This window comes from Apteryx mantelli, chromosome 13 (genome assembly GCF_036417845.1).
Source record: "Apteryx mantelli isolate bAptMan1 chromosome 13, bAptMan1.hap1, whole genome shotgun sequence".
NCBI lineage: Eukaryota > Metazoa > Chordata > Aves > Apterygiformes > Apterygidae > Apteryx > Apteryx mantelli.
Window position 1 is genome coordinate 1,650,191 of NC_089990.1, and position 121,896 is coordinate 1,772,086.

At 56.0% G+C, this 121,896-nt stretch overlaps 1 protein-coding gene and 1 long non-coding RNA gene across 2 annotated transcripts; one reads left to right on the forward strand and one right to left on the reverse strand.

Annotated features, from left to right (window-relative positions):
• Positions 1-37,460: 37,460 nt before the first annotated feature.
• On the reverse strand, positions 37,461-114,998 carry EFNB1 (ephrin B1). Its single transcript, XM_067303995.1, has 5 exons — positions 114,869-114,998; positions 67,128-67,405; positions 45,133-45,225; positions 40,492-40,620; positions 37,461-39,028 (listed from the first exon to the last, which is right to left on the reverse strand). Exons 1-5 carry the CDS (start codon positions 114,982-114,984, stop codon positions 38,640-38,642), a joined length of 1,005 nt encoding a protein of 334 aa, XP_067160096.1. The 5' UTR covers positions 114,985-114,998; the 3' UTR covers positions 37,461-38,639.
• Positions 114,999-118,131: 3,133 nt separating this feature from the next.
• Positions 118,132-121,624, forward strand: LOC106484143 (uncharacterized). The gene is made up of 3 exons (XR_001292525.2): positions 118,132-118,336; positions 118,538-118,967; positions 121,352-121,624. It is a non-coding gene; the product is annotated as an uncharacterized lncRNA (long non-coding RNA).
• Positions 121,625-121,896: the final 272 nt, after the last annotated feature.

The window sequence follows — 121,896 nt, forward strand, 5'->3', positions numbered from 1 at the left end:
GTGAGTTATCCGGAAAAGGATCACAGTTTTCTCAAATGTATTCATTATCCAAAATTATTTGGGGCCTAACATAGGGGGGATCTTTCCACTGACTTAACTGGGTTTTGGATTAGGCCCTTAATGAATAATTTCTGCAAATAATTCTTGGCCTGTGTCTTGTTCACAGGCAGTTTACTGCAAGAATTCAAAAGTCAAGCTGCTTTATTGGCCATATAGGTCATATGGGATTATTTCCTTTCCCTGAGTAGATGACTCTTAGCACTGTATCTTCAGTGCACACATTTTGTATTAATTCAAAATTTGCTTTCTATGAATATTTTACAAGAGTTCCTTAAAATTCACTGTTTCCATGGACATTCCTCCTAGTAACTCATTCTGTTTGCTTGAATATTAACTGAAGGCAAACAGAGAAGGGGCACGAGAGGAGCCAGGCTGAATGCACCGAAGGAACAGGCACAAAGACGGAAGGGAAATTCCACCAAGGAGCGTCTTAGAAATGTCAGCACAAATGCAATAAATAATCGTGCCCATTCCGAGATCTCGTCTCCACTCTGTCCTTCTCCTCCACACAATCTGTCAGCATTTACTCCAGAAAAAAAGAAAACCAGTTTTCACCTGGTAATCTGGGCTGTCCTTCCTAACCAGAACAGAAAAAGTCGTGGTTTTAATACTAATAAAGTGTGCAAACGGAGTTATTGGGGAGTAGCAGTCAACAGATTTACCTTGCAAAGCATCTGCTGTCAACCCAGTCCGCGGCGAGTGTCCCAGAGTACCCCACACTCCTGGGATACGTGTATTAGGAGATCATGGCTAGAAATGTGCTGCAGACTGTCTTCTGCTGGCAGCTGAGCACAACGCAAGGCGGTGAGTCCCGCAGAGATGCACGTCTCCTCTCCACGCCTCTGTTTTTTCCCTCAGTGAGCACACAAGGAATGAAAGGAACAATGAACTTTTTGTCTTGGATTCATTTCTGCCAAGTTTATGGAGACACCTGAAGCCAGTTTGTATTTCAGTCCCTCTGCAAAGCTCTAATAAGGGCAACTATTGGAGGGAAAGAACCTGGAGAGGTCAGGATACATTGCCAAGCCCTTGGGAGGAAGCGGGGAGATGAATCCTTGAGAAGGCTATCAACGCTCCTGGCAGGACATCTCTACTTCTTTGATGTATTTCTGCTACCCGCAAAGCAATAGCCCAGGGCCCACTTCTTTTAAATCGAGCACTAAGGGTGGGAGACCGGTGGGAAGGGAGTCTGCTGGCACGGGGTGGAGGAGACAGGCAGGACCCGAGGTTGGTTCTTCTCCGGATGTTGAGGGAAGTTGAGTCACAGGGGCATCACGCTGGAGGGGCTGAGCTTGCAGCACCGCTTCCCCTCCTGCGAGAGGCCCAGGGCCTGCGGGTTCGGTTCAGCTCCTGGCTCCGGCAGTGAAAATCCACAGCGCCTCTGCTGAGCTCAGTTGCTTCAGCGCGTATTTACACCAGTGCGCTTGAAGGGGACTCCAGCCCGCAGCTCCCCAGGCTGCCAAAGCCAGCACCTTCCCCAGAAGCCCAGACAAGAAAGCACATGTTGCCTCGCTGTCGTTTAGCAAGGAGCTGAGCAACGGGGCGGCTCTCTGACTGATGAAATGTGCATTACATTTGGACTAGGATTCTAATAGATTTTGATGCGATTTTTTTTTTTTTTTTGATTTGTACCAGGCCATCTGGATTTGTTTCTGTGAGATGCTGGTTTAATACACTTAAAATTTCCCATTGAGTCTCATGCACCAAAGAGAGGGGGAGGGGGCAAATGAAAAGCAAATTTAATAACAGAAAGACCTGAAATCTATTAAATATACATTAAAATACATTTGGTTTCCCAGTGGGTGCAAAGTACCACAACGTTTTACTGGGTTTATGAGGCTGGCAGAGGCTCTGAATGAAAATGGAGCAGAGAGTCCAGGGTCCCCGCTCAGTAGTTCACGGTGGAGAGAAAGAGTCGTCTGCAGTTTGCTAACACAGCAAAAACGGAAAAGGCTTCTCAGATAGATCCACAGAGAGCGTGTTTCACATGTGTTTCCGTTAAGGATGTTCGCAAAACCCGAACAGCAAGAGACATTCAGGTTCTCAAATTATTCGGGTCTCTTTCGGGCTGCAACCTCCGGCAGGGCCCCTCCGCCGGCTCGCTGTCCTGTGCGCGCTGCCCGCGACTCCGTGCCGGGAGGCCCCGGCTCCCTCGCTCGCTGCCCGGCCCGTGGAAAGGCACCACGTCCCGAGGCAGCACGGCGTAAACGTTAATCTCGACCACAAGCAGGAGCAAGGCTGGCGCTGGGAGCGCAGGGCGAGGGGCCGGGGCTACCCCGTTCTGTGCCCGACCCCCTTCCCCGCAGCAGGCGGGCAGGTTTCCCGCCCCGCGCTGCAAAGCGGAGGCAGCACCTTCCCTCCTGCGGCACAAAGAGCATGCCACATCTTTGCGAAAAAGGCATTTCGAGCCCTAGGACCGCTTACAGCTTGGCAAAGCATATTGCATCTCGCACGCGTCAGACGAAATCCCCCCTGCGCGTCGCGAGGAGGAGAGCGAGGAGTCGCCGCACGGGCGATGCCCATCTGTCCCGTCTCCGCAGCCACCCTCCCCGGCGCGTGCCGGCGCGCGGGGCACTGACGCTGCCCGGGGCCCCGCAGCGGGGAGATGCCCAGCTCCAGCGCAGCACAACGCGTTTCTGCTGCTCTTTGGCCCAGCCGCCCCGGAGGAAGTGGGGTTTCATCTGCAGACACGGATCAGATGTCGGCATGTCGGTGCTCCACGAGGGATCCCAGCTCTGCCAGAGGCGCAGGAGCAGACCAGTGACCCACAGACACAGCCTCTGCTTGGCTGCAAGTGCCCAGGGATGGGGCCAGCTCTCCACCGCCTGGGCATACCCCAACCCACCGCTAGTGCTCATTAAGCAGCAAATGACGCTAGCAGCAAGAGTAATGAGCTCAGTTGCCCTAATTCCTTCCTTAACTTGCTTGGGTCTTGGCCCTTTCTTACAAAGCACACCAGTTCTCACTCGGACAGCTCCTGCCAAGGGGCCGAGATAAACCCTTGGGTCCTTCCTGCACGTTGGGGATGGTCTGGACAGGGTGAGGGGGTTGCTCCAGGTGAGCAGCTTCCCCAGTAGCAAAAGGCCACCCCACTATTTGCACATAGAGTGAACCCCTCCGCTTTGCAGGTGTCTGCATCAAGCAGAAAGGGCTTCTCTTGGCATCCTGCTGCCTTCCTCGATCAGGTCCCAGTCTGCACATAGGAAAACAAGCCATGAGAAAGTAAGAGGAGGAAATACATACACCCAAAACCACCAAGGGCTTCAAAAAAAAGGGTTTGTTTACACTTATTCAAGGCTTGAGCTGCTTCTTCTTTGATGTAAAGTAGCTCATGCGCCCAGAGACCAATTCAGTTCTGCAGCAACGCGCACACATGACCAGCGAGGAAGATGCTGTGTGTGTGTGTGTGTGTGTGTGTGTGTACATGCACATGTGTGCAGCGCACATGGCAGGGGACAGGAAGAGATGGCTGGTAACATTCTCTTGAGCGTATGCCTGTGCGTGATGGAGACACGCACACACGAGAATGTGCATGTGGGAGCGTTTGCTCGGTGCAGATGTGCCAGGGCGCACAGCAAGCAGAGCCCGCTCTCCTCGGCTCTGCATGGGGGCTGCGTCGCAGCGCTGCCCCCCTCCCCGCCAGCCCAGCTGCCCGGCCCCATGCGCGGCGGCAGGCGAGCGATGCTGCGTGTGTTCCTGAACAGCCCCAAATGTCAGCACCAGCGTGCAGCCCCGCTTCGTTCCAAGCAAACAGCAGATGTTCAGGGTAGACTGAGCCAGCACCAGGCCAACTTTCCATGCTGGGAGGGAGACTCCTTCCTCTGCCAAAGTCAGGACAAAGCTTCCCCCAAGACAGAGCTAGCCAGCAATACGGAGATAATGGGAAGATGTTAAGGCAACACAGCTGGCAACCATCAGCACGCTGCTCTGTATCGGCCGCCTCAGTCCATGGCTCCATTGTTCTGAAAGGAAGAGAAATTCTGACCTCTGGCCGGCTTTGGATCCAAGCTCTGCTTGTGGGTAAGGAACAGGAATAGGATGGGCTTCAGAAAAGAGACCAAAACACAGCCCTGATGGGTCACAGATGATTAATCTCACAGGGAACCGCTCTCCCAGCTCCAAGAGCTACAGGAATCCTTGCACTAATGAGCCAGTGGGCGAATCCCACCATGCCGACTTTAACGAAGAGCTGGACGAGAGCCAGGCCTCCCCCCCTTCCCACAGCCACCCTGACTGAACCGCGACGAGCTGCACGTGTCCCTTGTCAGTCCCACCTCATTTCATCACCAAAGCTCGCACATTAGGAGAAAGAGTACAGGGTCTGGACAGAGCTAAGAGGGGGAATGGATGGCTGGATCCCCTCTCCTTTGCCCTGTTGGGCAACCCTCCATCCAGCCAAGCCTTGGCACTAGCCATGCCCCTTGCTTGCTCCCCGATGCGAAGCTGGCAGCATGGTCCAGCAGGTCCTGACAACCCCTGGAAGAGCCAGACAAAAACAGACAGTAAGAGTGGTAAAGAAGGAGAAGGGTATATAGACCTGAGAGGTACATGTGCATCCACAGACAAGCCAGTCTGAGCTGCTCATGTTTGAAAAGACCAGAGCCAGCAGCCAAAAAGACAGAGCTCAGCCCTTGCTCGCTGCATCCCGGGAGGCCACGCTGCTGAGCAGCGGTATGAGCTCAAAGCAAGAGCAACACGACACGCTAGCTAAGGGGATGAACGTAATTGTTGGCTGCATCTGCAAAGGAGGAGAGAGAAATGTTGTTACCTGGCCACATGACACGAGGGAGTCCAGCGCGAGGATGCTGTGTTCAGTGCTCTTGTCTGCATTTCCAAGCAGAGTAGGAAAACTTGGAAAGGGTTCAGAAAAGAGCTGGGAGTGAGTCAAGGCAGTGGAAAAATATGCATTACAGTGACAGAGTGAAGAAGCTCCGGCTGTTTAGTTTATTGAGGAGACCAAGAGGTGGCTTGCTCACGGTCTACAAGCATATGCATGGGGAAGAGATTTCTGATAGCAGACGGCTCTTTAATCTAGCAGGAAAAGGCATTACAACATCCCTAGTTGGAAGCCGAAACAAGACAAATCCAGATTAGAAATAAGAAGCACATTTTTAGCAGTCAGAGCAATTAAGCGTTGGAACGAATCCCCAGGGACAGAGTGGAATCTCCATCACTTGAAGTCTTTTAATGGAGACTGAGTATCTTTCTAAAAAAATATGGCTCAGCTTGAACAAAAGTTACGAGTTTTTTGCCAAGGCAGTGGCCTGTGGAATGCAAGAGGTCAGCCCAGCTGGTCGTAATGGTCCCTTCTGGCCTTAAAATCTATGAATTGTGCTATAATTTTCTGACACTGGCAAAAATTAACTTAGGACCAGGCTGATGCATTTATTACCTTCTACACTGGGTTCTGCATGCAGATCTTCAGTAGATGGAGATTAGTCCTGCTGGCCAGGGAAGAAATACCCACACTGGGAAGGCAACGGCAAGCCAGGGCTCGAGCAGCTAGTGCTCCCAGCAGGTACGACGCTCCACGGCCACCGCCGCAGACTCATTCTGCTTCACTGCGTCCTTGTGGCCAGCAGCCAAGAGGAAAGTGCTTGTTCCTGGGAACAGGGGCCATCCTCCCAGACAGATTTTCATATGCACCGTGCTCTGCAGGAGGCAGGCGGAGAAACCTTCCCCCGCTCCAGATCTGAGAGATGCAGGCTCACGACCCAGCGGCCCGCCTAAGGTGAGGCAAACCCAGATGGAAAACCTGTCAGGGCTAGAAGAAAACCGACTCTGAGTGGTTCTCTTTTTAATTAATTTAATTCCACTTTTAATGATATTTTTAAGGAAGCTTTTAGCCCCTAACAAAAGGAGCTTTTAAGTCTCTAGGAGCAGTGACTATTATAAAAGGGGCAAGGGAAGGTGGGAAGCCCAAGGGACTTCATTAGGAATGCTAAGGATAATCATAAACCTGCTGCTCAGCACGGCTCACGCACCAGTCTGAGCAAAGCCTGGCAATTAGCAGGGACCCACCAAAAAGCCCTTATTCCTGTCCTTGCCCCTTGGTAACGCTAAAGGAGCAGACATAGGATATTAGAGTCAGCAGGACAACTGCCACAGTCCTCAGGAAGGACTTCAGCTTGGCTTTTTCCTTCCCTATGGGAGCTGGGGGAACATTGTGCTTGCGAGCACACGTCCAGGAAAGGGCGCAGTGCTGGAGGTGAGCAGCCAGGCCTCCGTGCAGGCTTCCCTGTGCCTCTGCTCCTCGCCCTGGAGCAGCCAGGGTGTTCTTGCTCCTGCCTCTGCGCAGCGGCCGCTGGGTCTTGGCCCAACCAGCAGGATGCCAGCCCCTGCTTCTCCCCAAGCAGTCCGACCAGGACAGACCACGGCATGGATTTGTGCCAGAGCAATAGGCGATGGGAGCCAGAAACACACCCTCCTTGGAAAGCCTGGTGAGATACATCTGAAAGTCAATACATCCCGGTGCCCAGGGGTCAAGAGCCTGACATGTTTGCATAGCAGAGGGAGCTCACCTTCCACAGACTTCGAGAAAGCATGAAAACAGCTGAACCTAATAAAGCAGCTGGGATAACACGCAGCTCAAGGTGGGGGATGCAGCTAGCACAAGGCATGGACATGCAGGCGCACACAGAGCCACCGCACGCGAAGGGAGCACTCACGCGCCCGGCAGCTGCCCCCACCGCAGGGAGACCCAGCCCACGCCAAGCTGCCAAGCCCAGGGCCAGCACGGGTAATTCCCCTACAAAACACTCACGCCAGCCCATCGCCGCTCCAGCTGGGCGTTGGTTTTGCTTGGCTCTTCCAGCTCCTCCAGGAGTCAGTAATGCTTGGCCATTAATATCACCAGAGCCCACAGACAGACAGCTCTGCGGGGACTGATGGAGAGGAGCTATCAAACCCCAGCCGGCATGCTGCTGGAAGCTGCCTGCTCGCAGGGTCCTGCCGGCGGCCAGTTGCTAAATGTCCCATTATCAGCTGCAGCTCCGTAGCTGGCAGAGTGCTCGGCCACGAGACCCAGCACAGGGCACAGTAACTCCCACGAGGAGGGTGTGAGGTTGTTACCTTGTGCCGGGCGTCCGAGCTTGGTCATAGGTGTGCCACAGTTTCTGAAGAGCGTATGGATCTGCGTCAGGATTACTCAGTCTGCACAACAGTGGACAGCAGACAGACGGAAGGACAGGATTACAGCCCTATGGGTGGAAGGCAATCCAGTAACACCTGTCACTTGAATACAGAAACCCAAGAGACAGTTATGACCCCATCAGTGAAGAATCTTCAAGCATCTGATACTTTATTTAATTTAATGCTCCTCTCTCTCATCCTTAATTGCATTTATCGTCATTAAAATATCAACAGAAGAACCTGGCTCAAGCCCAGGTTCACTAGTGCTCGCAGGAAATTTCCCATTTATTTGATGGATTTAGCCAGTGCCCTGCCACCTGCTCTTGGCTCTGCCCTGCTCTGTTTGCAGAGAGCAAAACTTAGTCAGGGTGAAGAGCCAAAAAATAGAAGCATATCAGCATAGGCACGGAAATTCAATGATATTAGAACATTTCACGTGGTAGTGGGGCAGCATGCAAACAAGCATTCGCAACCTCCAGTCTTGCTGAACGAGGGACTGCTGGTGGCATTAGTCCATCTCTCTGAGCTGGTAATGTTCAGTATTCATGTAGCAATTCTCCTTCAAAAGGAGTAATAAATATGAATTAAGTTTCACAACCACTCTGGCATTACTCAGATTTTACGAATGGCAGAAATTAACAGCAGAGCGGAAAGTCGCATGATCATGCTGCTGATCAAAGCAGAGACTGCAGAAGAGGCAGGTCAAACACCATCCTTCCCTTTTGTGCCCGCATTCATGGCTCCCTCAAAGCCCAGAGCTGAAACCAAACCTCGGCCTCTTTCTTCTGCTGAATGTCCGTCAGGAGACAAAATCCACATTCAAGGGGATGTTCCCTAAGTCCAGGAGCCAGGGGAGAGATGGCAAAAGGCCACCTTGCTTTCCCTCTGGGACCAAGGGTGCTGCATTAATGTACATCTCCATGGTCCGTGAACTTCACCTCACAGACCATCTCTTCTCAAGCAGAGGGGAAGGAGGAGTGGATGTGTGTGTTCCTGCAGGACTTGACACCATGATGCCAGCCCAGGAAGCCACAGGGGAATGGTGTGGGACTCAGCTACATATTAAATCCCACCTCAGCTACACCTGGAAACAGTAGGGTGCAGAAGAGGAAGAGGAAATGAGAGGAAGAGTAACAAATATAAAATGGTTATTTGTGAAGATACGGATGCAACTCAAGGTTTCCATTACTTCCTTAGGATAAGCATGGGGGAAGATGCAGGCAAGTCCCTGCCACGGGGCCTGTGCAGGCACCCAGGGCATCCTCCTCTCGCCATCACCCCACAAGGGCATCCGAAGCAGATCACTGTTTCTGGCATGTGCTGCAGAAACGGGTACCGCTGCGTACTGTGTGAGAGGGGCCACCAGCGATGAGCTGAGAGGGAGGAGCCCATGGATTTATAACGGCAGGATACAAAATGACCTGGGAAGTTTGGGAAGGCTAATGTGAATCTGTCACAATTTCCATCACCAGGAGGACACTGACTGGCCCTGCCTGTCCAAGGACATGCTTCATTACACTGCTGAAGTTGTACTGAAAGCTTCTTTCTCAAACCGGGGCACCAGATCTCCAAGGACATGGAGCATGTAATCAACCAGCCGACACATGCCTTGCTGTGGGCAGACTGGCAGTGGAAAAAGCCTGTGCCTCATCTGGGGATGTCTGCAGGGCCTGCGGTACGGGGAGATTAGAGACACAGAGATAATACAGAGATTGATCCAGGGAGAAAGGAAGCACAGCTCTCCCCTTCCCTTTGGGTAGGGCTTTGATTTTCTCCAAATTGCAAGTCAGCTGCTCCCCTCTGTTTTCCCCCCAGAACAAAGACAAGGTACATCTTCAGACACCAAACCTCTGCCCAGGGCGGCACTGCCAACCTGAAAAGAAGAGGCATGAACTTGCTTTGGGCTCCAAATGGAAGGGGGGGAGGTGGAGGGAAGACATTTGGATGTGAACATTTTCCCTGTCTCTGGAGCAGCAGAAATCCCTCTCTGTGGACTTATGCGGCTTCGGTCTGTTTTGGTGATGAAATGTGTATCACGGGGGGTTTTCATTAGCAAAACCCCAGGAAGACCTTGCAGAGCCCACAGGTTTTCCAGTGCACTCCCACCACACGGAGAGCCAAAGAAAACTCCCTGGCCCCGCTCGCAGTCGCCTTTACGGCAGCAGGCCGTGAAACCGCATGGCGAGAGCCCAACCTCGTCAGAGCTGCAGAGCCGAACAAGGACGAACGCGCAGCTCTGCCGGCCTCAAATCCCACCCCAGAGGGCGAGACATCCAAGGAGAATCATCCACCCTTAGCAAAACCTCCCTGACCAAGGCCAGGGAAGGGTGAACCGAGGGTCTCGGGCCCCTCTCTGAGAGGCAGGGGGTGAAGACTCAGTAACTACAGCTTTCCTTAACGCCAAATCCTCGCTTTAGGTAAATCCCCTCCTGCCCTACCAGCTTTCACATATGGGTCACGTCCCCAGCCCCACTGATGGGGGGCAGGATATGGACTGCGCCCTGCAGCTCAGTCCCCTCTAGACCCTTGCAGATGGTGATTGCCTTCATCGCCTCTTCAAAGCCCTTTCGGTCCTGCTCCTAGAAGGAAAGCTTTCAGGTTTTTGCACTGGTGATGTCTGTTACACACATCCCCTCCAGAGAGCATCTCCGAGGGAAATCGGATTCTCTCATTCCTGGCTAACCTCCCCAGTCCCCGGGTGCTCTCAGGCATTACTTCAATTGCTCATGTGCGTGGAAACAACACAACCCACATCAGAGGAAAGCCGAGACTCCTCGGAGAGTGCTCGCAGGAGACTGGAGAGGTGGGAGTCCTCTCCCAGCCCAAGGGGGATGGAGGGGCTGGGGAGAGACAAGTCACAGGCCTCATTGCATTTCTTGAGTGTAGATAGGATAGAGATCCAGCCAAGTAGAAATGATCACATTTAAAATATGCGGCTTGATGGCTGAGGAGCCGGCACGGCTGTTGAAGCCACAGCTGCATCTCAGCCAAGGAGGATTCACTTGGCTGCCGAGCCCTCCTGGAAACAGCAGGGAGAGAGGGGGGAAAAAAAAAGAAAAAAAAAAAAAAGCAAATGGGAAGATCCCCGGGAGCCCACCAGGAGCTCCCCCTTCCCCTTTCCTCCCCAACCACCCACCAAACAAATAAGGGAACTTGTTGGTTCAAACACAGGAAACCGAAGTCCAGCCTGCTGGTGCCCCGAGGTGCCTGCAGCGGTGGGGAGCGCGCTCACCTGGTGCTTGCCCCGAACACAGCCGACGAACAGGCGCTGCGGGGGACGAGGCGGCCGAAGTGCTCTGCCGCCTGTCCCTGCATGTTGCCGACCGGCCACCCTGCCATGCCCCCAGCAGCACCGGGGGGACATTCAGACGTCAGCCAGCCCCGTCTGCCAGCACCGCTTCAGCGCTGTCCTCTCCACCTCCTCTCCTCCCCCGTTATACGTGCCGCTGTCACAGGCGAACACTTCTTCGGGGAAGAGGCTGAGCCTTGCCTGGTCCAGCTTCAAATGCAAGACGTGCATGCACTCCTCAATGAGTCGGGCACTTTGCACCCAGGACGGGCCCACGGCAGAGCTCTCCCCTTGCAGCCGGGCAGAGCAAACCCAGACGAGCAGCAGAGAAACCCCAAGCGGCACGGGAAGGGCAGCGGTGGGGACAGACAGAGCGAGCAGCAGCCCCGGCCTTTGGGCAATAGCAGCCTCGCAGGAAACAGAGCCGTGACAGTGCCGAACAGCAGCTCCTCCAAAACCCCAGACCTGGGCAGGCAAAGGGCAGCAAGCCCCAACAGGGAAGGCAATCTCCACCTGCACATGGGATCTCCTCACCCCAGCTTCTCTGGCCACGTTGCACAGCTCTGGCCGTGCTTTGGCCCAGGACACCCCTTTTATGCCCAGCCACGGCACTTGCCCTGCATCCTCCATCCCCGCCTGCTCCCCAAGCAGGGACAGCACAGCAACCTCAGCCGATGGAGACAGCAGCAGACAGGGGCTTTCCTCACGAGCATGTTCAGCCCTCCAGATGGTAGAGAGATAACTAATTTCCTACTAATTATTAATCAATTCCCTGTGATTTTATCTTAATTGGGCTCTTTCCTATCCAACCTCCTACAACATCTCCCCAGTTCTGAGAGAGCAGCTCCAAAGCAAGAGCCGAAGCTCCCCAGGCCCATAGCTCCCATCCCCATGGGATCGCCCCGTGCCAGGATGCATCCCATACCTCTCCGGGGGAGCTCCCACCACACTCCCAAGGCCGTTCTCTGAAGCAAACACCTCAGCCCTCATCATCACCAGGCCCATCTGCCACCCAGCCATCCCCACAGCCGCAGCACACCCCTGCCCCAGCGTGAGCTTCCTTTTGGATGAGTCAGCTAATTAGCTACGAGCTAATTGGAGCCGGTCCAGCCCCTCAGCTCACTTCTTCCAGACCAGCTGCCCTGGGGCACCTGGTCCCCATTGGTGTGCACTGAGCTAGGCAGCGGGACGGGACGGGACGGGACGGGACGGGACGGGACGGGACCGGGCCGGGCTGCCTGGTCAGGAAAGGGCTGGCGGTTGGGACGGAGGGAGGGGGCAGAAGGGAGCCCATCCGCAGTAGCACAGGGAGGCCAGAAAAGAGGGGAAACAAAGCAGAAGGGGAGGAAGATGAAGAAGGCTGAAGGAACAAAAAGCAAACGGAGGGTTCAGGGGATGTAAATAAATGCAAAGGGTGAGGATGCACTTGGGAAGAGAGGACAAGGCAGTGATGGGAAGGAGGAAAAGCAGTAAAGGCGCGTGAAGGGGAAAGGATTCAGCATGCCGGGAAGCTATTCCCGAGGTGCCCTTGTCCCTGAGGTGCCCCGTGCCAGCCTCTGGGCACGGCGCGGAGGAAGACCTCACGGAGGAAGGGGCTGCCGCTGGGGGTGGCGAGCAGGGCGGCGGAGCCGGCAGCCGGGCGCTGCACGCTGCCGGGGCGGGAGGCAGCCCTGGGAAGCGATCAGAGCTGTTGGAGTCATTTATGGGAGCGCAGTGCCTCGGGGCATGACCCGCCGGGTTTATTTGCCTATAAAAAACCCTGCGCGCTTATGGTGCAATATGAATAATAAATACATAAGAATAATCAATAACAGGAGGCAAGCTCGGGGAGGGCTGCCGCGGGAGCGCGGCCGTGTTGTGCCTCTCCTCCCCTCCGTAGGCGAGGGCTGCGGAGCAACGGCTCCGCAGAGGTGTTCGGATGTGCAAATACCCCGCGGGGCCGAGCTGGAGCCCCGGCGCGTGGCTGGGGCTCGGCAGAGCCCAGGGACAACGGGAATCCTTGGGAAAATCTTTTACATGATCTAGTCGTATTACAGGTATTTCACTGCATTGGCTGTAATTAAAGTTCAACATCTGAGGCAAAATAAGAGCAAAAATCTTCCAACCACTTTAAAGAGAGACTTTGAGAGAGGAAAGCAATAAAACATGCCGTGCTTAAACAAATCCTTTTTACCTTTCATCGTTTCCCTTCACAGTCCTGGCTAATTATCAAAGTTATCTGTGTTTCGGGAATGGGCCCCATTCCTTCTAGGCCCCTTCCCCCCGCTCCGTCCTGCTACTTAGTCCCAGTCCTCCCTCCGGTGCATCCCAGTCATTTCCAGTAAAGCACCAGCCCTAGTAAAGCTCTGCTCCCGGAGGCCCTGTCCCAGGCCCCAGGGCACGGCTGGGGTTTCTCCCGAGCAGCCCGGACGCGGGCCAAGCCGGTCTCCCTCGCGGGGCCACGTGGTCGCCCCGTGCCGCGAGCGGCCGGACGTGCAGGGTCGTAGAGCGCCGGTCTCTGCGAAGCGGCTTCCTCGCCGTGCTGGGCGGCTGCTGCGAATAACAGAGTCCTTTTAGTCTCTGCGACAGCCCAACCGGCATTGTTTGTTGGCATGACATTCACCCCCAAAATGATTTATTTTAAAAAATGTGAACAAAGACGGGGTTCTGACTTGGCTGCAGGGCACAGCAAAAGGGAAAGGAGAAGGAAAGTCTCAAAGATCCCATTGAACCGGCTGACTCCGAGACAGCGGACGGCCGTGGGAGAAGTGCTGTCACGTCTGGGCGCCTTCGGGCTTTGGGCACGTCCCCTTCGCAAGCGCTTCCCTGGCGCGCTCCATCCGCAGCGGCTGCAGGGCTCAACGGCACCGCTGCCCTCGCCACCAGCGCCACCGTCCAGGACAGCGGCGTCCGGGTCACCTAGCATCTCACAGAGGTCCTCACGGTCCTCATGGCATCTCACAGATCTTGGGCAGACACTGCCATTCCCACCTGCTGCCCATCCACCACGTCCCCACCATGGGACCGCGGGCCTGGAAAGGGCGGTGGGGCAGAGCGTGGCAGCCAGGCGGGCCAGACCTGTGCACCGTTGCGCCGCGGGGCAGAGCCGCACGACGGCAGGGCTCAGGGAGACGGAGCTGCTGGCTGGGCAGAGGAGACGCCTGTTCCTCCAGGAGCCCGCGCAGGTGCTGCTGGGCCCAGGGGTCACCGCGGCAAAGCATCCGTCAGATTCCCAGCAGCATGAGAAAACGCATCTGCAGCACCTGTTCAGAGCACTAATTTATCTACTTAAGTTTCCCTTAAAGCCTGGCAGAAACACAAAGGGGGGAAATATGAGCACGATCACTAAAATAACGATCACCTTAATGCAGTATTAAGCAAAATGATTTCCTAGTGGTAAAATGATGAGCGAGTGAAAGCCATCAGGGCTTGTGGGAAGCGGCGCGCCGGCTTTGCCAGCTTCCCCCCGCGATGAGGTCATGCAGCCGGAGCGGCCGGAGCAGTGCCCAGTGGCCGCACAGCACCGAGGCATCTCCTGGCGGGGGAAAGGGCAGAAGCGGCCACCAGCTGCTTCCAGGAGACCCAGCAATGTGCAAAGGGGACAAGGGGTTAAGGAAGGGACTGTGTCCCTTTTGGGGAAGGAAACCGCCAGGGAAGGCAACAGAGTGACTGGAGAGAGGAGTTGGCGGTGTGGCCTGGAGGGAGCCTGGGAGGCAGAGGAGGGGGAGAAGGCGGCACTCGCTGGAGCGACTTGTGCTGCCCGGCGCAGGCCAGGTGCGCACGTGGCCCTGCTCCGTCCCCCGTTCGTTTGCCTTCAGCACCTTCTTCTCCCTCCCTGGGGAAAGGCAGCGGGGCAAACGCTCACGTGAAATTCCCCTTCGTTCCTACAGGCAGGGGCAGCTCCGTGATTCGGGGCGCAGGGAGGCTCTGCCGGAGGGGACGAGCGCGGCAGCGGGGAGCGTGCGCGGGGGAGGAGAGGTCAAAATACCCCTCTGGCAGCGGGGACGTGGACAGAGAGGGAGATCTGCTGCCGGGATTGAAAGAAACTAGCCTTCCTTTCAGTGCAAAAGGATTGCCGGCTCCCTCTGTGTCCTCTGCAGCAGGGCTCGCTAGCCGGCAGATGAAGAGGAAAATGCAGAGAGAAGAGAGAAGTACATGAAAACCCGCGAGTGCAGAGTTCACGGCGTTTCGGCAGCATCCGCAGCAGCCTGCCAGCGGCTGGGGATTTCCCTTCCCCGTTTCAAAGCCAACTCCGCAAATTGCTGATCCCAGCCGAAACGTCTGCTCCCCGGGGAAAGCTGGGTACACTCCACTTAAGCACTTGCTGGCAAGAGGGATGCAGAGCGCGGCGAGGGCGGCGCGCGCGGCGAGGGGCGAGAACGTGCCTGCTCACTTCCCGGCGACGTATAACAGCGGGAGCCGGGACCGGAGCGGTCCAAGCTGCCATGACCTGCTTTTGCGCAGTATCCGCCCCAGTCCCTGTGTCTAATTCACCCTCCGGAGGTGCCCAGACCTGCCAGGAGCCAGAACAGATGCCGACAAGGTAAAACAGGCAGGAAGGGAGAGGTGACAAAGCAAAGGCGGAATGGGTAGACCCGGAAAAGAAGCCTTTGGCTGCGCTGAGAGCCCCTTCCCAAGGTTAATGAATGACATGCAGTGATTTCGGTGGCAGAAGCCCCTGCTAAACCCCGGGGCTGCCTCCCCGTCCCCGTCCCCATCCCCGTCCCCCACGGCCTGGCAGGAGGTGGCGGTCCCTGGGAGCCTGGCGCTCCTCCGGAGCCTGCCGGGTCCCCTGGCCCTTCCCGCCCCAAATCCCCGGCCAGCCGGACTGCGCGCCCTCCGCCGCCCGGGTGCACGCTGGACTCGCTGGCTCCGCTGGAGCCAACAGGGCTCCCGGCCCTCAGGCGCCGAGCGGAAAGCGCAGAGGACGCTGCTCTCCGAGGCAGCCCGGCTTTGGTTGCGTGCGGTTTTTTGTGTTTTTTTTACAGCACTGAGAGGCTTTTGGCAGGTCAGTCCTGCGGCCATGCCAGCACGACCGGCCGCGTGCCAGCTGTGCGCTTGCCACTGGCTGCCTGCTGCTTCCAGTTACCCGGCTTGGTCGCATTCCAGTGCAAAGTGCAGGGTTTTCCTCCCGCCCCCCCCCCCCTCCCCGGAGCCCCCGGGGATTCGGTGCTCGTGAGACGCTGCGGGACGCGGCCCCGAGCTGCGGCGCAGGCAAAGAGCAGCTGAGCGGAGCCCAGGGCGCTCGGGGCAACCTCTCCGCCCAAAGGGCCTCAGCCCCCAGGCGAGGGGTAACTCCTCCGGTCGGCAACGCTCCCGCCTCCAAAAATGCTGGGAAGCCCAGGGGAGCTTCTTCTGGATCAAGCCCCACTGGGGGGGTTTGGGGGCTGCAGCCTCCCCTCTGGGTCGCAGGGGCGAGGGCTCCCCACGGCGCCGCGGGGAGGAAGGCGAAGGGCCGTGCCGGCGAGCCGACGAGGAGGAAGGCTAGCCCCGCCGTGAGGGAGCCAGCGCCAGCTTCGCGCCGCACTGCGAGAGCCAGCGGACGTTTCGCAGCGTTGAACTTTTAATCTTTGCAGGTGCCCAAAGTTTTCGGGTCGTTGGAAAACTTCACAGAGGCTGTGCGAATGCACGGCCGGTAAAAATAAAGTCACCTGCGCCTGTGGGGAGGAGGCGATAACTTCCGTGCCAACTTAAAACACCTTTCCTTGTCGTGCATGCAAAATGGAAGCAGTTTTAAACAAGGTCAGCTCCGAATTTGGAGCAAAATCCAGAAATGCTGAAGCACCAGGTCCAAAACACTGTGCTGAATGCGCCGCCCCGTCGGACGGGGTTGGTGCTGCCCTGCCAGGAGCTCAGGTCGCTTTGCACCCGGGAGGCTCCCGGCCCTCCGGCCTTCCCAGGGGAAAGGCTCCGGAGCCCGTGGGAGGAAAGCGATCTCGCAGCTGCCCTGCTGCTCCCACGGCAGCCCGGCCCCGGGCAGCTCCCAGCCCAGCGGCGCAGCTCAGAGAGGGCGGGATGCTGCAGGGATGCAGCCGCACACTGGGATGATGCTTCGGAGCGTTTGAAATTTGACCACCGCTAAGGAAAAGATGGGGAAACTGAAAAAAAAAAAGGGCTAATGTGAAAATAATAAATTGCAAACATTCCTGTGGTGGAAGTGGATTCTCTGCCTCCTTTTATCCCTGCACATTGTCTTCGCAGCAGCCGTCTGTGAAATTGCACTGTTATTGAAGTAATTCTGGGGGTAATTAGAGTTAATAATTCAGTATTTTATTTCTATTCTCCAGTTACTGCAGGGGGAAAAACATACATATATATATAATCCAGGGAGCAGAGGCGTGGTTTTCCTTTTCATGGCAAAAAATAGCTTTGCCTGGGTCCAATCCTTCCCTGCGCCCCCCTCCCGCCCGCCCCAGGCCCCGGCCCCGGCCCCCCGGCGCGGTGGCGAGGGCGAGATCCAGCCCCTCCGCGGCGTTCACAAAGCGCCCCGGGGCGGTTCCCCATCTCCTTGCTTTTACCCCCTCGGAAACGCTGAAGAACTTCTCTGTTAAATTATTTGGAATTAAGTTTGGCAGCGGAGCCCTCTGGGAGGGATCGGATTGATTTCCTGAGTGAAACGAGTTTGGAGAGGACTCAGGCTGGTTCCCCATGCTAATTACCCCGTGCAATAGTTAAGTCGTCAGCAGTTTGGGGGACGAAGGCTTATCTGGGGAGCGAAGAGGAAGGTGAGCCGGTCCCAGGGGCTCCGCGCCGGCCCAGGGCTGGGCTCAGCCTTTCGAAACAGGGTTCGGGCAAGAGACAGACAGAGCGCAGGAATTATTAGAGCAGGAAATTTCAAATGATATGGAAATAATCTTCTGAGCGTGAGTTTATTTTGGAACTTTAGACTTAATAATTCAGCCCTTCTGGGATTTGGCATGTGAAGTGACAAAGATTAAAGGCGTATTGTCAGGTTCACAATTCGGTATTTCCAAACAATGCATTTACTTACCTGGCTTACAACCACAGTGGGACTTGATCTGTTCTTCACCGATTCCCACGCTCCCGAATCCACATGCATGAAACGTCCTTCTCTCCCCGCTGAGCAGCAGAGATTTAATAGCCAGGACAGTGCTGGAGCGAAGTCTCAGATTACTAAGACTAAAATATTCCTCAGAACATGTGCTAGCACATTGTGAAGTATAATCATAAATAATTAAAACTTAGCTACACTTGTCAAATGAATGAACAAAGTACATTTTGTGATGTACTATCCTCGCTTTCTCTTGACTGTGTTTGTCACTCGCTCTTCGAACTGGGCAAACTATTTATAGCAAACAATTTATTCAAAGCATTTTGCTCTTTTTTCTTTCTTCCTGCTTGTGAATTGTTCGTGAACAGACTCTGGTTCTTTACTAATTTGTTCGCCCTTCATAATTGCCCGAAATGTGTTGCATGTGCATGGGCTCCCGCATGCAGGCTGATTGCGAACAGCTCCCATTGCAGCCAGCCACAACTTTTGTTGCTTCCAGCCTCGGCATTGTGGCTTTAGCCCCGTTTTGTCCCTGGTGCAAGGCAAAGGGACGGAGACGCAGGTCTGCGCAGCAGCCTGAGCGCCGGGCCAGGACGCTGCAGGGGATCCGTGCGGGACGGGGCTCCCTTTTCCCACCGGTGGGAAAGCCTGGCAGCAGACTGCCGGAGAAGGACCGGCCTCCCCCGAAGATCCCTGTGCCGTACTGGCCACCGGGGCCAGGTGAGCGCCAGGCACCGGCGCTGGCTCGGCTGCTCCCCGTCGCTGCCCGGGAGCTCCGGCGCGGGAGGAAGCCGGCGGCACGTCCAGCCTGGAAGGGGCCCAGCGCCCTGCGCTGCCGGGCGGCTGCGGGGCCGGAGCAAGGCTGCCCGCGGCGTCCCGGCCCTGGACTCTGGCCACGGGTGCAGGGTTTGCAGCACCGAACAGTTGGTCTTTGTGGCTGCTTTCACGGCGAGCGCGCAGAAGGAGCGACCCAGAAAAAGGAGGTCAGAGCCAGCCTTCAGCCTTCGCGTGGCTTCTCTTTCACCGCCCGGGCTATTTTCATACATGAGCACGTTGCTTTACTTTATTCTTTTTATTTTCCTTCAGTGCAAGAGAAATCACCTTCCAAGCAGCATTTCCGTTAACCCCTTGCCTGCTCCCGAGCCCCGGTGCCGCAAGGCAATGGGAGAGCAGCGGCGGCTTCTGGCCGGCCGGCCTGAGCGAGGAGGCATCACCGCCACGGAGCTCAAGGGAATCCCCTCGGATTGCCCCGGCTCCGGCTCCCGGGGGGCTGCGGGAGCCGCGGGCTCCTCCCGGCCTGGAGCGCTCCTCCGAGCAGAGCAGTGCCGGGGCCGTGCGATGCACGCCTGGGACCCCTCGCCCGCAGACACCGGGCGCGTTTCCGACTCGGGTCCGCACCCAGGCGGAGGCAAAGCGCCCGGGCAGGAATTTGGCTGCAGGCTGGTGTCTTGTCAAGGCAGCGTCACGCTGGCCGGGGCTGGGGCCGGGGCTGCCGAGAGGCGCACGCGCCTCGTGGGAAACTTCCAAGGCCGGGAAGCAGCCGACTCTCCGGCAGTGCCCGGCTCCCGCTCCTCCTCCTTCCCGCAGCGCAAGCGGGGCAGAGCCGGGATGAAGCGGAGATGCCAAGGCTGCTCCGCGCTGAGCACCGCATCCCAGGCCCTTTCCACAAGCCGTTTCCTTTCCCCTCTCCCCCATCCCAGACAGACAGAGCCGAGACGCGGCTGCAACATTCCCGGTGTTTCTGCTGCGTCTTTGCCCCGAGGGACCTGGGGACCTTCCAGTTCTGCCGCTCCCCGTGCGGTTAGTCAGGAAATTCGGCGCAGTCATCACAGCCCCGAGCGCAGCCGGGCTCCCGGCCCGCTCCGCATGGGCTGCTCGCCCGCCGTGCCGGAGCGCTGCAGCACGCAGCGCCGCTCAGCCCACCTCCGCTCGGGGCTGCAGTAATGCCGAGGGATTCTGGAGGATTTTAGGCCTTTCCGTGTCTTTCACAAACGCAGAAAATGAAGAGGTACTTAAGAATCTGCTGTTTATATTGAAAGCCAAAATCCCTTTAGAATTTAATCTCCCGGTGATGGATTTAAAACTGTTGCAGACAGTCGTGTCCTTTTTTTATCACAGGAGTTGTGGCAAGCCTTTGAAGCGGGATTTTATTGCAAACGGCATTCTTGTTTCCGAGGCCCCGTCACCGCGATGCGCCTGCCTGCCTCGGCGCGACGGACACCGCCGGCGGCCGCGGAGGGCATTCCTGCGCCGCGCACGGCGCGGGCGCCATCCCGCCTGGGGCACATCCAGCGCCAGCGTCGTCACACGCGCCGGCCCGGCCTTCGCCGAGGGCCTCGGGGAATACCTGCTCCCCAGATCACAGGGCTTTGCTCCGGAGTCAGCAGGATGCAATCTCGGAAAGGGAGGGAACGGCCCAGTATTCACCGGGAGAAGCGATGAACGGAGAGAGGAGTATTGCCAGCGCTGGTTGCCACACTGGGATTAACGCTCCCCCTCTAACATAAAAGCGATCAGTGTGCTTTAAATGAATACAATTACTGGAAAAACCCCGTTTCCGATGAAAACGCGATGCCCAAAAGGCGGTGCCGCCGGCAGCTCACCCCCACCCCCCCACTGGCACTGCTGATTCAGTCCTGTCTCGGAGGAAGCTGCCGCCACCTCCTGAATCAGCCGCCGGCTACGCCGAGCCCAGCGCCGGCTGCGCCAAGCCCAGCGCCGGCTATGCCGGGCCGAGCCGACCCGCTTCCGCGGGACATGTTAAAGCTTGGCGGGATGACGCCCCGTGGCCACCGTGCTGCAAACGCCGCGCGCCTGCAGGGAGGGAAGGACCGAGCTCGCTCCGACTTAATGCAAAGCGAGGGCAGGGAGAAGAGAGACAAACCCCCCCGAAGCGCCGGGCTCCGTGCGGGAGCCCAGCGAAGCGGCTCTCCCCGGGGCCGAGGCTCCCGTTGGGAGCAGGGGCGGAAGCACCGGGGCACCGAGCTGCGGGTTATGCTCCAGCAGCCTTCGGCACCGCGGGAAGCCCGGAGCCTCCCCAGAGCCCCTTTACGGCAGCGGGAAGGAGCCGGGTGCTCGGGCGGCGTTTCCCTGCTAACACCCCCCTAACACCCGCTTCTCCCCGTGTCCAGCGCGGCCGGCAGAGCCCCGGAGCCCCGGAGCCGGGGAGCAGCTCCCGCCCCTCCCGGCGCTGGAGCCGCCGGCGGGAGTCACCGACCTTGTCCCCGTCTTTCAGCTGCTGTTGCGGGAGCCTCAAAGGGGCGACGCAAGGTCACCGCCTGCCGCCCGCGCCGGCTGAGAGGCCGTTTCATCGCCGCCGAATAGCTGGTGCTGAAGAATGTGCTGGCGCGAGGAGAGGAGCTGACAGACGGCAGCGGGGCGCCCCGTGTTGTGCCGCGCCGCGCCGCGAAGCCGAGACCCTGCTCCTCCTGCAAGGCCCCTTCGCCCCCGTCCCGCTGCCGTGGGAAACCTGCCGGCCCCCGGGCTGCGACGGGGCCCGTGCGCCCGCCGCTCGCGGGTTTCGCCTTTGCGGAAGAGCTTCAACGCAGCGCTGCGGGGATGGAGGCTTTCCTGCCGCTTCCGCCCGGGAACTGGCTGGGTCACAGGTTTTATCCACCAGCTCTTTGATTTCTCCCGCCTAAGAGATGGACACACCGTGCCCCGGGTGCTGCAGCAATTCCTCCTTCAGGGAAAACTGCTGGATGCTGCTGCTCTGACGTTGATCCACCAGGAAGAAGCAGCAGCTCCAACCCCAGCCCAAGGCCTCCTGCCGCTTCCCTGGGCTGGCCGGGGTGAGCTTCCCGGCTCAGCTGGCGCCGGCGAGGAAGAGGGACCCAGCGCGTCCGTCTGGCTGGAGACTCGCGGGAATGACGTGCTCGAGAGAGCTGTCAAGTTTGGTTAAAATTAGCCAGCGGATGCGAAGTTATTACCGGGGACAGATGGACGCGAACGCACACGCTGAGCCCGGCTCAGGTGCCCCAGGTCTCCGGCAAACCGAGCGCAAATAACCGCCGCGAGGCTGCGCTTGGAGGACGGGAGACCGGAGGCTGAGCGGGGGCCCGCGGGACGGGTCCGGTGGGCTCGGCAGACGGTGTCCGAGGCGGAGGGGCTGGGAATTGGGCTGCAGCCTGTCCGGGGGGCCAGTCCTGAGAGGCATGCCGGGTGCCCGCAGCCAGCCGGCACGGCACGGCACAGCAGGGCCCGCGCCGCTCCGGCGTGCAATCCAGAGCGATGCAGAGAGCAGGCGGGTTGCACCGACCCGCCCGGGCCCCATTAAAGCCAACGGCATTAATGCCCCTATTGCAGCGCTTGCAGCACTGATGAATGTCGAGAGACCCCTGTGCTCAGCAACGTCATGGTGCAACGGGCGGCCAAGAAGGGCGGGAGGCCACCAGCCGCGGCGTCCATGTCGCGGTCCCAGGACTCCCATGGGCAGGCGGCTCAGGGGATCCAGGGGCTCCCTGCACGATCCACCGTGTGCGAGCTGAGGCGGTGCAAGCTCGCATCATGCAAGCTGCCCTAACGCTTCCCCACATGGGTTACGGGCTTGCGGCGCCCTGCGAGACACGTCAGGACCCTCCTCGCCGTGGTCGGGGTGCAGCCACACGGTGCTTTGGGTTATGCTTGCAGGCGGCGATGGGAAAGCCCACCGCGGGGCTCCGCACGATGCCGGCCTCGTCCCATCCGGCCCGGCATCGGCGAGCGCAGCTCGGGAGAGGCGGCCCCCGCGCGCCGGCCATCGGCGGAGAGGCAACGCCACGGCGGCGGCGGAGCGAGCTCCTGCAGACCCATCTCCAGCTGCAGCCGCGGGGGGAGAAAAGCCTCTGAGAAGAGCAGGGGGGTCTGAGACAATCTCTTCCTTTCTCCCCCCAAAAGACGTTCCTCGGATGGCGAATTTTCCCCCATCAGTTCCCTTGCGAGCCCCGGCCAAGGTGACCCGCGCAGGAGCACCCGGCTATTCGTCTCGCCGCAGGCAGCGTCCGCCCAAGCCATCCCCGCTCCGGCGGCCGGCCCCGCGCCCGCTCCCTCGCAGGCGCGTAATTGCCGTCGCCCAGACGCGGGAGCCGTAATGAGGCCAGGTGCTCGTTTCCCAGCTAAGCAATTTACTCGGCAGATCCTCCAGCGAAAGCCGAGTCCCACCGAAGGGCCGGGGAGAGCGGCTGTGCCTGTGATAAATGCGTAGGACATCTGAGCAAAATTGCTCCCTGCAGGGAGGAGGCGAAACGCGCGGAAACGGGAGAGAGGACGAGACAAAGGAAAGGGCTGGAAAAATGCAGCCTCGGTAGGGAAGGGAAGAGAAGGGAGAGAAATCTGAGAGGCTCTCGCAGAAGTTACTCTGGCTTCCCCATGCCCCAGCCCTCCAGCACCTTCGCAAACAGGGTCAAATACAGTATTCCAGAAAACAGCCCGTTTACCCATGGAAATACCGGCAGCCAGCAGGTTGCAAACAGTGTAAAAACACGAAGAAGGGAGCTCAAAGGACAACAAAAACATCCCACTCTGCACCCAGAACGGTGCCGGGAACGTGCCTGGGATGACAGCAGGGACAGCCTGGCCCCGAGCGGGAGGCACAGGGCGGAGGAGAGCGTCTCCGCAGGGGCTCGGAGACACCAGGAGGGAAAACCGGGACACCGCTGCCAGGTTTCCGAGGCGTGCAGGCGCTCCGGTGCTCCGCATCTGGATGCGAGGGCCCCAGAGCGTATTCCTTCTCCGATTCAACCGTGAGAGCAGGGAAAGCCCCGAGCCCCCGCGGGGCGAGCAGGGGGACAGCGTACCCGCCCCGCGGCCCGGCACCCACCGGTGTCCTCGCTCCGGACTCTTTGCAGGGCGAGATCGGCTCGGGCCATCCGCTAGCTCTGCACGGCGCTGCGGGACGCGCCAGCAGCAGCCGCGTGTCCTGCAGGGTGAGTGGAGGGGAAACGTCATTTAAAAACAGCAGCTGGCTCGACCCTGCCGCCTTCCCTCCGAGGGGCTCGGGACGCTTTCCAAACGCCCCAGCCTCGCTCCACTGCAAAACAGGCAAGGGCATGAGATTTTTTTTTTTCCCACGTTGCCCGGCAGGCCTGCTGGAAGCGGAGCCGGCACCGCACACGTCCGATTTCCGGGCTGCGAGCCGCTGCTTGACGCTGGGTTCAGCTCTCCGGGCGGAGCAGGGCATCGCTCCTGGCGGCAGGTGCCCGAAAGCCAGGCTGCAACACGGAGGAAGGGCACCGGCAGCACCTCTTGCTCCTGCCTCCCCGGCGCGGGGGGTCGGCCCTCCTTCCGCCTCCCGGCCGGCGCAGACATCTCCGGGAGGGAAACACCGCCTGGAGTCCCTGTAAATCCTAGGCCGCTGCAGCCGCCCTTTGGAGCACATGGGGAGAAGCTGCTTTTAGGGGCAGGTGCCTCGGTAAAATGTGGTTTGTGCAAACAGCAAATCTCCTCCCTTCAAATCCATAAAACTAACAGTTCAGATACCCAAACTCTAACCAAACTTTCCTGCGTTTGGTGGCTTCGATGTCCAGCTGAACAAACTGCCCCGACCCCCTGGGCTCCTCTCAGACCCAGCCAGGTCCTGGCGCCCTGCCGGAGCGTCCTTCTCCCCCAAAGGCGCTTCCAGGATTTCACTCGTCAGCAGGCTGGAAAACTTTTTCTGATTTCCAGCTAATGACTAGTTTACAACCATGTGCTGATATTATCACTTAACGTAAAGGGTTCGTCTCCCTCCTTAGCATTCACTCCTCCGAATATGTTTATTAAGAGCCATTACGTCCCCTCTCAACCTGCTGAACAAACCGCGCTCTTTTCATCTCCCGTCCTAAGGCAGATAAGGCAGATATAGTCTTTCCCAAACCATCCTCTCCGGGTATCGCCCTTCCTCTGTGCTCGATCCAACTATCCCTGAGTCAGGAGGCGTCTGCAGAAGTCACCTTGGGCTTTGCCCCGGCTGCAGGCGACGGGAGGAGCAGCCAGGCCCCCGCTGCCGCTCGGTCCTCAGCGGCTCGTCCCGCGCAGGTCAGCCTGGCAGACAGCAGCACGACGGGAGCCTCCCGACGGCCCAGCGGCGTTTCCACGGCCGGGTCTTCGAATCGGCTACGTCGGCCGCGGGAAGCCACTTCGGCAGTGCCGGCTGAGCGGGGGCGAGTCGAGGGCTGCTCTGGGCATCGCTCTGCCCTGGCTCCGCTCTCTCCACCTATCCGATTTGCACCCCGGCATCTGAGCCGAGCGCTAACACACCGAAGCGGCCAGATCTGTCTCCACACTCCCCCGAAACGTGCTTTTCCCCCCAAACTGCCTCGCAGAAGCTGGGTCTCTGATAAAGAGGGGCGACAGCACTAGCTGGGGAGGCTCAGGCAGAGATAAAACACTATTAAAACAACCGAATGATCTAAACGTTAAGGGAGGAAAAACTTAATAAATTAAATGTAAATCTATTTCTGTTACATCTGCTCAGATCCTTTAAGGAGCTTTAGGACAGATGTTTCTATATCCCATTTAATCTTGATGTTATTGTAATGAGCTAAGGCTCGGGCTCCGAGCTGATTGCCTCCGCAGGCAAATTCCTGAGCAACAGGGAAAATGCCGCTCCCGGCCTCGGGGAGCTTTCCCAGCTCCCCTTCCCTGCTCGCTGCAGCACCGCAGGTGCCGCCCCCGTCCGTGCTGGTGCTCAGCACCGCGGCGCTGGGGCGCACGGCTCGTCGCGGAGGCTGCTCCCCCTCGGAGCCGCCGGCGCCCCGCTCCCGCTGCTCCCCCCTCCGTGGGGGTCCCGGCTGCCCCCTGCCCTGCCCGCGCCGGCAGCCCCCCCTTGGCTCCCCAGCTCTTCCCCCCGCTTGCTGGCACGGTTACGACTCTGACATTAGAGGCTTTGTTTTTAATTTCCTAAATTACAGCATAATTTAGGCTAATTATTGCTTTGTCCCTCTGATCTTGTTAAACCTTTAATCCCCGGGTGATTCCCCACCCGGAGCAGAGCCTGCTGTTCTCACCCCGCTTCCCGCGCTGGCTCCGCTCCTGCCCTCGCCGGCGGCGGCCGCGACGCTCGCCGCCCGCCCGGGGCCGCGGGGGCGCGAAGCAGAGCCGGCCCCACGCTCAGCCGCGCGCGCGAGGGGAAATGGAGCAGACGCGATGAAGACGTGCTCGCTCCCTCGCTCCCTGCCTCCCTTGCGGAGAGCGGCGGGAGCAGCCCGGAGCAGCGCGCGTCCCCGGCCGCCGCAGCGAGCCCTTCCCGCTCAGGGGCTTCGGCAGACCCAGGAATCAATAGAGCTCAGGCGCCAGCCGTGAAAGGCTCACGGTGATTTGCTTGGGCAAAACAGATTATAGAAATGTGCTTTTTCTAGCTACAAAGTTAGAGGATTTTCTGACCGCAGGCTGCAGAAATCCCCTTAATGAAGCCCCCCGGCCCGGCGGGGCTTTGGGAAGAGCTCCGGTCCCGGCCCCCTCTCCCGCTCGCAGTATTGTTTCTGTCTTCGCTCTCCTGCCAAGAATCTCCGCAGCTGGGTTCGGAGCCGGGCAGGGGAGAGGAGCTTAAGCGCAGCAGCAAAGGGGCCGGGAGAGAAGCTGCTCTCGGGGGGGCTTTCAAGGCGCAGGGCTCAAAGCGTCCCCGAGAGCGAGGGGGGCTCCCGCGGGCGCTGCCCGGAGCTGGGAGAAAAGAGCCCGGCCAAACAAAACCTCTCCCAGGCCTTTCCCGCCTCTGATTCATCCCAGTTCCCGGATTAAAAGCAGGTTGTTAAAGCAGCCGCGGGGAAGGGGGCGAGGGCAGCAGTGCCAGCGTCGACTGAGCAGCGGCAAATCTCGGCCTCGGCCGTGGCAGCGGCAGCATCACACACCGGAGAGGAGCCTAATCCGCAGCGGAGCGCGAGAGGCGGCACGGCAGCACGGAGCACGGCACGGAGCCAGCTCCCTCTGGGAAGAGCTGCCTCCTGCCGACACGGCTGCCGAAGGACGCGGCAGCAGGGAGTGCGGGGCAGCCGGCCGCACCGAGCGGGGGAAGCGGAACGAGGACGCTGGGGCCTGTTCTTTGGAAGCGGACTTGGGAAGGGCTTGGGATGGACCCAGCCGGTGCGGATGCTCCTGTGCCACCTGGGCACGTGCCGGCCGCGGGGTTTTGCTGCCTGCTTCAGCTTCTCGAGCTCTGCAAATAAGCAGCGCCAAGACTAAAAACCTTCCACGCTCAGGGGCAAGCGAGCGCAGGGAAGCGGATGTGCCTGCCGGCGGCCCCGGCTCTTCCCGGCTGCGACGTGTGGATCAGAGCTTTCCCAGCGGCACACGAGGCGAGCGGAGAGCCGCAGCCCGCGGGTCCGAGCAGCTGGCTGCCCCCCTCCGGCCGCCGAGCCGCGACCTGCCTGGCCGGGGGGGTGTGGAGGGGAGAGCTGCATCTCTCCGCGCTTCCCTCCCGTTTTGCCCGGGTTTCGGGCTGTTTTGCCTTGCACAGGCCTGAGCTGCACCCGGAGACCTTGGCCGGGCCGGGAGGTGCCTCCCGCTTCCCCTCGCTGCTCCACCCGATCTGGGGGCTGAACCATGCTGCCATCTCCCTCCTCCTCCTCCTCTCCTGGAGAGATGCCCCGGCTCAGCAGCCACAGTCCGGCCTGGGGGCGGCACCGGGATCGGGGCAGCCAAACCGCCCCAAGCCGAGCCCCTTCCCCTCAGCTGCCTCTTCCAGCCGCGCTGCCGGAGCTGCCGGCCATGGCGGACGCCGGGCGCCGCATCACCCTTCCGCTGCTCGCGGACAGAAACGCATCCCAGGAAACACGGGCGCGAGCATTGGGAGGCCGGCGGGGACGAGAGAGCGGGGCTTCTCCGAGCCCCCTGCCAGGTGCCGTCCCCGAGCCGCAGGATGGGCGCCCTGGCGATGCCCAGGGATGCGGGATGTGTCACGGGACGGGCGCCCCGGCGATGCCCAGGGATGCGGGATGCGCCACGGGATGGGCACCCCAGCAATGCCCAGGGATGCGGGATGCGCCTCCCGCGCCTCCCTGTTACACAACACAGCCCAGCCATCAGGCCGCATCTCTTCAGCCGGCTGCACCGCTGCCCCGGGGAGGAGGCGGCGGCAGCTGCCAGCTCGCGTTAGGCAGCGGCGCCCGCGCGGGGGGCGGTGGGGAGGTGGCAGCAGGGAGGCCACGGCGGGACCCAGCCACAGCTGCCTGCTCCTTGCTGCCCGCAGAGCGGCACCGCGGGGCCCTGCATCCTGGTGCTCCCCGCGGATGGCGAGCGGGTGCCGTCCTCGCCCCGGGAGCTAAGTGACGTGCCCAAGGACGGCGAGCGCGGCAGTGGCAGAGGTGGGTGCAGCCCCGTCCCGGTGCCCTGTGCTCCAGCCCCCCAGCGCGGCGGAGCGTCCTGCCGCACGTGTCCCCCCAAGCGCATCAGGGGCTTCGTGTCAGAGCAAAGACGTCTGCTCACCCCGAGCCCTCCGGCCCCACCGGCACCGGCACCGTCTCCCGACCTGCAGCAAACCGCCTGCTCCGGGTGTCCTCCACCAGCATCTGAGCACATCCCAAGCTGCTCAGCCATAACCGCAGCCAGACCAAGCATCCAGCCATGCTCCCGAAAAGCCGAACTCACCCTAAAGACAGTCTATAGGGAGCAACGCTCTGGACAGCTTTTCCTGTCTGCAGATTGAGCCAGGCAGTAATAAACCATTGCAGGACAACGTGGAAGAAAAACTTCACTGTTACAATAACAGCAAATTACAGGGTGGGTTTTTTTTGTCCAGTAACCAAATAATAATAAAAACAGCAAATAATTCTGAGCTGATCCAGAGCAAACACGAAACACCGCAAAAGAGAACTCCTTTGTCTCCCCAAGAATAAACAAAAGTACATTAAATACAGCCGGAGAGAAAGCTAAGTTTATTCAGGAAGGGGGGGGGTGGTATCTTTAAAGAAATGTTCCATATAACTTAACCTGATCTCAAAGTTTTGTCTCCAAAGGCAAAGCCAAAATATTTTATTTAAAAAAAAAAAAGTCAAAGTGAGACATTTTTATATTTTTAAAAATCCATTATTTTGGCCAAGAATCCAGAATGTATGAATAGTTTAGGCCGGTCCAAAACTGCATATTTTTCTTGAGCAAAGCATTCATCGGAAACGCTTTGCCCAGCTCCTCCAGCAGCAAGAACGAAGGCGACGAAGCCGCTTTCGTCGTCCCGGCTGCGAGGGGAAGAAAAGCAAAGCAAAAAGCACAAATGCCGGGAAGCAAATCGGCTGTTTACGGCTGGTTTTGCTTTCCCGAGCTGAGGTGGGCAGCGACGCGGCTGGGAAATTTTCGTGTATGTGATTGAGGGCACAAAAGCGTTTCTTTACAACCCCACGGAGCCACGAGAGGGAGGCGCGGGGCAGCCCCGGGCCGGGGGCTCTCCCGCCTCGCCTCCGTCCCCGGTTCCTTCCCATTTCTCCCTATTGCTGTTGCCTTCACGGCAGAGCCAATTCCTGGTTTCCTTGTGTCGTCTCCATTGCTGCTTCCGGCTCCCGCTGCGGGTCCTTCCCGCGCTGCCGGAGCAATGCGGCCCCGCTCCGTCGCGCCCTGGGGCCCTCCGCAGCCGCAGCGCGGGAGCACCCGGACCAGCTCCGGCAGCTCCAGGTGGGGAAGCCCACGGCCGCCCGGGGCTCCTGCCAGGGCTCCGGCTTTTTGCAGACACCGTCCGGCCCGGCCCCACGTGCGGCCCCTTCCCTGTGGCCCCCCCCCGCAGCCGGGGCCTTCCCAAGCCCGTTCCCTTTGGAATCGCCGGCTCGCTTTGCTTTCTGGCTCAGCGGCGTTGCAAAGCCCCCGGAGCTGCAACAAGAGCCGATTTGCAGCAAGAGCCGGGCGCTCGGCTTGCTTGGGAGCATTACACCAGTCTGCAGGAATTGGGGGGGGGGGGAGCCCAGCCGAAACCCAAGACTCCTGCCGGCCTTCCCAGCGGGCAGGGAGCGCCGGCGGCCGAGGGAAGAGGCCCCGCACTGGCGGTCGCCCCCAGTAGCCGTTCCCCGCGGCTCTGCCCGAAGCTGCGGCGGGCACCTGCTCGGGGCGCGGAGCAAAACCCTTCCCCAAAATCCTTCAGCGCGGGGGGACACGAGGCTCCCGGCCCGCGGGAACTGCTGACATCTCACGTTCACGTCTCATCCGCAGTCAGGACCAAAAAGAAAACGTCTGCGTTCCCTTCAGACCCTACGGCAGCAACCAAGAGACCCTCGCAAAGCGTTTTGTTTTAAAAGCATTCAAATCTTGCGCTTAATTCCTTTACGCTTGCTCTAAAGTAACACTTGTGTTAATTCCTTCTTAACAAATGAGAAACTCCCGAGTTTGTAGCGAAGCCGCCCGCTCCGACAGGCTCCACCGGGGATGCGGCAGCCCCTGCTGCTGCCCGGGGCCTCCCCACGGAGAGGTTCCCGCGCCGAGGTCCGGCCACCGCCACTGCCGGGGCCGCTGCCGGGGCCGAGGTCCGGGCCGGCGGCTCGCGGGGCGCTGCAAGTCCAGCCAGAGGGACGAGCCGGGCAGGTGGGCGCGTGCCGACGGCTCTTCCGGAGCGGCGAACCGTGCGGGAGGAGCTGGGCGAGCGGCTGCACCGATCCGCAGAGCCCAGCCGCCCCTCGGCGCCGCTGGCAAAGAGGCAAAGCAGGCAAATACTGCAAAAGGGCTGGATTTAACCGCAGCTGCTTGGCCATCCTGAGCCGTGATTGCTGCTGGCATCGTTGCAGCTTCAGCAATGGTCCGGAGGGATCGGGAAGGTGCTCGCCGGCCCCAGGGAAGGGACTGCCGTCCTGGCGCTGCATCCGGCAGGCCTCGGAGGCGGTGGCACTTGGGGCCCGGGAGCGGAGAGGGCGGAGGTGGGCACATACGGGAACCACTGCCGTGCCGCCGGGGCGATCCGGGCGATCCTCTGGAGCTGCTTGTGCAGATGCAGAGGTCAAAATACTCCAGTGACAGCCGAAAAGCATCGAGTCTCTCCTTGCAGTCGGCTTTCGACGCGGGAGGTTGCGAGCAGGGCTTTCCAAAGCGCCGGTGTCCACCGACCTGGCAACCGCTCCGGCCTCGAGCGGGACCCAGCCGAGGGCGAGTTAATAAACGGGACAGAAAGCTCCTTTATGTTAAATAATTAAAATAACGTGGCCGCTCCTGATGGACGTCCAAAAGCACCAGCAGTTCTGACGAGCTTTGCAGGCGGCGAGGCTCGCAGGCGAGACGCGGCGGGTCCCGGCTCCCAGCTGGCCCCGCGGCAGCGGGATGGACAAGGATGGGGTCGGAGCGGGGCCTTCCCAGCCCCCGGGGCTTTTGCAGCATCCCGGCTCGAGAGCAGCCTGTTAACTCCTCCGAGCCCCCTGTGAAGGACAGGAGCGACGCCGCGGCCAGATGCCCGCGGAAGCGACATGTCCAGCAGAGACAGGCCGCGTCCCCTGCCGGCATCCCGGGATGCAGAGACCTGCCAGGGTGCCGGAGCCTGCGCTGGAGCCTGCCCATGGCAGCCTGGGGCCGGCGGGACCTGCAGTGCTCTGCTCCCCGGCCCCGCGTTGCAGGAACCTGTTAAAGCACTTTTCTCCTTCTCCAGCAGGTCCGAGCAAGTTTGGCACTTACAGTTTTACCCTTTGGGCATCAGGGAGCAGCGAAGCTGTTTAAAATTAAAAGCGTTACTTAATTCACACCGGGATCAAAGCATTCAGAGGAGAAGGATTTTTCAAGCCGGCAAACCACATGTAAGCGCGTCGTCCCACCCGGCGGCTCGCTGCCGCCCGACCCCGGCCCCGCAGCCCGGCTCGCGCTGGTGCCCTGGCAGGTCTCCGCGTCCCGGGCTGCGCCCCGAGCTCGCGCCCTCCCAAACCCGCCGGCCGCTTTCATCTCCCCGTCCCACCTCGCCTTCACTGAGGAGGAGCTCACCCTCCACCCTCGCCCAGTTCCTCGGCCTCGGTGGTCCTTGGAGACCCCTTAACACCAGCCCAGCGCCTCCCGCGATGACCATCATGGCACCAAGACCCGTAACGGCGTGACGCAGCCTCCGTAACTCACTACGGGGCAGCCAGGCTGGCGGCAGGGACAGGCAGGGTCCGAAACCCCCATCCACCCCCAGACCAAATGCTGGTCAACCTCGAGGAGAAGCCTAGTCTTGTTGCCCTCCTCGCTTTTCCCTGGGTGCCGGCAGGATTTCGCGAGTCGCCGGCCCCTCGGTGGGTCCGGGGACCTTCATGCAGCCCACCAGGAGATCACACCATGCCCCTGCTCCAGGAGAGCACCGTGCCCTGCGGACGTGCAGGAGGCACGCAGGGACAAACTTTCACGTCCAAAATTTTGACCCATCTTCTCCTGACTTCCCACCGGGCAGTCACCGCAAAGACCAAACATGCCCGCGGTGGTTTTAGAGGAAACGTGTTTACTTACTGTCCATCCTACTGCAAAAGGGAGACTTCACAGTCCCTGGCGACAGCTTTCTGCCTCCTGCAGGACGCTCACTTGCTTTGGGCAAGTCCTTCTTTCCCTTTCCTTGCTAGTTAATGAGGATGACGTGTAGCCAGGCTACCACAACCTTTCCCTGGGATCCTTCTTCCGGAGCAGTCCCAGCCGTTCCCGGTTAGCTATGCCTTACACCCAGCACCCCTCCGCCGAGCCCGAAGGCTTCCCCCTCCTGCTGCAGAGCTCCGAGCTGACCAAGCGCCCTGGAAGGAAAAGCAGCCCCAAAGCGCTGCTGCGCCCACCAAGCCTTGCATCCGAAACCCCGATTTCCACTTGAGCTCTGCCTACCCGGCCTGACGAAACGGAGCTCTTGCCCTCATGCAAGGGGAAAAAAAATCACCTACACGTGAGCCCGGAGAGCTAAGTGTTCCCCAAATGGAGGCTCCTTTCCGGGAAATGAGTCCGGCATCGCACGTCCCCTCCGACGGTTTCTGCAGAGGTTGTATCCGACACACGTCGCGCTCTGTATTTGTGCACCAAGGGCCTTGCTGTCTTGCGCCTGGGCGTCCTGGGAGACTAGCTCCGGGAGGGCAGAGGGAATCTTTCCGTCTTTGCAGTGAAAAAATGTCCAAAGTCCAGCAAAATCAGAAATGCAGGCTCCAGGCTGAGCAAAGTCACCGAGCGTCCCCCATCCAGCTCCCACTTCTCTCTCATCCATAATTTACTGTGTTATGTGGCACTTTACAGTAATGCAAAGTACCATATTAAAGCTGGTTATAAAGAGCAAGAGCAATGACTATGGTGGAGCCCATCTTGGAGCTGGTTAAAGCACCATCTGTTAAGGATTTATTGCCATTCCATTTCCTAAAATGACTTTTTAATAACTTATTAAATGAAGGTACACTGAGGAATGACTAAATAAATATCAGTCGCTAAATGGGATGAACGTTCCCGTCCTGTGCCATCCACAAATGCCTCCCAAGAGGCTCTGGCCACTCTCAAGTAGAGGAGCAGAGCCCTGAGCCCCTGCAGCGTATCCCCGTCCCACGGGGGATGCAGGCCACGGGGGCGCGGAAACCTCCTCCGCGTGACCAAGCGTCACCGGCCGGACGGGCAGCGCCGATCTCGGCTACACAGGAAGCAGGACGCCTGCGGAGGAGAAGCCTACGGCTGCAGAGAGACACAGCAACCAACCTGCCTCCAGACAGCAGGGGAACAGAGTCACTCCAGCTCTTCGCAGTGGCATTAGTTAAATATTTAAAGGCATTTTCAGGCCCGACGAGGCAAGGCTTGCAGGTCAGCGGCTGACATTTGCAGTCTTCACAACGCAACCACGACGGCAGCACGCGTTTCTCCTAGGGCCAATTTCCAGCGACCTGCTACACTGCAGCATCGGGAGAAAAATCTGTCCTCGAGGCAGAGCTGCTCCAAGACCAAGAACTGCCGAGAAACCCGCTAAACCCACCCGCCCTGGTGGGTGATACGGTGCAGACCCTGCACAGCGCACGCATTAAACTGAGTCCCGGCGGGAAGGTTGTCCGCACCCCATCCTGTTCCCCCTTCCACGCTCCCGCTGATAATGGCAGCTCAGCTGGAGGATTGAATCAGCTCTAATTCTGGCCCTAGGTGAAGCACTAAGGTCTTTTAATAATGCAGAGAGTTGCACACGCACAGCTAGAAGCGTTATGTAAAAATTCACCATTTTCAATGCTCATCAAAACAAACATAACAGCTCCCTCTAATACCAGCAGCTGAAAAGCCCGCGATGAAACGCCTGAGTTAGCTTGTCCCAGATCTCTTCAAAGCCAAGCTGCAATTTCAAGAGAACCTGGGGCAGCAAAAAAGCACACAGGAGACAGCCAGGTTTCCATAGGAAAAAATCTTTTATTTAACAATATATCAGGTTCCATCATGGCTCCATGGAATTCAGATTCCATATTATTGATTACTGATGATGATGATATGCTACTGGGCGGAAGCAGCTGTGTAGAAGGCAAAAGGAATAAAAAAGGAACATGACAAGAAGGAACAGAAGAATACATTGCCGGGGGACGCGCGGCCAGCGGGAACCCAGCGCTCCGGGAGCCCAACCGAAGCCTAACGCATGGATGGAGCATGACTGGAAGCCAGGGATGATCAACCAGCACGGGAGCTGCTCGGCCACGCTGCGTGCTCTCGGGCTGGGGGGGACGGGGGGACACCCCCTTGCTAACGACCCCCCCCGGCCCCGGCGCAGCAGCCCAAGGACCCGCCGAGCCCCCCCGCGGCATCTCACCCACCCCGGCCAAACCCGGGCTCCCGTCCCGCTGCAGCGGGCGAGCCCCCGCGGTCCCCGCCAGCTCCACGCCGCGGCCAAAGCCGCCTGCGGGGCCCCGCGCTGCTCCCGCCGCGCTCGCCGCCCCGCTCCTCCGGGCTCCGCTAGCGAAGCGCCGCGGCTGGTTGATCACCCGATTTAAGGCTGCCCGCTGCCGAGGACCGCGGGACGAACACCACCAGCGCGTTTCTCTTTTTCCAAGACGCTGGACTGGGGCATCTCATGATGTGGCGGGGAGGTGCACGCGGCGATGGACGGCGCTTGGGGCTCGCGGGGTGCGTGCACGCGCCCCCGGGCCGCGCGTGCTCCCAGCTCCGGCGTGGGGGAGCAGGCGCCGGGGCGCCGGGTGCTGGTGTGCGGGTGCAGGCGGAGGCAGGCGGGCAGCAATACCCCCGTTCAAGCTCATCTAAACTAAACTTGCCCCGAGCGGCCGAAGCCGCAGCCGAAACTCCACCGCTGCCCCGGGTTGATATAATGCAGAGCGTAAGCAACTGGCTGGTCACTGGGAGCAACTGGGAGCACAAGAAGAGGCCTCCCAGCTGCCTGCCGGCTATTGCGCCGCGTGCAAGTCACGGGCAGGACCGTGAAACCGGAGCTGGCTTGGGGGGGGGGGGGGGGCACGTCCGTCTGCCCCAAAGGCAGGCACCTTCAGCACTGCTCCGTACAAAACACTCACGCGGCTTAGGGAGAGCCGTGTCCATCCCGAACACCAAGCCTGCGGGTTTCACTGGGAAAGAAGGGACAGTAGGAAAAGGGGATCTGCAACAAGAGCAGCTCCACGCATCTTGGGGGGGAAAAAAAAGAAAAAAAATCAAGATTTCAAAATGATGCATTGAGTTCAATGTCATGATTTTTTTTTTTTAATGGAAAAACTAAGGGAGATGAGCTTGAGGCTCTTTTTGGTGACCCTCTGTTGCCGAGTGTCCAGCCTGTGCTTGGGCCACGCTGGAAAGCTCCCCCCGCCTGGACCCACGGAGGCTGGAAGCCTGTTTTAAAACACGTGGGATCGGAGCGTCCCCCGATAGCAGCACGACTCCAGGTGCCGGGAGCATCCCGGGGACCATCCTGCCCGAGCCCAGGCGCAGCGAGCCCTGCATTACATCAAGGAGCTGGTGCCGCTTCGCCCCGGCCGCTGGCTGCAGCCCGGGGGGCACCGCTTGCCCCAGCGGCTTCCTCCGCCCCGTCCCTCGCCAAAGGGCGTTTTGGGGCCCGGCCCTCCGGCGTCACCCGCACACGAGCCCGGCGCTGCAGCCCGGGGGTTGGATCGCGGTATGACAATGTTTTACACCCGTTCTCGTGGTTAAAATTTTTTTTTTTTTTTTTTTTTAGTTCTCATTTGTTTTTCTAAGAAAAAGCAACCAGAAAATAATTCAGAGTTTATACAAAACATCTTTACATTATTTCTTCCAAAAAAGACTAGTATTTACACAAACAAAACAAAACAAAAAACAAAAAACTTCAATCCTTTCAATGAAAAGAACCAAAGGGAGACTCCGTTTTAGGACCCAGCAGACCGAGGTGCTCAGCAAAAAATTAAGAGTTCAGATTTCACCCTTTCTTCACATATTTACAAGCTTTTTCAGCTGCCCACAGCAAAAGGAGCTCGGCCGATGGGGGTCACCGAGCCGCCAGCCGGGCTCCAGCGGCGGCGGGTGGATCCGTCCTTCTCCTTCCCGCTAGCCGTGCCAAGACCTGGGGAGCCCGGAGGAGGGCCGGGAGGAGAGGACACGGGGATCCCACCAGGGCGCGGAGGGCGCGAGCTGGGAGAAGCCCTCGCTTGCTTTCGGGATGGCGCGCGGCCGGCTTCCGCACCCAGCCCTTCTCCTAAAAAACCAAAGCAAAGCCGAGGCACTGGAGCCGGAGCCGGAGCCGGGCCCCTCGCTCCCGGCCAGGCCGCGGGGTGAAACTCCCTGCAAACAGACCGTTCCTCGGCCGCCACTGCCGCTGCTGCGCGGGTCGAGCCCATCCCGCTCTCCTGATCCCGGGGCACCTTTCCGCACGCGGGAGGAGGACACCGGCAAGGGAAAGGGGAATTTTCTCTAAGACATGATTTGACTCCAGCCGCTGCCCCTGTTCTGCAGGCACCCGAGCCCCAGCTCCGGCCGCCGCCGTGCCCCGGAGCGCCCCGGTGTCCGAGCCCTTCCGAAAGCACCGGGGAGCGGCGCGGTGCCGCGCTCGGGCTCTGCTCCTCTAAAGGCAGCAGTGGCTCCGGCGGGGCAATCACCCGGGGGGGGATCGGCCTCACCCCGGCGCTGCCCCCCGGGGAGGCGAGACGGGACCGCTGCTCTGCTCCACCCCAAACTCCTCTTTCGTCCTGCTTTAAGGGGGGGGGGAAAAAAAAGGGGGGGAAAAAAACCCAAGGCAGGGCAAGCGCCCTCCCCGCTCCCCAAGGCGGCCAGCGCCGCTCTCCCGCCCGTGCCGCCGTCGTGCCGAGGCCCCTGGGGCCGCGCGCGCCCCGCCGCCCCCCTCCCTGCCCTCGTCCCATCAAGGCACTTTGCAGAGCTCTCGCACTCTTTGGGTGGTTCCTGACCTCCGATTTCGGGGGGCCCCGGCGAAGCCGAGCGCCTGCGTTGGCGGCGACCAAGGGAGCCGAGCCGGCCCCCTTTGCCGCTTGCACCGACACCGCTCCGGCCGCCCGCGCCCCCTTCCCGCTCCGGCCTCACGCTCACTCCCTGAGCAAAAGCAGCCACTTCCGAACGGAAAAGAAAGCAAGGAAGGAGCGCGCTGCTGCACGGTGCGGGAACGCGGCGGCAGCGCGGGAACACGGCAGGCCCTCGGCGCATCCAAGCCTCACCGCGCTCATCCCACTGCCGGCGAGAGGGGAGGAAGCTGGGAACGGTCCTGCCCGGAGGAGGCGGCTCGCTGGGCCCGGAGGATGGAGAAGAGCCCGCGGTTCAGCTCGCGCGCTCGCTACCAGCGAAGCCAAGACAAAGCTCACGCGGCCGCGGGGCGACCGCAAGCCCGCGAGGCCGCCAGCGCGCACCGCGACCTGCCCCGAGCACGAGCGCGGGGCCAAAACGACCTCGGGAGACCGGCGGGATGGTGGGTCACCAGCGCGGGGCCGGAGCAGGCTCCCAGGGAGCTAGGAACACTAACGGAGAAAGTGGCTGCAGAGCCCCCGCGCGGGACCGGGACTGGGGCCGCCCACGGGGTTTGCTCCCTGTCTGCCCCATCCCGCACCCGACACGAGCTCAGATCAGAGACGACTCTTTTCCAGTTTTCCTCTCCACGGAGACACGCTGCCCGCTGCAGCAGACCCTGTCCAAACGACGGCTCCGGGACGAAACCTGTCACTAAGGTACTTCCAGCTGCCCCCTGCCCCCCCTCCGCCCCCTGCCCACCCCGCGCGCTGCTCCCAGCGGCCCCAGCCGGATAGAAACCATCGGCAAGCGCTTTCCTTCCGCCCCTCTCCGCAGCGTCCGAGGCACGGGCCTGGCCTCCCGTCCGCCGGAGCAGGAGCGAGGGAGCCGCTGGGAGGAAGACACCTTGGGGAGTTTCCAGAAGAGCCGTAAGGAGGGATGAGGTTGCTGGCCGTGCGCGGGGGAGGCAGAGCGTTTGGACTCTCTCGTGCACTGAATGCTGGAGACATCATATATATATTTTTTTTCTTTCTTTCTTTTTATAAAGAGACTAAAACAAGAGTCAACAGCTACGAACACAAAGGTTTAAAATGGCAGCAATGGGAGAAGGTGGGAGTCTGTGTCCCGCGTCCAGCGGTGGCCAGCAGGACGGCGTGGCGGAAGGAGGCAATTGCGTGTGCCCGAAGGCAGTGGTGGGTGGTGGGACTCCGGACCAGAATTCACAAAAATAAAAATGTTACAAAAAATTAAAATAATTATTATAATAATAATAATAGTAGTAGTAGTAAGTCGGGTTTGCCAGCTTCCTCCCTGCACAGTTGTCTGCATCTTGGCACCTAGGCAAAGCATCCTCCTCCTCCCCCCCAAAGCTGCTCGCTCCGCACGGAGCAGAGGCTCTTCTCCACGGCCCCGGCGTTCGTCCCGGCTCCTGGGACCCTCGGGGACCGAAGCGACGGCTGGTGCAGTGCCGGACACACGGGTACGTAACGCAACGACGTACAGGTGACAAAGGGAAATCCCAAAAGGCAAAAGGGGAGGTGGAGTTTCCGGGTTGGCCAGCGGTGTCCATGAGAGCGAGGAAAGGCAGGGCGCCCGCGCGCGCGGCAGGCGCTACGCCCGCACCCCCACCGGCCGCGACCAGAGCCAGGACGCAGTCTGGAGAAGAAGAGGAGGATACTGAAGGCTCACCCTCAAGTCTTGGGATTACAAAAGCTGAGAACTACAAAACTAAATACAAAGGGGAGAAACAGAGCGAGAGCGTGCGAGCGAGTGATCCACTATCTGGTGCCAGACCCTTGCGCTCCCCTCGTCTTGCCGCGGGGGTCGTTTCGCTTCCTCCCTCGCAGAGCGAGCGCACGAGTGGGGAGACCCAGCGGGCGCCCCCGGGGCTCTCGGCGCTCTCGGGCTCTTGCATTGGCGGGTTGCCGAGGCTGCTCCTCAGACCTTGTAGTAAATGTTGGCCGGGCTCTGGGGGGGCATCTCCTGGACGATGTAGACGGGGTGCCCGTAGTCTCCGCTCACCTTCTCGTAGTGAGGGCAGTAGTTGTTTTCTGTAGTCCGTAAGGGGATGATGATGTCGCTGGGTTCCGAGCCCGCGTTCCCGCTGCATTTTGGGCTGGCCAAGGTGCTGAGTGACAAGGCTGCGGCCCGCTGCTGGGTGTGCTTCCGGTGCCGCTTGCGGATCTTGATCAGGAGGACGACGAGGAAGATGATGATGAGAATGAAGATGACGCAGCCAGCACCAATTGCAGCGAAAATTGCCACCTTGGAGCCGAAGAATCCGTCGCTGGGACCTTGGGTTTCCTGCCCATCTTGGTTGACAGAACCTGCATTGCAAGGGGAGACGGGCGTTAGACCAGCGTGAAGAGACGGCCACCCTGCCACATGCCGAGCAGCTCTCGGCTATAGCAACCCCAGGAGACACAGGGAGCCCCAGCTCGGTATCTTTGCTCTGTTGCAAACACAGCAGAGCAGTGGTTCACAGTCGGGAGGACCCAGGGGACTGCGGGCCAAAGAGGGAGCTTGCTGTTCACATCCACAGGGTGCTTTGAACAGCCAGGCGGAATGAGCTTGGTTTCGTGCTGTATCTGTCCAGGGATCACACGTTACGGAGCGGATGAGAACCACGGATTTGAGCCCCTCTCCCTTCCTCAGCTCAGCAAAACAGCTTCCTCATGCAGAGTGAACTCGTACACAGGAGCCCTGCCCTGGGTTAGGAGGGGAGCATCAAGTCCCTTGCCTCCAGGAGAAGGAAAGAGCATACGCTACAAAGACATGAGCACAGCAGTGTCTCAGCTCCTTCCTACCCCTTTTCATACGCTGAACATCCCAGATCTACAAGTCCCTTCACCCCAATTTCCACGACTTGGGCATCATAGGGCAGATAACCTTGGATAGCCACAAAGAAGGTCCCACAGCTGTCCTCTCCCTCACCCTGCAGTGGTATTCTCTCTTTTCATAGTCCCCAGTCCAGTCAGGAGACAGAATGCTGTTCATATCCGGCTTATAATCAGAATGAACCCCAGGAGCCCTTGCTCTCCTCAACAGACTTGAATGCTCTAATGAAAGTGGGTTCTGATACCTGTAGACCCGCAATATCCTATTACTGACCCCCCACCTTCTCCTGACCCCCACTCCGTGGCAGCTCCAGGCCCCTGAGGGGAGACCGCTCGACTGTCTGTATTGCAGGAGAAGAAAAGAGCAACTTTTCCCTGCTTCATCTGATTTCACTTTTCTCTCAGCAGGGTCAGGAACTCAGGAAACCACCTTCAAAGGGCTTTCGCACTAGCTCAGCTCAAAAACCCAAGGACCTCAGCTCCTCCAAACCCTCTCATTTCTACCTCGAGGAACAGATGGGTAACAAAGGGAGGAGGAGGAGAGCGCTGAAACAGCACTCCCCTCCGCAAAGCTGCTACCTACCGCCTGCACGGACAGGAGTTGGGAAAACACATCCAAGAACTTTTTCCCAGAGCTGCTCTGCACTTCAGCAGCGCCTTGCTGCCTGCGGCCTTCCCCCAAAACACAGACTGAGCAGTATCTCGGTCAAAAAATGCAGGGGTAAGGCAAGGGGAAGCTGTGAGTGGAGTGGAGATTGCAGAAACCTGCACCGTGCTTACAAGCAACAGATCTAAATCTCTGCTCCAAAATGCCCTATATCCCCTGGGATCCACATCAAACAAGCCAGACCTGGTTCTGTCCTATCAACAGCAGGTGCTGGTCAACCTCCCGGGCCCCGCAGGCACACGGAGGTCCCATCCCCTTTTCCTAAGATGCCCTCAGCAAAATCTACCTGGCTTCCCAGGCTCTTCCACCGCAGGGACCTTGCTGCGTGGACTCTGCGTCACAATTTTCACTGTGTTGTCGGATTCCTTGCTAGGCCGACTCGTTGTCAGCTGCTCTGGGATCACTGCATTTGGATCTGGGGAAAAAGAGAGAAGGGCCAGGTGAGAAACCTCAGTTCAAACTTGACAACGACAGCTCTTTCCCCCATATAAACAACAATTTCCCACCCAGCCCCTACACCAGTGTAAGAACCACTGTTTTCCTCCAGACCTCCGGCAGAGCAGTCGGCATTTGCAAAAGGTTGCTGTCCTGCCCATCCAGACCAGTGCCCCAGGAGAGCAACGTGCACGTCTGGGCGAGGAAAGGGAGCACAGATCGGCGGGGGAGCTCCGGGGCATTACGTACAGCTCCTTACCCGCCCGACAGCATCCTGAACAGCAACTCTTTCCTCCAAATCAGCTGGGCAATATTCCATGTCTAGACTACTGTCTACCAGCAGAACAGAAACTGGTGTTTCTCAGCTCAGTCCAAAACCTCCTGGAGGGTCTTGTGCCCCACAGGACTGCCACATAGCAAACACTAGTTGGAACACACTGGTGGGAAAAAAATCCAAAAAAAAATCCTGCCCAGCGCAGGCTAAGCCTTCCCTTGGTGCAAAGTCACCACCTGCACAGAACCAGCCCAGAGAATTACGCTAATTCCAAAGGTTGCCAAACAAACACGGAGAGAAGAGAAAAGCTCCGCGGAGCTCTGTGGGTAGAAGGCACACAGCAAAGGGAGTGCGAGCGCTTTACAGCGTGGTGCCAAAGACGGAGGCATTTCAATTAAACAGAAGTGCTGCTATCAAGCACTGTTCTTTCACAGCTCTACAGGATGATGCCAGAAACGCGCAGAGCGCTGAGGTCAACTGCGGAGCGGAAAGCACAAAGCCCGTCTGAATGAAGAGCCCTGGACAAAGCCGGGAAGACGGCAGGGGAAGGGAGGAAGGAGCACAGAGACGGAGGCAGGGACTGCTAAGGCACTAGGGCAAACCGTTATCTGGGACTACGCAAAGTGCCTGGGCATAAACGAGGAGGATAAGGCTGCAGAGCCGTGAGGGTCAGCAGTGATATGCCTGATTAAGATGCAAGACTCTTCACCTGTGGGCAAGCAGGGACTGAACGAGAAGATACCAGACCACAGCCAATAACAACTCTTAGATGACGACAGAGTTGCACAGGACCACAAAGACCAAAGCAACCACCTGAACCCACTGTGATGCTGGTAGCAAGCGATGGAGCCATCACAGCGATCATAGCAATGGGACATGCCATCTGGAAGCTTCCAAACCCTGTGGCAAACGTGATGTTCAAACTCCCGTTTGCTTGTGAAGTAACACGCCAGTCCTGCTGCTGGGGCTCCCCAACCTGCTCCCGGCTGGCCAGACCCTGCCTGCGTGCCGGCAGGGAACCTGCCCCCCGGGAAGGCCGGGGGCACCCAAACAGGAACAAGCAAGGAGCAGGGAGAAGGAGATTCCTCCAGAAAAGCACCGCAGCCCTCCCTTGGCGGGGCCGGAGGGACTCCACACGCTGCTATAACCGAGTCGCGTGAGACCTGGGGCAAGCTCAATAACGAAACTCTGCAGGAAGGTCTACAGAACAGGGCAGGGGACGGTGCTGCTGGCTGCGCCCTTTTGGGTGGCTCCGTCCTGGAAAGGGAGGCAACAACGCAGCCCCATCCCTCCCTCCGGGAGGGCTCGGTCGTGGGTTTCATGGCACTGCTAAGGGAAGGCAGCATCCCAGTCCCACGTCCAGCGCCCAGGGACACTCGGTTTTCAGTGGTCAGCCACGCCAGGAGCTCCTTCAAGAAGAGCCACCAAGCGAGACGGGTTTCCTGAGCTGGGATCGGCCACCAAGAGAGCAGACGGTGCATCCGAAACAGCTCGCGGTGGCTTCCTCCCCTGTTCCTCCCGACCGTGGGCGGCCGCTCCTGTGCTTGTGAACACGCCGGGGTGCCCACTCGCAGGGACCAGAAACTGCCCTCGCTCTCCAGACGCGACTCAGTTACGAAACAAAGCACAGACCAACCACGCGGGGAACTCGCCAAGCGCAGGGAGCCGGCGGCGGCCCGGGGGCCCAGCGAGCACGGCTCCTCCATCCCGGGAAGCGTGACGCAGCACGGAAAGGAAGGAGGCCAACCGCAGGAGTTACCGAAATAGCAGCAGAGCTGGGCGCTCCTCAAAGGAGCATGAGCAAGAGCAGGCAACAGACCCAGGCTTGCCGCCAAGCAAAGCCCACGGAGCTCGCGAGCCTCCTGTCCCTCTCCCCAGCTTCCCATTTTCCATTAGCAGCATAAGGTCTCCAGGACAGGGACCGTGCCTGCTTCTGCCTGAAGAGCACCCACGCGAAAAGCAAGCAGAAAAATGAAGTTCAATTCAGCACGGCCACGAAAGGAAGAGTGTGGAGCACCTGGAAGCCGTGCGAGAGGAATACAGGGGCGCAAAGCAAAGCTAAAACATTTCAGTACTTGAGGGAAACGGTTTCCCGATCCTCACCACCCCCCTCCTCCCTTTTTATGCTTTCCGAACCCCCGCGCGTGGGTCTGAGCAAGTTTGTAGCATGGGCAGCAGAGTGAACACAAAGGCAACGAGTCTGCCAAGACTGCAGCACTGGTTCTTTTGTTTATTATAAATATTGGCCCCAAAGTGAAAACAAAATAATGAAAAGCAGCCACCAGGAGCTCTGCATCCGAGACGGCTGCTAGAACGAGCCTGTGGCATCACCGGAGCTGGGAGGAACTCCGTAGTTTAGGGAATGGAAGTTTTCAGGGAGCTCTCTCCATCGGAAGAAAATCCCCTGCCAAGCAGGATTAGAGAGCTCCAGCGAGCCACGGCCACGCTACAGCGGCACATGCCGGAGCCAAACGGGGAATCGGCTATTGCCCAGCGCTCAGCGCCGAGGCCCTGCTCCCACCCGCATCGGGGCGGAGGCATCAAGGGCTCGGGCTGCGGCACGCACACGGGCAGGAAGCCACGGTATCACCGCCAGCGATGCCCTCGGAGTATTTCTGCCACCGGAGGACCGGCAGGTCCCCCCAGCTCGGGGGCTGTTACCGCTTGCAGCGCAGCGGAACAGCGCCGGGTCTGCACACGCAGACCTGCCGTCCGCGGGTTAAAGCCTGCGCAGCTCAGAGCACGTCCTGGACGCCTGGCGAGTCACGAGACCGCTTCCCGTGCCAAGACTGCGTTCTGTGCTATCGGAGCAAAGCACCTGGATCCTTGCGCTTCCCTTTCCGATAGCCTGGATAACCCCCCCGCCACTCTGTGGGAAGCCAAGCAAGGAGAGGCCGACTGCTTCCATTCTGGATCGGACAAATCTTCCGCTACTGCCTTGGATCGGAACAGCTCCAACTCGCACCTCGCGCACAGCTCGAAAGGGAAGCGAAGCCAAGGCAGCCCGGTGTTGACCGCAGACCTCCGACTCGCGGCTTTGCTCTGCCACTAATGGGAAACAGGGCAAACACCTTCCTCCGCAGCGGTACGCAAGTCACGCCGTCCGTAAAGGGAGAGGACTACGCAGAGCTACGCTGGCTTCTACGGATTTGCACGGTTCATTGATCTCACACAACTAGCTTCCAGCTCGGCCATAAAACACAAGGTAAGATGGACCTGACAATTATTACCTTTTAATCCTAAGGCGCTAAGCATGCCCAAGTATCGACAAAAAAAGAAAGATCCTAAAAATGAAGTTCTGCTGAATTAACTCAGGAAATCCTCCTGGCTCAAAGCAGCAATTGGCCGGGCCTCAGTTTCCCTAGGATCCAGAAACAACAACAACATGCCAGAATACGGGCCCTGGTTCAGATCCACAGCAGAAGAGACCGGCTGCCATAAAAAGAACTTGTTGGAAATTGCATCACAGAAGTTAAGCAATTGGAGGATAACTTCCACATCCACTTAGTTCTGCCTCATACAGACTGCTTTTCTTCCTTACTCCCCTGCAGCAAAGTCAACCTCATGGGGACATTTTGTTAGGCAATTAGAGCAACTAAATGCTCTACTTACAAACACATCCAGGTCCAGAGTCTCAACCGGTTGCGAAACAGCAGTGAGCAAGTGCTTTGCATCACCTAACATGACATTAAACCTTTTTTGGAGGACACATTTTCCCTTTTTCAAGGGCGGGGAGGATGAGGAGTCTGGGGATACTGGAAATAAAGTGCAAGAAGCAGTTCTGTAATGATGTCTGGACAAAAGAGGACTTGGGAGGGTTTCTCTATTCCTCTCACATGTACAGAGAAAAAATGGGGCATCCTTCTGGGAATGATATGTTATAGCATGCTGTGAGCTAGAGGCTTTTGGCACTTATTATTGAAAAAGAAAAATCAATTCAAATTGATAATCTTATCAAGGAACAAAACCAGCTCCTCACTCTTCTGTTCCCTGTTGACCATCGCCCCAGGATAAAACTGAGCAAAAAGAAAGTCTTTAGCTCTGCCAACTCAGTCCTTTCAGGAGTTTTAGACCTTCTGTCCCTGCAGCACTTTGCCAACTTCCCAAGAAGGCCTGAAGAGCACATTTCTGCAGCGCTGAATTTTACAGCGCCAAAGGAAGTATAACACATTTCAGTGTTATGTCTGATGGGAAACCCTAGGGCACAGAATTACTCACCCTGCCCCACTTTCATGACAATCTTCATGGAGCGTGTCTGGCAGACGCCTCCTTCTCTGTTCTCCAGGCCATCCAGAGTCCCATTAGAAGTGGCTGTAAGGAAAAGAGACAGAACATTATGGAGCATTTGTAAGAAACGAAGAGCATTCAAGAGGTGCGAGGCAGGTCCCCAGCTTACGCTTGGGCAGCCATCTCCTAAAAGGCAGATCGAGTCATCTAGTGGGAAGCCAAATAATGTAACAGGAGAGAATTCCAAAAATAGCTGCGTGCCGCGGAAATTCGGATGCTCCAGGTGCCCTCGGCTGGGGAGCGAGGCAGCTTTTTCAGCTCTCTAGTCGGCGCTAGTCGCTTCAGGCTAGTTAAGAAAAATCCCGAGGACCAAGGGGGAACGTGTGCTTCCTCACTTTCCCATCTCGGGATCCTGTTTATAAGCATCACTGAGTAGTAAGACGAATGTAAAAGAAAGTTGAGATCGAAGAGTAGGAAGACCTCCAGCAGCGGGAGCACGGGACTACCAGGGACCTCACAAGCGTCCATGTCCCCCCTCGGTGGAGGGGCTCATTCTCCGCCGTTCTCGCACCCTCCCGTTACGGCATCTCGGGATTTCTTCGTACCCCGCTCCGGAGCCCACAGCAGGTGTTTAATACGCTCAGCTCCAGTTTTCCGCAGCCTTCGCCGCCCCGCTCGCTCCCGAGCCTCCAGCCCAGCGAAGCCTCACCCCGCTGCTCGGGATAACCACATTGCTCCAAGGCGGCGAAAGAGAGCGGAGCCCCCTCGCCGCGGCCGCGCCACGGGCCGGCAGGAACGAACGCCGGGGCGGCGCCGGCGGAGCCGCAGCCGAGGAAGACGTCCGCGGCGAAGGCGCTAAGGCGACGACGCTCGGGACAGCGGCCGGCTCAGCTCCCAGCCCGCCCGCCCGCCCGCCCGCCGCTCCTCGCGCGATCCCGGGCAAATCGCTTCCCGCGATCTCCTATCTGCCGCCTTCCTCCGTCGCGGGATGCCGCCTGCCTGGAGCGGTGCAAAGGCTGCCGGCGCGTTTAGCCGGCGCGCAGCAGAGCGAGGCCCCAGCGGCAGGCAGCTCCGCAGGGCAAACCGGAGCAGGGGCTTGGAGGGCTCTTAGCAACGAACCTCCGGCTACTTCTGACCGCAGGGCGGCTCGTACCAGGCAGGGGCACGGGACGACGCGAGGGCCGTTTCTCTCGCACGCGAGGCGGCGGCGTGCCGCCAGCAGCCACCCCTCCCCGGGGCGCTGGCAACGGCGGAGACCTGCCCCCCGCCGCCAGCCAGCCCTCCCGGCTCCCCGCACCTTCCCCCCCCCTTTAATTCCCGGGTAATTTCCTTCGCTCCTCGGTGTATAATAGGAACACATGCATATGCACAGTTTAAATTATACATATATAATTACACCCTGTGCCTCAGTAAAGAATGTAAACGCGGGGCCCCAGCGGGTTTGCATGGCTTTAATTGCAGGGCAGAAGTCGGTTAAATTCACATTAACTCTTTTCTTTAGCCGGCACAGATTTTTTTCCAAGTCCTTCAATCCTGTGGGAGCGCAGCAAGCCACCCATCATCTCCTGCCGTTACCAGGAAGGAAGGGAGGCAGTGAGGGACTCCGAAGCCGCGTGGATGACTTTGCAGAGACCAGGCCATCCCAGTGGAGCAGGATCCGGCCACCCTCAAGCCTTCCCGGCCGAGACCCACGCCGGGGGCTCGGGTTACGGCTAAGACCCCGCGCCCGCCCTCGCGCCGCAGCACAAACCCACATCCGACGACGGATGGCGGCCGGGGACAAATCCATCGGGCAAACGCAGCCCAGCCGCAGCAAGGACGTCACAGGAGGTGGAACAAGTCCGTCCTTTCTCTTCCGGGCTCCCTCTGCAGCGCCGGGAGCCTCAGGATGCCCCGAACGGCACCTCGACCGGGGGGATCAGCGATTCCCAGCGAGGTCTGGTCTCCCGCAGAGCCATGCCAGCCACGTAACGCCGTGCAAGGGGGATGGGAACGGCCTCCCGCCGGGGCCCAGGCCCACAAGGAACGTGCAGCGACCCAAAGCAAGCAGGGAGCTCTGCCATGCCGCTGCAGGCCTTGCCTACGCTCCAAGGGTTATTTGGATTACGCTAGGATGCGAATTCAGAGTACGTCGGTTGGCAACCAGAGGTGTCTCCACGTACCTCTGTGCGCAAATAAGCCTTCGGTGTGAAACGCCAGCAAATGTTTTACTAATCAGCAAGTTACTCGGACATGTGCTGAGTTATCACCTCTCCGGTGGCGGCCGCTTCATTTGCCAACTGTTGGCTGGACGAGTTCACGTATCCGCATGTTTGGGATTCACTGGCCTAAGTTTTGACAAGAGCCCTGCGTCAGCATAAATCCTGATTCAACGCATGGAGAAACTGCAGAAACGTCCCCTTAAAAACGGCACAAACGCCTCTCCGTGTGAATAGGAGTCAGGGGCCTGAACTCGAAACCTCGTAAAAAGCTCTTTGGGAGCAAATTCTTGCAGAACAAGTGGCAGCTCTGGAGTGGGAGGAGATCCAATCTGCTCCATCTCCTCCCAAACACATTCAGGTCAAGCCTTTAATCAGCTTCAAAGTTTCCTCAATTATCATTTCTATTATTCCACCGTATGGCCACGGTACTCCCCGTGTTCGCTGCCCCTGGCGAGCCTAGACCCACCACGCGGGCTTCCCACCCCAAAGCCCGCAGCCGCCGCCACCACGGACCGTCCCCCACGGCAGCGACGAGGCTCCCGGGAAGACGGGACACGCAGGCCGGGCAGATGCCACCGTCCCAAGGTGTCGAAGGGAGCGGCGCAGCCGGGCGGCAGATCCAGTCACGGCTACAGAAACAGCACGCGACGACCGCTCACAACCACCCAAAGCGCGGACTTTCGCACGTCCTCTTCCCGTACGTCTCCTCGTTGTAGGAGAAATGAGGAACGGTGACTACTGGTGGGAAAACTGGTGGGACTGAGACCTGACTCTGATGTCTTTGGGCTGGAAAAGAGCTCATCTGCTCTCCCAGTCCAGAGACACTGGTTTCGGAATAAAATAAGAAGTCGATAACGTCGCAGGGTAGAGTTTTAAAGCAGTTTCACGAACAGCATCACAGGCTGCCCAGCCTAGCACCATGCTGCAAGGGAACAGGGCAGCTGTTTTTGGGCAAGCTGTCCTGCGCGCCACGCACTAGACCTGCGTGCTGGACGTGCTCTTGGGCCCCGAGAGGGCACCTACAGCTGCACGCCACGGTGGCCAAGGCAGCAGCTGCTGCCAGAAAACACGCTCAGCCACAGCGAACACATGCCAGGTCCGGACCTCCCCGTTCCTGCCTTGGGAAGCGCTCTCAGTGCCCGCAAAGGATGGAGACAGCTCGGGCCACCCAACAGCAGCCTTCGGTACAGACCTGGCTGGTCCTCGGGGCACCACAGCCCTGATCTACCCACGCTTCCCTCCACAGCATGGGCGCAGGGGTCCATCCCCACCACGTCACCGCGCTTTCAGCACCCCGTTCCCCACAGCAGCACCTCCTGCCAGCAGCAGAAGTCATCCCAGTCGATAGAGCAGAGGAAAGCAAACCCGTTTGTGAAAAGCAGTCTGCGAAAGATCTTATAAATAAGATAGTAACCTAATTATATCAAAAAGGTCTACACAGTATCTATGGATTAAAATGTAATGCCCGAAACACAGCATCAAGGTTCTTCGTTGTCCATGTCTTCAATCCTTGTGTCCATGGTGCCGGTTACCACAAAGCTGCTAGGGACTATTAGAGATTCTGCAAAGGCAGAACAGGATGGAGACTTCAACTTCTCCAAAATAACCGTGTAAACATTACATTAGGATAGGACAAGAATATTAAGTGATAAAACAACATGAGAAGTGCTAGATGAAGAATCACATGAATGGACTAAAGAGGACTCAGCTGAGAGTGCTTTTTCCCAAATAGCACAGCAGACTTTTTCAAGAGGCCTAGAGAAAAGCCTCTCTTATTCTGTCATGATAATTATGAGGGGGAAAAGGATCTTTGAAAGGGGAACCACATAAAAAAATGAAGAAGCTACTTGAAGGAACATGAAAAGGGACAGCTAAAAGGGTAAAATGCTTGCGAAAACCATGGAGATAGCCACTAATACAGCCTCTTGAAACAAAGACTTGAAACAAGGACGTACACTACTAAATTCTATATATATCCTGAACAGGCCAAAGCCAAAGCAAAGCAAGATCTTCAGCATAAAAGACCATACTTCAAAAAGTTAAAATCACGTCCCAATTACTGAAGAAGAGAGTATAACTTTTGGAAAGTTTATACAAACATTTAAGCAAAACTAAAATATTTTTGTGAAGGAACTTAGGGTATAAGATCTACGGATAATAGCTTTTGCAAAGCCATCAGAGCAGGAAGCCAGGTCGAGTCTTGGAGGGCCCTATAAACAACCAGCAGGCAGAAGCAGCACTTAAGTGAGCAAGAAAAGCTAAACAAATTATTTTCATCACTATTCATTACAAAGCAGCGCAGGATGTTTATACATTAGAGTCATTCTTAATGGTGAGACACCCAAAATAAAGCGTTTCAAATCAATGTATCGATAGAGAGGGCTCTAGGGGGAGAAAAAAAAACTGAGACACAAAGCTGCTGAACTATCACACAAAATGACAAGTGACCTGTCAGTCTTAAAAGGATTCCCGACATGATTCTGGGAACTGCACACCAGCAGAGCCTTCCGCACCAGCACAGTGGTTGAGGGACAGCACACACGGTTAAGACACCACACACGTGGATAAATTCTGTACGCTAGGAGATAAAACGGTGCAACTTTTCAGAAGTCCTCTCTTGAGTTTATTAGTATTCGTTGAGGAAGACAAACATGAAAATAAAGATATTGCGGTTGAAAAAGTCCTTCCATCAAGGACACTTAAAAATTAAGCTGGAATGGAAAGGAAAGGCCGTCTCACGGATGCATAACCAGTTCAAGACGGACTGCTTGTTCTCATGCTGTGCTTCCTGTTTTCACAATGGAAGAAGATTTATCAGCAGAATGACACAGGACAGGATCTGCTTTGGGACTTGTGCTGTTCAAAACACACATGAGCGATCTGGAAAGCACATGGCGAGTAGTGAAATGGAAGCTCACAAATGATCCCGAAGCGTTTGCGATCGTAACTGTTGAGCTAACTGAAGAACTGCGGAGGCGCTGCGTAATACAGAGCTCCTGGGTATAAACGGCAGATGAAATTCAACGTTAACAAATGCGAAGTAACGTACAGGAGAAAAAGGTTAACTATATATACACAATAGTAGGCTCAAATGAGAAAATTACTGCTCAGACACAACGCTGGAGACATTATGGATAGTTTTCCGAAAATGTCAGCTCAGTAGCGAAGACAAACAAAGTTAGAAATGACCAGGAATGAAATCAAGAGCAAAACAAAACAGAACCGTGGAACCGCATGAACCCACAAGCACCTGCTCCTCAAAGCGGCGTCTGTGCACGCAGGTCCAGCTTCTCCAGCTCCAAAAGAGCCGCAGAAGAACCGAGGAGGAGGAGGAGGAGAGCAGGGTGGCCAGGCAAACGCAATGGCTTCCAGATGGGGACACACCAAACTCAGACACGGGCCCCGGGGGGGGATGACCGCAGGATGATATCATAAGGCAGATCTATAAAACGATGAATGAAGATAAACGGGGACCTGGGGATATCCAATGGAATAGGAAAAGGCAGATGTAAAACACAGGGCAGCGCTTTTCGCACACCACACTGACCGTGTGCAACTCGTTGCTGCAGAGTACGAGGGAGGCTGAGAAGGAACCAGCAGGGACACGAAGGACAACGAGCCTCGAGGGGCTGGTCCGTCGGGGGGTATTACACAACCGCGCGGACACAGCCTCCAGCTCAGAAACCCCCCGAGTGCTGGAAACTGGAGGGTGTCCTAGGCAGGGCCATTCTGCATGAGCTGCATTTATACCTCTGGAAAGCACCGGGAGAAGATCCGGGCCGGACAGACCAGCGTGGTCACGCTGGGAAGGCAGCGGCAGCCCGCGGACACAGGCACAGCTCCATCTCATCAGCAAGGTTCGATCAGACCAGCCACAACAATTCTGCCTGCAGAAGCATTTTCCCGTATCCTCTTCAGTTTTGGAGGGACTTACAGTTCCTCTGCAGGACTGGGAGAACAAAAGCAGCCTCTAGACAAATGACTTCTACTTGGCCTTAAAGAAAAGGCAGCTCCCAGCCTAGAGAGCTATTAGATGCCTTTGCCTTAATGAAGCATTAAGCCTCAGGCCGCTGAGTGATGAGGATTTAACATTGATACTATTAACCATGTAATTGCTTGTCAATTTAGAAGAGACGCTCAGCCTGCATGGAAGCCCAGGCAGGACCGCAGTTTGCTGGCACAATTCACCACGAGCCTTGGGCACAAGACCAACGAAACGCTAAGTACCAGTCCAGATAGCACATGCTAGCCAACTGGTACAGATACCTCTGCTGGGAAGAGAGAAGAGCCCAAATAACCCTCATGTTTCCATTTCCGGCAGCAAAGCAATACTATATGCTTTCTGTAGGCTCTCTCTCGAGCTCCCTCAGGTATATGCTTCCAATTCATCATGCTCTGCCTTCCCACCACTAGTACTTAAAGAGTGTCACTATAGTTTTTCTTCTTCCCCTAAAAATATTTCAAACAAGAATTTGGTTTTGGCAGGTTTGAAACTCTGGAAGTAATACCTGGCAGCAGATAAAGGCAAGGGTCTCTTAAACGGTCAGCTTTGGACAGAGTAAAACATTTGGTTTCTCTTCTGGATTCCCTTTAGCAGGGCTCCGTTATGATTTGGACCCCGAAGCACAATTAATGTGCTGAGACTGTAGCAAATCCAAGTCTCTTTCCTTTTATTATTCTTAATTACTCTTCCATCTGTGTACAACAGCCTAGCTCCAGCTCCAGCCAAATGCTGCATGGATACAGCATGGACTCTGGCCCCGTAATCCTTCCCTCGTCCTCAGAAGTATCAAAGATTCAAGTTTCGACATTTTATCTTGCAGCCTTCCTTTAGGACCTCTGCTTACCGTAACACGAATTTCCTCGGCTTTTTCTGCACAGGACACATTTTCCTAGTTTACGTAAGATCTGACGAGCTTCCACCTCGGAAAGGTTAAGAGAAGCTCTAAGCGCAGGAACACGAGGCCCTTCAGACACAAGTGGTCTTGCAGCTCGCGAAGGGGAGCCTGCGGGTAATTACTCTCCAAGAAAAGAGCCCATTATCCGGCCAGATGCTGAGACGCGAGAAGTAGGTTCCCCAACACTAAGCTCCTATTGATCTCACGGCTAACGCGCGGAGCAGCTGCAGCGGCGCAGCCCTCCCCGCGGCCCCGCCGCCTCCGGGGAAGCGCGCGCCCAGCACGCGGAGCCAGCCGGAGACCACGGGACCTCCACCGCTCCGGAGCACGTGGCGCGATCCGGTCCTCCTTGCGGAGAGGCAGGACCACACCTTGCGGGGAGACACCCTCCATCACCAGCTCGCGGAAAAAGCCAACCCGGCCCCCCCCGGAAAGGTGCTGCCACGAGACCGGGCACACGGCAAAGCGCAAGAGCAGCCCGCCAAAGTCACCGAGGCTTCCCCAGCGCAAGCCCCTGGGAGCAGCAAAAATTATCCTGCCCTGCGGGAAGCTTTTTCCACATTTATTATTAAAGAAAAATTCCACTTTTATTAACAAAAACCGCCTTTTATCGTGCATCTGTCCTCCAGACCCTGCGCCTCAATCCACCGGGCCCCTCTGCCTTGCTACGCCTCTCTCCTCCACCCGTGCTCAGCCAGGAGGTCGGCGCCGGCCGGCCGGCCGCCCTTCTCGGCTCGGGCCGCGGCTCTGCCTGGCATCGCAGGTGCCGCTGCGCACCGTGCCAGGAGAGCCCGGTGCAAACCTACACGCAAACCCCAGCAGGATTTTCAATAAAAACCCAGCTCACGTCGCCTTCGCTCCCCTCCTCTGGGCTTAGCACCACCTTCCAACCCCTCCTGCGCCCTTGTGGGACCACGGTGCAGGTGTCCTGCTGGTGCTCAGCCCCTTTGGGCCCGGGCACCTGCCTCCCCCCCGACAGGGCTGGATCCGCGCGGGCACTTCCAGGTGCGGCCCTGCGCACGGAGCTGCACACGGACGCTGCTCGGGGCCGCCTGGCGAGCGCAGCCCTGCTGCCTCCTCTCCTCCTCGTCGGCACGCCGCCTGCGCTCACGTCATTACTACTATTATTATTATTATTATTTCCTCCCCAGGCTCCATGCTGACCCGGGCCCGGCGCATGCACATGACACGCCGCAGTGCTTTCCACCAGATCGGCAGTGTTTGCTTGGCTGCCGGCCGGAGTGAGCGCGGGGGGATCTGAGAGCCGCGCCGGCAGCGAGCCCGCGCGCAACCCGCCTGGCCGGAGAGGCAGCTGCGCCGCAGAGGGGGCCCGGCCCGCCCGGGAATGCGCCAGGAGGCCAGGCCAGGCCTGCCCCGGCGGAGCGCGAGTGGTGCCCATCCCCTCCCCGTGCTGCCGGACCGCCGGTCCCAGCGCTGCCGGGTGAACTCCACGGCGCTGCTTCCGCCTCCCGCCGCGGGCATCCTCCGAGCCATCTGCCACCGTCTTCCAGCGCTGCCAAAGCATCGTAGCCCCCAAACGTGAGCTGCAGAAGCGATGCTCCAAGCTCGTCCTTTGCTCCCTAGTCTTTGCTCCTCCGTGGTTCAGGGTCTCACATACACACACATGCAGAAAAGCACACGTTTCCTAGAAAACAGGGTATCCCAGGAATTCGGAAGCTGTGATTTTAAAAACAATCACGAACCACTCTTACTTCCCAGGAATTGGTTTGCCATTCCCTCTGCCCGGGGGGATTTCCTCGCTCGAGGCTCCTTCGGGTGATCCGCTCCGTGATCTGCCCGTACAGACGGCTACGGCAGACGCGCAGCGAGAAGGAAAACCCGAGCATGGCGAGCAGGAAGAGGAGCAAGTGATTGAAGCCTGGAGGTTCCCCCTCGATCTTCCCGCGCAGCTTTTCCCGGTAGGCCCGAGTATCAGCCAGGCAGCTTCTTAGTACAGCAAATATTAGTTAGGGGGAAATAACTGAAGCAACTGCAAGCGCAGAGCTCATGTACTTGAGCCTTTGCCTCCGGAGGAAGGAGCAAGTATCCCAGCAGTGCAAACCAGACCAAACCAAACCGAGACGGGATACAGCGGTATTTGGAGAAGCAGCAGCACAGAGACGGGACTGTCGCGCTAGGACCCCCGCCACCTCGCGCGGGGCGACAGGCGCGTCAGCAGGCCGAGGTCTCCTGCGGCGCGGACGCCGACTCAGGTGCACCCCCGGTAGCTTCAGCGGATCTCCTCAGCCTGCCGGGAGAAAACAGGTCGCGGCTTGGCAGCATTTAACTCCAAACGCAGCGTGATGAGCGGAAGCTCCAGACGGGACAGAGGCGCGGAGCTGGCGGCAAAACCCGCAGGGCAGGCTCGAGCGCCAGGAAGGGGCCTCCCGCTACCAGCGCTTCGTGTTCAGACCACAGACGCGGGCGGCAAGTTTGCCCCAGCGGCTCCCTGCAGCTCGTTGCTCAGAAGCTCCCTGGTTTTGCTGACAGCATCAGCCTCCGGGAGCAGCTGGGAGCCTTAAGCGAAGGCTGTTTTTATGGCTTCACCTGGCACGACAAGAGCCGCGAGCAGGGGAGCAAACTCCAAACGCAGCTCCCGCAGGCACAGCCGCAGGATCACATCTGCCGAGGCAGACGCCCTCGCCGTCTCCCCCGGCACGGCACGGCGCGGCGCGCTCGAGCCCGCCCCGGCCATCGCCTCCACGGCTCCAGCTGTCCGGGAGCAGGGGGACGTCAGCTGGGCAGGGCCGGGGGTGCGGGGCAAGCCCAGTTGTTGGCTGACACAAAGGCACCATTTATTGCAGCGGGTCTCGCAGGGGATTTCGGCATCCAGAAGCGCTACAGCCCTCGGGGAAGCCCCGGGGCGCAGGCTGGAAGGGAGGGGAAATGCTGACGCCGGCTCAATCCTGGAAGCAACCGGCTCAAAAAAGGAAGTTTCCAAAACCGGAGGTGTCAAAGGCGGAAACCCAGCACGCGGTGGGGCAGGCGGGACTTCGCAGGGCCGGTCCGCTCGCTCCTGCGCCGCGGGACGGCTCTGCTCGCCGTGCGCGCCGCAAAGGCAGGTTGTTCCAGCTCCCGAGGGGTGGGATGCGCCAGCGCGTTGCTCTTCGGAAAAGGCCTGCAGCGCCCCGGGAAGGCGAAGCTTACCCGCGTGCTGGGAAAGGAAGCACGAGCCTCGATCGCAGCCTTTTGTTCCCACTGCAGGATCAGATCGAATCCTTCCACGGCAGGGGGAGAAAGCAGATACTGCCAGCCTCTGCTTCGGTCTCCAAGCAAGGCGCGAGGAAATGACATCATGGTGCTGATCCTAGCCTGAATCGCATAAAGTAACCATTTTGCATTTTCACAAAACCCGAAAAGTTTTAACTGCTGAAGGAAGCGATTGTTCTGCTGTTCCGGTCCATTTCCCAGCGAGCGGGGCCAAGGCACACTCATTCCCGCACGGCAAAGGAAATCCGAGCTTTACCTCCAGAGCTGGGGCTCGGGCCTCTCATTCCTGTAACACATGTTCTCTCTTGCTCCACATGTGCTCCTCCACGGCACAAGGCAAATGGTAGCAAGCCAGAGCGAACACGAAAGACGGATCACGTGCCGGATACCTTTGGGAGCTCGGACTTTCTAACCTGAATTTTTTGCTTTACCAAACTGCAAAGACATCACACTCTGAAAATGAAGATTCAAATACGCTACTGGAAATATTAATGAAAGCAATAAATAAGAATTTTAAAGTTAACCTCATTTTTATAAAGGATGGGCAGTTATATTTGTGAAGCTCAGGTCCCACAATGGCAGGCTAAGAAAGTGCACAAACTAGGAAAATAAAAATGTGGGAAGGGCTTCGGTCTGCCAAACGAGGTATGCGTTATCGCAGCGCTCTGTTCGGCTCTCACCTTCATTCGACACTCGTTCCACTTTTATACGCAAACCACAAACTGTGTAATGTGTTCAATGTGGCAGAGTTAATTTTACAACAAAATATTAGTTTTTAATTTTCTGACTTGCACGTTTACTTCCTCAACCATAGCGCTGCATTAGCGTCAGATCTGCCTCGCGGGAGCTGCAGCTCAGGTGCTTTCCGCTTTCCTTCTCCCCCCGCCGCAGGCCGGCCTCTCTGGCCCGGGCAGAAGCTACGAGCTACGTTACAAGCCAGGTAAATAGAGTAAAAAGGGAGGACGTCACGTACCTATGTTATTTCTCATGTACTACAGCACCATTCCCACATCTAAGTACTGGTTTGGGGCTATCCAGAGCGCTTTTGGGGAGGAAGGGGAACAATGAGCCAACACTGAAATATTGCATGGAGAAAGATAACACAAGTAATGTTTAGCTGGAAACTTAATTTCCCATAAAAACAGCTTTTTGATGGAAAAATTATAACCAGTCCCAATTAGCACCATAATTAAGAGCGACAGCTACCTCGCAGGTAACCTCATCAAGGCCAGAAAAGACTTCTCTTGCCAGCTGCAAGACCACTGATTGCAAAATCTGTTGCAAGCCCTTTTGCATCAAACACTACTGAGAAGTCCCTGCAGAAAAGCTCTGAGAAACCTCTGTGCCCTACCGCTGCCTGTGCCTAGGAGCACCGTGCAAACTCATTTACTTCACAGCTCTGGCGGGACCAGGGCACAAAAGAAAGCCTTTGTCTTGAAGTCCATATCTCTTCCAAAAAAAAGACAGTATCAATACAAGAGAAAGATTATCTGCAAAAACTCTGTGCTAGCCCCAAACAGTCAGTTATATATCAGAACAAAGTGCCATGTAATTCTCCACCTAACGCTCTGCCAGAGTCATTTGTGGGTCCCACTGGGACCAGGAGAGGAGGAAAGCACTTATTGAGTTTTAACAGGGTGTAAATCTCTTTGGTTAGGTAGCAAAACATCTGCGACTCCGAATAAGAAATTTGTTATTAAGGGAATGAGAAGGGACTCGCGAGGGGACAGCGTCAGTCCCCTGGTCAGGCTGACTCCAGCGCCCTGCACGTGCTGCCACGCGGAAGCCTGCACGGAGGGCGACGCGGACGTCCCAGCCCAAGCGACACTCCCGTCCGAGCCGCAGCCGGGGATTCAGCTCCAGCCTCCTCATCGCTACAGAGACACCAAACCGGAGGCAGTTCAGAGAACACGCAAAGTTACCGGGGACCGGAGAGGCTGATTTACGTGCAAATTTTCTAAAAGTTAAATCTGCCTGGCTTGGCTAAGCGACAAGCAAGGGCGAGCGCCTGAAGACGTGCGGGGTGTTGGGCAGCAGGGAGGGACGGGAGTTTCGGGCGCGCTGTGGGACAGCCAGGAGGAAGCCTAGCTACAGTTCACAGGTAAACTGTGCATAAACATCAGGAACCGCTTGGCAGCAGTGCAGTTTACATTGGTGCAATTCCTGGCCCAAGCACAGAGGCGAATAACCCCGCAACATGGACAGAAATGAGCCCAAACACCTTTTTTTTTTTTGGCTGGGGAGGTGGGGGGGGGGGTGGCGACACTCTACAGCTGTGCACACACCAGGTGTTTTATCTGCTTTGGGCTGAGTGACCATGAGACCCACCGAGCGATGGGGTATTAATCCTCGCGCTGCTGGAAGCGAGCCCGGATTGATCCGGAGGGTGGAGCAGGATCAACAGATGACTCAGAAGTCTCGCAACGCTTCGCCCCATGTCAACTAGCGTAGTAGCTCGATAACACCTTACCAACACGCCTGGCACAACACGCCGTGCGGCAACACCCACAACATGCGGCTCCCCGGCTGCGCAAGCACGAGGAGCACCCACGCTGCAGGAGCGGAGACTCCTCAAAGCCAACACGTTATCTTCCAGGCCCAGCACAACTCCAGGAACGTGGTCTCAGTGCTCTGCTCCAGGAGGACGCCGACATACGGACTTAACGTTCACTGGGAATTCCTTGAGTTACAGGATTTGGAGATTTCCAGTATGGGCTAAATAAGCAGCTAAGCAGGTTGAGGACTAGCCCAGAGCAGGGCTGACTCCACAGCACCCAGCTCGCAGAGAGGGACAGCCGCCGGCTCGCCCGCGGGAGCCCGGCACCCACCGCTCCACCAGCCTCGCTGTTCTGCGCCGAGCAACGTTGCCGTAACCCGAACTCAATTAACTGCGTTAATACCAGCTCTGCGCTGCGAGGCGGGATCAAAGAGCACAGTCATTACACAGCAGCAGCAGAAAAATCACCACTCCTAGGGCAAAGAAACTTCAAATAGCAGCTAAAACTAACTCTCCCCGAAAAGCAAGCTTTTAAACACACAGCGCGCAACCTGCGCAATCCTCAGCCAGCACATACAGGCCGTTGGAGAGGATGTCAAAACACGGATCCTGGAAATTAAAAGAAGATGGACAAGGGCTATGTATCGTGATTCACTAACGCCCACATCGAACTCTTGCACACTGCATGGCTCACAGTCCCAGTGCGGCAACGCTTCTTGGGGTGCTGGAGTCCCACCGCAGAGCCGAGGACAGCGATGTTTGGGCACTCGGAACAGAACGGAAACCCTCGGCCAGCGCCCAGCAGACCAACTTGCCGCGGAAGCTACAAAACACAGCCCGTCCACACGAGCACTTGCAGGGTCAGAGTTAAGGCTACGCACCCAAGACCAAGGAACTGGAGACATGCCCCATGGCTGCAAAACCACAGGCTGCACACCAGAAAACCCTCCCGTGCTTTGCCTGCGCGGGCTCTGGGGGAAGGGCGTCAGCCCTCCCAACCGAGCAGCTTCCCAGGCAGCTGAGCACTTGGCGTCCGCAGCTTCCCGGGTACCCAAGTCTTCAGGTGCCTGCCCAGCACAAGGTCCCCTTTCCGCTACGCAGACAGCTTCGCCAAGAGGTCTCCCACCGAGGCGAGCCCCGGTCGGATACACCCAGCTGAGTTCCTCTGATGACCTTTTGCCGGCTCCCTGGAGACAAGAATTGTAGGTACAGAGAAAGTTAAAATAGAGAGACTACGACGGGGATCCCAGGGGAGGAGCGTGGGGGAGAGGGTCTCGATGAAGAAGCAAACACCCACAAGAAGGAAGCAGTTCCCTGTGCTTATTTATTCCACACCCTTCCCAGACACTCCTATATGCTCGGATTTTTTTTTCCCCTTCCCAAATCTTCAAGCTGAAGGCTTCTTCAAACCTACAAACTGTTTACTGAAAGTTTAGTCAAAAAAAGAGTCATGCTTTAATGTTTTCCACTGTTGCTGAGGAAGCTCTTGGGCTGGCACCAGTACTACTGAAGAGCTGAAGTCACCTGAAGGATCCAACAGGTCCCTCCTGGCATGGCCTGGGATAGAGAAGGGTGCCTCCGAATTTTCACATTAAAGCACCTTCCCTGTGCTACTAGCAAAAAGCCCAGAAGGCACAACTACAATTACAAACCACGCTGCATTTGCAGCCCGGAAAGTTTTCCTTAGGTCCCTGTGCTCTTGCTCCAGATGTGCTGGGAGGGGGGAAGCAGGGACAGGGAAGCAGGGGAGGAAGAGCCCAGGGGTGAAGGCACGAAACAGGCTGCGCGGGCTCGGAGTGCAGCTCGGCTGATGCCACAAAATAAAACCGATCGCTGCAGTTTTGTCCCTATCGTCAGAGGCGCAAAGGGAACAACGTTTTCCTGAGACACCCAAGAGTCGTGCATGCGGTCTGGCACTCTCGGAAGCACAGCGTGAAGCAGAGGCGAGCAGTCCAGCAGGGCGAAGGGATGGAGCCTGTACCGAGCCGGCTTGCTGCAGTCCACCCGGCTGCACCCCGTGCTGCACGTCCTCCCACTTCCCAGGAGCACCGAGTGCTGAGCGGGTTTGGTCTTCTGCTAAAGGGTTAGGTCAGCTTTAAGAAGAAGCTCTTAGGAGTAGTTTCTGCTAAGGAAGGGAAGTTTCCAGCGTGAGAAAGCCCAAGCCCATCTATAACTAACTTGGTTCCCACTGCAGAGCCGAGGACAGCGAGGCAGGTCGAGGAAGAGGGATTCTCCCACCCGGGCGCCCGGCGGCAGCCACGCAGGTGCCCCGGGAGAGCGGCTCCGGAGGGGCAGGTCGGCGCGGGAGGGAGCCAGCGGGGCTGCCAGCAGCCGCAGAGTTAAACTGGTACCATTACCCCCCTGCTCTGCCCTTTGCTCCGGGCAGGGCCTCCCCTCCCCCTGCGCCCAGGAGCAGATCAAAGTCCCGGGTATTTACCTCCTGGTTGGGTGCAGGGACACAGGCCCTTTCTGATAGGGCTTTTCATCCCTATTAGTGCCATGAAAGGCTGAGCTATGAGATCAGCTGCCAGGGGCTGTACGGGGACGACTCTGAGCCGAAAAGGTCAGGAGGGAGGAGGAGAAGAGAAAAGAGGCAGAGGCTTAAGGGACAGGGCTCAACAAAATCGCATTTACTCTGGTCACGGTCTTCAGACAAGCGTCCAAGACAAGTAACCGTGTGTTGTCTAACGGCCATTATTTGGGCTTGACGTGTCCAGTGCATGGGCTTTGAAGTTCTGAGACAGACACTGTTAGAGGCCCATTTGTCTTTAACGCAGGCCCGCGAGCTCCCACGCATCTACTCGCAGCACCTCCTGCGGCGAGCGAGGCTGGAGGCATCTCACAGCCCATCGCTCCTGCGCCACCCTACTGCAGCTCCCGGCGGGATGGGGAAGGCTGCCGTTGAATCCCACCAACACCACGAGCATCTCCTGCTGCAACCCCTGCAACACGCGCAGACGCGTCACGGCTTGCTTTAGCGTAGTTAGCAGGGCACAACTGCACAAAGCACGGCACGTGTTAACCACCGATGTGTTAACCCAGTGTCTCCGATGGACGTTGCAGCCATCACAGACTTCCACTCTGCCACAGCTGCACAGAAAGTAGTCAAAATGGCAAGTATAGGCAAGTAGGCTGATGCCGTCTTCCAGCTACCAGCTCGCTGGTTAGGGCATGAGATCAAGCTCCAACCGCAGTCACTGATACTGGGAGACTCCCAGATCTCAACAGACCTAGAGGAAAAAAAATTAGAAGTGGCCTCAGAGTTCCCTTCAGCCCCATGTATCAGTGGAGAGAAACCAACCTGTGAAACCAGACAATTATGTCACCAGTACTTTGGATGGCTTTGTTTCACCCAGACTTTCAATGTCTTCAAAGGCATGTTGCAAGTCCAAAGGACAAGGATGTTCCGCATTTGTGGAGCGCCAGCCCATTTGGGTGAAGAATGAGGAAGCTGGTTAATTGGGTTTTTATCGGCAGAAGTTCATAGCTCTCATCACGGCATCAAAAAGCACTTTTGCTTTCAACTCATCTTCACCAAACAAGTTGTGGGACAGAAGATGAAGAGTACATTAAAGTGGCCACATTCAAATGCAATCAGCAAAGAAACCAAGCAAAGACCTGGCTCGCTGACAAGTCACTCCCTGGGGGTTATGACTGGCACCCGGAACAGGAGTCCTCTCCCTGTAACGTGGATATGCAGATAACATTGCATCAGATACAGCAACACTTCAGAAAGAGAGGCCCAGCCAACGCTGCATTAGTTAGGGCAGAAGGAATGAAAGAGGAAATTACTAAATACCAGGACGGCAGAAAGGACTAAATTATTCAAGCAGCTCCACAGACACTCTCGCACATGCTCCTACTCATAGCTGGCATTGACTAAAGACTTTTTAAACCAATGGCAACTATTTCTGAAGAGTCAGAAGCTGGAGAGGCAGAAGTATAGCAAGTAAAGCAAGTATGGCAACATGTCTCAAAAAAAAAAAAAGAGGAGGATTCTGGTACTTGGCACACATATGTAACCCCCTTCTTCACATTAAAGTTCAAGCTACAGAAAAATGCTGAGGAAGACAGACCCATGGATGAAACCCACATCGTACAGGCAGCAATGGGTTACAACAAGTAATTCTTGCCAGATAAGTCTAATTGCATCCAAAACAGAAATGCAAGACAAAGGGTTTAAAGAAACACTCTTTTTGTAATATATCTGGTCTCACTAAATCCTGCTGCCAAAAAAGTTAGGTTGGATTACGAACATTATTGCGTCAAAAGTGATTGAAGAACTTGAAGAGTAACAATAAACAGCAAACGTATTAGATTTATGAGGCCAATACCTACTGGGGCCTCACTTTTACTTTAGCATTTTCATCAAATGAACTTGAAGAGAAAGAAGCTATTTATTAGCTGCATTAAATAATACTAGGTTGGGAGGGGTGATTCATATGACTGAGGTCAAACACCACAAGCGCGTGCAGGGACTGCACAAAGGGGTACGCAAGAGATCCCGTCTGGAAAAACAGAACAATACTTCTTGGACAGCACACTGCCCCTCAAGTGTCTGCCTGGGATTATAAATAACTACCTGGAGAATATTAAAAGGTTGAATAAGGCTTGGTTTCAGGACCTTTACTCTTCTGCACCCAATCAAACACAGAAAGGACTGTAGGGACCGTCATCATCATCAAAATACTGTTGTGACGATGATAGAAAACAAATTAGATAAACGTGTCCAAGGATAAAATAAGTGTTAGGCTGAGGAAACACGTCATCTAAGCCATCTCCCTGCCAAAGCAATATGGCACCAGAAGCAGCGAGTACATTTTTGGACAGCATCCAGAGCTACTGCATCCCGGGGAGCAGAGCTGGGAGTTCCTCCTCGTGCAGTTCTGGTGCCAGTACATCTGGATTCATATATCTCTATCTAGGCACCTCATTACCAGAGATAGTAAAACTGGAGCAAGTTCAAAGAATAGCAGCAAACACAATTAAGAGCTGGAGTGAATTATGAAGGGAGGTTAAGAGAGCTAAACCTGTATGGCAGGCTAAGTGTGTAAGTGACGGGGAAGCCATAACTGCCCACAAGGCTCTGAAGAGTGCAGGCACCAGAGAGGGGGAGGAAGGTTCTTCGAGTGGGACAAGGAGATGCGAGCAAGCAGAGCAAATCACAGGCAACAGGGAAAAATTAAGGCTGAACAGAAATGACTTTTATGATCAGGCTTTCAGACCATGGACCAGATGATCTGCAGGTGGGGAGCCGGACCAACGCCAAGACCTCTAGGACAGCACACCTCAGAAAATATTCTTCAGCATCAATGTCATTCTTCCTATAGCTTTTTGCTCTTGGTATCCCAAAAAGCAATTGGATGACTTATTTTTAAGCAGTCAGACACACTCTTCCCTCCTGTTTCAACCATTCACAAGCAACCAGCTTCTTTAATAGCTCTGTAAGCAGGCACGGAGGAGTAACTGTACGCCTGTTAATAAGTAAAAACTTTATTTTTATACTGACACTGCAAATCCAAACCGCACTGCTGACCTGCAGAACAGCAGCGGCATTCACCTCTGTGCATATACCCCTCCGAATAAAAACTACCCGAAAGCCTTCATCTACCTCTTCAGCAGTCTGTCCAAGGGCTAGGCTTAGTGCTTTGCAGATGAGCCTCCAAAAGAGCATTTTCATGGGACAAAAAAAAAAAAAAAAAAAAAAAAAAAAGAATTCATCCCTGTTAAATTTCACCCTCCTGCCTCCCATGCAACAGAGCAGGAGGAACTACGCAGCAGAAAACACTATATATTTCACTCCATCTTCCGGTGGTGTAAAATGTGCCTTGCCGCAGATCACGACCGTGTGAAGAATTTCCTCCTGACCCAGAGCAAAACCGGCTTACCATGATGCCAGAGCAGACAGTCACCACGGGCTAGGAGAAGTCTCTACAAAACACATGTTCAGACAGATCCACTTCTTGCTTGTGCACCCCAAGCCGGTATGGAAAGGGACTTCTAAAGAAAGCGCAGCTACAAAGTTAACGCTTCCCAAAACACCAGCTGCTAGAAGGACCAGCTTGCAACTACAAAGAGCGAGAACGGGTTTGCATACGGCTGCTCCATGCAAGCAGAAACGCTTTTGCATGGAGCAGGTAGGACACCGGGGCACAAAAGGCTCCCGGCTAAGGCAGCTCGCCCTGCACACACACCAGGTGCCGGGCACGTACCCCACGCTTGCAGGCACCGAGGGGTTAAATCCTCTATTTCTACTAAAGAGGGGAGAAACCAGAGACTCCCCTGAACTCAAGCCTGCTGACCGAAGCACTCTCAGACCAACACGGGAGCAAGACACCCAGCTCGCCGACTCCCAGCCTGGGTGGCAGCCTGGGCCACTCCACGGACGGTGCCCGGAGCGAGCCAGCAGCCCCGCCAAGCCGTTGTCTCCAGCACGGACTCGCGGCCAAGGGCTCTCACATCCCGCTCTTTATGAAAAGGCTTAGGAAGAGGACTCATCTCTCCCGGTCCAGCCCTGGGAGAAAAGATGCTTTTAATGAAAGCCTTCAGCTGGCGCTGGGGGGGCTCGGCGCACGGATTCAGAGAGGATGCGGAGAGGTTACGTTGGCTCTCAAAAGCCTTTTTCATCGCTAAAGCAGCCTAAGCCGAGGGCCGAGGCAGCGCCCCTACGTGATTAAAGTGGCCCTAAACGAAGCTTGGCATATCCAGCGCGGGGGGAGCAGCCGCTGAATGAGGACGAGCCCCAGGAAGCGCGCGCGCTCCAGCAGCGCGGGTCTCCAGCTGGCCGGGGGAAGCCAGCGGCCAAGCGGCACACGTCCCGCTGCTGCCCGCGCTCCTTGCCGTTTGAACACAGCTTCCCGAAGGCTTAGAGCCGCCAGCGAATGAAAAGGAAGAAAAAACCTTTTGTGTGTCAAGGCAAGCTTGGGGAGAGGAGGGGGGAAAAAAAAAAGAGAAAAAAAAAAGACAGCACGTGGGTGGTCTGCTCAGGAGACTTTTGACTTTGTTTTTTTGGCTATTTTATTTCTTGGCAGAAAGAGCTCCTGGGGTTTCTCGGCAGTGGGTATGGCCAGATCACAGGAGCATCTTCAGCCCACCCAGGGGCCAAAGTTCAGCTCGCAGCAGCCGCGCGATCCCAGCGCCGAGGAGGCCCGCTTCAAAGCGCCGGGAAGTCAGGAGAAATTAGAGTCAGAAACGGTCTGAGGCAGGGGCCGAGCGGCGGCAGGCTCAGGGCATTCCCAGCCTCCGCAGCGCTCCCCAGGCACCCCGTCCCCACCGCTGCCGGGCCATCGGGGCAACGAGGCATCGGAGACGGGAGGAAGGACCCTGCAGGGAAGCTTGCGGCCGAATTAAGCCGTGCTGTAGGGAGAAGGTGCAGAAAGGCCTGGCCTTTCTCCCGGCAGCGCCCAGCAGCAGGCAAGACTGCGGCCGCGGGGATTTCGTGCACCAAGGCAATGCTGGGCAGGGAGCTTCGCCCGTGCTGCAGAGACGCCGGGCTGCCAGCAGACGACCAGAAGGTCCGTTTTGGTTAGAAACCGCTGCAGGTCCCTTCGCCAGCCTGTGCTCAAGCCATACGTTAGAAATAGCTAACTAAAATTTACCGCTAAAGAGCAAGGAGTAGGCTCAAAACTGATCTGTAGAGAAGCTCATCCCTTTTCCGAGTACCAGTTTTACTCAGTTTATGTTGCAGCATAAACACAGGCATCTCAAGCTCCAGATACGGCTCCCTAGGGAAAACCACACCGGCCGGCAGCACCTCCAGGGCATCGCTCTGCCCCGCAGCCGGGCACCGCGCCAAAGCGGCAGCGGGACCCTCAGCTAAAGCTGCCTGCAAGGTCCTGGCCACCCCGAAACCAGCAAAGATTTCAGGCTAAAACAGACTGGTTACCGAACAAAACGCGGCAGGCTCCACGTCTGGGCGCTCGACTCCCGCCCCGCAGGCAGAGCTCGGCGCCGGGCCGTCCATTGGCGAGTCCGCGGCACGTGACGGCGAACAAGCACGGAGGGAGCCGCGGAGGCAGGAGGTGACGGATGAGCTGCGGCGGAGGCGCCGTGCCCTTGCCCTGCTGCTTCGCCAGCGGGTTAGCGCGCGATGCGCCCCGTCGAGCGGAAAAGGCGAGGGTCGGGAGAAACCACGGGAGGGGAGGGAGGAGGAAAACCAGGGAGCTAGCGGAGAGCGCGCTGAGCCCCAGCACAGCCGCGCTGGCTGCGGGGAAGCTCCTCGCGGTGTCCAGGCACCGGCTGCCGGCAGGACCGCTCTCACCCCGCCGCTGTGCCGAGCAGGGAGTCCCACATGACATCCCCGTCCTTCCCAGCCCCGCAGAGCCGGCACAGGCTCCGGCGAGGCAGGCACATCCCTACGGCGGGTCTCCTGCATGCAAGGACCACACGCTCCAAGAAAACGCAGCCATCCCTCTCCTCGCCCTTCGATAAAGCAAAGCTATAAAGGGAAACGCAATGGGTACAGGCCGGCACGCAGAATTTTATAACCACCTAGACCTCGACAAGCTCGTGGGTAGGGGTATTTCTCCCTACTTCCAGCTGCAAGGGCTGCTCCATGGAAGCAGCACGCTTCACCTTCACCGCTGTCTCGAAGCAAGGCTGAGCGGTTAATTTGTCACTATTATGCCAGGTTCCTGCTGCTACATCGAGATCTTCCCAATTCCAGGGTAAGCTCCAGAAGAAAGGCCCCATATAACCTCTAAACTCAGAAGGTGGTGTCAAATATAAGCTCCAACACTGCAGAAATGCTTCAGACATGGAGAAACCCATTCCTTCTCCACGCCAGGTCTAATCCGAGCTGGAGAAAGCATTCCCTGCTCCGAGAGCTGCGTAAGGACGGGGTCCGGGGCAGAGGGGCAGGGACAGCGAGGAGCACAGCACGCTGGCTAGATAAGGGCTGCTAATCCACTCGGCCAGCAGCACATTCCTCCCCTCGCACCAGCCACCCTCCCCTCTCCCATCCAGCGGGGAAATATTTTCCATACGTGTCAGCTATTAGCACCAGCCAAGTCAGCAGCAAGTGCCTGGCGACACTGTCCAGGCGGCCGGCGCAGCCCTCCCGCGGGGCGGCGGGTGCATCCTCCCACGGCGCAGCCCCCGGGAAAGCCCTGCGCAACGCCCCATCTTCCAAACCCCGGGGGGACCGCGAGCTGGGCGGCGAGGAAGAGGAGGGTGACTCACATGTAATGAAGTAATCCTGCTGTCTTTTGAATTCCAGGCCCATGTAGTTGGGGCTGAACTCCTGAAACTTGATAGTGAAGCGGATCTCCTGCTCGGGCCGGTTGCAAGTCACCAGCACGTTGGGATCCATGACAGTGCTGCAGGCATCTGCCTGGTCCTTCTTCACCAGGTACAGCTTGTAATATTCATAAGGCTTGGACGGCTCCGCCTTGGGGCAGATAATGTCCAGTTTATCCCCAATCTCCGGGTAGATGACCAGCCCTTTCCCAGTCATGAATCTGGAAGGAGAGGAGAGAGGGCAAAATGTTAGTTATGTACACATTCAAACGCAGCAAGAGAACCGTACGGGCAGCAACCGCACAGCTCACGCGACGCCCCCATGCTTCACCCCGCGTCGAACCCCGCTTTTTGTGCTACATGGCTTCGCACGATTTGTTTCAGGCAGAAACTCTGCTGTTTTCCCTCCACAAAACGTTTTTTGATACAAGAAGAAAGTTCTCCTCTTCCTTCACCATCACTGGATGCGCAAGGGGCCAGTGCAGGCCGATGATCAACAGAAAAAGGGGCTCCCTTGGCTCATTCCTGTTCCCCAACCTTCCTGCTGCTGCGAAGGCGATCACCCTTCCCCAGGCCCACGCCTGGAAGTAACACGAGCCAGCAGGCAGCACTGGCCTGAAAGGAAATCGCATCTTCCTATCGCTATCCTCACTAAAACAACCTGCTGCAGCCTGGGCTCTTGGGGAGCTACGCAGCTCTGCCCAAGCTGCCATGCTTGACACCTAGGTCATGAGCCTCCTGCAGCGACAGGAGATGATTTGGCACAGGGAGAAGTCCTGACAACCGAAGAGTGGGGAGGGATCCCGTCCACACCCCAGTTACCCATGGAATTCCTGTCCTTAAATGGAAAGGGAAAGGAAGTATCTAGCAGGACAACTTTTACCAACACAGCAGTTGCCACAGCTCAACCGTATGCCCAGGAGCGTGGGAGGACCGGATGGAGAAGAGCAAGGAAGGATGAAAGCTATTTGGGGCTGGAAGGCAGGGCATTACTAAGGGAAGGGAAGGAAGGCAATATTTGATAATTACCATTCAGATTTCATTATTGTAGAGCAATACTCTGATATTTTTTCACTGCGAAGTATGGAACTGGGGTAACAAGGAAGGAAGCAGCAGACTATCTACTTTGATGTAAGCAGTGTAACGCACTCTTCCTAGAGGATAGCATGGGAATGGACGCTACTGCAAAGTTATCCCTGCTGCAGTTAGTTCCCTGATGTACTTTGGGCACTCTGAAGACCGGAGAGCGCGTGCCTCGATAGGTTGTACATCTGTAGCTCTCCTCTTCTCTCAGACATTACCAGTCCCCGCGTCACCCTGCCCCAACAGTAATCACACTCAGCTCTTGGGGAGCAGGGCCACTAGGTCCTCTTCTCCCCAGAGGCGGCTGCACAGGCTGAGACTACAGGCACCAAGGAAACAAGATCAAACATACAAGACCAACCTGCTCCGTGGCTCTCATACAAGTCTTAGCAAGAAGCCAAGGAGTGGAAACCAGAGTCCAAGCAGCCCAGGCTTCAGGCCTCTCATCGCATGAGCTCCGGATTTACACAGCAGGCTCCAAGGTGGCAGGCACAGGAGACGGAGCCCAAGCCCACACGCACGCCCTGATGCCCTTGGCAAGGACTCCAAAGTTCACGTTAAGCTGTAGTACAGGAAGAGACAGACATCATCTGCACATCTTCTCTAGCCCAGTGGGTCAGAGTGGAGTAGCCCCAGTTCTCGCCCTCAGCCAACTCAACAAGACGAGGCAAGACACAGGGACAGCAGGTAATAATGCCTTTTATCCACACCACTCCAGACTCAGGAGTTTAATTCAGATATGTTATCTGCCCAATCCTTCCTGCCAGGTCACACGCAGGAGGAGCCGAGACCCAGCCTCAAGCGCGAGTAGGAACTTGTCAGCTACAGCTCCGGAGGCACCTGTCAGGTCCAAAGGAAGCCACTGCTTCCACCGGGGCTCCAGGCTGAAAGGGGAAATAGGATCTTTCCAATTTCGATACCAGCAGCACGCATCAGCTCAGTAGCTGCACCTTTGCCATGTAAGCTTGCGGGAAGTAATTAAGTTTCATAAAAGTCATGACTTCTGGAACAAGGCTATACAGTAACCTCATAAAAGAGCAGGAAACTTAACTCCTAAATGACCATGCTCTTGGCCTGCGAAGACCAAACACTGAGAACAACGGAAGGCAGCAAAACGACTTTATTGTGCTCATTTGCAGCCGCTCGCAGAGCGAGCGATGCAACCCCGCTCCAGCCCCAGCATTTCTGGCAGATGAGCCGTGCTTTGCCTTTACGCTACCAAGTAGGTCACCTGGCTGCTTGCCAAAAATACCATTTCCAAAGCATTACACGCAATAAAGGCTTCCCCCACCCACTACCTGAGCCCTGATGCAATCCCAGGAGACGTTTAGTAGAAGATGCAGAGAAGCCCCTGCCCCTCCCTCCCCTTGCTCACCATCCCCACCCTGTGAGAGGCCACAGACATGCAGCACAAGTAAACACTTGCAAGCTCACTCACAGGTTCCCACCCTAAGAGGCAGCTGAATCCCACATTCGTTTCTCCACAGTTGGGCTGAGTCAGACGTTTTCTGGCAAAGAACTCCCAAGTGACTCAAATTCCCTCCTTCAGCCTCTGCTGGCTCCCTCCTGCCCAAGAGATGCCAAACAGGAAGCCACAAACAAGTAAAGCAGATGTCTTGCAATTCCAGGGCAAGCAAGGAAAGCTCCTATCCACCTTCCATCTCAACACAAGAGCCATCACAGCTGCTTTGGCCAATGGGGCATTTGCAATGATTGCAAACCTATCAGTCCATATGACATCAACCAGCATTTATGGCATAATAGTCCTTGCGGTCTTGGATAAGGTCAAATTGATTTTTAAGTATAGCAGGACTGGAAAAACATGGGGAGGGGAGGGAATATAAAGCAGTCACGGGAACACAGCTGAGAACATCCAAACAATATATCCTGTTGGCACTTCTAATCTTATATGATTCAGAACCAAAATCTATGTGTGTTTTATTTATTTTGAGGATAAAATTATAAACCGATTTTCTTCTATGAACATTTAGCCTTAACTTCATAAGCACACAGTTTTTTGCCTGGAAATTAGCCCAGGAACATTTTTCAAATTTCATACGTGAACATCAAGCAAGAAATAGCTATCAGCTAAGGCACGCAGCATTTCTCACTACATGCAGACACACAGTTCCAAGGAGGGCTTTTGGATACGCTCTTATGCTTTCAACTTCGAGGAGCAGCTTTCCCAGTTTTCCCCACAGTCCCCTCTCCTGGTAGGACACGCTGATTAGGACACCGAGGCTTGTATCTGCTTTGCATCACAGACCACCGCAGCCTAGACAACGCGCACCCTCCAACTGCTGCTTCCTGCCAGCAACATTCCTGCGTGCATACACATTCACCCTTTGTCCTTCAATTTCCCTGATTTCTTCTCCTCCATTTCCCCCACAGTGTACTCCCTCTCTTCTCTAAAAGTAGGGCTGTTTCTGAGTTAAAAGGGTGTACAGCATTAGCAGTGATAAGAAACTCCTGAAGTGTACGCCGTCAAAGTATCTTTCATTGCTCTCTGAACTCTTCACCATATATCACGATTTTTCGCCCCAAATTTTGTTTCGTCACAAGCAATGGGTTGTGACCACCATCCTACAGAAGACTGAAAACAGTCCCTGTTATCAAAGAGGACAGTTCTCCAGGAACAAAAGAGGGAGGTGAAAAACATTTATCACAACAGCAGCAGAGAAAATGAAGCATCCAAACATTTCCAGAAGCAGCCTGTGTACACCACTAGAGCAAGTTCTATGCATGGGAAATTTTGATTCGGAGGGACCACTGAAGGCAAAAAATTACACTCTGACACAAGGTGACTTGTCTTTACAAGGACACATCTTTAAATTAATGTTAACTGGAAAGAATGAACAGATCTGCTTTTAAATTAATCAGGAAATTCATTGTGCCCCAAGAGCATATGCTGTAATTTTGGGAAGGATCTGCTGTATTCTTCACATATAACAAAGAATTTGATTTCCCCGTTTTAAGAGTGGGGCGGGGGGGGAATCAAGACTCAGTTCAACCATAACTATGAAGCTGTGCCTGGCATCTGCATACTAAAGCACTTTGGGATGCAGTTTGATGCATGCGCTGTATTAGACAGCTTAAATTAGGATACGGCAGACTAGCAAAGCATCGGGAAGGAGGGTGGCTGTTGCTTGAAGTAATAACCTACTTAAATACCTATTTCAGACGGCTCCAGCAAGCGTAAGCCAGCTCCGGAGGTGCGAGCGAGCCGGTGACACAGCCTGACCCAGAGCGGAGCCTCTGCTCCCGCCGGCGCCGTTGGGACCGGGAGGGCGTGCGGAGCTGGCGAGTGCCCTCTGGCTGCCTCCCCCCCCGTGCACGCGGGGGCCGCCGGCCCCTTGCAGGCAAAACCGGCACCCAGCGAGAGAGGGTCCAGCACCTGCAGCCCAGGAGCACCCAGCGCCTTTCGCTGCAAATCCTCCTCTGCACCCGCTGGGAGATGCACTCCTCCAGCGTGCCGGGGAGCCCGCGAGCCACCGAATCGCAGCACGGTCGAGGTTGGCAGGGACCTCCGGAGACCATCTCGTCCAACCCCCCCTGCTCACGCAGGGTCACCTAGAGCACGCTGCGCAGGACGGCGTCCAGATGGCTTCCGAGCATCTCCAAGCCACCTGACTCCAGCCTGGCAGGCCACTCGCTTACGCTCATTTCTAAGGCTGCGGGAGCAAGCACAGCCACTCACGTTTTCCAGCAACGACCTTTTGCAAGACGAGCACAGCACTTTCTGGCTGTTTCTGTTTACACAGGTCCTCCCACCAAGGTCTTGCTCAACCGTGACAGGGTTTCTTTACAGAAGGAAACCACGTTGTACAAGTCCCATAGAGACTCCATCCCTTTATTTGTAGCATCTTTCATCTCAAAACCCGTCTAAAGGTAAATACCAACATTTATTACACAGGGAAGGAGCAGCAGGGATGGAAGCGTGTTTACCTACACCTGTAGTAACCAGCCTTCCTTGCAGCCACAGGGTCGTAGGGAGAGGGCAGAGGCGGATGACCAGTTTGCCAGCCGCTGAACGCAGGTGACGGGAGCAGAAGGCGGCACAGGCGGAGCTGCTCGCTGCAGCACGTTTCTGGGGCTAAACACACGCCAGAGGAAGCAAAAGTTTTAAAAGCCCGTGAAAAGTACAGGGTGCTGCACAGACAGACACGTTTCTGCCCTCACAAGTTTAAAGGCTTTAACTGAAACAGCCCAAGTCACTGCAGAAACAGGCAGGTACTTAGAACGGAGGTGAATCAGGAAATGCGCTCTACGCAGCTATGCCTCCTTTTTATCGGAAAAATCTCAAGCACTTTACGAGACTGAGCCTTGCAACCACGAGAGATAGCTAAGAAGCTTCCTCACCCCCAAACTTTCGTGCTGCTGCGATGGGGTTTAGGGCAGGAGGCCGCTTGCCTTGCTCACGCAGCTGCAGCGCTGGCAGCCTCCATCCGCAGCAGCTTACGCCGCGGAGCGCAGCGCTGGAGAGGACGAAGCCTTCCCGATCGCCCCGGCACCTCGGCAGGTTCCTCCCACCACACATGCGCCTTCTTGCTTTGCAGGTGTCCTCAGAGTCCCTTCCCCGGGCTCCTTGCACCACTCGTGATGAGGAGGAAGGTTCTAGCTTTACTTTGGAGCTTGTATCTCATCAGCTAACAGCTCATAGATAATGTCTCAACATCTTTTTCTTTTTTTTTTTTGGTGGTGGTGGTGGAAACGATGGCAGTGGGAAAGACGAAGTACGATCATTAATGTTAAAAAATAAATAAATAAAACAAAATAAAGACTGGCACTGTGAGCTGCACGCACTCGAAGGGAGCGCGTCGGGAGGGGAGCGCTCGCGGTGCCTGCTGGCGTTATTAGCAGGTTGATCACTTAAAGTCCCTAGGGGTGGTTTTCGGGCAGCCCACCTGCACCTGGAGAGCGGCAAAGCCTCCCGCGCCGGCCGGGGCGCTGAGCGGCCTCCCCACGGGCGGCCCCCGGCCCCCGGCAGCCCCGCACAAAGACCGGCCTCGGCGCTGAGCGCTCCTCGCGCAGGGCCGGCCGCGCACAGAAGCCTGTTTGCTTAGCGAATTCCTTGCTCTGCAGGTTCCTTGGGAGCTATCAGGTGGCAGCGTCCAATTTCCTCATTGTTTCGGGAGGTGTTTTCTGATGGGAAAGGTGAAAAGGGTATTTGTGAGCCTTGTAAACCGATTCCTCCGAGTTGGGTAAACAAGGAGAGCTCTGTTGGCAGCAGGCCTCTGGGAGTCAGAGATGCCTGAGCAGAGAAACTTAAATTAAAGAGCAGCCTTTCTCCCCCCCGTCCCGTCCCCCCTTGGCAGTCCCCAGAAGGGAGCCCCAAGCCGCTCGGCAGCGGAGGGGAGCAGCTCGGCAGGCGAGCCCGGGGCTGCCGAGCGCTCCGGGGCCCGCGGAGGAGACGGCCCGACCCTGCTGAGCGAGCCCGGGAGGGGGGCTGGTCCCGGCGTGCTCCGCTCCGCGCAGAGGCTTCGCGATCCAAAAAGCTTAAGTGGGGCCTGATCAAATGGCCCGGGTGCGACATCTGCCTTTCTAATTCCCCGGCTGTGCAAGTGTCCGGTGTCAGACTTCGCCGTGGCTGGCCTGGCAGCACCGAGGCAACTTAATGGGAGAGGAAGAGGAACTGGGCGATAAGGGATAATCCCTTGAAATATGCAGCTGGGCTACACCGGGAGATTTAAACGATGGATCATACCCTTTTGTTTTACCGTGCTGAATCTAAGCAAGAGTTTAAGCAATTCTGATTGTGCAGCATATGCATATTCCTAAAGCGACTTAAGATGAACCCCGCAGTGCTTGTTGCCTCCATCCCTTCAGTCCCGCACCAGTCTGGGGCATGAAAATCTGCTCCTGACAGGCTGGTCCCGCATACAGAGGAAGACAGGGAAACCTGGCGTGCAGAGAGGCAGAAGTTGCATTACAGCTACCTGGGAGGGCGCAAGGGAGAAATACGCTCTTACGCCGGGGAACCAGAGCGAATTAGGCAGATGACACCCTCCATCAGCAGCTAAGTTCAAGCCTCAGCTTCAAAGAGAACCAGCCCTATGGGAGGCTGGTGGAGAAGGTGGGGATCGAGGTCAACCATCCGCACAAACGCAAGTCCTCTGCCCTCCAGATGTGGTCTGTATTACACCTTCTCCACCAAGGAGCTTCTCAGGTCATGGGGGTTTCTGTCACAGGCGGACCACAACAGACAGCGGAGCTTGTGGCCCCATACAAGCCATGCGAAGCCTTTGAACCCAGCCACACAGAACGCCCCATTTTAACTTGTGTGAGGACCCCGGCTTGCTAAAAGCTAAATAAACCTAGAAACAAGGGGTAAGAAACAAAACCACGGGAGTTAGGCCGAGCAAACTAAGGACTTGTGTTGGGCAAGCGTGCCCGTGCTGTCCATCCCTCCTCCCCTCCGCGCACACGCAGGCAGTGCCGACTTCTCTTTCTCTCTGTGTGGGCAGGTACAGACTAGCAAATTAGGTCATGCTTAAAAAAGCACTAGCTAATACGCTTAAAACATTAGTTTCAGACATTAGTGTTGTGCAGATATCTAGCACCTTTGGAAACACTTCAGTAGTCATTCAACTCTTCCTTAGGGAGAACATGACCAGCAACTTGTTTGAAAATATTTTTTAAAAGAATGTGTTAACACACTTTCAAACAGCCTATCTCCCTAGCCCAGACCTACCGTGAATCATGTAAACTACACAAATCTTTGGTGCAAGCATCACGTTTCCCCATGCCTGAAAAACAAAGTGTATCTTACTGCCTTTCAGGCTGTGCAGAAAATAGAACAATGTTTAACAACGACCTTCTCCTTGAAAAAGATACTCTAAAGCATTAATTCTGACATACATACAAGATGACATATGCTAAATGCTGTTTTCTTCAAAGAAATCCAAAAATAACTATAGCTTACATGGAAGACATGCACTTTTAGCAGTAAGGGCTGCACAGACACTTACAAGGCCTAGAGGAGCGATGCATTGAGAAAGGAGGACAGCAATAACCAGTTTACATATGGCATTTTCTAGTACACAAAACTATGCATATTTCTAGTGCTTCAGTAGCTGAAGACAATGTTAAAATAGCTTGCTATACTAATAAAGCATATTAGTTTACTTCAGAGTTTTGTTCTTTTCATCAGTTCTCAAAGTACGAAAAAAAGAGCAAATAAAAGACAGTTTATTAAGAGTGTAACAGCTGCAAACATACAGGTGAAGAGCGCTGGACAGTCCCCGAGATTTCATGTCCTACACTACGTACAGAAACCACAGGATTTTTCAGCAAAGTATATCAATGCTTTCAATTGGCAACATCAAAGCAGAAGCCACAGGAGCGTGACGGATCTACCACAATGTACAGACGCAGGTGTCTCAATATCCTACACCATTAATATGGCTCTTGCACACTGCCAAAGTTCACATCAGTTATGAAATAGGTCCCACATGGCAAAAAATCAAAAACAGAAAGGAAATAGCCAATAGTGGGGTAAACCAAAAAGATTCAGTAAATAAAACTAGAAACTCCATGTACAAGCTCAATGTGTACTTCTGAAAAATGTTTCTGAAAAGTATGAAGTCTGTGAGGTCTTCAATGACGTCCAACCACCCAGCCAGAAAATTAAAAGCCTTCCTCCTTCTGCCTTACTCTTATTTACTCCTCTGGAACATAACATTAATATTTCACATAAGTTTCCACATTTAGAATACTTCCTTCTGCCCAGGACACACAGCCGCTGGCTAAAAGAAATCAATCCTAACCCTGGAGGAATCCTCCAAAAACCTTATACTACAGAACTACGTTAAATCTCCAACTAATGGAGGCTCCCTCCAAAGCTTCTACCATAAAACCCAGCCTTCTCTATTTTGACACACATTTATTTTCACCAAGTAAGATAAATCAAGGGGCTGGTAGCAAATACTGGAACCTCTACTTTAGTGGTACCTTTGACTTATGCCACAGCAGTGGTGGTGCAAACAGCATTAACAAATTTAGAGCAAACTACATGGGAACAATTGTACGGTAAGCTCTGAGATGGATTCGAGAACATCAGGTTTCCCTTTCTATGGAGAAAAGGGACGGATTTTTCTGTGCTATACAACAATCTGCAGGCTAAAATAGAGCTACGCTGATAGCAGTGCCCACTGGCTCCCGCTCAGCGGACACAAAGCACAGCTCTGGAGCTAGCAGCTCTTGCCTTACAACTCATTTCTTCATGTCTCAAAAGCCAAGTAAAATTAACACACAGCAATTGTATACTACCTAACCCAATGGCCCATCTAATTCCAGTACGCTGACAGTGCCCGGATCTATTTCAAAGAGAGGTGCAAGAACAACGAAGCAAACTACCAGCGAGCAGCATGACTAGGCAGGGAAGGGGGGGCTGCATGAGAAAATTATGCTCCTACCCACTGTTTTCGGAGGCCAGTTTATATGCTTCAGTGGAAAGATTTATACAGCATTCTTTTGTAACTAGTGGTGTTATTACAATCTGATTTTTTTTTTTTTACTCTTGCGAAATTCTTGGGGACAAAGATATCCTATGGAAGGAAGTTAATTACACACTGAATGAAGAGGTTCCCCCTCTCCCCTACCTCCCATCAGTATCCATGGCTTTCTCATTTGTTCAGTCGAGTTGTTCCTCACCGCAAGAAAACGTAAATAGGAGCATGCAATTCACCATCTCCATACGTTTAGATCTCACTTCTTTCATGTCCCCTACTATTATTAGTCACCAAAAAAAAAAAAAAAGCCCTCAATCTCTCAATCTTTTTTTCTGCTAATCTATGTATAATTATTTTCATTGCCCTTCTACAGACCTCTTCTATTTCTGCTATATCCCTTTTGAGATGAGGTGATCAGAACAGAATGCAGCAATTTCAGGTAAGTCTTTCTTGAAACAGCCTAACATCTCGTTCACTCCTTTGGCCTCAGCTGCTCAAAGAGATATTTTTCAGTTATTCATAACAGCAACTTACAGCTTCTCCCACAGGAGCTCCAGTTAATCTCAGGTCTGTGTGCATGAATGATTAAGACGGTTGTTTTGCATGTGCATTACCTTGCACTTGTCTTCTGCACGTTTCACCTGCTGCCATGTCACTCGGTCTCCCAATCCCACCTTGACTTCTGCAATTTCTGCCTTCACAACTGCTTGCTCTTTCCTCCAGGTCATAAAGGCATCAGCACAGCAAGGATACAGTCATCCTAAATAATAACCATAATTGACTATTTCACCCCTCCATCCTTTCTTTAGTCAATTCACGTCCTAAGACAAATCTCATCTCCTCAGACTTTATTTAGTAGATCCCTGGGAGACATTTCATAAAATTTTCATTTTAGCCCAAGATTCACATGCAGAAAGTTAGCTCTTCCCACTAGTTTGCTTCCTTCACCAAAACTTACGACAGTTGGTTCCTACTCTACCACGCATATGTAGCAAACTAATCTTCATGGCCAATTTCATCAAATAATTTACCTGGTTCTAAAGTAATGCGCATTGGTCTATAATTCTCAGGATCATTCCTAATACCTTTAATGGTAAACACAACATTGGATACCCGCCAACCCTCTGATATAGCATTTGATTTTAATGATGGATTACATCTTGTTAGCAGCTCAGCCACTTAAGGGTAAGTGCAGTCAATCCTTGGATGAATACCACCTGGTCCCTCTGACTCACTGCAGTTTAATCCAGAACCTTGTTCTACCACCCTTTTTTGATCACCCTGTTTGACAGCACCTCATCACCTTTCAGCACAAAGGCAGATAAAAGGAAGGGATGTTGGTTTTTGGCAACGTTATTCCTATGGCCCCTTTACTCCCCATGGCCCAGTCGGTCTCAGCAGCTTCCCATTTCAGAACAACAGCGGTAATGATATCTATCCATGCAACCAGTCCTCTCAGTCTTGCAAGAACTTGAAAGATAAAATAAAAAGTGCATCAGCTGAGACTGTACGAACAGAATCTCCATTCTTGAGTAAAATTGCTTGAAACTGCCGTTTAAATACGTAACGCTTTTGCCTCCCTTCCCGCTTTCTCCATTTTGCTGAAGGGACATGCTCCCTCCATACATTTAAACGGCTTGCTGAGCCCAACTACTCGCTTAGCTTGTATCCTCACATCCATCTTCGTCAGTTTTTCCTTCCACGGATAGTTTATCTCCACCATGTCCACCGATGGGAAAACCCAACCCTCAGTCCCACACAAGTTAATGTCCCCACAACCCAACCCAAAGCTGGAGCTACGCTCAGCAGGTGACCCTGTGCTTGCGGCAATCTCCTGAATATTCATCAGCATCATTAGCATAACCACAGGGCCTTGGGAATGCATCCCTTAAGGGAAAGCAGCAATGCAGGGAGGCTGAGGAGGCGGAGGAGGAGGAGGAGGCGGAGGAGGAGGAGGAGGAGGAGGAGGAGGATGCCGCCGGCTCAGACTCCCCAGCCTGTCTAGTCCTTTCTTGCCCGAGGGAGGAGAGTCCCCACGCTCCGGATTTCACGCCACACCGCGCAGGGCCTCGAAACACGTCATCTCTTTGCACCCTTCCCTCCAAGTCCATGGCCACGACGGCGCCTTATCTGCACGCAAACCGTGCCTCCCCTCTCTTCTCCCGCCACATCCCACCCCGGAGCCCATTCCGGGAGCCGTGCCGCTTGGGTTTCACGCTCAGCTTCATAAACAGCTAATCTGGGCTGCAGATGTCAACGAACGCAGGCGGGAAACCTCACGCGCCGGGACCCGGCCGTTAGCGGCGCGAGGGAGAACGGAGCCCGGGGGCGTTCCCGGAGCCGCCGTCTGCGGGGAAGCGTCCTGCAAGGAGGGACGGAAACGGCAAGGAGGGACCGACGTGGGGGAGAAAACGCAGCACACGGAGAGCGGACGGGAGCCCCCGAAGAGCTGCTGCCGGGAAGGCGGCGACTCGAAGCCCTGCGCTTTACACCAGCTTCCCGCCTGCAAGACGGGGACAACTCGTGCGCTCGCCGCCGAAGCGCTGAGTGTCCTCGGTGCAGAGTGCTTTGCAGGGACAGCGTTATCATGTTAAAATAAATAAGCAAGCAACCCGCTCCTCTGCTCTCCATGAAAGCGTCGAGAGGGCAGCGACACTGGAAGGACAGGGCCGGCCTAGAGGCTTGGAAAAAGCAGCTTTGCCATGGATTTTTAGCAGGGTATGAGGACACTTTGCCCGAGAAACCCGTTCTCCTCCCTCATCCGGGCAGGACCGGCTCCACGGCACCTCGCGCCAGCCGGTCTCCATCGCCTCGCCGGGAGGTTTTGGGAACGGCCAGTCGCATCGCCCGCGCTCCTTGTGGGCTGCCTCCTCCCCCAGGCGGAGGAAGCGCCAAGCGCAGCCCCAAAACGGGAGGGCAGCCTTCGACGAAATCGGGCGAAACCCGGCGCGGCGCAGGGGCCCGGCCCGTGGGGGCGAGCGGCCCCCGTCAATAAAGTCGGAGCAGCGACGCGAGGGCTTTTGTCGGCCGCCCGCTTCGCTCCTTCCACTCGACCCGGCCCCCCCCCACCCCTACCCCCACCCCCAGACACGCTTTAAGGCCGTTTCCCCACGTTTCAGGTTTAATGAGGCCCATTCAGCCCTCCCAAAGACAAAGGGCCCTTCTCGTCTCTAAACGGATTTACACGACGCATCAGCGAGGCATAAGCCGGTCGCCATGGCGACGCGGCTCCCCGCCCGGCCGGCTGCCATTTTGTGGTGCCTGGCGGCCGGGAGCGCCGGGCCCCCCCTCACCTCGCCCCCAAACACGGGCGAGGGGCGCCGCGTGGGCCCGGCCCCCCCCCCCCCGCAACCACGCTCCAAGGGTCTCCTGCTCCCTCTCGCCCTCCTCCTCCGGCAGCGGTGGCAGGGAGGCTCCCGCCCGCGCAGGGTCCCGCTTTCCGCGCTCGCTGCTTCCCGGAGGTCACAGCAAGGCGCCCGCGAGCTCCAGGGAGCCGCGGCTCCCATGGACACCTTTGCTGCCGGCGTGGGCCAGCCCACGAGGAGCAGGAGTCCCAACATCTCGGGGAGACCTTTCCGCTGCGGACGCGCTCTTCCCACCGTCGGAAACCCCCCCCCCCCCCATCTTTCGCAGCCCACAAACGCCGGAGCTCCGGAGCGCCAGCGATCCTGCTCGGGGGGGTCCCTCGCCTCGGGCGACACCAGCGTTTGGGGCAGGAAAACGCTCCCCGCGTGCTTTCTGAACATCTACCGTGCAGCCAGGGCGCCGCTGCAGAGGCGCAGCTGCAGAGCGGCGCGGCAAGGCCGCCCGCCCGCCCGTCCCCTTTTGGCACGGGTACGAGCGCTCGCCTCCCTCCAAGTAGGCTCCTACTGGCAAGGCGAAGCTCAGCTTGCAAACCCGAAGTCAGATCTCCCGGAGAAGCAAGCCAAGACCTTGCTCTTCTTGAGAGCAGCCAGGGTACTGGAGGAGTTCAACACCCACGAGATCTGTCCGCACTTGGAAGCAAATTCGCATCCAGAGCGGATATAAATTATAAAGAAACACAACAGCTATGCCTAAATTGCTGCAGGTATCACTCATATTCAGAGCCAAAAATGCTTCATTCCAGGTCAGTTTAATCCACTTGAGAAGCAATTTGGAATTGATTGGATGCAGCACTCAAAAGTTACCACAATATATATGGATACAGGCAAACAGCATCAAGTGGAGTTTAAAGCCAGCACTAACTCAGCCAAAACCAGCAGCTATATTTAACCTGAACATTCCTTCGGAGGGAAGCAGAAGTTGGTATGCACTTGAGCTCGCCGGCAGCGAACAAATCAGACGGCCAGTGGACAGGAGACGCATGCCACAGCTCTGCTAAAATCATTAGCTGAGAACTATTATAGATCCGCACCTCGGACTGAACTTGCAGTCAGCTCTGCTCGAGCACCGCAGGAGCCGGTGCACCCCCCCCCCCCCCCCCGCAAAGAGCAGACGTTTTCTTAGACGAACTTAGAAGTTACTTAAGTAAATGTTTCTCCAATATATGTAATCACTTGTAAGTTTTGCACCAATGACTGATTCGAGTTTATTATCAAACCAAAGTTAAAATGTAAGCAAAAGTTGAGTAAACACCAGCTGCAGGGGAAAAATAAAACAAAAAAAACCCCTAATACTTCGCAGAAAGAGGTTTTAACATTAAACATGGGGAAAAGTGCTAGGGTAATCCAGATCAGCAGATAGCAAAGGGATTGGATTTCCAGAAGGTGAGCCACCGCACGGCACTCCAGGCGCAGAGCTCTGCTCCTAGGAACAAAAGAGCAGATGCTCACTCTTTGCTGCCCGGTAAATGTGCTGCACAGCCTCCACCGCAGCCCGAGCACGCTCTCCCCAGCGCCGCACTTGAACCCCCCGCCCTCCCCCTGCGCAAAGAGGCCGGGCAAAGCAGCTCAAATACCTTTTGTCGGGCAAGGCTCTCTCGGCGGCAGGCGGAGGGGCCCCGGGTCGCTGCAGACCCCTCCCTCACCTAGAGGCTCCGCTCCCACCACCGCCGATGTTGCTACCCTCACCTTCGGGTCAGTCTTTGTTCAAAGACCATCCCCAACCCTCACTTAAACGGGAGCCAGAAATCCCATGTGTTTCTCCGCAGGACAGACAGCGGCTGTCCTTTTCTGCAATGCCAAGGGACCTCTCCAACCCCTTCAGACAAAGGTCTAACAACAATAAGCCTCATATTCAGGGCCTCAAAACATAACTCTCTCTACCCAGCTTTAACCACTTAAGACCAAGCAGCATCTTGCTTACCTGGCATAAAGCTGTCTGTCCTGAGTGGGAAAACAGAAGAGATCCCATCACAGCTCCACACCCTCCATTTCAATTCCCAGTCTTCAGTGCCAATAATAAATTCTCTGTCTACTGCCCTCAACTGCAATTCTCTTAAACCACTGCATCTTTCAGGCTCCTGAGAAACGAGGAGCCCAGCAGGACTAGCTGGGGGATGCCCTGACAGAGGTGATTAGAATTTGCTCTGGGCACCTCCGCAGCCCAAAACAAAAGGCACATCCTCACCCAGCACACCTACAGACACCAAAAAGCATGATTAGAAGCATCAAATACAAGCCAACCAAACAAGAAACCATTCCGCCTCAGATTAAGCACGATGGACATTTTTTTGCATTTCAGCAACCAGATGTGACAACAACCTTCTGATAAATACCAACAATAGATTTGTTCAGAAGTCACACAGTTGTCGCTATAATTCTGAAAACCAAGCACTTACAAAATGTAAATGGGAGACTGTTTTTCCCTCAGGCCCCGTTGTACCTGATAAGCAAATAAAAGACCAGACAGAACCTATTTTAACATAGAAACACACAACTTCATAGTCTTTCTACAATGGGAAGCAAGAAAGAGGATCCAGATTACCATTGCAAAACTGCAACTTGGAAAAGGGTCTGGTTTCCCCTCTTCCCAGCACACCCCCTTTCTCCTAAAAACAGGCAGTCTGATGAATCAAAACCTCACCCACTGCCATTGTCCAGCATGTTTTCATTAGAGAAGGTGCCCTTTGTCAAAAAAGCCATCCTTCAACAAACAATGCAGTCCCTCTGATTTCAGTACAGATTCTTTTATTATTACTGCATCAGAAGACATGGAAGAGGAAGTCCAGATCAACTAACAGAGGTCATCAGCCAGAAAGAACAATTCCCACGGGCTTCAGGTTTTTTCTGCCTTCCTGAGCAGGCTTTCCCACTCAAGTGCAGCTATCTGCACCACAACGCTTTCAGATTACGAGGTTCCAGCAGTGCTTATGCCAAGATCACCACCAGCAGAATAAAACAAGTAGAATAGGGGTCCAGGGGTCTTATCATAAAGAATGCTAAAGAAAACAGTTTAGCAATCTAGGCTTCAGAGTTTGGGAAAATTGCTATGGCTAAGGAGAATTGCAAGAGCCACCCCAGCGGCTGGCAGGCTGCGCGAGGTGCCAGCCACACCTCTGAACACCTACGCCCTGCCAGTGGCCGCCGATGCTGGATGGGATCGCGCTCCCGGCCCCTCCAGCCCATGCCCTGCCTCCAGCCAGGGCTCATACCAGATGACTCACAGCAATCCTGCACCATGGCATGGTTGTGGGAACGGCTTTCTCCCCAAGCTGTTCAAGTAATTAGAGTGAAGCGAAGATGCATGCTAACCAGAGCACACCTAAGCCTAAGAGTCCCGAATAGACCAAAGGGAGCAACTAATAGAGATCTGCGGCACGGACTTCTGTTTAACTGCTGGTTGACCACTGATGGACATTAGAGGGCCAAGTCAGACAGGGAACCCAAGGAGAAAGCACTGGCTTCCCCCTCCGGGGCAACAACATGCACATTTGCTATTGCCAACCACCTCTCCTCCTGCCCCATCCCAACTGCTACTCATCAGCTGCCCACAAACATACAACAGAGGTTGGGTGGCTTCAGACTGAGGCCCACAGAGGCCAGAGTGGGCAAGAAGTGATAGTCGGGGTCACCGCAGAAACCAAGGCTCCACAGTGCCTGGGACGCGCTGGAGGAGGGCTTCTTCCAGCTACAGAGCAGCTCGGTCCCACCCATACCCATACTTGGCTATACTGCAGTGCTCGAGCTGGGGGACATTTGGGCCACAATTGTTTCAACAGTTGCTCTTTTAATGCAAATTGGGTGTTCATCTGATACGCTCATTTATTTTCCAGAAAAGCTGTGAGGTTGATTAGATGTAGTTGAAATGAGACTGACCACGTGCACACTTCACTTAGAAGTCTCAAAGCTTCTGTTACGTATTATAGCCGCTTTCTAACTCTGGCTTACACAAAGGCGTTTGTCTGAAATAGCTTATTTATAACTACATACAGTTAAGCCATTCCTGCCTCTGCGAAATCACTACAAGTGATGTCTCTCCAGTTACGGAGCAGTGCAGAAAGTCAGCCTGGAAAGAGAAGAAACACATGCGTATCCACCATCAAGCCTGGGCATTCAGCGAGTTTCTCCCATCACCGGAAAAGATCTGCACTGGGCTGTGAACACCCCGTAATCACTCTGCATGGCAGAAACCGGAGGGAGGAAAAGCAAGTCCGGCCGAGGGAGACTGCCTTCGCGAACTGCCCAGAAGCAGGACTAGGTCCAAGTACGATCAAAGGCGGGCGGCAGGGAAGAAAGACTGGACAAAAGGTGAATGTTTTCTTTTGTTCTCTTGCCCACTTGGGCTGCTCCCATGCCGACTTCTCCTCAAAGGCAAAGTTTGCTCTACAGCTCCTGGTTTATGCTGTAACAACAACTGGACAAAGGTGATGGGGACTACAAAAGAGGCTAAACTGCCCACCAAATCAATATCACAAGATAATATCCATTTTCAGAGTGGTCTAAGAGCAGAAAACCCCAGCCAAAGCAAATCCAGCGTTGTGCCAAGGCCATTCAGAGCACTTCTCTCGAGCTTTGAAGCACGATCTCCTGCCAGATTAAAGACTTCTGTCCTGAACAGCAGAAGCAGCGAGCTGCTACCCTAAAGCAAGCAAAGAAGCATTCAGTCAGCACTTCCTTCTCACGGCAAAAGGGGAGCCAGAACGTCCGCTTGGAGCTCATGCACTTGCCCACTCTTTAATGGGATGACTGCTGATTACTCTGCCTTTGAATGCCCGGGACAAGGAAAGCATACAGCAAAGCTACAAGAGCCAGTCTCTGATGTTAAAAAAAAAAAAAAAAAAAAAATTAAACAGGCTTGTTATTCCCATCACCATGCAGTATCCCATGTATTAAACTGTCCAAAAGACATTGCACCATGAACCATATAAACAAATAACATTAGTCTGAACCCTGCGAGAGGGGAAAAAAAAAAAAAGAAGCTGACAATTCAGGCAGTTTGGAGGAGATTTAATTGGGGCCAGATCACTCACACAGGCTGCTACTGCCACCTGCAGCGTTTTCAGCAACTGCTAAAGAGCAGTTCCAGTGGGACTGCGGGCTCTTGCATGAAGATTGCACCAACACAGGCCTAGGGCGCAAAATTCATCTTCCTCACTAGCAAGTGCATTAGCCCAACCCTGATCCCTGCACCGACGCGGCTCCAAGGAAAGGTGGAGGGAGCCGGCAGATGAGGCGGGGGACCGGAGACGCCTCTTCCCATCCCGGCTCTAGCCAGGGTGGTGCAGGTCAGCAGCACGTGCGCACGCATGTCCTTCTGCCGTCCCATGCACCGCTTCTGGCCCGTGTTTGGCCGGCACCGGGGCAGGCAGGACATTTTTGCAGCAGTCATTTGCCCGGTTCCTGAACCCGAGAGGTGCCCTCGCTCCGCGGGCAGCACGGTGCCGGCTCCCCCCGGCACCGGCTCTCCCCGCCGGGCAGGCTGTGCCGCAGCCAGCATCCCCCTCCCGGGCACCTGCCTTCGGCGAGCAAGACCGACCGTTCTCCAGGGTCGAGCCAGCGGCTTCCAGCCCCTGCCCCACAGCAACGCGCACGCGTGCAAACACACGCCCCGGGAAACTAATTATTTTTCCGGCACAATAAGCAACTCCGCCAGCGACAGGAACGAGGAGGAAGGATTTTGCCAGAAAAACGGCTATATTTTCTCCCCCGAGTAATATTGCCCGCACCTCCCCTTAAAGAAATAAAGACAAACGGAGTTATCTAATTAACGCTGTCAAGAAGCGGTGGTGTGCCGCCCCGTGCGGCGGGGCGGGCACGTGACCTGGCATTCCCGCGGCCGCGGGGCCTGCCAGGCGGGCTCCACAAAGGAGTCGTGGGGAGCGGTCTCCCTGCCTCCGCCGCTCGGCGCGGCCGCGCTCCTGCCTCCGTCAATGGGGCCCCCATGCTGCGAATGAGGTAAGGCGCGATTCAAAGCGGGGTTTGTAAGAGGTTTTGTTTTTTAAACGGGGGAGGGGAAGGGAACGGCGCTTGACAAGAGCTGACAGACAACTGAACAAAACCATAAGGGCCATGAATGGCAACACGGCTCTTTAATTGGCGCAGGAATGGAGAGAAAAGTGAGACAATGAGGCGCGGGCTCTGCTCGCGGGGCCCCAGCCCGGCGCGGCGCGGCGCGGCACGGCATGGCACGGCTCGCCCGAACCGGCGTCGCCTTGCGTCGACAAAGGCCCGGAGAAGACACGGGAGCAGCAAGCGCTCGCCTCCTCCTTACGCTTGCAGCCAACTGCCCCCATCGCGCACCCTCCGATCGGGTTTCTCAAGTCCTTTCGCAGGGGTCAACAGCTGTACGCTCGCAGCCTCGCTTAAGAGCGCTCCTGGCAGCAAGGGGGGAAACGGGCGGGATCCGAGCCAGAGGATGGGAGAGCAGAGACACCCCCAAAAAACGTCCAAGCAAACAGGAAAGCAACGAAAAGCAGAGCGTGGAGGGGCTCGTTCGCAGAGCTTCAAAGCCCGAGGAGACCACGTGGCCGAGGAACGGGTCTCTGCTCCTCCGGCGAGCCCCGCCGACCCGGCCCCGCAGAACCCGATACACGCACAGAGCTCGCTCTGGACCGGGGGGCTTCCTGCCCTCCAAGTATTCAAGGCTCTTCTTGCAGGAGCCCCGCCAGAAAAAATGTCCAGCAGCCAAGCCCTGCTCACCACCAGGAATTTCAAAAGCTAGAATTCATCAGAAACGGCATGAACCAAAAACCCAACCCCTGGATGCTACAGACATTAAATGATCCGACGGAAGCGGATCAGGTTCCCCGCTTGGCTCCGTTTGTTTTTCTATTTTGCTTTGGTTTGGGGGAGGACCAGAAACGCCTGTGCCTGTGCTCTGGCTGCAGCCCTGTTCTTTCTCCATTCATTTGGAGGATGGGGGCGGGGGGGGAAGACAGGTTAAAAGGGAACAAGGTTCGAGCAGCGGGGTTCCCACTTCTTCTCTGACCTCTCAGAAATAAGACGGAGGAGATTTCGCTTCCCAGTTCCAAAGCAAAGAATTACTTTGGCACGGGACGCAACAGCGGCTGCGCGCCCACTTGGAAGGGAAAATGGCAGCGGCACTAATATGCCCAAGGAACCCAAGAGCAAGACCTCCCAGCCAAGCCCTGCTAATTGTAATGCAGATGAAGCCCGAGCGAGAACAGAGCGGAGGCAAATTACAGCCCTCCACAATGCCACGCTGGCCCACGGCACAGGAAACCCAGGGCCCGCCGGGGGAAGCGGCCTGAATGGAGTTCACGTCCACCGCCCCATCGGCCTCGTCCCCCACCTAAAGCGCGGGCTGGGGGGGGAGGGAGGGAGGGCGCCGCTCGCTTGGCCCGAGATCTAACACCAAATGTGGTATTCAGTCATTCGATCTTCTCAAGACCCCTCCTCCCCCCCCCCCGCTCCCTGCAAATTCAGTCTGAAAAATTAAGAACTAAAAACAAACAAGTAAAGAGATAAAGTTTCAGCCTGTGGTTAGTCACTTTGGGCAAAAGGAATCCATTTCCTTCACGGGCCTTAATCTCCGCAGCGCGGGCGGGAGGCCGGAGCGTGGAGGCCCTCGCGCGGGAGCGGGCTACGCGCCTGGACCTGCTGCCCCTCGCTCCGCACCCCCGGCACCGGGGCACCGCCGCGCGGCGGCTCCCCTCGCTTCGGGGCTCGGCACGTCCCGGCGCCCGGAGCCGCGGGCCGGGAACACGGCGAATACCAAACGCTGTGACTCATTCCTGCATGCCCAGCGGTGCAGGAGGGGTTCCCAAATGACTCAGCTCCCCATTTCCAGCTGTGCCAGCCACACACGAGCACACGGCTACCTCGGAAGCAGGAGGGGAGCAACTAGTCTAACTTATTTTTATTTTTTTTTTGAGGGTTTCCACCAGCTCGCAGAGGCACAAAAACCAAACCCATTTCTACCCTGCAGAGCAGCAGCCACGGGGGCCTCCGGCTTTGGGGAGGTTCCCAGGAAACCCCTTCCCACTTTAAGTCAATAAGACCACTTTTACGGGAGAGCCTTGGCGAGAGCCGCAGCAGGGCTCAGGACACAAGCACGCGTCCAGCGAACCTCAGGCGAGTCACAGCCGGACTCCGTCCCAGCCCATCCACGGGGGCAGCGCAGACGTCCGTGACGCACGGCGCAGGATTCCATCTCTAAAGCGAGTTTTCAGGAAGCGGCACGTCAGGACCGCGGCTGCAGCCTCGTCCTCCGCTTCTTCCCATCTCGCCCAGGGAACCACCCTCGGTGTGTCAGGGCTTGTGCCTTCATCTTTCCCGGGAGAGATTCTCAGGATTCCTGGCGAGGGCTGGGCTCTGGCAACCTGTGTGCCAACCACGCTCGCGAGCAGGCCCCTGGGACAACTGGAACGAAGACTTAACACGGGTAAGCAATGCTGCGGTTTGAAAGATTAATCTTAGCACGAAGAGGAGAAAACCCTGCAAATGGTTACCCGCATCTCAATTACTCGATGCTCTTCCCCTGCACCAACAGGTCCCGCAGGTTTCGTCAGACCCTCTGGTGGAAGCTGTTAGCCTGCTCGTCGGGAACGGCGTCATGACCATCGCTGCTCCCCTCCTCTGTCTGCATGGTGACTAACGCCGCAGTCCTTTTGATCTCCTGACTCCCAGATGTGGCAAAACAAGTTCTGTAATTTTGGCCAAGTCTGGAAGTAACATCTTCCCAGGCAACTGTAAATCACCGTCTCACTGAGCCCTCATGTCATTACCGGGAACTTGCTTGACTGGAGCCTGCATTATAATTTATTAAGCCTTTCTTAGCCACTCCATTATAACAAAACGCATGCATACAACAACCATAACAGCTGTCCACTACAGCCATATAATAACTGCCCGAGTAACCAGGTCACATAATATTCTTAACCTCCGAATCCGCCCTATAATCTTTATACTGCACTTGGCTCTACAGGACTTTCAACCCCACAACACAGGCCGTTTAGGATTGGTTTAGGAGAAAAAGCTAGAGATGACTCATAAGAGCTCAAAGGTTTTTTCCATTCTTTTCTCACACACTCAAAATATGCAAGAGATCACCAAAGACTGGTCAGCAAGTCCCACAAGAAAGCATAAATCCAGCCTCTACTTTGTGTCATCGTCCTGAAAGTCACTCAGCAGGGAAGAAAACCGCCTCTTCCTCTCCAAAACCTCTTCCTAGTGCTGCCCACGCTGCTTCGTTATGTTTTAGAGGTCCTATCTGGACGTAAAAGCCCCAATTTACTGTGTATTTACAACCTGCAGCAAAGAGAAGGACCCTGCACAAAGGGTTCCCAACAGGAACAGGCCACCAAACTCCCCACAACCTGTCCCGGCACCATTCCCAGGTGCTCAGCTAAGGGATATACGGAGCAGTAAGCATCACTTCGCACAGCAAGAGAGGCCAAGGGAGAAGCCAGCAATACACCACAGTGTCATTTTTAAACTCCTCTTCTCGCTGAAAGAGATCTGGCTCTTACTTGCTTTTATTTTTAGGCTAGATACACGTACGGCTGAACTTTAATAAAATGTACAACCTCCTTTTGGGAATATGAGAGGCAAGAGAGGAACAAGAAAGTCCATTAATTTCGCATGAGCCACAGATGCTGCCAGACCCAAAGCCTTCAGGACTAGCGCTCTTCTCTGCCCATCTCCAAGGGAAGTCCTGGAGAACGGCGTGCCAGAAGGCAGCACGCACAGCCCTTCTCTGCACCTTCCTCTGCAAAAACCGTGGAGCAGGGTGCATTCAGGGCAGACTATTGTGCCCAAGACCACAGGAAGTGCCGTTACGTTAACATATGAATAGCTTCTCGAGCTCTACAGTGTTTAAATAGAGAAATCACTTCTCCTGTTTCACTGCCCCGACTCTTTGGGGATTATTTTAACCAATAACAAGGTTACCATCCCAGCACTTTGGTTTCCGTGGGCTCTCTATGGTGCTAAAACTGTAAACCTGCAATTGCACCATCTGGCCAGACCGAACTCTGGAAGCATTCGCTACTCGGGCCTTTCTGATCATGAAACCCCAGATCCTTTTCAAAAGCCACAGCAGGGAGCAGACTATTCCCTCCCACCGCCCCATGCACCTTTACCCAAAAAGCCGCTGCAGTACAAATTCCAGCTAAACTAAGCCTTGGCTTTCCACCGATCAAAATGGGTTGACTGAAAGAGCTCAGCATCAAATCGCTCACTTTGCAGAGGCACAGGTAGCAAGACCAAAGTTGCGGCAACAAGAATTCCTCCCTTGCTAACAAAAGAGCAAACCATCAAAAGAGATTTTCAAAAACATGCTAAAGAAAGCTCACCCAAACCCAGGAGCAACTCTTTCTTTAGCAAGGCCAACACCACAAAAATCAACTCTAGACGTGTCATTAGAAGCTCCGTGTACTTGCTTCCACCTCAATAACAGGCCATGCTACAGACCAGCTTGTCTGTCTTTAAGGCAGGATTTGTGACCGCAGAAGCAAAAGGAGTCTGCTGGCCTCAGCCTCGTCCTAAGTGATTATTTCTATCAAATCACAACAGCTAAGCAAGATTCCTGGCACCATTAGGGTCAGTTTGTGTCATCTCGCGTCCAAGACCAGTCTAAGGAGGGCTTTAACAGTTTTACTGCCCTAAAAAGAGCTGTATCAGTCCAGACACACTAGGTAGGACCATAAATCTCACCCCGCTGGCTGGCCTTTCCTCTGCCTTGCTAGGCAAATAGCAAAGGAGTCAAAAGCCACCAGTTTTCTTTGGCAGAGCCTTTTGCTATTTGCTTTAAGGGGAGAGGGCAGAAAAGAGGGTGTGAGAGAGAATATGTGTGTCTTCACGCTCCAGAAGGACAGCTTTTCTCCCGGTTACAGCCTGCCAACATTCCCCCTCCGCTTCCCCGGGAACCACAGCCCGGCACCGCAGTTAACCTAGAAGACATCCCGTACCCCCACCACCCGCAAAGCAGCCCGTTGTGGGTTAGCACCCTCAGTCCGTTAGGAGAAAGGATATTCCGACAGCCAGGAAGAACAGAGACGCAAGATGGGAGAAGGTAACAAGGAAAAATAAGTGGAGCACTTGGGAAGTCCCCCAGCCGGGGCTGGACGCAGCTTCTCGAAGGTGGCAGTGGCAGGGATGCGCCCCGCGCCGGTGCCGAGAGCTGCGCCACGACGCTCGCAACGCCGGGAAGCTGTCCCGTCCCGTGCGGCACAACCAGGGCGGCCACGCTCCCAGCCCTGGCCTCTTCCAACCAAGCACTGGGGCCTGGGAAAGGATTGACGGAGAAAAGCAAAAAGGTTAAAGCATCTCCCTGCAAAGAGCCCTGAACCCGGCTGGCAAACACCAGGCAGGACCCAGAGGCATAAGTGGAAAGAACGGGTCGTTTTTTCTTTCGAGAGCATGCAGAAGAACCTGAATCGGCCTCTTCCTCTCCCTCCGCAGGCCAGATGTGCACAGCTGGCGGCAGCTCCTCAGCCCTGGCAGACCACGAGCCGAGGGCTGGGCTACAGCCTCCATTACTGGACGCCTCAGTTTCTGAACGCCCGGAGGGCTGAAATCTGTTGTTTGTTCCGTTTTTAAACCTAAAAATAAACTGGCTGCCAGGCCTGGCAGGGAGAGCAGCCCGCTGGGAGCCCCCGGCCGGCTCTGCCCCGCAGCGCCTCCCACCACCGCTTTCCACCAGCCCGACGCGCCAGCGGTCTCCAGCGGCTCGCAGCGCCTGGGGAAAGGGAACAGCTTCGGTTTTTGTCCCAGAGACAAAATCCTTGAACTCGCCACCCGAGCGCACGGAAGAAAGCCGACAAGATACCGCAGTGGAGACGGAGGTTTCCTCCCTCCCCGCCGCCCATCGCCGCGGCGGTGCCCGAGGACGTGCCGCCTGCTGGGGACGGTGCCGCCGCGGTCCCCTTCCCGCCGCCCCCCCAAGCCTTCTCCCACGCCGCGGGGCTCGGGGCACGTCCCCCCGTTGCGGGGGGCTCTGCAAGCCAGCAATCCCACCCGAAACGCCGCCGCCGGCCCCCCAGCGATGGAGGCAGTGCCTAGTAACGGGCTTGGGCTTTGGCTGGCGCACCGGAGCCGTTGCCATGGCGCGCGCTTAATGAATACCCGAGACCCCTCTCCCATTGTCTCGGCGCAGGCACCCTCCCGCGCCCCCGCACCCCGCGCTCGCCGGCCGCCAGCGCCGCGCCGCCTCCGCCGGGCGCCCGCCGGCACGAGGCTTGCACCCGCGCCGCGACGGCGCTCCCCGAGCCCGGGCACGCCTGACCTCCCCCCCCACCCCCAGCGACTTGGGGTGCTCCGGGTAGTTATTGCACCCGCAGTTCCCGCAGCAGACCCGGACAGTCCCCACCATGGGAACTGGCACCACCACGGGAACCGGCGCTACTGCGGGAACCGGCCCGCTCTGGCCACCATGTCAACCCCGGGTGCGCCCAGGACGCTGCAGGCACACGGGTGTAAGCGGGTGCTGGCGGGTCGACGGCAGGCTCGGTTGCACGCTTCCTCGAGTGTGCTTCAAACATACCCCGAAACGCTGAACAAGGATCTCGAGTGCTTAGAGCAACTGGAACTCTAAAAGCAAACAAAGATCAAAAGCCCTACCTCGCTGCCAACATCTGCGCACGCACGCACACACACAAAGGCAACAAACATTTCAGGACACGCATCAGGAAAGGAGTTTTATTTACTGTGCCTTAAAAAAACCAAGTGAGCACAGAGCTGTTGTTGAAGAACCACCCAAAGTTTTGTTCTGCAGTTCTTTGGGATATGGGCCCAGAAAGGGACTGCTCCCGCTCCGTGCAAAGCCTTGGACCGCACTTTCCTGGCAGTAACGGCACCCCGAATTGCCCGTCTCCACCCCCTCGGGATCCTCAGCCTTCCTTTCCCTTTCAGGCTCCCTCTCACAGCTCATGAAAGGCCCTTTTGAAGGACTCGCAGCCTCCAACAGTTCCAATTTGCATCCAATTACTCCAGATCTGTATAGAAGTCGTCAGCGAAAGGGAACGGCGTTCCCCAGGCTCCCCGCGGAGGGCAAACGAGCACAGGGGTGCCCCATCTCCAGGGGGCTCAGCCCCTCGGCAGGCCGTTCCTGCAAGCCAAGCCTCTGAGCGGGGGTCCCAAACAGAGCTCCCCCGAAGGCAACACCTCGGAGCTCCCACAGAAGCAAGACCCCTTCTCCGACTGCCAGGCGCACGTGGTCTCCTCTGCAGCCTCCCGGCCCCGGCACGCAAAGCCTTAGGCACACATGCACGCAGCCACTGCATAAGCTAACCCGCACACAACCCTGCCGGATGGATCCTCGGAGATCCGGGGCGGAGAGTTAACTCTAGGAAGAAGCCAAGAGAGTCAGCCAAAATACACTGTTCAGCATCCAAGCTGGTGGCTGGACTGAAAGTCAGGCCCCGGGAAATCCCCTTGCCCCAAAGAGATCCAAGCGTTGCCACTACTGCCTTGTTTTCCAGGGTCAACCAGTGCAGTGCACCCCACAGCATTTCTCAGTCTTTTAGCAAACAAAAAGTCTTTAGCAAAAGAAAAAAAAACAAAAGTCAAATATACACCAGGAGTAACCAATTCTAATAGGTCAGAAGGCCTGGAGAGTTAGCACCAAGGAGCTCTTTGGCCACAGTTACTTCAGCAGAAGCTGGAATAACTGAGCCGCTTCCAGAAGCCCAGGAGCACTCGGGGGTGCCAATGCTCAAGAGGCAGGTCCTCAGCCCGGGGCGCTGCTGGCCGATACCCACGTCGCGGGCAGCCCCTTCGGCATCAGGGCCGGCACGACGAAGCCATCGGGACGCCACAAAGCAATGCACAAAATCCAGCCGCTGCAGCAGAATTTGGTGGAGAGCTCATCCAGCTACCACTGGTGCCACCACCCTCTGCCAGATGAAACGAGGTAGTGGACACCCCTTTAAATGCATTTGAATCTTGTTTTGCATTTGAGGGTCTTTTAGGTTTTTTTTAAACTTATTGAGAAAGTCGAAAACGTTTGTAATGACTGCGACATACTAATTTAGAACTTACCACAGTGTTAACATTACATTAAATATTTCTGTCAACCTTGAGGACACACTATGTCTATGTAAGGAATTACACTAGCAATTATAGCTAAAGAGGCATGGAAAATTTCAAAAAATATTTTAATGTATTCAGAAGTGATAACTGACATTCTTATTAGGATTAATCTAATTTTAGTAGAGTCATTTCTATCCTCCTTTTGGATAAAAAATGAATTTCAATTTTAAGACCTGGATAAAAACTGGCATTTTAGAAAGTACTTTTAGAAGTCACCCTGCATGATAAGTGTGATAACATAAGAAAGTTTAACAAAAAGTTTTTCCATTAAGGAAGATATTTGTTCAACAAAAAGGAAATAGCCATATTTAACAAATTGGACAAACTATTTCTGGCTAACATTCTTCAAAACTAGTCATCTTTGTGTCTAATTTTTAGTTGCAGATAAGACAGATAGAAACGTGTTACTTGTTTCTATTTTTTTCAACTCACAGCTTCTCAGCACGGAATGAATTAGTTAAACTGAATTAAGCAGAATAAACCCATATAAAAACATCTTTCTTGTGCCTTCAGCAGAGCCTAACATTGTCAAAAAACAGTTTAATCACTTCATATTCCTGTTCCAGGTGCCTGACAGTGAATTCACTCAAGTCCGCAGCGTGACATTATTTAAATCTTCATCAGCAAACATACTGCACTTGTTTATTTTAAAATTAAGTTTTAGAGCAGAGCAAAGTTACAGCCTTAAGAGAGATCATCTACTTCCACTTCAAATTTTAACTCGAAAAAAATTTTAGAAGCATACTTTAGTCTCAGGTAAACCCTTTAAAACAGAATTCTATGCTTGCCAATTAATTCCAGCCCACATCTTTACAAAGAATAGATTTGTTTGACAGACCTGACATCCTTCTGTGATGAAATTACATGTTTAGTTGATAAAGGTAAATGCATAGATGTACAGACTTCAGCATACTACATTCTGAATAAAATACTACCACCACACAATAGCAGCGGAGCACATCTTAACTGTATTAGGAAATGCATTAATTGACAAGTAGCAGAACTGAGCCACCAGTGGAGGACAAATGAGACTGCTCAGCATTCAGCATGAGGCCTGACTGCACCCTGTATTTTCAGTGATCTGGAAGCAAAACTTCTGGACAACATCAAGGTTAGCAGAAGCATCAACAGAGAGAGGAGCAAGGCAACTGGAGATCTGAACGCTGGAAAACTGGGGTCAGCCCAAGAAGGTGCTCAGAGCCTTCTGTGTTACCTCTAGAAACAAGGATACAGGATGTACTCCTGAGCCTACGGTGTGCACACAAGCAAGGAGCTGTTGGGAAACGATAGTGAACAAGTGCAAAGTACAGGAATTATTCAAAGATTGGGAAAAAGTGGGAAAAAGTTTAGTCTATTTATCTTGTCAAAAAGAATGAAAGAGTTTTAACAACTAAGTACCTTCCCAAGAAGAACCTGTGGGGCACTGAAGTTTCCTTTAATACAGTGCAGAAAAGTAGCAGCTAGAACCAGAGGATGCAGACTGACCTCAGACGCATTCATATTATTAAAGAAGTCATACACGAGGGCAACTAAGCATTGAGCAAGCCACCCAGAAAAAGCTGCATTTTCCCCATTTCTTGGGGTTCTGGAATAGAGATTGGTTGTCTTTAGAAAAATGCATGCCGGCCTCATGTATTGGCCTCAGTACTGTTGTACCTGGATGAAATTTAATAGTTTTGAGTGACAAAGGTCCTTCCGGTCTTGATTTCTGAGCAGCTGTTTGGAAGAGCCCTCGCGTCTCTCCAACAGATCATGGAACCAACCGAACTGAAGCACCCTCTCAAAGCCAAACAAAGCCGCCAGCCGTCGTCTTGCAACGCTAACAGCCTGTCTACTCAGAGAGGCAGCTGGAGAGCCTCCAGGTGCTCCCAAGCTTTTCATCTTCAGAACCAGAAAAGCAACTGGTCCAGCACGCAGGGGACTGAGACCCGCACGACAGGTCTCCGCAGCAGCTTGTCGTGGGAGAACTGACAAGTCCATCTCAGGGCAAGTGTGAGGGCTGAGGAGCACAGCAGTCACAAGAAGTCTCTACTGCTCCCTTTTCCTACTGGCCTAAGAAGAACACCATTTCAAAAGGTATACGTTGTGGGTTACATAAATCTTAAAAACACCCTAACACCATCATTTACAGGACGCAGGGGCACCCCGCGTCAGGAAGAAGATCCTGGAATCGGTCTCTCGCATTGTTCCACGTCCCCAAGGTCTTAAACCCCTCCACAGTGGTTGTGTTGCCATGGACATGCACAGGAAAAACACGGAGGCATGGTCAACCGGCGAAAACACGCTCAGTCTCCTGAACACATGGAGTATACGGAAAGGAAGGAAAGCGTGCTGTCATGGAAGCGGACTCCATAACCTGCTGCCATTGCCAAGGATGCGGAGCCAGGAAGCAGGACACAGATAAGTCTTCCAGATGGAATTCCCCCGCCTCCCGTCACCCGGAGCCCCCCCAAGTTAAAAAAGGGATTAGGCATGTAGGCAAGACAGGAAGTGATTTACAAATATATGGAACAGGAGTCAAATACCAATAAAAAAAAAAATCCACCCTGGACTGATTATTTTATTTTCTACTGACAGTTTCAGCCACAAAAGCCAATAAATCCTGATTACAAATTTTAAAAGTGCTTCCTGCAGACACTTGGACTATCAAGGCAATTTTGGATTCCTATAACTCCTGTTTTATGATGGTCATACATGTCAACTTTTTACAGAGCCGAGCATTTCAATAAAGATGACCATAAACCTAGATTAGAGATTAAAAGACTGACTCAGAAGTTACGTCAGAGAAAGAAACAAGTTTGCCCACAATTGCCTTGTGATATTTTACCAACTGTTAGGAACAGTTCATTTTTTGATAGTTTTATACCAGCAGTAAATTTTCTGACTGTCGACAACTCGGTGTGTAACAACAACAATTTAAGAAAGGTGAAAGCAGTGCCCGCATCGTGTTAACAGGGAAGAAAAACTCAGTTTGACAGAAGTTGGGAGCTGGCAGTAACCAAAGGAAAGATCAGAGTCTAACTATGATCATCTGGTGGAAAGTTTTCAAGTGTTTCAATGTAATAAGAAGGGAAAGTCCTATGACAAGGAAAAACAAGCACATCACACAACAGCCATTCAGAGTCAGGAAGCTGCAACAAGCCACAGAGCAGTAGCACAAACTTCTGCCGCTCTGTATTTCAGAGCAATTTCTCTCAGGAAGGCTATGCAAAATTGCCTGTTTGCTGAGCGGTGCATGGGAGCGCAGGGCAGCAACGGACCCAAAAATCAGTAGCAGCATCACACACACCACCACAACTACATCATGAAGAACCAGAACATTAAACCACCTCAGACTGGGAGCTGCTGTCAGAACGGGTTCCTCAAAGCACAGCTGCAAAACGTGGTCCTGGTTCCACCAGGCATTTGGGAGATACAAGGAATAAGCACAAGCCAGGCGCTAATGGCTCACCAACAAAATATATAGGAAATGACAGGTCAGTCTTCGCTTTAGTCAAAGATTGCCCTAGACAGTACAGAAACACGGACACTAAAATTGCCTGACCTTCCTGGTTTCTCATCTCTCTCCCCCCACCCCAGCCTGTCAAATTTCTCTCCCAGGGAGCTCTTCTGTCCTAATTTTCCTTCTCTCCTCTTCACAAGGTCAGCAGCTGCCAAGCAAAAGCACACGAACACGTGAAAAGGCGACAAGAGACCAACCACCATCCCTAGCTCTCAGCAACAGCGGCAGAGGCAAAGCTCTCGGAGGAGTCGGCTGCCTCCTGCATCGACCTCCGAGAGCAGCAAGAAAGGGAAGAAGCAAGAAGAAGGACCACCACAAAGCGGTGCCAGCACCCCACACCCTCTGCAAAGCCAGGCCTGCGCCAACTTCACCCGCAGGCCCGGTTCCTTGACCTGCTGCATCCTCCCTCCAACAACTATGCTCATCTTACAGCCCGATGCAGCTTGAGAGATGCTCCTCCTTTCTGACTGGCTTCTCTTCTCTCTTCCAGACCTCTGCCTTTTTTCAAACAGTAATGACAACCATGATGGAGATGCCTTCTAAATTATGAACAGCGTGTTTTTATTTTGCTCTTATTTACTGGATGAACATGCTTCCTTTTAATGAAGGGTCTGTTGGGGAAAGGAAAAGAAAAAAAAAGAGCAGAAAGGAAGAATGACTCATGACAATGCCACATCTCCAAAAACACTTGAGAGCTGTTGAGACAGTGCCAAGGACAAGGGTTGGGATCACAGGAGATCAAAGGAGTGCCGGCAGTTTAAAACTGAATCCTCCTCAAAAAGGGGAGAGGTTTGCAGGAGCTGTTCAGAGGAGCAAGGCCAAGACGCAAGTCTACACTCCTGGCTGCCCATGGTATGCCTACTTGGGTACAAAGTAGGCTGTGTTTCTTGGAGATTTAATGACGATTTTAACACTTTGAACAAGACCATTCATTTGTTTTCTTTAAAAGGGGGTAAGATAGAACAAACGCTGTGCTACTTTAGCTGGCTTAAGAGGGTGTGGGCTCTGCCCGGGTCTAACCCCTCTCCTTGTCCCTGAGGGCCACCAGCTGAAGAGCCCAGCCTGAAAAGGAAGCGTTGTGCATGCGCGTGCTCCTGATGTCTCAGTGTTAAAAAAAAAAAATACAAGCTCCTGTTTACAACGCAGCTGGTCAACTCGCCCACCGCCAGCCACAAGGTCCCAAAAGGAAGGAGCCTGGAGCTGAAGCCCGCAGGACCTGCGGAGCCAGCCAGCGCACAGAGCGGGCGTTGCACCGCCAAAACGGGGGTCAAGGACAGAGTTTAAGCCTGGAGAAAGGAACCGGCTGAGACCGAGCTCCTGAACAGGGAACATCAGAGAGAGTCAGAGGGGAGAGCTGCAACCACCCCGCCGGCGACACCCATGACGCAGCGGCTGGGTTGAGAGCCGGTCTGCTTTCGCGGGCTCATCTGCTTTTAACAGCAGCCTCCAGGGAAAAAAGTCAAATTTGTTAAACCATCTAGGCCTTTGCCCTTCCTCTTTTGCAACAGAAAAAAGGGAAAAAGCAAAACAAAACACTTCTCCAAACCAAGTCTTAAATTCAAGACATCTGCTGCGTTGCCGGCGAGTCCTCGCGGGAAGGCAGAGGAGGAGGAGGAGGAGGGCGGGTGGTCAGAGGTTGCCTGCACCTTTCACGGCAGAGGCCCCGGCGCGCCGGCTCCGGCATTGTGAGCGCCGCGACCGGCTCCGATCCCGTTACCGCTCGCCATTGAGGCAGGAGCGTCGCCCCTCGCGGGGACACGGGCCATTGGAGCCACCGGCAGCAGCATGAGGTAGTCTTAGGTGCACCCAACAGAAGAGTCCGTTTCGCCGATGAAAAAGTGCCCTTTTCCTCGCCAAATGAAAGAGCCGGGAGCGCAGCGGAGAGCCCTGGGAGCTCTCCACACTGAAGGAGGCCAGTGCCCTTTCTGCTGGTGTCTCTCAAAGTCCATCAAAAAGTCCCATTTACATCAAAATGCACTTCCAGACATGCTTCAATTTTACTTTTCCTCTTTCATCTCTTTCCACCCTCCTACCCCACCTCTGAGAACTATTGTTCACGCGGTGCTTGTGGCATCGCGCGCAGCGCAGAAGGCCAAGAAAGCTGCCAAAGTTAAAGAAACAGAGCATAAAGAATAAAGCTCTAAACTAATCAAGGAGCCGGAATCACTTCTGGTTTTACTCCAGCAAGAGTCCCGATCTTTTTTCCTCTCGTCTCCCCGTCCAAGCCCGGGGGCGAGGGGGGGTCGCCGCCGCTCGTCCTGGAAGGACGGTGCTGGCCACGTCTCTGCCGCGGGGACCGAGACCGAGCCGCCACAGTCCTCGCTGTCACTCCGGCTTTCTGGTCAGGCTCTGGTAGCCACAGATGGTTTTAATGAGCTTTAACAAAAGCCTCAAGCAACGGTTTTAGAATTAAGTTCTGCATCTCGCGCAGAGCCGCTCACGGCACCTCCTCCCGCAGCCGCCGCGCCGGGCCCCGCTCAGTGCTGCCGCATGCGCCGGCGCTCCCTCCGGCACGGGACGCGGCCACGCTGCCCGCGGAGAGGCCCCCGACCCGCAGCCTCCCCGGCCCCGGCAGCCCAGCAACAAAACACCTGACCAAGGGCTCGCTCGGCGCAGGCACGGCTGCTAATCCCATCTGGCGAGGAAGCGCCTAGGTGGACCTTATTTGATGCAAATCCCTCCCTCCCCAGACCCGTGCCGAAAGCACGCTAGAGAAGCTGGAACGTTTTCTCCCCACGCCGTATTTTCCTTTGCTGTTTGGCAGAGGAAGCTGTTTCCCACCTGCCCCCTCGAATGATTAGGATTTAATGAATCTTTCTCCTCCCAGGCCGGGTTCCTGCGAGGGCTGTATCCTAGCAAGATGCAGAGCCCAGCATTAACTAGCAACAGGGGATCAGCAGAGAAAGCAAACTTTTGCAAGACCCTTAAAAACAGGGCACTTTTCCTGTGTTGATTGACACCAAAACCAAAGAGCAAAATCCATTCCAGACTACGACAAGTGCAAATTAAGTTTAATTCAGGTCTAAATCATTAAAGTTAAGCTCTAGCAGTACAGAGTAATCCAGATGCTTTTCACCAGTGCCCTGTCCACTTCCCTTAACGCGGAGCTTTTTCAGTCCTTCCTTCCTATTGTCAAGTGTCTATTTTTAACCCCAAGCATTATTTCTCCCCGCATGACTTCAGTAAGTCCCTGGGGACAGTATGAAATTGCTGAGCTTGTACACGGCAAAGTGACTCAACTCTCACCTTCAGAAGCGCTACGGAAATCAGAGGACTAGTAAATTTTTTCCGTTCACATTTTCTTTTCTCCTTCCCGCCAAGCTTTGTCTAGGACTAAAAGCAAGGGAAATTGCAGAGAAGTAAAACCTACGTCCATCAGCAAGCAACACGATGGCAAGCCATTTTGCTCCCTTTTCTCTTCCAGTGCCTTTATCGTGGGGCTAGACTTTCCTCTATAGCAGCTACCTTGAAAAAAATTGCATTAATAGGTATATTGCCAGGGTAAACCAAGGTCAGAACTATCAGGTTAAAACTGGGCTTATGAATCGAGGCTCCTGTTCGCCAAGCATGGGGAAAAAGGGAGCAAAGCTGGTAACAATGCAGAGCCAGGGACATATCCCTGTGCAGCGCAGATGCGATGTTTTCCTAGCGGGGCCCTGGCTGGGCTAAGAACACCAGATAACAACCACATCATCACTCACTTTCAGCTGATTTTTTTTACTGCTGCAAAGCAATAATTAACAAGAAGGTCAGCAGTGAAATAGTTTAAGAATCTCTACCTTGAGGAAAGTTTACAAAACAACGCAACATTTTTAAGGGCAACGGCCACCTTCTTTGACTAGATCATGAAGCGTTTAAAAACCCATGTGCTAAACACCTGGAGATAAGCCCGTGTTCCACTGCACTCGTAACGCTTGCGCCGCATTAGCCAGATGTTTACATTACTCGGCATAAAGAACCAGTAAATAATCATAGATACTGTTGCTAGAACTGATGCTCTCGACAAGAAAGCCCAGATGCCAAAAAACAGGGTCCCGCAGTGCAAACATCCCAAGGCAGCAAGAGCTCCAGGGGGTTCGGGGAAAGAACAGGCAGAATCCCCCGGTCCAGATTCCAGAGACCGGCCTGCAGAAGACAATGGAGAAAGCGCTGCCAATTCTGGATTTCATCCCGAGTCCCGCAGCAGTCGACATTTTTCCCAAAGTCCCAGCTCAGGGGCTCATGTAACCGGGAGAGAGTCTCAGCAGCAGCACGCAAGGTCTCCTGCTCCCACGCGCGCAGAGGAACGCCCCAGCCTTTCGGACACGCTCTGCTCTCCAAAAGACGCAGGGGAATCCGGAGCCACCTCGTTTCGAGTTGTCCGAAATCGCTGAAGCCAGCCACGATTTTCGGGCTGACTCGCTGGGTTTGCTCGCCGGCGCTGGCAGCGCTTTGGAACGCAGGCGGCAGCGGCGGCCAGGCAAGGCGGGGAAGGCAGCGAGCAGCTGGAAGCAATTATCCCGCTACTTTTGTATCTGTCACCCTCTCTTAATACTTGTGTAAGGAAACCATTTGCACTATCAACAAATCTCTTTATCTTTAATAAACTAGGAAAGTGATTCTCTCCCCCTTCCCCCAGCAAAAAGTAGGTGGCAAAGGCTATTCGGAAGAGGGCTATGGGGTGAGGTCTCTCCTGCTAGGTCTAAAACACACAAGACGCGAACTGGGTGCACACCGGAGGGCACAGGGAGACAGGTACCTTAAGGAAAAACAGTGTTTTTAAAAGAAATTTAGAAGTTCCTTTTCTCCATCTGCGCACTGGCACAAAGCTGCAGCGTTAGTGCTTTCTTGCACGTCTTACGACCCGTGAACCTTGAACTGCTTTACAGGCAAGGATCAACTCTTGGAAGCACCACAGCATAGTCCATATCCCTCCATATGAAGACCATATCCCTCCATACGAGAAAGGGAAAATAAGGAGGAAAGAAAGGGATTTGCCTTGGGCGGACAGCGAGAGCAGCCACCTGCAGTCCTCGCCCTCCACGGGGCACCTGAACCCAAACCTGGGACGGGGCGAGGGGGAGCGACTTAACTCCTCGCCCAACTGCTTCCCGCAGCACCTCCGTGATCCCGCACCGAGGCGGACAAGCACGCGCGGGACCCTAGGCTCCATCTCCACTTTGGAAGGTTTACAACCAAAACGAGACCGACACAACACGCAGGCATCTCAGCGCTCGGGAGGAGAAGACCACCACGGAGCAGCATCACGGACCGCGAGGAAGCCCGCGTCGCCCCCCACCCCCCCCGGGTCCCCCCCAAAACCACCAGCCGCTGCCCTGGAAGGGGGCGCCCGGCGCCGCACGGCCACGTGCCGCCAGCCCAACGAACCGCGGCGGCTTTGGAAAAGCCTCGTGCCTCCCCTGGGTGTTATGAAACCAGCCCGAAAGAGGAGCGTGAAACCGCCTGCCGTGGGTGGGAACACCCAGGGCTATACGAAGAGCGCGCTGGGATTCCTGCACAATATGGGAAAGCATGTTCCTCTCCCCCACCCGACACACACCCTGGCAGGACTTTTTTTTTTTCCGAGAGATATTGGATAAGCCCAACCAAAACAGCCCTACATAAAGGGGGTAATTAGGGAAACAGTTCCCATCCTGAACCAGGCCTGGACAGAGATCAGAAGCGTAATGGAGCGCTCGGCCTCCCTGCTCTCCGGAGCCGCGGTTGCAGCGGGGACGGCCACGGCCCTCGTGCCGACAGCAGCTGCCCCGCGCCGCCCCTCGGCACCATCCGCCCGAGCAGCTTTCGGGAGCAGAAGTTTGATTTTGCAAAAGCACACGGAGGAACAGCCCCCGGGTCCTTAGTTGATCCAGGGTGGCAAAAACAAAGACATAAAGCCAGCGGGCTGGTGCGCGAGCTGGGGACGCCTTACGCCTCCGCGAGAGTTTTCAGCCCGGCAGGGTTTGCATCCTTCTCCCTGCCCTTCCCATGCAGCAGCAAAACCCAGCGCCTGATCGAGGAGGGTCCCGGGGCCGGGCCGAGTGCGGGGAGGGAAACCTCCGGCCGAGCTGGACCTTCCCGCGTGCAGCTGCAGCTCCTGCTGCCAGCTGGCCTTCCTCCGCTCCTCCACCTCGCACGGTCCCTCTCCTCGCTCGGCCGGGGGGAAGCAGCCATCCCGCTGCAGCGACGCGCAGAGCGGAGGAGGACGCGGGAGCTTCCCCGGAGCTTTGGTGCTGGCGGAGGAGTGGGGCGACGGCGAGGCTCAAGGGCCGCACCACGGACCCTCCCGCCACCGACCTTCCTTCGGCTGAGTGGAATTATCCCGACAGGCTGCAGCTGCCCCGATTTTCCCAGCCGCGGGTTGCAGAGGACAAGCTAGGGGAGAGGGAAGGGCGCTGCCGAAGAGCGCCGTGCTCCGGCTGCGCGCAGGCCACCAGGACGCGTCTCCGCAGAGTTTATGCGGAATAAGAATAACGCAAGTTCGAAAACAAACACAGCTGAAGGGGAAATTCCAGCCGCCTTCGGCTCTTAGCACCTCCAAACGGCTTCCTGAAACTTCAGCCCGGGAAAGTGGGGCCCTCGCCTCCGCCACGCAGCCGGGAGGTGCAGCCCTCGCCTCCGCCGGGTGCAAACAAGGGCAGCGTCCTGCCCACGGGGCGCACGATGGAGAAATTAAATTTCTCCAGCAGGAGTTTCTTCCGAAGGGCCCGCTTGGAGCTCCCCCGCTAGCTCTCAGACCTCAATCCCAGGCCCCAGCGCTCCCAAGCAAACCACCCGCTACGCAGCAGGTGTGTGGTCCGGACCAAAATTTGCTCGGGATTCGAGTTAACATCACGAGCCTCACTTCGCTCCGGCCCCAGCGCTTCCCAGAGGGAAAGGCTGCTCGCTGATGCATCAGCCAGACCTTCCCCTCCCACGGCAGGGGAGGGCTTTTTTTTTTTTTAATTCTTCTTCTAAAATAATTGACTAATTGGCCAAGCCCCAGTTCTGTGCTCGGAGTGAATTCCAGGTTCGCTCTTGCATGAAACGTTTATTAAATGCATCAGAGCCGGAGATCAGGATAAATCACAGTGCCCGGCGAGCCAGAGAAACCGGGCGGTGCCCCGCGCCGGGCGCCAGCGCCAGGTGGAAATTTCCCATCGCGCCCAGACAGAGGAAGCCCGAAATTAATCCCTGCTGTCACCCACGGTGCACCGCGGCCCTCGGCCGGGCCGGCCTGCCTCCCCCACATTCCCGAGCCTGGGAACGTCACCCTGGGGGCTGCCACCAGGCCATGCGAACAGGGGGGAAAACGGGAGCGCAGGGCTCTGGGAACGGCCCCCATCCCGCTCCACGCGGCCTCCTGGACGCCCAGCACCGACGCGGCCCGGCTCACCTGCCGGACGCAGCCCATCCGCAGCCTCCTCCTGCCCCGAGGCGGGGGCGAATCCGGCTCCCGGCGGAGCGCAGGGCTCTCCCTCCCTCTCCTCCGCCTCCCTTTAATCCCGAGCACCGAAGCAGACCCCTTTTAGGGGAAAAAGTGTAACGCAATACCTGGAAAATTTCTCCCACCCGCTCTTTGCTGCCTGCTGCCAAATTTAAAACATATTTGCTGCTCGGCATCGGAGAAACGTAACCTGCTGCTTAATTCCAACATGCTTATTCTTTGGGGGCAGCGAAAAAATCCGCACCGCCACTCCTCTCCTTACACGCTGCAGCCTCGCCGGCGGCAAGTGCCAAACCCTGCCGGGGGCCCGGCCGGGACCCCGGGGATGCTCCGCTGCGGAGCTTTTCGGAGGTGCCCGAAATCCCAGGCTCAGTAAGCGCCAGCGCAGGGGGACGGCAGCCCCGAAGCCCTCGAGACGCAGGCTGCGGGAGGGGGACGCGTCTGGAGGCTCGGCCCCGGCACGCGGAGGCTCCGGAGCCGCGGGAATTTTCCAGGGGGGCTGCGTTCGCAAGTGCAGGCCGCGGGAGCGGAAAAAGCCTGCGGAGGGCCGGGGCGGCGGGGGCTCGGGGCCGGGGGCAGCGCGCGATGCGTTTAGCAGACCGAGCGAGCCGACGGGGCCCGTTAAAGGAAACAATCTGTAATGCAATAATTATTGTGTCGTTTCTCTGGACTCCTTCCTAAGCCTCCCTCCGCACAGGGTCGGGGTTGGAGCAGAGCGGAGCGGCTCGCGGCCGGGACTCTGGCGCCGGAGGGAAACTCCCGCGCCGGATGGAAACTCCTGCAGCCCGGGAAGCGCGTCGGGGCGGCGTGGCAACCTTAGAGCCAGGACGCGGCCGAGCAAAGCCGCGGGCTGCCCTGGGACCGGCTGGGAAAAGCCGGCAGCAGGGCGAACGTAGCAGCCGCGAAAGAGCCGCCAAGAGGCTTTGGGAGCCGCTGCTCCCGCGGCGGTGGGAAGTGAGTCTGTGGCTATTTGCACGGCGCCCGATGCTCCGGAGAGGCTTGGAGCGGCCGGCCCCGGGCTCCCCCGCGGCCAGGGGCACCCGGCTTTGGGAGCCGCCTCCGCGCGGGCCGGCAGCGCCGCCTGCATCCGCAGGCCTCCCGGCTCCCGCTGGCTCCGCTTTTGTGCCGCGAAGTTCTCGGCCGCACATCTGAGGAAACCGGCAGCCGCGAACAACAGAGCGAGCGCGCGAGAGAGAAAGCGACACAAATCCCCGGGATAATGAGCCCGGAGGAGGGAGACGGTGGGCTCTGTCTGAGGAGGGAGCCTTGCTTTTATTGGAGAGGCCTAAAAGGGCTATAAATCCTTGGATTCAAAGGCGAGCTCGAGCTCTTTCAAGTCTGCGGAAGGCCTGGGATGTGTCAGCCGCGAGGACTCGCCGCGCCGCGTCCCCTGCTGAAGTGGCCTCTTCAGCAAAGCCGCTCTGCCGCTCGGGATATTACCCGCAGATCCTTTCCATATGCCGCCCTCGCCGCTGCAGACGGGACACCCCGCGATCCCTCCCCCCCCCCACCGGCTTCCCGGGAACGTCCCCCGCGCCGGGGATGCCGCCCGGGAGCCCAACACCTTCCCGCCCTCCGCGCGGCTGCAAAACGCACCAGGAATTGCCCCCTGAAATCCAGGTGGGGAAAAGGGCTGGAATTCCCGGGCGGGGGGGGGGAGCCACCGGCCTCCCCCTCGCGTTCGGCTGCGTTACTGCAGCGCGGCCAGACAAAGAAACCCCGCGGCTCCCGGCGGCACCGGCGCCCGGCACCGGCACGCTGCACCGGCACGCTGCCCGCGAGCCCCCTCGCATCATCGCCGCCGCCCCGGCGGCCCATCTCCGCTTGCAAGCACGCGCCGTCCCGGCCTCGCATGCACCTTTTAGAAGCCCGCTAAAACACCAAAACTGGTAGCAAAGAGAATAAAACGCCAGGTCTTGGGCTTGCAACCAACGTGCGCCCAAGCGCAAGCGCAGACGCTTCTCAGAAGCAAAACACGCAAGCGTTCGGTGATCAGTATTAACGGTGCAAGCGCGTTTATAGCTGATAAGCAGCAAAACCCACCACGTTTTGCTCTTCCTGCAGCGCCTCCCCGGAAGCTGCTGCACGCGGCGCTGCCCGAGGCTCAGAGCGGCCGCGACGGGGCTGCTGGGACCTGCGACTCGCTCGGGTCCCATCACGGCGCCGGCGAAGCCGCTCCAAGGCAGCGGGGACCCCTCGCACGGGGACACGCGCCTCCACCAGGCCTTCGCGTGCCCACGGCCGGCACCGGGCAAAGCGGCTGCGGACACACGCGTCTCCCCTCCCGGACTCGGTGACCAGGAACCCGGCCACCGAGAGGGGACACTTCCCACCTGGTCCCACTCCACGCCCTCCTCGCCTCGAGGGAGGCGGGAAGGATGCCCAGCCACCCTCGGCCCTCCATCCCTTTGGGTGCCAGCGCCAACCACAGCAAATCCCCTTCAAACCGAGCAAAAAAGCCCCCGAGGACCCGCCAGCAGCCGCGGAGCACGTCCAGGAGGCCACCGCACCAACGCGGCCATGCCACCGCCGCCACCGCGGATCCGGCCCCCTGGAGCACCTCAAGCTCCGGGACCTCGGCTCAGCAGCTCCCTGCCACCAGGAGACACGCCGGACCCCGGTGCTGGGAAAGCCTTGCCCCAGATACCCGGAGCAGCGACGGGATGTCCCCTTGATGCCGGCTCACGCGGCACTGCATCCCCCCAGCACGGGGAGACGGGGCCACCTCAAAGCAAGAAAACTACGAGAAGTCTGCGGTCGGAGGCACCCGGCTCCTCCTCGGGACTGTTCACACTGGAGTTTTGCAAGCTGCTAAAAAGACCAAAGCAGCTGCACCTCGGCTCTGGGAATGCGGGGAGGGAGGAGAAAGGGCTCGTGCCTATTTGGGGGGAAAAACCCCAAGGACGGCTCTGGAGCGTTGCTCCCCGGCCTTGCAGCCAGGACCGGATAATCGCTCCTCTTTGGTCCTCTCGTCTCTAAACCAGAGCAGAGGCGCGGGAGAGCCGGCGCCCACCCCGCTTCCCCGGAAAAGGGGAGCGGACGCCCCCGGGACCCGTGCTGCGGAGCGGACACGTTCCTCCGGCGCTTTCCCGTCCGACGGCGGGTTCAGCCAAGAACCGTCCGCCTTCGAGCAGGGCTCCGCACGGCCAACGCGCTCCCGTCTGCCCGGCTGGGGATCCCTTCGCCCGGCAGCAGCTGCCGCCCGGAGCAGCGCCGCGGGCGAGACCCGGTGCGGCGGCCGCCGTCAGAAAGGTTATTTCAGAGCAGCGTGGCCAGGGTTAAAAATAGCCGGCATTTCTGAAGCGCAGCTGCCGGGCGCGGGGCCGGGCCAGGGTGGCACCTGAGCGGAGCTATATCCAGCCCGGAGGCGCCGCCGGGGAGAGTCGCCCAGAGCCGCGGCCGGGTCCCAGGTTCTCCAGACCTTCGTGCAGCGGCGGCCCGGTGCTGCCGCCGCCGGGTGCCCAGGGGAGGCAGAGGGACAGCGGCTTCGCTCCTCCCCACCCCGCCGGGCTCCGCGCGGCACGTGCTACGGACCCACAGGAGATGCTTCCCCATGGGAAACCCCAAGGAAAACCACCCCCAAGCCGGAGCCCCCGCAGTCGCGGCGGATCGCAGGAGAAGGTGGCGGTGCCGCGCCACCCTCCCTCCCAGGACGCCACGGCTAAAAGCGATGCAAAAGCCCCGATTCCGTCGCCGTTCCCGACGCGGCTCCCAGGAGCTGCAGCAGCTGTTTTGCTCCGTGGAAAGCTCCAGCTCCTTTTACAATCAATCAGCCACCCCATCACAGCTCTTGCTTTCTTTTAAAGGAAGCAGTTAAATCCATTTTATAGAATCCAGTGGTATTTACCCAGCTACTGCAACAGCCGCAGCTTCACGTTCACTTTTTTTTTTTAATTTAAGTTGCTGCAACCAGCCCCCAAAGACCCCCGAGGAGCCCTGGGTGCTCCCTTCCCGCAGGCCGAGCGGCAGGACGGGTAACGGCACTCGGAGAGGCGGCCTCGCGCTTCCTCCCAGGTCCTGCCCCAAACCCGCCCGCGTCGCCCCGGAAAAGCGGCGGAAAAGCAGCTGGAGGCGCGCGGGGCCCTTCCCGCCTGGCCCGCTCGGGAACGGCTCCTCCTTCCAGAGGGAAACGTGAACCCCACTTCAGACTGTCCAGGCTTGCTTAATCCAACCCAGGCTCTGGAGATTAGGAAAAGCCCCTGGGATACGCCAGGCAGAGGTGCACGCGCACCACGAGATCCGTTACGCTGCCATCTGGATATATATCCCAAGCCCCCATCATCCAGGGACCACGGCCGGCAGCGCCCCGCGCGGGACCGCTCCGACAGAGGAGCGGGGTCTCCAAAGGTGCAACGAGCCAAATGCATTTTTTAATTAAAAATAAGCGGCGCGTTTTCAATATTTCCCAGCTCCTTATACCGTGGAGCGCCTCGTGCACCCACCAGTATGGTAATTAAATTACATCTGCTCCGACAAGTGTTAGCGCAGTGATGCAAAGCTTCAGGCCAGCTACTCCCGTCGAAAACAGCTTTCCCGCAAGCACTTTGTCCCTCATAAAAGGCATTAAAAAAAGCAAGGAGACACCAGGCTTCAAACTCAATGCTTACAGAATTCAATAGGACACCATAATGTCATTAAAGACAGAATAAAAATACCACAAAGGATTAGACTTTTGTCTGGGCCTGTTTTTTTCCTCTCCCCCCCCCGCCCCCACTTTTTAATGCATTTATTTTGTTTTTAGAAAGTTGCTCTATTGCTCCACAGAGCTAGCAGGCGAGCAGAGCCGAGTAAAATTTATATGAGGGGAAGAGAGAAAAGCAGAGCTGAAATGACCGATTCTTAAAAGCTACATGGATGATGTGTCCCATTTCCCCCACCTCCTTATTAAAATGCTTTCTGGAGAGGCGAATTCCAGTCTGAAATGAATTTTCCAAACCATATTTTATTAGGAATGCTTCCTTTTAACGTTCGGCACAGGAGCCCACCAGGGTCAATATTTCTCCAAAATTATAGCCCAGGGATTTCACAAAAGACTTAGCCAGAATTCCTTGTGCGATTCCAGGTTGTTTAACAATAGCATACCCCAACCAACAACCCCAAACGCTAACTGCTAAGTAGCAAAAGGGCTGATTAAATCATTGGAACCACACTCGGGCTCCCCCCTCCCGTAAACGCGGAGAGCCGCTTCCAAAAAGCCCCCTTCAGACATGATGGAATAAAATTAAAACCATATTGGTTCACCGAGACCCCTTGAAAGAGGCTCTGCACACATCCCAAGAAAGCTCGCTTAAAGGGGATCTCATTCAGCCTGAACTTGTCCAAAGCAGAGGTTTGTGAAAATTATAACCTTTTAGCCAGCGAAAGCTTTTTTTTTTTTTCCTTTTTTTTTTTTTTCTTTTTTAAAGGCACACATCCTCCCCAGAGTTTTTCACACTACAAATACAGCAACAACTTCACTTCTGGCCTTCAAACAAACAAACACCTAGAGACAAAAAGGAAACTTTTTCCCCAGCACAGAGTACAGTGCTGCGGAAAGTAAACGACATTTTAAGTAAAGATTAAGATATTCTTAGCTCTTTTAAAAACGTTAGGAAATGGTTCTTCATCTCAGAAGTTTTACCAGTGTCCCTTTAACACCAAAGCTATTTCTTTCCCCCAGAACAACCCAAAACCGCTTGTGACACACCAACGAGTCGGAAACCCGCGCTTTATAGGAGCAGCAGAACGCTGCCCAGAGCGAAAGGGGACAGAAAAACATTTTCACCATTCACAGCGACGCTATCAAGGCCAAACAGTCCAGCGCACGACACTTTCCCCTTGTATCTGCTGGAAAATTCCACTTGGCGTTGTTATTTTTAAAGGCTTTAGGTCTGTTCTGAAAACGAGCGTCCAGGCCGGGCGCTGCTCAGTGCGGCGGGGCAGCGCGCGAGGGCCAGGGCCGGTAAAACACGGAATGCCGCGGAGGGCGCGCGGGGGTTTTTCCCGACACATCTGCGGAGGGAGAGTAATCCCGACTAACAAAGAGCGCGGCTTTCCGGCAAAGCCAAGCAGGACTTCCCCCCCCCCAGCCTGCAGCTTTCAACCCTTTATTTTAAAACTTGCTGGTTCGATTGTATTCGCTGGCGAGAGCGGCTGTGAGGAGGGCACCGCCTAACCCCACGCAGCCTGCAAAAGCGGAGGCAACAGCACTATGGTATAAAGGGGAAAAAATAAGTAAAAGTTTGCCCGGCCCTCGGTAGCCCTCAGCAGCCAGCACGGCTCCAGCGCAGGCGGCCGGGAGCGGAGGAGGAGGAGGGTCGCGCACCGCACACCCAGGACACGATGCTCCGAGGCCACCGATGCGCCGGGAACAGCAGCACAAGGACAGGCTCTGGCTGAGGTCTGCGCTGTCGGCGGCATTGGCAAAGCTCACCGGCTTCCAGGGCTTTTCTAAGCAGGAACATTACCGCGGCATCGGGCAAAAAGAAGAGTTTCTCCGGCCTAGCGCAATGGGCGTCGGGAAGCGCTCCACGGAGCCGAGACGGCGCTCGGCCATAGGAAGGGACTGCCCGGTTATTTGGAAAAACTGAGATTGAGAAAGAAAAAGGATCCCCTACCGCCCTCATCCCAGAGAGCGACCCCATCGGTCCCGGAACGCAGCAGGGCTCCGGTGCCTCCGGCCCCTGATGCCGCGTGGGAGCCGGCTCCGTGCAAACCGGCTGCCCTGCCACTTCCGCTTCGGAAAACGTCACGGGGATTTCGAGTGGGACAACCGGAGCTCCGAAGTCCACGGGAGCCCGAGGAACGCGTGACCCGCACCCGCGCTGCAGGTCACCCAGCGCGGGGTCTGCAGGGGGAGGACGCGGGACGTCCACAGGGAGACGCCTCCGACGGGACGCGGCCCCAGGCTCCAAAGCCGCCGCGGCCTGCCGGATCCGGGCGGCAAGTCTGCTCCGGCGGTCCGACACCCTGAGAAGCTCCCTGGCGCTCCTGCCCTCCAGGAGGGACAGGGAAAGCTCTCCACCACCACGCTCAAAGCAGAACCGCGCTCCAAGCCAGCGGAATCACCATTTCTCCAGACTCTTCGCAACTTCCCAGGCCTCGACAGCGCAATAAAAGCAAACTAAGAAGCCAGGTTGGCTTCATCGGGCAAAAGGCTCCCAGCCGTGGGGAGAGCCAGCAGCACAGTGCCCGGTCCCCCCGACCCCTGCGGATGAAACCTGCCGAGCAGCCAAGGGAATCGTCTTTCTTGTCTGCGCAGAGAGGACACGACTGCCAACTGCGCGGCGCAAAGAAAACGGCCGCGTTTCACATGCATCTACCTGCAAGTTTCTCAAGTGAACAGAACGAAGCCAAAGAGATTTCTATCTCTAACTGCCCTTTAAAAAAAAAAAAAAAAAGTGGTGGTGGTTTCTGGAACCAATTTGCTTTTTCCTTCTCCCCCTCCCACCTTCATGCTGACATAGCAGGCTTAAAAATACAAAATATCAATTCCTAAGGGTAAAAGTTGTTTCATTGTATTTTTTTCCTCTCCAAACTAACAGAGATATCTTCAAAAGGGGAGGGGGGGGAGAAAAATCAGAGAAATCACTTATTGGAATCTAACAGCCACGACAGACCTTTCCCCAGCTTTTCGAACGCACTGAAGCAGAATTCACGAGTTTATGTGCACATGCATGTGCCAATGAAGTTGCCCCCTCCCCCCCCCAAAAAAAAAGAGTTTGGTTTGAACTTGAGTGTCCAGGTGGAAAGCCTGACCAAACTGTTTCAGTTTTCTCTAAACCATTTGTTTTTTTTTTTTTCTCCTTTACAGGAACATGGAGGGGAAATAATCAAGATAAAAGCAGGATTTTTTTTTTTTTTAACTAAGAAGAGAAGGGGATAAGATAAACAAACAGTCTGTGATTTACAAGATAAAGCCCAGCAAGAGGGCTACCAAAAACATCCTGATATAATCAGTCCCAAAACATCTACAGGTCATTAGTAACCACGTCGAGTGTTTAAAGATCTTTTAAAGCTTTTAGTTACTTTTTAGTTCCAGGCAGGCTGGAAGAGCGGCTTTCATCGTTCCCATTTTTAAGCTAAGAGCTGGGGTTCGGGGACTCGACTGAATCTATTCTAGGCGGAGCCGTGAACGCCACGGTGCGAGCAGGGCTCGAGGACCCGTCGCGCCGGCGGGCAGCGCTCACGTCGTCCCGCGCGTCCGCACCGTTCCCGTCGCCAGCAGAACCGGCGCCGTCGGGTTTCGGGAGCGCGGAGGGAGGCCGGCTCCCGCCTGCGAGACCGAACTCGTGCGAGCGAGGTCCCGGGCCGCGACGGCCCTGGAGGAGACGTGCGGAGGAGCAGCTCGCTCTGGCCTTGCCCGTCCGACATCCGTGCTGGGGACCGGGCACGAAGCAGGGGCGAGGGCCCCGCTGGATCCCGAGCGACAAACATCTCCAGAGACGGATATTCACGGAGCCAGAGGGGTGGGGGTGGGGGGGGAAGCGCCTCTCGTTTCACACCAAGAAAAAACAAAACACGTAGCAACCGATGTGGCACACACCAAAAAAAGCACCTGCTTTGATTCCCCGAAAAACAGTATTTTTCCAAGTCTTTCTCGAACCAAGGGCATTTTGAGGACCTCCTGCTCATCTGCCTGCTGGTGCGCGCTCTGGTATTTTATTATACCGCACGTAAAGAGCAAGATTTCTGGAGCTGGGTCTAATGCATTTACCACGCTTGCGTGCCCTGGGTCACCTAAAGAAATATGCGCTCCTAGGTGCCAGACGGAGGCATTATTAAATAAAGGCTGGCACCAAAGTTTACAATCTTTGCTCGCAAAGCCAATTTATATCCCTCAATACCGACTCCTGGAGTCAACGGGAATAAGAATCGGAGCCAGAACTGCCTCCCCGGCTGCCGCTCGCAGAGCTCAGGTAAGCGACGGAAACCAGGGTTTATTTAGGTTTTAGCAGTTGCCTGTTGTTGTCCAGATTTACTAGGAAGAGCTCGAGGAAGGAGCTCGCCACGGGGGAAGAGCGGGACGGACGGAGCGGGCCTAAAGCCGGAGGCGGCGACGCGGGAGCAATCCTGCGGGCAGGAGCGGGAGCGCGCACACCCCGGGACGGGCTAGAAAGCGTTATCACCAGAAACCCTGCTTCCAGAGAAACCGAATTCCCGACACTCCGAAGGCTGCGAACGACTCTAGGCATTCCTAGATCTCCTCCGTATCCGCAAAAGCCGTCAGAACTTCCCAGGTTTCGCAGCGTTTCCCCCCCAAAAATAAAAGTTCTCACAGAATTTCCGCGCACAAAAGGAATATCGCTCTGGGGTAAAACTGAACCAGATCCGGCGAGGCTTTGATAAATTAACCTCCAGTCCTGCTCGCCTCCAGCCCAAGTTTGCACCGAGCGTGTGAACTGAAAGCCATCTGCTGGCAACCCCCGACCGGCATCCACAGCCCCGCCAGCAACAGCCCTCTTCGGCAAACGGATTTTAAAGAGAGGAGGGAAGGAAAAGAAAAAAAAGAAGAAGAACAAACCAAAAAAAGCCTGATACAGCTCTCGTGTTCCGCACAGTCCAGCCCGGCAGCCCCCCGCGCCGGGCCAGCGGCGCTCCGCGAACACCGCGCGGGGGAAAAAAAGCAAAAAGGAGGAAAAAAGAAACACCCAAAAGCAGAGCGGAGCAGCAGAGCGGGCTGCGCGGCTCCAGCAGCAGGGAAGCAGGCGGCGGCGCGCGGTCGGTACTCCAGCGCCGTCCGCGTCCGCGGAGAAGCGGTTCCCACGCCCCGGCCCCGCCGGGGCCGCCCGGCGCCGGGGCCGGAGCGCGGCAGAGGCGGCGGCGCCCGCGCCCCCCGCGCCCGCACGTACTTGGGGTTGCCGGCGCTCCAGGAGACGGGCTCGAGGCTCTTGGCGAGCGGCGCGGCCAGGCGGCACAGGGCGAGCAGCACGCCCAGCAGCCACCGCCCGCCGCGGGGCCGCGCCATCTTCCGCCGCCGCCGCCGCCGCTGCTGCTCCCGGCGGCGGGACGGGCCGCGCCGCGCCGCGCCTCCCGCCGCCCTAGGCGCCCATCGCCGCTCAGCCGCGGCGGGCCGCCGAGCCGCGCATCGGCGCCGCGCCCCCGGGCCGGGGCCGGGGCTGGGGCTGGGCTGCGCCCCGCTGCTGCTGCGCCGCGGCTCCGCTCGCTTCGGTTCGGCTCGGTTCGGCTCCGCGCGGCTCGGGCGGCGGCGGCGGCGCGTCCCCTCCGGCGGCCCGGCTCGCACAGCGCCGCCGCCCGCCCCGTCGCCGCTCTACTCCCCCGCGCAGGCACCCGCGCGGGCAGCCCCGCGCGCCCCGGCCAATCGCCGCGCGCCCCGCCGGGGCCTTCGCCCCCCCGCCCCGCCCCCGCGGCTGGGGGGCGGGACGGGGGCGGGGCTTCTCCCCCCTCCTCCCTCCCGCCCCGCCGCGCTCTTAAAGGGGCCGCGCGGAGGCGCGATCATCCCCTATCCCCGCCTCCTTGTCGTCGGGCTCCCGCACCTGCCCCCGGCCGGTGCCCCCCGACCGGGGCGGACACCGGGGCCGCCTCCTCGGCCCGAGAGGACGCTGACGACGGAGCGGGGCCCCGCATGGCCGTTGGGGGGTGGGAGGAGGGTTGTGAGCCCCGACGCCGCCGGCCTGCCACGGCGTAACTGCGCCGTGCTCTTCGCTGCGGCGGCCGCAGCCCCGCGCCGCCCCGCAGCACCGGCCCCGGCGGCCGCGGAGCCCAGCGCGGTTCCCACGCGGGGCTGAAGCCGCGGCGCCTCCCCTGCCCCGGGGTGGCGGCGGGCAGAGCCCCCCCCCGCGGCGCGCTCCCACCCGGGCCGCTTGGCCCCCGTGCCCTGCCCTGCCCCGAGAAGGGAGCGGCGGTAATTTGCCCGGCGCGGGGGCGGCCCCGGCCCGGGCCCCAGGCGCTGCGGGGCGGGGTGGCCCCTGCCCGGGCCCCGGCTCCGGCTCCGCCGCGGCTCCCTCCGCCAACAGCGGTGCCACAGCGGCCCCTGGCGGCGCGCGGCGGCGGCGCGGCGGGCGCGGCGCGCTCATTGGCCGAGCGTCTCGCCGAGATTCCGCGGCCGCGGCGCGCTCATTGGCCGAGTGGCTCGCCGAGATTCCGCGGGCGCGGCGCGCTCATTGGCCGAGTGGCTCGCCGAGATTCCGCGGGCGCGTTCCCACGCGCGAAGCGCCGCGCCGGGCCCCGCCGCTCGCCGGAGGCAAGTCACCCCCCGCTGCGGGCGGTCTCTTCCCGGGAAATGCCGCTAACCCGGAGCCCCCCGTGTCTCCGGCTGGGGAACGCGAAGCCCCCTGAGAGCGGGACCGGGGGCAGCTTCCCCCCCCCGTGCCCTCACTTCTTTCTCCCTCCCCCACGCCCCGAAAATACCGCAAGCAGCGCGGTTAACTACCTTTTAGGCAAATCGTTAACTACCTTTTAGGCAAATATAGACGTGTGAAAGCTGGCACTTCTGGCATTGTTTCCAAAAACAGAAGCTGCTTGTCGCTGCTTTAAATGTAAAAGACCTTCATATTAGGCTTCTCTCTGCTAACCGCGTGAAATAGCTGTATTCAAATTTTAAAAGGGCTTGTGTGCACATACGTCGTGGAGGGGAGAAAGGTGGGAGACTGCAAGTCAAAACATCTCAATCATTTTTTCAGTGAACACTCTCTCAGGTTTAGGGTTTCTTTTTTAATTATGTCTTAAGATGCAAAGTACCTACATTTAACAATGAAAAAGCCTGAAATAAATTTTCATGAAAATTTTCAGTGAAACATTTGGGATTGAAGAATACATTTAATTTGACTCTAGATTTGGTTTGTTTTATATTAAGAAAAGAAAAAAAAACTTGTTTTGCAAAAACCTGAAACACTGTCTCCTTTACTTCCATTTTAATTGGCTATTTACACATTTCTTCTCTGGCACCTTAAATGGCAAAACCTTCCCATCCAATCTGGATTGAGGTTTATTAGGCATCTGTGTTTAAAAAAATAAAATCTGGAATTAAATATGTTGTTAAACTGAAGCTGTGCAGATGCTTTCCTGAAAGCACAAGTATACAGCAGAGTCTTGTATAACCTGTTCTCAGGCTGCTTAAATTAGGTTATGATGTTGGGCATTTTAGACATAGTTAGAGTCCTGAAGACAATTGTCAGTTTGATTTAAGCTAAGCGAATGAGTTTATTAATTTCTTTTCCAATGGCACCTTAATTCAAAAAAGAGAAGAAAAAAGTTGAGGAAGAAGAAGAAAATAATTGTTTCCATTTTAGGTGGGGGGATTTAGAGCTTACCATAATGAATTATCTTGCAACAAAGGTAATTATTCTAAGTAAGTTGGCTGGGGAATTGAAAATTGCATTAGAGCATCGGTGACTTCCCTCTTGTGTCTCCTGTCATTTCTTCCAGTCGGAAAATGAAGCACAACATAAAGAGCAGAGAGACACAGCTCCAAAAGATTTTATCAGCCAAGACACAACAACCTTAATAACCCCCTAGTCCTTCCTGGCAGGAAATAGCTTACCTTTAGCAGGTATGGGCTACCTGTCTTTGCGCTCTTTTTGTTCGCATACCCCATTGCTAAGAAATGGGGAAATAAACTGGTAATTGCCGTTTCTCCCGGCCTGAAAGAGGAACCTGGCAGACATTTACCAAGTATTCCTGCCCAATAATCTCTGCAAATGACATCACAATTAGTTGCCATGGAGATGCCTGGTACAACAGGAGAACAGCTCAGGTGGGAAATAAGTAACCAAGGAATTTTTAAGAATGAGCAGGCTGTTTTCACATGTCCCTCGTGCTAAATAAATCAATAATGGACAGAGGGAAACTGAAGCAAAATAATTTCAGACTCCATCCGTTCAGTCCCCTGGCGAAGCGGCCCCTCCTGGGCACGGCCCTCCCCAGCAGCCCTGGCAGCTCTGCAGTGTTTTGTGTCTTCTACTGCTTGCAGACTCCTTTAGCAATGTATGCAGCACGTACAGCGTTACACAGTTGTAAAGCAGCAGCAGCTTTTGTACATATGTAGGAAAGTTAATATTGCAACTGGTACACCCAAATTTAAACCTGTAATGCACAATGATATTTTGCATTTAGTATTTCAGGTGATTTTTTTTTTTTTTTTTTTTTTGAGAGAGAGAGAGAGAGAGAGAGAAGAGAGGAGAAGAGGCACCAGAACCTATTTTCAAATAGTCCTTGTATGCTGCGCTGTCTCTGTGTCTTTGGGGTCTCCCTCACCTCTAACCAGACCAGTGGAGACCGGTCTGGCACTTATCAGTGCTGATGCATCCTAAGAATGAAGGAAAACAAAGCCATGTGACCAGTGTGAGCAGCCTGGCCAGGTGAGTGCTGGCTGTTGTGGGTACTCATTACAAGTTTAAGATACGAAATGTCAATAATAAACATTCAAAGGTCGCCCTGTGCCCCTTTATCACAGATGCTACATGCCTGACACACCAGTATAGCTGTATGCTTATATGCTGAGTAAATATCCACTTTAACTTCGTGTTTTTATTGTTTCTCCCTGTATTGGAATTTCTCAGTGGACAAACAGACACAAAGAAAATCAAATGCTTCTAATGTGGGAAAGGCATCAAGGCTCAGGGAGAAGTTTCATGCATCAAAGTTCAGCACTGTGCACATCAGCTGGGTGAAGAGGTGGAAGCCAGTCTGTAAGAACAGCAAAACACACTTCCACTGTCACCCCTGCAGCAAAGAACACCCATCCAGTCCAATCTGCTTGGACATGACACCCTGCTTTTCCAGCTCCAACCAAGTATGGAAGTCTGTGATGCCAAACAAGGACAATTCCTCAGAAAATTCTGAGTTAAAAAACAATAAACTGAATGGAAAACGGTTCCCAGCCTCAGCTGCACTGGTGACTTCTGCTAGGCAGACAAACCCAATGTAATCCGGAGGACGGGAGCAGCCCAGGCAGCAGGAAGAGGGCCTGCTATCCCGGGAGAGGCCAAGGTGAGGGTTTCTGAGCAGCTGCAGGGTGAGCGTTAGCTGGGCAGGCGCAGCTGAGGAAGAGACTTCCCACCCTTCCCCGAAAGACCCAGCCCTGGTGAGCTCCCCTCGCGCTTGGCAGGTAGCTGGAGGTGGGAGAGCAGCTGCCGGGAAGCTGTCACCTTGCCATTCCCACTTGTCAACCCAGGCGGAGATGGGAATTCACGTCTTCCCTTCTTTTTGCCCTTCTCCTGGCCCGATGCGCTCGCAGGACTAGCATGGACGGCCTCTCCGCGCTGCAGCCCAGCCGCATGCACAGTCCTACCCCAGCCCTGCGCACGGGAGGCACAGGGGGCCCTGGGTCAAAAATTTGGAGGCAGGGGGTGACGCTGAGACAAGGGGCAGGCTAAGGCCCTGGTGGGAAGCTTCGGGTCTGAGCCTCCCTCAGCTCGTGGGTTTGCACAGAAGAAGGGTGAAAGGGAGGGCTGGGGGCTCTCGGGTCCCTTCCTCCCCACTCCCTGCCCGCCACCCCACCGCCCCGGCAGCAACCAGCTGCTGCACCCTGCCTCGAGCGCGCGGAGAGAGAGCGCGGCAGAGAGCATGTGCAGGGGGAGTGTGCACGGGGAGAGCGTGCATGGAGAGAGTGTGCACGGGGAGAGTGTGCACGGAGAGAGTGTGCACGGGGAGACTGTGCATGGGGAGAACATGCACGGGGAGAGCATGCACAGGGAGAGTGTCCATGGAGAGAGTGTACATGGGGAGAGTGTGCACGGGGAGAGCGCGCACAGGGAGAGCGTGCGCAGGGAGAGCGTGCACGCTTCGGGCGCACCTGCTAGGAGCAATGGCTAAAGTTCACACCCTTTGCCAGGCCTGCAAGAGATCAGAGGGCTCCCGCTGCGCCGGAGCGAGCCCTCCCACCTGTCAGGAGGATTCGCATGCCGCACGTCAGGGGAAGCAACGCTCATAAGATCCCATGCCAAGGGCGTGTGCGTGCACGCAGGCGTGGGGGGCAAGCAGAAGTACACATGCAGCGCAGGCGTGGGCCCAGCTGCAGCAGGCATTCTGCTGTGGCACAGACCCACACGGCGAGCAGACCGAAACGCAGGCACGCGGCATGGCTCCAGCGCTGGGCCACGCTCTGGATACAAAAGACGTGATGCGGGACTTGGCCAGCGCTCGCCGGCTCTGGCAGCAAAGGGCTGTTCTCGCTGCCTTTGATGTTCTGCGGAGGGACAGCTGGCCCACATATTGAATGACTCTGAGTGTCATGAGTTTCTGGGGATCCCAGCTCCTCCTCAGCCGCCCTCGCTGCCCTCCGAGTGTGTAACGCTGTGCAAGGCTCCCTTTGCAGCTGAGGGGGTCTCCAAGCCAGTCCAAAGACTTGCTTTGGCGCTCGTCCAGATAAGTTGTACATAGCCAGAGGGTGGCTGTGGGAGAAGAAAGGGTATCGTTTAATTGCCACATTCTTCATGCGTTTGGGGCCCTGGACTTGCCTTGTGCTGCGGTATCGCCTGCACACACACATTCACGTTTCCTGCACCCGTACATCACACCGTCCCCTTCCTGCATGCGTCAGCTTGTCCCCTCTCCTCTCTCTCTTTCGTGCATGTGTACGCTGGTCCCTTCGCTTTCATCTCCCCCCTCTTTCACCTCCCTTTAAATCTAATCTAAAGTGATAATGCAGTTTCTGGGGGTGATCTGGGGGGTTTCACCCCCACCTACTTCTTTGTTACGCCTAACGTGTCTTGTCTCATTCTAAAGGGACGAGGCAGGAAGGAAATTACCTTACCCGCTTTGGCAAGATCCAGCATCGCCCCTGAGCCGCTCTGCCGGCTGCAGCCCACTGCCCCTCCTCCTCAGCACCCCGTGGCTTGCAGTTTCTTATCGTGTACAATCACACCTTCATCAAGTGATGATCTGCATCACAAAATGTATTCCACAGCCACTTCATATTTAAATTACCAGAGAAATTTGATAGCGAAAGAGTAATGGGATAAAACAGAGCAAAAGAAAATTTAGGCTGAGCACCAGGAAAAACTGCCTAGTCCTGAAATCTGTTCGTCTGTGGGATGGTTCCCCAAGGGAAGCGTTTGAGTTATTTAAAACCCACCTAAATAAAAATTGGTAGGGGATAAACTTCACTTGTCCCAAAGGTATGGGCACTACGGGACTTGGCAGATCTTTCCCCTGTTTTCCGTGATGAAATGTATGAGATCTCACATGGCTGAATTCATGCAGCCTGTTTATCCTGGATCGCTTTGCAGTCCCTGTGCAGAGATTCACAGCCCCTGTCCCTGAACAGAGCTTTTCCAGGGAGAAATCACCATGCAGTATGGGGTATACAGCTGCGAGCAGGTGAATTTGGGCCAAAATTCATGATTAATCCGATCCTTTTTAAAAAAACACAGGATCTTTAAAATACCAGGACAGTGGATGTGTGGAGCTTTCTGACAGCCCTTGTACCTACGAAACAGCCAGGAAAAGCAGACGCCAGAAAACCAACATTATGCTGCTAAACCAGAAGACCAAATTAAAAAATGAAGGTGATGTCAAGGATCTTCCTTTACCGTGATTTATGCCGTGATCTTGCACTCAGACTCCTGGAAACTTGCACCTTCTGCAGATGTGCCAGTTGATTAAAATGATGCAACATATTCACTGGCTGTGTAATATGATGTAAATTAAACGTCCGTATTCTAACCGAAAATCTGCTGGGACTATCTGCGGCCTTACCAAAGTCTTCGTCACCCAGCAGGTCACATCCCCTCCACAGCAAGCGTGGGGAGGTGGTAGAAGGCCTAACCCACAGTCCTTCGCTCGTTATTCCCAGTTTTCCCAGTGCTTCCAGCCACGGGAAAAGCCACTTCCGATCTTCTATAGGTGTTGGGAAGGAGGGGAGGGAAGAGGGAAGGTGGTAGCTGGAGGCACTTGAGTCATCAGAGCGAGGAGCGAG

Excerpts from the sequence above, each read along its gene's own strand:
- EFNB1 (XM_067303995.1), bottom strand. The coding sequence starts at position 114,984 with ATGGCGCGGCCCCGCGGCGGGCGGTGGCTGCTGGGCGTGCTGCTCGCC. Across the intron at positions 67,406-114,868 it reads TGGAGCGCCGGCAACCCCAA|ATTCATGACTGGGAAAGGGC; the intron begins GTACGTGCGGGC and ends CTCTCCTTCCAG. Across the intron at positions 40,621-45,132 it reads TGTCATGAAAGTGGGGCAGG|ATCCAAATGCAGTGATCCCA; the intron begins GTGAGTAATTCT and ends CTTTTTCCCCAG.